Source organism: Apodemus sylvaticus, chromosome 4 (genome assembly GCF_947179515.1).
Source record: "Apodemus sylvaticus chromosome 4, mApoSyl1.1, whole genome shotgun sequence".
NCBI lineage: Eukaryota > Metazoa > Chordata > Mammalia > Rodentia > Muridae > Apodemus > Apodemus sylvaticus.
The window spans coordinates 56922200-57044241 of record NC_067475.1 but is presented as its reverse complement, the minus strand read 5'-3'; the positions used below and the strand labels follow the sequence as shown (position 1 = coordinate 57044241).

Below are 122042 nucleotides of genomic sequence, written 5' to 3'. Positions count from 1 at the left end.
ATCGTGGAGTTGAAGAGATGGTTCAGTAGGCTAAGTTAATTGTCACCAAACCTGACAGACTGAGCTCAATCCCCAACCACTTGGTGAGAGGAACCAAAGAACTCCTGTCAATTGGCCTCTGACCTTCACATATGTACCTATCAGGCATACATCCATAGTCACCCATAAATTACAATGGTAATTTTAAATTGTTAAAGTTTGCCTAGAAGGCTACAAGAGGAGATTAGGGGTGTGGAAGGGTGGAGAAGATGGGTGGGGAGAATCTGCTAAATCACACTTTGAGATTATTAAAGTGAAATCTAAAATTTTGTATGCTAATTAAAAATACAAAATTACATTTTATTTTTTTTTTCATTTTAATATTTTTATTTTCTATATTCTTTGTTTACATTCAAAATGATTTCCCCTTTCCCAGATACCCCCTCCCCATATGTCCCATAAACCTTCTTCTCTCCACCCATTATCCAATCACCTCCTTCCTTTTTTCTCTGTCCTTATATTCCCCTCCAATGCTAGATCAATCCTTTCCAGGATCAGGACCCTCTCCATACTTCTTCATGGGAGTCATTTGTTATGCAATTTGTGCCTTGGGTATTCAGAGCTTCTGGGCTAATTAATATCCACTTATCAGAGATTGCATTCCATGTGTATTCTTTTGTGATTGGGTTACCTCACTTAGGATGATATTTTCCAGATCAAACAATTTGCCTAAAAATTTTGTGAATTCATTGTTTCTAATTGCTGAGTAGTATTCCATTGTGTAAATATACCACATTTTCTGTATCCATTTCTCCTTTGAGGGGCATCTGGGTCCTTTCCAGCTTCTGGCTATTATAAATAAGGCTGCTATGAACATAATGGAGCATGTGTCTTTATTGCATGCTGGGGAATCCTTTGGGTATATGCCCAGGAGAGGTATAGCAGGGTCCTCTGGAAGTGTCATGTCCAGTTTTCTGAGGAACCACCAGACTGATTTCCAAAGTGGTTGCACCATCTTACAGCCCCACCAGCAGTGGAGGAGTGTTCCTCTTTCTCCACATCCTCGCCAACACCTGCTGTCTCCTGAGTTTTTGACGTTAGCCATTCTGACTAATGTAAGGTGAAATCTCAGGCTTGTTTTGATTTGGAATAACAAAAAAACCGGGATAGCTAAAACTATTCTCAACAACAAAAGAAATTCTGGGGGAATCAGTATCCCTGACTTCAAGCAATACTACAGAGCAATAGTGTTAAAAACAAAATTACACTTTAAAAGGCTGAAATAAGTTAATTTTTTAAAATTCTGTTATTATTCTTTTTTAATAAACATCCCCAGGGATAGAGGACTAAGGGAAGAGAAGAAGGGAAGTGAGACTCCAGACCCACAGCCCCTCCCCACCCACCTCTTTCCCCCTTATATATTTATAATATACATACAAGGCCCAGGGATGGGGGTCAAGGGGAACTCCCTCAGCGGGGTGGGGGCAATCCAGGCTCCTTCTCCCCCTGGGACCCAGACTCCTCTGCTCTTCGGTGAGGCCCTTTTCAAGAAGATGGCCCTGCCCGTTCCCAAGACTTCACCACAGGGCATCTGGTGGGGAAGAAGGAGCCTGGATTATAAAATAAAATAAAATAAAATAAAATAAAATAAAATAGAATAGAATAGAATAGAATAGAATAGAATAGAATAGAATAGAATAGAATAGAATAGAATAGAATAAAATAAAATAAAATAAAATAAAATAAAATAAAATAAAAGTAGGCTAAAGAGATAGCTCAGTGGTTAAGAGCACTGACTGCTCTTCCAAAGGTCCTGAGTTCAATTCCCAGCAACCACATGGTAGCTCACAACCATCTGTCTTTACATGTGATATGTATGTGATGCCCTCTTCTGGTGTGTCTGGAAACAACTACAGTGTACTCATATACATAAAATATTTTATTTTATTTTATTTTTATTGATATATTTTTTATTTACATTTCAAATGATTTCCCCTTTTCTGGGTCCCCACTCCCCAAAGGTCCCATAAGCCCTCTTCCCTCCCCCTGTTCCTCCATCTACCCCTTCCCACTTCTGTGTGGGGTTATGCACATAAGAATGCAAGTGTCCATTGAGTTCAGAAGAGGTCATCAGATCCCCTCAATCTGGAGTTAAACAGAAGGTTGAAAGGTGTCCAGTATGGATGCTTGGAACTGAACTCAGACTCTCTTCAAGATCAGCAAACATTCTTCATTACTCCACTGAGCAATTTCTCCAACCACTATTTCTTCTTTGTCAAGATGAAGTCTCATTTCATAGCCCAGGCTATCCTGGAACTCACTATCCAGATCAGGCTAACCTCACACTCATAACAATCCTCCTTTCCCAATCCCGAAAATGCTGGAATCACAAGCGTGAGCCAACACACCCATTACAACCAATTGGCTCAACATATGCTGCAGTGAAGAACTTCAGGACAAGTCAGTATGAAGTCTATTATGCAAAGTAAATTGTATACTCAGAGAAATGGGTTTGAGTCCAGTTGTTAAGAGAGACACATGCTTTTAGGATTTGGATGAACACATTTTAATGTTGGGGAGGATTATTCATATATTTGGAAAGGGCCACACATGAAACTCCAGACATGGGTTGAAAGTTTTCTCAGAATAATGCTTATCCCCCTTTTCTGTCCTTACCTGGTGTTTTCTAGACATATCATACTGTCAGATGCATGATGATAATATGTAGTTTTGCAGGGTTGATGATAATGGAGATGGCATTATAATTAATCAGGAAATAATTAATAATCCTCTTGGTTAAGCATATTGGTCCCAGACACTTTGCTGTTGTGATGGTTATATTAAGGCCTACTGAAACACAGCTCTGCCATGGCACCAGACGTCAGCCAATATGGAGTTTGCCTCTTGTCTTCCCATGCCTATTAAGCCCACCTTATTTGCCTAGGACATGCAGTTAAGAGACATAGGGTCACACACACACACACACACACACACACACACACACACACACACATGCACTATACATGCTCACGTCTATATTTTTACATTACATGACTTTAAAGTCTCAAATTGAAAAGAAACAGTCCTCTAAGTAGCCACCAAAAGGGAAGGAAGAGAGAACAGTTTCTGAAGCCCGAACGGGTGACACAGCTGCAATCCAGTCTTGCCTTAGACCTTCACACCAGTTACCTGCCCTCAGTGACCTTCCCTTCTTCCTGTGGTTACATTTTAGGGTCTTTCATCATTTCCTTGACTTCCTCTATACTCTGTGCTCACTTAGCAACAGCTTTTTTGTATGATCCAGTTGTTCTTTCAGATACTTCTAAGGCTGGTCAAGGGCAAGAAGATGAGATAAAGAAAATCAGGGACATAGGTTTAATCCTTTCTTGAATTTTTCCATAAGAATTAACCTGGAGATGTTAGAGTCATATATGAATTAAGCAACACAAACATAGTAATATCTGTGTTCTAGGACTGTATTGGGCATTCACTATTCAATGCTGTCTAATTTTTCAATATGAAAAAAACAGGGAGACAAAAGAGGGATATCTATCAACTCCTTTTCTTGCATTCAAGACAAGGGCTTATAAAAGAGAGATCTGCTAGGTTTGGGTCCTGGCAAATTCTAGTTGCCTGTCTATGGAGGAGACTTCAGCCCAGCAAGGAGACCAGAGCTGGCAGAAGAATTATATAGAGATTTTTTTCTCACTCTTAAAACTGTCTATTGGAGTTCCTCAGGCAGTGGCAGTATCAGCCTTGGGCATATGTGTGACTTTGAAATTGTCCCTTCTAGCTAGATGTTCTACAATTACAGAATCATCCTGTTAATAAAGGGCAAGAGAATGAATATTAATTGGGTACATAAGGTTCAGAGGAATAAATAGGATGTGGAAAACAAGTATGCAATGAAGAGATTTCATTAAAATTCAAACAGGAAAGAATTTTAATTTATATTTGACCATTAACATTCATATGTAAGAGACTAAAGAGATAAAAGCAGTGGTTAATAGTACATGCTACTCTTGCATATGACTCAAATTCAATTCCCAGTATCAGGAGGTTCACAACTACCTGTAATGCCAGCTGTATGGTAATGTATTTTATGAAAATAACTCTTACATTCAAAAAGATGAGAATTTTTGTGAGGCTCACAACAAAATTAATATGACTTGAGGTTATGTAAGATGTAAAATGGATACCCTACTGCGTATTCAGCTCCTTTGTATAACCTATCTTTTAATTTACATTTTTACTAGATATTTTCTTTATTTACATTTCAAATGCTATCCCTTTTCCTTGTTTCCCCTCTGAAAACTCCCTATCCCATTTTCCCCTTCATGGGTTCAAGGGCCTCTCCTCTCATGGATGTCTGACCAGGCCATCCTCAACTACCCATGTGGCTGGAGCCATGAGTCCCTCCATGTGTACTCTTTGGTTGATGGTTAAGTCCCTGGGAGCTCTTGGGGGTACTGGTTGGTTCATATTGTTGTTTCTCCTATGGGGCTCTAAACCCCTTCGGCTCCTTGGGTCCATTCTCTAGCTCCTCTGTTGGGGACCCTGTGCTCAGTCCAATGGTTGGCTGAGAGCATCCCCCTCTGTATTTGTCAGGCACTGGCAGGTCCTCTTTGGAAACAGCTATATGAGACAGGCTCCTGTCAGCAAGCACTTGTTGGTATCCACAATAGTAACTGGGTTTGGTAACTCTGTATGGGATGTATCTCCATGTGGGCAGTTTCTGGACAGTTTTCACAATGTAACAACCACCTACATTTGCCTTGGGTTTCCCATGTAATTATCTTTTACAATCTAAACTAATGCATAGCATTAATCTTGTTACATTTGTGTGCCGCTGGCCCAAAGAGCAAAGCATGTAGGTAAATGTACATATGATATGGTAGTCAGTTGTTGAATGAAACTAGTAGCTGGAAAAAATCTTATTAAAACAAATATTCACAATAAATACTAGAGGCAGCATTTACATACTGTGTGATAGTAAGTGTTTATTATCTGAGTCAGTTCATGTCAATTGAAATCATTACAGTTGCATCCCTTATAAAACTCTTTGAGGTCTTTGAATTATCTATCTGACTTAGGGTTACTATTGCTGTGATGAATCACCATGACCAAAGTAACTTGTAAAAGAAAGTGTTGATTTGGTTTATGCTTTCATAACATTTATTATAAAAGGAAGTTAGAACAGGAACTCAAACAGGGCAGGATCCTAGAAGCAGGAGCTGATATAGAGGCCATGGAAGGGTGCTGTTTATTGGCTTGCCCTCCACGGCTAGCTCCACTTGCTTTCTTATAGAACCTAGAGACATCAACTCAGGGATGGTACCACCCACAGTGGGCTAGGATCTCCCTCATCAATTGCTAATAAGAAAATGCCTTAAGCTGGATATTATTGTAACATTTTCTCAATTGATTTCCTCCTTTAAGATGGTTCTAGCTTGTGTCTGTTGACATAAAACTGTATCCTTTATTTCTTGACTCATGTGATGCATTCTCTGCTGTTCAATAAATACAAACAAAATCCTTTGTTAGGAACAGACACAAACACAAGGATAAACAGGACAGTATTCAGGCAGGCATAGAGTAATAGTCATCCAACTGACAAATTATAGCAGGAGAGATGATGAAGCCACAAGGAAAAAGAAGTAGGAAATTCAAATCTGAGCTAAATCTTGGTAAAACTACTTCAAGAGAAGGTGCTTTTAATTGCTTTTCCTTAATTCAACACTGATGCATTTTGGGTGCTCTGAAGACATTATTAATATTTTTAAACCTATAAGCCACTCCTGGGTCCTAATGGAATCTTCCTCTACAAGCACTTGCACGTGCACACACACACACACACACACACACACACACACACACACATGCATGCACACACACACTCTAAAACACACAATTAAAAATAATATAAATCTCCTTTATAATCACATGTTACTATATGCTTATGTTTCAGTACATGGGAGGCTTAGGCATGAGGATTCTGAGTTCTAAGCCAGCCTGGGTTGCACATTAGAGTGCTATCAATGAAAAAGAAGAAAAAGAAGGAGGGGGAAGATGACAAGGAGGATGAGAGGAGGACGAGGAGGAGAAGGAGGAGGAGGGAGAAGAGGAGGAGGAAAAGAAGAAAACCTTACTAAGAGTGTTATAAAATACTGTCTTAAATATTTAAAAAATAACTATAAAAAAATCCAAAGAGACCATAAATATATAAGATGCACAACATTGTATGAAAGGGTTTAGGGTTAACAATCCTTATTACTGCATGTGTTCATTTAACTGGTTTATATTTGCTTATTGTAGCATGGGGTGCAGCTCAGTTGGTAGAAAGCATGCCTCACATGACAAAGTCTTAGTCCTTTGATCCTCAGTTGCAAATAACCTAGGAATGTGCTGCACACATTTAGGAGTCTAGAATCCCAGCATTTAGGAGTTAGAGGCAAGAAGATAGAAGGTCAAGTTGTCCTTAGCTATATATAGCAAGGTTGAAGCAGCCTGGGCTATGCAAACCTCTGTCTCAAAAGAAGACAAGTTTATACTATTTTAGAATTATCAAGCCTAATTTCCCTATTGCATTTCTGACCAAATCCTGAATCTTGATATTTCAGTTCCTGTAATAATGAAATTAATTAATGTTTAAATTTCCCTTTCTCAAATGGAGAGAAATTTGCAGTTCTAGGAAATTTTATAACTAAGTAGAAAGATGATAAGAAGTGTGTGTGTGTGTGTGTGTGTGTGTGTGTGTGTGTGTGTGAGAGAGAGAGAGAGAGAGAGAGAGAGAGAGAGAGAGAGAGAGAGACAGACAGAGAGACAGAGAGAGACAGAGTTTGATGTGTTTTGTTGGATATAATAGTCTTGGCACCTAGGTCTAGGTGTTGAGTTCTGAATTTGTCTTGTTGGGTGGGTGTTTTGTTCCTTAAGCTTTGTTTCCTCTCTGTATTTTATGAGAGTGTAATGGTGGTGCTCTACCTGTTTTCCTAGCCTGCTTAGCTGGTGTGTTCATAGGGAATGCATGCAAGGGTTTCAGACTGGGATACTGGGGCAAGTTGTAGGGAGAAAGGTTTGAAAAGAAGGTAACCTCATAGGAAGAACAACAATATCAACCAACCAGACACTCCAAAGCTCCCAGGGAGTAAACAACCAACCAAAAAAAAAAAAAAAAAAAGGTCTTGTGATCCCCTTAGGATCAAGTCAATGAGGAAGGTTAGACACCAGCAGGTTTCCAGCTACAGAAATGCAGATAGCATTGGGTATTTGCTCTCAGGAGGAGTAGGAGGGGTGTGGGTCTGTCTTTAGCCTATTTGTTGCCCTGAGTGACATAGCTTTTAGATTAGCTAGGGGTGCCTACTGGAGTTGGTGTCTGAGATACAGCAATGACTGGCAGGAGGGAGGTTAGGAGGGAATGGTCTGTGTGATGCATGGAAGATGTGAGCAGGAAGGAGGAAAGGATACACAGCTTGTGTTCTGTTGGAATGCTAAGGATGAAAGTGTGGATTGGGTCTGGGGTACCAGACTAACTGGTTTTCTGACAGGCATGGAAACATGTCTTTAATAACAGCACTCAGAAGACAATTCTCTTCTTCTTCCTCCTCCTCCTCCTCCTCCTCCTCCTCCTCCTCCTCCTCCTCCTCCTCCTTCTCTACTACTCCTTTACCTCTTCCTCATTATTTTCTTCTGCTTCTGCCTTTGCATTATTTTGCTTTGAGACAGAATCTCAGTTTGAAGTGCAGGAAGTCACAGCATAACACAGATGAGCCTTGACCTTGTATTAATCCTCCTCCTTCAGCCCTAGTGTTATGATTACAGGTGTGTGCCACTATGTAATCTAGTTGATTTCCCATTCATTCCTACAGAATTAATTTGGTCCTCTGTGTATATATTTTAGTGACTTTAATATTACAAATGTCTTCACCCCAATCACAATGGCTACTCTTGCATGCATTCCCTATGAACACAAAAACCAACCACAACAAATTCTGATAAGGATATAGAGAAAAAGAAATATTTATAGATGAGTGGTGATAATGTAAATTAGTGCATCCACTATGGAAATCTCTATGGTGGTTTCTCAAAAATCTATTATCTGATCCAATTATATCACCCTTGGGTATATATCCACAGGGATCTAAGTCTGTGCATTATAGAGGCATTTTCACATCCATGTTTATTGATACATTATTCAAAATAACTAAGATATGGAGCCAGTCTATGTGTCCATCAATAGATGAACAAACAAGGGAAGTATGGCAATAAGTACTTTTGCAAAGATCCCCTCAACATGGACTGTATTCACACCAAAATTGTGAAGAAAGTGGCCCAGATAATCACTGAGAAGTGATATACATTCTGGACTTTCCCACAAGTACATGTGTGGAAAGATAGTAGCTGTCTTCAGCAGGAAGCTCACCATCAAGATAGAAGATGTGTCACACACTTATAACAAGATTTCAGATGTGTCACACATCCAGTGAAGCATATTCAGAGAAGCTATGAATGATACACCACCTTAAAATAGTAAAGTCCCACTATGTAGTCCTGTTCCATCAAGCTAAAATAGGGGGAGAGAAAAAGAAGAGATAATTATATTCCTAGGGTCATAGTCTAGGATCCAGTCATGGAGGTAGATTCTTTAAGAAAATACTGAAGTTTTTGCATTTCAACAGTCTCTCAAACCAGTCAGACATGCAAACATTCATGTGGGATGAATTTTCAAACATACTGTATAGCCATGTGAATCTATCCTGCCATGTTGTAGAATTTTCTGTAAACCTGGGAGGAAGAGGGGGAGGGAGAAGGGAAGGGAAGAGGAAGGGAGAGGGGAGAAGAGGAAGGGGGGAGAAAGAGGGGGAGGGGGAGAGTGAAGGGGAGAGGGAGGAAGAGCAGATTAGACACAAAGCTCTCACTCATAGTACCTGTACTACAGGCATTTAGCAATAGTCTAGCTTATGCTACATAAAACTTAGTGCCAGATAAACCAAAAGCTAGGTGTGGTGGTATAAACCTGCAATCGTAGCACTTAGGAAGTGGAATCAGAAGGATCCTTATAAATTTGCAGACAATCTGGTCTGTATAATCAGTTCTAGGCTAGCTAGAACATAAAGCAAGATCCGATTTTAACAGACAATCTAGTATATACACATGGAGGCATTTTATTCAGTAATAAAGTAAAAGGAAATCCAGCTGGAGAAAGGGCTCAGCCATTCAAGGTTAGGCTCACAACCAAAAATATAAGAAAAAGAAAACCATGTCACTTGCATGAAAATGGATAGAACTGGATGTCAGAATACTAAGGGAAACAAAACCAGGAAAAAAATAGACATTTTATCTCTTACACAAAATCTAGATTCAAATATATACAATTACATACACACAAATATATATATGGAGAGAGAGAAAGAGAAAGAGGGAGAGAGACATGGAGAGAGAGGTGAAGTTATAAGTGGGTATATGAGAAACTTCAAGATAGAGAGAAAAGGTGAAGCAGAAGAAAGCGAGACAAAATATTGCATTGAGCTATCATTTTGTTTTTATCTATGTGTAGTTATGAGTATATATATTCATATATATTTCATGTGTGTGTGGCTACATGGTAGGGCCAGAATAAGACATCAGATCCCTTGGCAATGGAATTACAGGCAGCTATGAACTGCCTATTGTGAGACCTGGGATTTGAGCACTAGTCCTTTGCAAGAACTGTACTCATTCTTAATCATTAAGCCATCTCTCCAGCCCTCAAAATGGTGCATGCTTTCCTTAATAAATAAAATCAAGATTTAACCATGCATATTATACATAACATATGAAATCCAAATAGGAACTATTTGAGGGGACATTGGCAAGAGCAAGGGTTTGTGGGTAAGAGTCTTTTTTGATGTTGTGATAGTGATGCTCATTCAGAGTGGCAGTGCACTGTGATGTGAAACTTCTATTACTGTATATTACATGGGCATTTGTGTTAGAATGCTGTATAAAGTACAGTTACAACCCAAACACCATAGCTCATACAAGTAATACCAGCACTTGGGAGGCAGAGTAGGAAGATTAACATGATGAGTTTGAGTACAAAAGAAATCTATCTTAGAAATAACAACAGCAAAAATTTAACACCTATGGTCAAGCATTTAGAAAGCTCACCAACAAATCGTAAGGGTTTATCTCAGATAACAAGAGGTGAGGCAGCTCAAAGGGTGCTAGCCATCCCTGATATGTCGCTAGGAGCACACTGGCCCTATTCTGTTAAATATACTGGCTTCATCTCAGCAGTTACCATAAGGCTTACAAAACCCAGTGGAACTTAGAAATTGAAAAGTACCATCTATATGGAGAAACCTATCCTAGAAGTCTCCAGCAGATCTCCCTGTTCCCTTTACTAATGTTGACTTCTCATTCCCTCTCGATGGCCAGAACAGATTCTCATGTCCAGTGAAAGTCACCTGGGAAAGTGAGAGCAGGGTTGCCCTGACCACATTTCACTGACCAGATATAGCCCTGAGCAGGCTGCCAGCAGGACGAGGGAGAATGAACTTTAAGTACTAAACTGTTTGCCCTGAACAGAAGAAGACCAAGCAAAATGGTTCAGTTACTTTTCTGTCTCCCCCGAGACAGAAGCTTAAGCAGAGTACTTACCATTTATTCACTCATTCATTCAGCGTGTGTTTGCTAATTGCCCAACATGTGCCTGGCAGTAGGAACTTAGAAGGGAACAAAAGTGACAAAGCACTCTGGAAATGACCCCATGAAAGTCAAGAGTGATTGAATGAGCAACCTCAGGACTCCGTGTGTAATAATTAAAATAGTCTTGAAATACAATGGAAATGGTGTGATTTGGAGTTGTAACAAGAAACTCTGGTTTAAACTGAGAGAAAAATGGTTGGGTGATCTTTTTGTGCACTCTGTAAAGATTTTTTTATTATTCAAATGCTTATTTCTATATAGGCAGAGATCTTATTACATGCTCATCTTTGGTATTCTTATTCTTGTGGCTGCATTATATTTTTGTAAACAATCCCTCAAACCACTTCTGATTGGTTTAATAAGGATCTGGTGGCCTGGAGAAAAGCAAGAAAGGATAGTCAGGACATCTGGCAGAGGTAGGAACTCGGAGAAAGAGCTGAGGCTGGAACATTCACCAGTCAGATACAGAGGATAGAAACTCACCAGCAAAATGCAGAGGAAGTCAGATATACAAAACTCAAGATCAGTAATAAGCCAAATGACAGAACACAGATTAATAAAAATGGGTTCATTTAAATTATAAAAGCTAGTCAGGAGCAAGAATAAGCTAAGGCCTAAAGCTTTCATAAAAATATATGGATTCAGGAACTGGTACCTTGGAGACTATACCGTTATAGAAAGTCAAAGAAAAGTCATTTAAGTAACATATAATAACCAAATAAAGTCACACATGGCCCTATATGCTATAATTCTAGTACTCTGGAGACAGAAGTAGGTGGATAAAGAGTCCAAGGCTGGTCTTGATTATATATTGTGTTTGAAGTCAACTTTGAGCTACATGATACCCTATTTCAAAAAAAAATTTTTTTTAAGTAAATGAATAGAGCAAAAAGAAAGAAGGCAAGGGGGAATGAGAGAGGGAGAGAGGAAGGGAGAAAGGAAGGAAGGAAGGAAGAAAGGAAGGAAGGAAGGAAGGAAGGAAGGAAGGAAGGAAGGAAGGAAGGAAGGAAGGAAGGAAGGAAGGAAGGAAGGAAAGATTTGCAGTAGAAGGAAATATGAGGAATATATGAAGAATGGTGTCAGGAGAGTCAATATGCCCCAGAAAGAGACCAGGTCAGAGAATAAACAGTAAACCAATTACACGAGATCTTCATTCAAGAAGACACTTCTCCAAAACTAGGAAGGAAACCCCAGCAGGTATGAGGCAGATTCCATCGTCTGGAACAACAAACCCAAACAGGGTGTTCTCTGTTACAGTGGAAAAGATCCCTTTGTTTAATGTGTTTAGGCAGACATGTTCAAAATTTTTGTCACAGATCAGAAGCCAAGAATTTAGAAGGCTCTTCAGTTTGAACTTCTGTTTATCTCATTGGGAAGGGAATAGTTTAAGATGTTAAGACATTAAGATGCTATCATTGAGCCGTGGCAGGTCTATTATTGGGGGAAGGCACATTGCTTTCATGATTCTGTTTGCGTCATTGCCAAAGGACTGGAAGGGAGCCTATGTTTGGAGTTGAAGATAGAATCCTATCTTCAACTGAGTAAGCACTGCTGAGTCTGTGACACACTGGTCAGGGCATTTCCACTAGAACAGGTCAGCTGATCCCTGCCATGTGCAACTAGGTCAAGAGGTAAGAAGGGAAGCATTCGGGAGGGGACATCCGTGCACCCCTGGACAGCTGCAGTGCTTCCTCTTTAGGTTCAGCTTTCTGCCAGCTTCTCTTATCACAAAACAAAGACTTGGGCTCTCAGCAAATTCTACATAAAACATAATTGCTGTTCTCAGCTATCATGGTGTAAAATTGAAGGCAAGGACAATGACCAAGTTAAGCAAAGTGGCACAGAGGAGACAAGCAGCAGTCCCTCTCAGGGCAGATGTGCCAAATTGCAGGAAGAAAAATAGATTCAGTCTCTATGGATTCTTAATAACAATTCTCAGAGCTGGAATTTAAGTGCTTCTTGGGGTTTCTGAGAGATGTCCAGAGACAGGAGTGTATCATACCTTCTGTTTTTAAACTGTATTGAGACTACAATGAACTGAGTGTTGAAAGGTCAGTAAAGAAAAGAACCTGGATTGCATACACATTCAAGTATGTTCTTTTTACTCTTCATAACAGCCTTGCAAGGTGGTTTTATTATCTCAGGAAAATGAGGCTGTGAGCATGGCTAACCCAAGAATGAAGTCTGTGTTTGTGAATCTCAGATGCCTAAGCTCACTCTATCATGTTCCACTGCATCCTTTAGTGAAGTGAAGTGATGTGTGTGTGTGTGTGTGTGTGTGTGTGTGTGTGTGTGTGTGTTTGCTGCCAAGATCCTCAAACTTCACCCATGCAGGAGAAAAAGAGAAGGTTTTTCTTTAGCTTAAAAGCCAGGCTGGAGGTGAGTGGGTAGAGAGTAGAGGGGAGGAGGAAACCTTGGCCTTTACAGAAGCGAAGGTCTCTAGTGCTTTCCCGTTCTTATTTGTAAACTTATCAAATCTATATTTATTTCTTTTGCTCCTTTTCTGTTTAATTTCCTTCCAATTAAAGCAAAACTTTAGACTTTGGGGATAAGATGGCTGATTAGAAGCTTCCTATGTGTGAGCAGTCAAGTTAACAAAGCACAGACCCTATCATGGGAAAAGGGAAGAGCATAGGAGTTAGAGTAAGGATGACAATGCCCCTGTGAAGCACAGAGAAGCAGAAAGGCTACACAGAGAAGGGAGCAAACACATTTGCCCGCAGCTCTGACTCCCTGGGGAGGGGCGACGAGGACTGAATGAGTTTTGCATTGTGAGACTATCTTCAGACTCTGAGTATCTGGGGCGAAATGCTGTGCTTTGAGTCTAAAATTTTCTAAATAGGTTCATATGTTTAAACATCTGGCACTCAACCTTATGTGGAGAATCTGGTTAATAGAAGTGGGTCACCTAGGGCAGGTCTTTAAAGATGTGTAGTTCAGATGTAGCAATGGTCTAGCTTTTGTTGGTGCTTGTTTATTATCTTTTGAGACAGGGTCTCATGTAGCCCAGGCTGGCTTCTAACTCCTTGTGTAGTTATGACTTTGAAACTCTGATTCTCCTGACTCTGCCTCCCAAGTGTTAAACTAATTACCCGTGTTTATTCACCACATCTATCTCAGTTCTCACAAGAAGAAATATAGATTTCCAAGGAATGCAATTTTTTAATGTTCAAACATTCTTAGTCATAAGGAAATTCTAATCAAAATTAGATTACATCTCATTACTGAGATTACATCTCACTTTAGTCATAATCATCATCAAGAAGATAACAGTAAAGAAAGAAAAGAATGTAGGAGAAAGGAAACACTTCTGATAGAAACGGAAACTAGTATAACCACTATGGAAATCACAGTGGAGGGCCCTCAGAAAACTAAGACTGGAATTACCACATAGTCTTAAGCCACTCTTGGGTGTAGACCTGAGGGAGCAGACGCAACGTGTAAAGGGGATGTCAGTGGTGACAGCCCGCATTGCCACCTTCGCCAGCTTCAGTTCTCCTAGACTTGTAAGAACTTCGACTCTCGCCAAATTGGAGCTGAGGGCCTTGACACGGAGGGCGAATTTTGAGACTGGCAGTATAGTGAAACGGAGTTAGAAATCTGTGTAATGATAATTTTAATATAGGCTTAAGCATTATTATGAGAATGAGAAGTACTCAGAAGAAATGATGCATGCCCAGATCACAGAGAAAAAGAGACAGAAACAGAGAGACAGAGACAGAGAACCTTGTTGACTCTTAAGCAACTTCCCAAAAGGTTACTTAGAATCCCTCTCCTTTTTTCTCCTAGAAAATCTGCAAGATTATGGCTGGGAGGGAAATGGCCTTAGGTACTTGGTAATCGGGCTGGAATTCCTGCTTGCCTACTGGCAAAAACTTCCACTGAGTTCCCAGCTGACAGGTTTCTTCTTTCCCACTTCTCATGACATGAAGCCCTGGGGATATCTATGGACCCATGCCCATTGCTTGACTGTATAAAATAGCCAAATTATGGAAACAGCCTATATACCCATTCATAGTATGAATGGATAAAAAATGTGGCATATCCACACTGAAATATTATTCAACCTTGAAGAAGATAAAAATATGGCATATTCAAGAAAACAAATGCAGTGGAGATCACCATATAAATAAAATAACCAGACTTAGAAAGATAAATACTACAAATTTTTTTTTCTCACATGCAAAACCTAACTTTAAAAAAAAATCCATGAAAGTAGAAACAGGAATATATGGGGAGAAGTGGGCTTGTTACAAGGGGGACAGAGACATTCCTATCTGCCCACAAATGCTTTGTTGTCTTTCTCAAATAGCCCACCAAGTTAAACACAAACATCCCTTAAAACCTAGGACAATGAACTTTTCTTCTGCTGTTATTCATACTTCTCAGAAATGTAGGTTTTACTTCCTCACATTTCAATAATTTTTCATTTCATTCTTGGCCCTTTCCACCTCCATTTCTCGGCTGTCATTAACTGACATCCTGATATTACACTAAGCAAAAGTCTCATACAACTATGCAACGTTCCTAAATCTTTAGTGCAAAGAATGGCCACCTAGTGAATATCCTTATAGGCATACAAAACCCCACCAGAGGTCTCATGGTTTTCCCCAGCCATTATTTCCTCCTTCCTCCCTAAAGGATGTACTATCCTGACTGCTCATCCTATGTGTGAGTTTTGTCTGTTTCAAGCTTTATATAATCTGAAGCATATCTCTTTTATATCTGGTATCTCTTGTTCGTACTTGTAAGTATGGGCAAAATACTGCATGCACTGAGGGATTGTTTACTTTTATTGCTACATTAATGCACAATTGTATACATATTCCACAATTCATCTATTTTTGTATTAATGAACCTGTGAGATGAGGTTGTTTCCACATAAAGACTCGTTCAACAGTTTCCATTAATCTTCTTGTCCCTGTCTTCTTGGTATACAAGTACTCTAATCATCTGTTTTTGTTTTTGTTTGTTTTGTTTTGTTTTAAGAAAGAAAGCTCTACTTGGGAACACTGTAACTTAGATTGGCCCAATTAAGACACAAGAGCACAAGAGTATCAACAAGTTGGACAAGGTTTTCCTGAGCAGTTCCTTCTCTTATGAGAGACAGAGAAGCTCCAGATGTCATAAGACAAGGCACTTGGGGACAGCCACGTCCTTTCATGTTATTTCATGCAAGAATCCAGAGGATGGCAATCAAAACTAAATTATATAATTAAAATTAAGTGCAAGTTGCTTACACCTAAAGTAACGGCAACTCATAGGACCTCTGCTCAGGGTGGTCAGTTTAATGCAAGGTCTGGTTGTCCAGACTGTAGAGTCACCTGGGGATGAGTCATGGAGAGACTGAAGAGGACTGTGGATCAGTCGTCTTTGTGGGTTTTTGCTTTAGTTTGCCTCTCATTCCTGAAGTCAAGGTTAAGACCTTGGTGAGCATAAAGGGTTCAAGCTGACTCTTACAGGTAGATACCTGTCCTGCCCTGGGAGGAGGAAAGGGTGTATCCCAGAAACCCCAGCAGGTGCTTATCACAGTGTCATAGTTTATGACTGCAGTTTAAAACCTGGGCCTCTTTAGAAGTCAGTGGAGGTGAGGAGAGAACAGGTGGATGGCTGCATTGTTCTCTGGAGCTAGAAGGGGGATGCTTTACAACACTGGCCTTAGGAATCCTTTACATTTATATCATATAAGTTTACAGAAAGTTTTTTTAATCCCACTCTCTGACATTGAGAAATCTTTATGGCAGCCAGGCAAGTATTATCCTCCTTATGTTCATCTGTGGACTAACAAAATCAAATGGAAGGCGGGGTCACTACCTTAATCCACCTCTCCAGCCCCTTTCCAGGAGTGCCTAGGTAGAGAAGACAAAGATCTGAAAGTAGCCTGCATCTCTGAATAGTTGCAAGGACAGGCGCAGAGGAGTTGGTTGGAAGGGCTTGTGGTTTGAAAGTTCTACACCTTGGCCAAGTTTGGAAACACCCTGGAGAAGGTTCTTCCAGTCCTTACCCTGGGGGTAGGGGGTCACTTTAGGCACCTACCAGAGTGTTTCAGAATGTGAAGTTTCAGAGGGTGACAGTGACATGGTACCGCCCCTCCCGGATGGACACGCGGGCGCCCTCTGGTTCCCCAAGGCGCAGGGGGGTAGGGTGGGGACCCGAGAAAAGCAGCCAGCCCAGGTGCACCAGGGGTTGGACAGAAGCCCGGAAGGTGCGCTGTCCCGCTCCACCCCCTCCCTGCGCCTCCCGCGTGAAAGCGAAAGTTCCAGGGCCCCAAGAAGGTCAAGGATTTGGGGGGGCGGGGCTGGCGCGGACGTGGGAGCTGGCGCCGGGCACTGGAGGGGCCATGGACGGACTCGGCCGCCGCCTCCGAGCCAGCCTGAGACTGAAGCGCGGCCAGCGGGGTTAGTGCGGGCCACAGCGCGCGGGGGAGAGAGGGCGGACTATAGACTCTGTGGGGCACTGGGGTCAGGGATGTGGAGCAATTTAGGCGTGATCTGGGAGGGCTGAGCAGGAGGCAGGTAAGCTCAGGGGAGCAGGTAGAGGTCAACAAGCGGACAGACCTGCTGGGTCAAGGGGGAGCCTGGTGGCCAGAAACCTACAACGGTTGTGGAGCCCCAAGGGCCACGTGTCCTTATATCCAGGAAGCTTGTGGTGCAGCCACTTTAAGGCTAAAGAGCTTAGGCTGACAAGCCCTCTGGGAGGTGCTTCCCTTCCCTACTTAGCTGGCGGTTTTTTTTTTGTTTTGTTTTGTTTTGTTTTGTTTTGTTTTGTTTTGTTTTTTGTTTTTTGTTTTTCCAGTTCCTGGAAGCCAGCTTGTCCCTGCCTTGCAGAGAACCACATCACAAAAACTGGTCACCGCAAGCCCTTAGCACTGATCTCATTAGGGCAGCCAGGTAGATCAGCTCAGCTGTTTCCTGACCTTGAGTGCTGACCTGTAAAATGGGAATCTTTTCCCTGTCTAGGGTGGATAGTAGAGATGAAATTAGATGTGTCATCCATTTCCTTTCTCCATATCTGGAGCACTGGGACTTGGAAGAAGGACAATTAGGATTCATTAATGTGTCCATTCATTCAACAAACATCTGTTGCTGTTTGTGTCTGGCCAGTGCTATGCCTGAGCTGTTACCCCCTGGGTTTGCTCAGACAGAGCCTGTGGGAGAAGAGAGGAGAGGAGAGGGGAGGGGAGGGGAGGGGAGGGGAGGGGAGGGGAGGGGAGAGGAAAAGAAAAGATGTGTAAGGGTCATTCGCAGAGAGCTCACCCCTTCCTGCTTTTGCAGGTGAAGACATCAGTGGCCTCCTCTCTATGAGGCCTCAGAGCTGAGATCAGTGCTTCCTTCTCGGAACTGCAGGGACGTGTGACTGACCTGCTCTTTGTCCCTCCTTGCTTCTGCCACCCTCCTTCTCCAGAGGTGGTTGTTCCTGCACGTGCCTCTTCCGCCTGCATGCCAGGGACGGGGCTGTCATGGCTGGAGCAGTCTGTAGGGAGGAGATAAGTCCTCTTTTTGCTACAGAGTTCTGGCTTGATTTTCTTGGGCTTCCTAGATCTGGGTAATCTGCTGCTGCATGGCTGGGGTCTGCTTCCTGGGGCTCAGAGGACATATTTCAGTTGTTTTCCACCTCACCCCCACGGCAGCATATGGCTAGCAAAGGCACCTGGAAGACTGTCCTTGTGGTTGAGGAACAGGAAGGCCAACAGTTTATATGTACCTGGTCACAAGTTTAGCACCTGTCAGGTCATATGGGTGTGACTCTTTCATCTTTCTTGCTGTCCTCCTGTTTCCTGGGGGATTTCCCCTTCTAGTTCATTGGCTCAGGCAGTTTTGTCTTAAAGGTGTGTGTGTGTGTGTGTGTGTGTGTGTGTGTGTGTGTATGTGTGTGTTTAAAATACTGTTAGGGAAGACTGTTATGGTGATTCTGGGTTGCTAGCAGTTTAGCAAAGAACAAACAACAGCTTTTCTGGTCAAGGTTCCCTAAGGTGCCCTCTTTTTCCTTCAGGTGGTTGTGGGAGGGGCTTCCTGGTGGTGGAACAAGTGTAACCAGACTCCTAACTTCCCTAGAAGTGTGGCTCCTCCCTCAATTAAAATTGAGGACAATAATCCATTCCAGGGCATCGGGATCAAGAGAGGAGCTCTCTATTGCGCAGGATTTTGATGCATATTGGTCCTTCTTGGGCGTTCCTGTGAGAACCTCGTTTGAAAGGGGAAGGAGAAAACACTCTGTTGGATTTCTTGAGCCTCAGCCGAAAGGCCTAGTTACTTGTCTTTGGTCTGGGACTTCTGACATTGCTGTCCCCTTGTTTCTCCTGATAAGGCAGGAGGAAATGGAGTGAAAAGGCAGCACCAAGGACTGAGGAAAAGACATTTCCTGAGGTTCTCAGATGACCAGGAAGATGACTCTGGCCCTGCAAGCCATTTGCTCACCACCCATCCCACCCCACCCCACCCCTCCCTTCCATGAGATGTTGACTGTGTGATACACCAGAAGGCCTGAGCCTGGATTTGGAACCTTTATGACGTTCACTTTGTACAGATCCTGTTCATTTTCAATTGCCTCCGAGTGACTTAATGCCTCGGTTTTCCCTTCTGTACTAGGTATGTGCTCGTTCCTTAAGGCAACCAGTAATAACTCTGCAACATGTCTATACAGGGTATAAGTAAGACACAAGGAATTCCTGGGGTGTCCTGCTTCCCCATTCTCAAGAGTCCAACTCTCATCATCTGTACTATGATTGGTGTTTCCCCCACAAGTCAATGCTGGGTGTTTGAGTCCTGCATTTTACTGGTGCCACAGTTCTAGTGCTTGTAGGAGCAGGGTGACAGCCTTCCTTCTTACCTAGCAGCACACTCCCTCCAGAGGGCTGCTAATTCTTTGCAGGGGTGACAGGCACTGGCACCAGATCCTTTTGCTTCTTCGCCTCCCCTATTAAGTTACTTCCTGGCAAAAGCTCTTCCCTCTTATCCTGTACATCTCTTTATCCAGAACTTTCTATTAGAAACCCAGGTTATCAGTGACTACTTTTCTCCTCTTCCTCAACCTCTCGACACAGTACTGAGTCTGCTGCTTAGCTTGTCCCCGCCCAACCAGAAGAAAGGCTGAGCAAGAGTGGGGGAGGGGTAAAGATGTTCTGTACCATTACAGCTGCTGATACAACCAGGCTCCTACTCTAAATTGGCGATGATTTCCTGAGTCATTGCTTCCTTTTAGTAAAGATTATGAGAGAAAGGATTCTGCTGGAACCCTGGAATAGTGAGAGTGATCTATGCCTTAGATCAGGACAGATTTTACAGAGCCAGGGGATATAGGAATCACCTTCACAGCTATTCTGTTTATCTGGGCATCTCAGAGGTGGGCTTTGTTCTTTACACCATCAGAAGACGATCTGTTGATTCCTAGGACACCCTCTCTCGCTACAAGTTATTAATACATTTAGAGAAAGGGCAAGTCTACTTATCTGAATCAGGGCAAGGCAGTGGCATCTTGGCTGCAAGAAGTGTTCAGTCCTGTGTTCCTGGAGGTCCTGGATGTTTTAGAATTTGCCAGTTGGTCTGGTGGGACTTTGCAGCTTCTGATGATTACTTGAAAAGGTGATGGTGAGCAATGCAGGATGGGGGATGTTAAATACCTGTACTGTGCCCCACGAGGCACCCGAGTGGAGTCCAGGCATGCCTCACTGCCTGGGGTTGTAAATAAACTCACCACACGGTCTGCAAGCACTGGAATTCAAAGCCCTTAGCCCAGAAGCAGCTGTGCCTTGAGATGTTTGCTCATGACCTTTTCTGTTACCACACCCTGGGGCTCTTGGGAGGAGCCAAGATCTGAGCTGTAGTGCCAGGATGCTGCTTCTGTCAGTGCCCACACTAGGCTGCCTCGTGGCTCCTTTCACATCCTTCTTGCTCAACTACGGAGTACACAGGATGGAAACTGCTCTCCGGCTTTGGGAGACAGCTCATGGTTCAGCTCAGTAAAGCTGCGATTGGAGACCAGAGCAGAAGGCACTTCCTCGGGCTTTTTGTGGCCAGCCTGAAGGAGAAAGAACAGTCATGCCCCCAAAGCTCAGAACGATGGAAGGACAAGGGGTAGGCCGAACCCTCAGGCTGCTCCGAAATCACTTGCCACGACTTCGAGCAGGTCAGAACTGGATTGCCTACTTCCTTTTTCGGATGATCCTTTTATGGGCTGATTCCTCCTGTAGTGAACCTCTTTTCCCTTCATATGCTCAAATCCACATGGCCTCCATGTGATCAAGCCAGGAGGACTATCCTGTCAGTTTGCAGAGCTAGTCATGTCTGTGGCGGAGGTCTTGTTATGGTTACAAAAAAAAAAAAAAAAAAAAAAAGCCCTATGTGCCTACTATGATTATTTAGTACAAATTTACTCAGAACTCACAAAATACCCAGAAGTGCTACAACAGGCAGACTGTACAGTGTCAGGCATCAGGCCTCCAAGAACTTCCACACCATGGCTCCTCTGTTTCTACATCAGTATTTTCTTTTCTTCCTGTGTCACTCCACGGTTTCAAGTTTCCCAGGGCAGGTATGGAAACTGCCCACTTGGCTCCTGTTCTGCTTGGTGCCAGGTGGTGCCTGGTCAGGCTTGGCACTATAGCCTTGAAGCATGGTTGTTACCCAGATTCTCTCACACACACCACAGAATGAAGGATAGAAGGAATACTCAAGGGGCCTTTGCATCTCCATTTTAGGACAATCCCAGAACAATTCCGGGGAAGCTGTTACAGAACCAGAAAGGATCCAGGAGCCCTCTCCATCCAGCTATGCTGGAGGCCAGCACTTCTTTGAATATCTTCTTGTTGTTTCTTTAAAGAAAAAGCGTTTAGGAGATGAGTATGAACCCACAATCACCTACCAGTTTCCCAAGGTAAGGATGGAGGGAGAGGAGAGGGCCTGAGGGGGAGGATAGAGTTGTATTTAAAAGGTACGAGAGGAGTTCTGTGTCTTACCACGCTGCCGGGGCTCTAGCCCTGAGCTCACTGCTCTAGTTTCTTTTGTAGCCCAGCCCTAGTTTTCTGTAATCACCCAGAGAATCTAGGTCTGACTGCTTTGTGAGGGACTGACTGAACTTCTGGAGCAGGGAAACAAGCCTTGTGCTCTTGCCCCTTTGGGAACCCTCTAGTTCTTCCAAATTCCGTCTCGGTCACCTTTTCCTCCAGAAAAAAACCAGCTTCTGCTGGAACTCCTAAGAAAATGTGGCCTTCCTGGTTGTGTTGAAGAGAATCAAGCAGGACCCAGACTCAAGCACAGCCCAAGATCAGATTCCCAAAGTATTAGAGGTCTTCTTGTCTGATCATGTACTGGGTGAGGCGCAAGGTCCCCTTCTTACCAGCCTCTCATGTTAGCAGGTGTAGCAACTGGACGGGTTGCTTCTTTTCTGTGATGTGGTTTCTCTCTGTTGCCACCTTCTCAGGATGTTGGTCCAGCTGACCTTTCTAACCTCCCCTTTGAATATGTAAATCCTCATGATACTGAATTCCAGCCCAGTGTTATATTGATGTGGCCCAGAACAAATTGCTTTCTCTTTGAGGTCCTTCCAGCTAGACCTAGAGTTCAGACTGTGTGGTACCAACCAAAGGCACCTTGGTACTCCATGCGGGTGGGAAAGAAGACTGACAGCCTTCTGACCTCTGCTTCTCTGTCTGAATTCCACTGTCTTTCCCTTACAGAGGGAGAACATGCTCCGAGGTCAGCAGGAGGAGGAGGAGCGGCTTCTCAGCGCCATCCCTTTGTTCTGCTTCCCTGATGGGAATGAGTGGGCACCACTCACGGAGTATCCAAGGTAACCACTCCGCCTGCAGGCAAGGGTATCAGGTTTGGATGGAAGGCCACATGTGTGGCTCTTGGTGTCCCCTCACCTGGTATGAATGATGAGTTTTTGCCAGGGAAATATTTTGCCTGGGATCCTTTAGACAAATAATTAAAGCTGTGACTTGACCTTTCTCTGAAGACTTTTAGAATCTCTTACCTGTTCCTAGAAGAGATAGTCTTATAGTCTTTTTTTTTTCCCCACTCTGGACTGGAGAGAAAGACTTTGGCCTGTACAATATAGAAAAGGTTCTTACATCATGAACACTGGAAGTAGACCATGTCTTCAATTTTTAAATAAGAAGTAATCTCAGAGCCTTACTCACCTGGTCTTTAAAGTGGTGATAATAACTGAATCTTCCTCAAAAAAGGTTCATTTGAGTCTCAGATGAGGTGATGCATTAGAACTTGACACCATCAAGTGCTTAGTAAGTGACTGCGGTGATTGTCCCCATGATTAATCACCAACTCCCCTTTGTCTTCCTTCCCTCTCCTCTGATGCTGACTTCACTCTTGGTTTAGAATCTAGTGAGCGAATGCACACCATTGGTCTGCTCTCTCTTAGGGAGACCTTCTCATTCGTCCTGACCAATGTGGATGGGAGCAGGAAGATCGGATACTGCAGGCGCCTCCTGGTTGGTGCTACTCAGAACTGCCCCTTCCTCTCTGCAGACTGTTCAGCTCCATGGCTGGGCTCCCTGAAGCCTCAGCTACAAAAGCTCAGGCTCAGTGGGAGTGGTGCTTATAGGAAGAGTACGCGGCAGCACATAGCGCCATGTTAGTGTCCCTTTTGGAATCCCACAAGAACAAGGACATGCTGCCCCTCCCCTCTGCTGCCAAGAGGCTCTGGCCTGTGCTTGCTCAGCTCAACAGTTCTACACACAGTGAGAGTCCGGTTGGACTTTCTCATAGTCTTCTCTATTCATGCCTGCTTGCCTTGTTCCATGGAGCCTCCCAGACACGCTGAGATTTGAATGATGAGGTTTAATTCTTTGCTTCCAGGACAAGGACTCTCTAGACACCTTTACAACCCTTTCCTCTCTAGACATTTCCTTGTGGCTAAGACAAACTTGTTTTTGTTCTCACTGAACTTAAGCTCACGTTGGCCATGAGTCAGTGTTTACCGTTGGTTTTCTAGCCCCAGAAGACTGCCACTACCACCTCCTTCCTCCCTCTCCTTCTCCCCCCACCTTTCCCTCTTCCTCCTGTTCTCAGCATATACCCATTGTATCCCATTGTATAAACAAATAGGCTTCATAGTTTTTATGTGTAATCCATGTACTTGAATCATAATTACTATGCCCACCACACCAGTTCCTTTTCTCTTCCCAAACACCTATCTAATTTCATGTTTTTAAACATTTTTCTTTATTTTTTTAAAAGTGTGTGAGTGTTTGACTGCATGTATTTAAGTGCACTGTGCCTGTTGCCCTTGGATGACAGAATAGGGAGCTAGATTCTCTGGAACTGGAGTTAGTTACAAGTGGTTGTGAACTGCAGTGTAGGTGCTGGGACATTTGCAAAAGCAGCAAATGTTCTTAACCATTGAGCCATTGCTACAGCCCTCTTGTCTCTAATTTTTAAAGACCTATTTTATTTTTAATTATGTCTACATGTGTGTGTGTGTGTGTGTGTGTGTGTGTGTGTGTGTGTAACTTATGAAGCCAAAGAAGGGACATCCCCTGAGCTGGAGTAAAAGATGGATGTGAGCCATCCAGTGTGGGTGCTGGGAACTGAATTTGGATCCTCTGGGAGAGCTACATGTGCTCATAACCACTGGGGCACATCTCCAGCCCACCATGTTTTTTGTTTATGTCTTATTTTACACTGCAGTGTAGGTGCTGGGACATTTGCAAAAGCAGCAAATGTTCTTAACCATTGATCCAATTTTATGTCTAAAATCCAAATCCTGCCTATGAGATAGAAAACACATTCTGTGCCTAGTTTCTTTTGCCAACTATATCCATTTGTCATAATTTCATTCTTCTTATTTGCCGAATAATACTCCATTTTGTTTATATAACACACTATCTTTTTCTTTTTATTTGTTGAGAGACACTTGGACTGGTTGCACAATGTGGCAGTTGTAAACTAATCGTCATCTTTTGACTTTGATGGCTGTTTTGACCCTTCTCTCTGTTCCATGAACAGAATCACACAGATCTTTCTCCATCCAACTCATTGACTGGTCCCATCTGCAGCACTCCACCTTTTGTCCCATTAGTCTCAAGTGGGAGAAACTCTTGTGGAGGCTGCGGCCCTGAAGGAAATTCTTGTCCCTCCCCAGCCTGCCGGTCCTGGTCCTCGCCTTCCCAAAGTATACTGCATCATCAGCTGCATCGGCTGCTTCGGCTTGTTCTCCAAGGTAGGGTTAGGACAAAATTCCTTGGAGCCTGTTAGGCAGGCCTGTTCAGCTCTCCGGCTCTGCCTGGCAACGTGCCTTGCAACTTGAGCTCTTGGTAGAGTGCCTTCCTGATAGCCCAGCCAGCATCAAGTATATTGGGTAAAACTGAGACAGCAGGGACCTGGGCTCAACCCTATTTCAAGGAAATCTAGAAGGTTATTTCTCCTGAAGAAAGAGCTATTGTCTATTCTTCCTCAGATCTTCCTGGTTGCCATGAGGCTCAGATGAGGTATAACATGGAAATTTTTCACAAAAGAGATTTACCCTACAAGTCTGAAGGCAAATAATATACTGTAAGGATCCCCATAGTTACCCTAACTCTGGTGAGGTTAGAAGAGAAATTGGTGATTAGTGTTGCTAGGGCTATGATCAAGGCAGTCTCCCAAAATGGACTTGACCTGTCTTGGTAGCCAGAAGAATTCTGGGTGTAGGAGAGGAACTCCAGTGGCTTCTGCTTGGGTGGATCTTACTTCTGTGGATTACACTGAGCGCTGATGGCAGCCTCACCCTGATGACAGTCCAGAGGAAATGGAACAGTGATACTCAGAAAGTTAGGCTTCTAGGCTCCGAATCCAGCCAGTGCCAACATGCCATGCTAGGCTTAGTAGTCTCATGTCGGTGTTAGGAGAGGTAGGACTATGAGAGAAAATCAAAAGAAGTCTTTGAAAAGTAGGTTTGGTCCAGGAGATGGAAGCCAGTTAGTAGAGGGGCCTAGAAAACACTAGAGAACAGACAGGACCAGTGTGAGAGTATTGGGTATTCAGTAGAATCCCTCTAAGACTTCCTTTCTGTGGTCCTTTCCATGCAGATATTGGATGAAGTAGAGAAAAGGCATCAGATCTCCATGGCTGTCATCTACCCATTCATGCAAGGTCTCCGAGAGGCAGCCTTTCCTGCACCTGGAAAGACAGTCACCCTTAAGAGCTTCATTCCTGACTCAGGCACGGAGGTGGGTTAACAAATGTGCAGTCCTCTCCCTGGCTGGTTCCTCTCACCTTGAATCTCTCATTCACCAGGTTCAAGTATAGGGAAGCTGAGCCAGTCATTAGAATTACTGGCAGAGCTAAAAAAAAAAACCACCCAAAAGTACTCTCCCTTCTAACCTGAAGCCCACCAGCACCTGCTTACTGTTCAGTCTGCTAAATTTTGTCTGTGCTCATGTATGGGGCTAAGTTTGTTCCTGGTCAGCAAATGTCCAGTTGCTCTTACACTGTGACTAACCTAACTATTATCTGTGTGGGTCCTGTATCTCTATCCTGTAGTTTCCATCTGTTTTACTTATCATTAATCCCCACCCCTAAGTCCACACCCATCTCTTGAAGAACTAAGTCACTAAAGAGCTCAAGGCAGCAAGTAGAATTCCATTCTGAATCTCTGAGACTGGAAATTACACATGCACCTTTAAATCTGGTCATCCCTGCAGAAGAATCAGGGAGTCACTAGGCATTTTCAGCTGCTGGAAAAATACTGAAGGAAAAAATGAGTACTGACATACGCTGTGTCAAGTTATACATTTTCTGGGTTAAGAGTGGTAAGCAAATGGCTTCTAACCTCATGTAGCTAAAGGTCTCGTGGAGAAGGCGCACCAGAAGGTATGGAAATGAGTAAACACACAGGTGAACATACAGTTAAAGATCAGACACTCACAAAGAAAGAAAAAGCAGTGTACAGCATGAGAGAAAGGAGAAGTCTTAAGATGACCAAGGTGGGCCTCTGGAGCTGAAGGATAATAATGAAGAAAGGGAAACAATACATGAGAAGCCCGACTCAGGCCGGGCTTTAGGCAGGAGAAGAGCTCTGCTTAAGACTGTACACAGTGAAGCATGTGGACAGGCATGTTCCCCAGACTGGACCTCATGAGCCACAGTGAAGATTTGACCCCGCTGTCCTCAGAGCAGAAGGAAGCCACTGATGGGTGAGCTAGGATCAGATCTGTCCTGGGGAAACAATGGGATAGGCCTTCCCTGGGTCTGTGATTTCTTTTCTTACTGAACCCTTTCTCTCTGGTTTTCCTATAGTTCATCTCACTGACACGGCCCCTAGACTCCCACCTTGAACATGTGGACTTCAGTGTCTTGCTGCACTGTCTCCGTTTGGAGCAGATTATTCAGATCTTTGCCTCTGCTGTGCTGGAAAGAAAAATCATCTTTTTGGCAGAAGGTCTCAGGTAAGCTCAGCCACTGACTCGCCACACCAAAGCTGCATCCCTGGGGTCAAGGGAATATACTGGAACTTCTTGAAGGCAGTCAGATTCTAGGGCCCATGTGTGCACTTTCTTCTTTCTAGTTCCTGGATTGCATTTTAGACCTAGAGAAACAGCTAGTCCAACTTGTCCAGCCATCTCCAGACTTGAACTTGATGGCTTCCTGACTATAATCTAAGAACATGGAGTGTTTCTGGTATAGCATGGGCTTGGCCAGCCAGGGTGAATGCAGACATGATTCTGCCCTTTCAAGATTAGGCTGAGGGAGGGAAGAGGGTATAGAAGAAGACAGGAAGTTGTATAATGATTTGGAGGATATGCTAATCTATTCATTTGTAAACTCACTCAACAAGTATTTATTGCATGTCAGCTATTTGCCAGATGCCAAGCATTGAGCAGATAGCAAGAAGACTGTTTACCCTTAAGTAGATGAAGGTTTATGTATTGGTTTTCAGAATATGTACTGAAACCAGCAGAATGACTTTCACATCTTGTTCTTCCACCTTTAACTATGGTTTCCCTTAGGTCAGCTTCTTAATTTTTTGAAGTCAAGATCACATTTTTATTTTTCTGTAGAATGTAAATGTTGTGGACAAGCTTTATATGGTTGCGATGAGGGCTATAGGTGATTCTGCACAGCGGTAGACACCCAGTTACACCGTCAGGTGCAGACTGGTGAGGACTAGCTGCTACATTCCACCAGTTCTCAGTTGAGTATATACTCTGTGTAGCAGAAGCAGGTAGTTGTCGTGTGTTGGCTGCTGCTTTTGAGAGGATCTGAGACAGAGAATGGATGTGGAGAGACATGTGGCAGGCAGAGAAGAGAAATTGATACAATCAGTAGGAGATTGACTGTGAAGCCCTGGCTGGTTTGGACCTTACAGAGATCTGCCTGCTTCTATCTACTGAGTGCTGGGAGGTTTGAACCACCAAGAAACAATAATTTTGAGCTGAGTCCTGGTACTCAGAAGAAGAAAAGGAAGTTGACAAACAACAAAAGATCAAGGGAATGACATGCGTTCCGGAAGAAAGGACGTTTGGCCAGGGATCAGGGGTCTGTCTGTTAAAAAATAGTAACATCATCAGCAACCAAGAAGAACACTATCATAGGCTAAATCTTGTGGGAAGGGGTATCATTTTTGTTTTGGAGTTGGTTCTTCTACTCTGGGCCCTGTGTGGAGGAAGTTTCTGTGGTAGCTTGGGCTCAGTTTTCAACTAGGTACTTCTGATCAGTATTTAGGAAGTCTCAGGAACAAACTTTCTCCAGGAAATATTATAAATCCCTACTTTCTTCCCGCACAGAGTTTTCAGATTCTGGAGGCTGGAGGTGGGAGGGGACTTCCAACCAGCCAAGTTTGTTAGATCAGAGACTTGATCTTTCTAACTCAGGAAGTGCTTGCTTGATGCCAAGGTTTCCGCATGTGTGTTTTTATTGACCTTGGGTGTGGGGTAATTTGGCTGGAGAAATGAAAAGCCATAAGAAGTAGTGGAGAATAGGAAAGCCAGAGACTGGGGTTGGGTATAGTGTGGGTAAGGAAGGCAACTGAATTGTGACTGGGATAGTAATGACAGGAGGAATCCATGGAGCAAGGTCTTGAGGCGTCACCTCTGTGGGACTTTCCAGAATCTCTTGAGTTCCTGGAACAGAGGAATTTCCCAAGCTCACTCGGGGGCTAAAGTGGCAGCATTCAAATGGCTTCAGAGAGGCATGGGAGGACATGGCTGTGCATGGAGGCCCTGCCTCATCACTAGAGAGTCTGGTGTTAACTGGCTTGTTTCTTCACTGTCTTCTGAGTTCTTCAAAGAAGGGACAATGTTATTCTTCTAGTTAGCCCAGTTCTTTGCAGAGCAGAGGCTCAATCATATCCCAGTTTAAGTGCAGGCATGTCTTCCTCCCTCCCCTCTTCTGAGCCACCTTTTTTTTTTTTTTAAAGCATGTAATAACTTGAGAGAACTAGCTGGGAATAGAGATTAAAGCCGCCCCCCCCCCCCCCCCCCCCCCGCCTTCCGCCCTGGTTAGTGGAGCCTTGCCTATCCTGATTTCTACCCTTCTCTTAGAAACAAGTAGCTACAAGCTTTGTGATCAGCATGGCTTCCAGACTTGAATTTTTTCTAGTACCGGAACATTGCCAGTAGCTACTATAGATGTGGGGCTCCGAGCCAGTGGATAGGCACAGAAGCCTTGCTGACCGTCTCTGTTCTGTGTTCCAGTACCCTGTCTCAGTGTATCCATGCTGCAGCTGCTCTGCTTTACCCATTTAGTTGGGCACACACATACATCCCTGTGGTCCCTGAGAGCCTTCTGGCCACTGTCTGCTGCCCTACCCCCTTCATGGTTGGGGTACAGATGCGCTTTCAGCAGGAGGTTATGGACAGTCCCATGGAAGAGGTAAGCTTCCTCAAAAAGAGTACATGATTTAGAGATTGATGGGCTTGGATTTTTTTAATCTTTATTTATTTATTATATATAAGTACACTGTAGCTCTCTTCAGACACACCAGAAGAGGGCATCAGATCTCATTACAGATGGCTGCGAACCACCATGTGGTTGCTGGAATTTGAACTCAGGACTTCTGGAAGAGCAGTCAGTGCTCTTAACCGCTGAGACGTCTCTCCAGCCCAGTGGACTTGGATTTGTATTCCAGTTCCACTGTCAGCAACTGTGTGATTTGGGGCTCATTACATCTCCTTAAACCTGAATTTCCTTTATCAGTAAAATGGGAATAAGTGTCTTCAGTTGCTAGAGATTAGGGAAAATGACATAGCTGAGCTGCCAGCTTGGCACATGACACACATCCTCGTTCAGTCAAAGTTGGCCCTCTTCTCTTGAATGATTGCTTTTCGGGTTTAGGAAGCAAGATGTTGCTTATTCTGAGCTTGTGAGACTGTCTTATTAGCTAATTATTTCTATTGAACCATCACGTGGGTGAGCTTTCAGTTACATGAATGATCACAGCTGGCTTATACAATGTACACTCCACTAATATTCAAATTCCTTGGAAACAAGCCCTTTTGTAAACTGTTAAGTCTTGAAAATGAAGATATTTGCAACAAGGACCATCTTTCTGAATAGCTCAGAGCTCAGATGAGTAATGATGGAATATATTTAAATCTCTTTGAATTTGTTGCTTCTTGTTTCTTGGCAATCATCCTGGCATGGAAGAGGGTTCAGTTGTGTAAATGGGAAGTAATCGCATATATCTACTCCCAAAGTTGGACCAACAACTCAAAACATATACTCTGATCTAAGGATAGTATACCACTACAGCTGAATACAGGACAGACTGGAAAGCTCAGCCCTGGCTAACCATTGACTCACAGTGCAGAGACTGGTTACCTATTGAGGTATCTTGATGCAAGCACTAAAGGAGTGAGAGGGGTAATCCTAGAAGGAGGATTTCCCCTTTTACAAAAGAGGTTGGTAAGTTCTAGCAAACCTACTGCTTAGATAAGGCCACAATAGAACTCAGAGAAAGGCCCTTCTTTAGATGGTGCTACTGGCAGGGAAAGAAGGATGTTTCCTTTTGTTTCTCCAGCTCTTGGGCTGAGTACACATGCCCTGTGAACAACCCTTAGCCCCATGACTAACTAGAGCAGGGTATCAACCCCACTTTAGCAATAAAAGGTAAAATGTCTCAACCCCGGAAGTTATGTAACTTCTCTCTTCCAAAGCTGGGGCCCCTCCCCTGATAGCCAGGCAGGAAGACAAACAGGGCCAGTAAGGCTCCGGCTCTTGCTAGTTAAGAGCTTTTGCTTATTTTATTTCTTTGCAGCTGCTCTGAAAAATGGGCAAGACTGATAAAGGAAGAAATCCATATGGTGTGTGTGTGTGTGTTGTGGAGTGGGGGTGGGGGCAGCAAGGCTTTCTGATCCTCCACAGAAGCTCCCTGAAAGGACTTACTCCATAGACATTATGACCAGAATACTGAAAAGACTTCTGGGAACAACCTCATAAAATACTTATGTGTACATTTCTTCCCATCACCCAAAGAACAGCTTTCCTTGCATCAAAGCATTCAAACATATGGATACACGTGGCTTCAGGCCTGGGCTAGTTCAGCTCTTCTCTGATGGTGGATAATTACAGTGCAGGCTATGTTTTGGCAAATTTTCCAGTTTCTCTTTTCTTACATTTGGAAGTAGGAACATGTAGGGATCCTTCATTCTATTATGAAGACTCAGGTTAGAAACTGAAAATAGGGACCCAAAATAGACAGTAAATGCCAATACAGAATACAGAGAACTATGGTTCAGTGGTGAGCAAAGCTGTATCTATTGGTATTATTTCAGTAGTGTCATTGATGCTGTTTTTGAGTGTTAGTTTTAAAATTAATACAGGGTGGCTATGGTATCTTATACTTAAAATCGCAGAACTCAGGAGGTGAAGGTATCAAGATCAGAGTTCAGTACTACCCTGGGTTACATAGGATCCTGTCTCAAAGCAGAACCAAGGAATAATGTCCGAGTTTATGAGTTTTCAGATGTCAAAATCTAATCCTACTTAAAAGATTTTAATTTAAACATTGGAAGTGGTCCAATTAGCTAATAATACTCTGAGGAATCAGCAACATGACTGTCTCATGGTCTACACGGCAGGATTCTCAGGCTCTGTGGTGATGGTCCAGAAGCTTGGTCTTGTGCTGTCTCACTTGCAGCCTATACATGCATAGCCCCCTTGCTTCGTTTCCTGTCCTCTTCCTGTTGACACTGGGCTCATGTTCTTCCCTTGCCGAGTTTCTAGATGGAAGTTTCAAGGCTGTCAGTTTTTAACTATTTGTATCCAGGCAATGGTATGCTAAGCATGTGCACTACTAACCCCCACTCTCAGCCAATTTGAGGGAGCTTCTAATAGACCCCTAGGCAATTGTACGTGTGGTTGTTGCAAGTGTCAAAAGATCAAAACATGATTTCCTCTGTCCTTGAGCTGACCAGAGGACAGGCCGAGGACATGTTGAAGAAGAACAGGAGAGAGAGATGTGATCCCAAAGACCCCAATTTAGGCCTGGAAACCAGTCTGCTATTTCTCAGCAGCATGGCCTCTGGGAATTGTATGCCAGGGCATACTAAAGAAATTGCTAACATGACTGTTTCATGATATCCCAGAGGTATCTAGAAGATACTCAGGCAGAGCTAGAAAGTAGACCGAACAAAGCCAGCAGATTGGACATGGCCAGGGCTAGGGAAGCAGGAGAGAATAGTGGAGTGAGATAGCAAGTGACAGATAATAGAGCATAGCAAGAGAGAATAGTAAGAAGGGTGGCGGGGAGAAGGGTAAGAATAGCAAGAGCAGAGAATGGCTGGCTTATATGAAGATGAGTAGATGGGAGCTTAGGGAAGAGCTGAAAGGGCTAGTATGTGAGTGAGGACTTTGAAATGTATAACAGATACCCATGATACTGAGGGAGCCCAGAGGCTAGCACAGGCTTTGATAGGATGGGTGATAGGTACCACAGGTACCATCATGTCCCTTCTGCTAGAAGTAATGGAAATGACTGTTTTCCAAGGATGGGAATAGGTTCTACTACTTTCTGAGGGATGCTGGCTTTTATCTAACTACCTGAAATCCTCCTATAGTCTAGGATGAGCTTACATCTGGATATTTGGACTGCCTTTTGGAGTTGGGGAATTGGGAGTTTCCTTTGGATCTGAGAGGGCTTCTCTAAGTTTATCTCATATGCAAAATGTAGTGCCTGCCTTACAGAGAAACACTGCTACAATAAAGCATGCAAAGCAAATAGTGTGTACACCTCTTGGGCATGCTCTGAATTAGGAAGTAGTTTCTATAAGTCCTATGACTTGTGTTTTCCTTTTTACTTATTTATTGATGATTATCATGACTGATGATGACAACACAGGGTCACTCTGTGTAGCCCATTCTAGGTTTGGAACTTAAGTCAATCTTCCTGCTTGCCTCAGGATCCCAGAGTACTAGGGTTAAAGGCATGCAGCATGCCTGGCATGCTTACTGCTTTGAGTGAATGACTTTAACTTGTTTAAATTTACTTCTCTTCCACTTTGGTATTTTTTCTCAGCTCCCTTCACACACACACACACACACACACACACACACACACACACACACACACACTTCCTACCTGGGGACTCAGGTTTCTAGAAAAAAAGGAATAAAAATGTCAGGCAGGAAATGCTAATTAAAAATGCTTATGTTGCTACTACCTGGGCTTCAGGTATAGTCATGAGCAGAAAAGGTGTTGATAGTTGAGATTTATGAAGAGATAAAGTCATTCTATATTTATTTCAGGTCCTGTTAGTGAATCTTTGTGAAGGAACCTTCTTATTGTCGGTAAGTATTTGCATTCAGGGCATATGTAGGCTTACCATCAACAGACTTTTAAATCTCATGATGTCTCACTGATCTCAACAGACACTTTGGAAAAGACTTGTGTTGTCTTCCCCTCATGAGGAGGCCTCAGCAAAAACCCAGAGGCCTCTATGATGCAATCAGGGACAGTGACTTTTAAGCAACTAATATGCACTGATGGGGACCCCTTGCTCATGCTTGGGTTGAAACTGGAGGCAAAGAAATGGCTTCTGTTCATCTCTATGGAACAGTGGTTTGGGGTAGAGTAGGGCATGAACTCTCATAGTCCTCACATTCTCCTCCTCTTCCTGACCTCACTAGCTCTGCTCTCTCCTAGGTTGGTGATGAGAAAGACATCCTACCACCAAAACTTCAGGATGACATCTTGGACTCTCTTGGTCAAGGGATAAATGAGTTAAAGAGTAAGTTCTTGCTTCCTCTTTTAAAGATTTTAGGCTTTTCCAGGGAGCTTGAGGAAAAATTTCCAACTTGTTCAGTAAAATGAACTTGTTTAGTAGCTTGTGTGAGGGGACTAGATCCTGAATATGAGATTTTGTTTTTTGAGAGATCAAAGAAAATCCATACCCAGGTTCCTAGATTCCTATTTTTCCCTCTTCGCTTCTCTCTTCCTCCCTCTCTGCACCTCCTCTCTGAGGCATGTGCCTCAGACTTGTAGCAATCCTTCTTTCAGGTTTGTAGGCATGAGCCATCTCAGGCTCACACTCCTATAACATCAGTTATTTATTCTGATTATATGACTCTCCTGGGAACTTCTGGACAGCAATGAAAACCAAAATTAGAGGTGAATCTGGGTAATTTCATCCGTCTATTGACCTAAGATTTATTTTATTTTATTGTCTCCTGTAGCTGCAGAACAAATCAATGAGCATGTTTCAGGCCCTTTTGTACAGTTCTTTGTCAAGACTGTGGGCCATTATGCCTCCTATATAAAACGGGAAGCCAGTGGACAAGGCCATTTCCAAGAACGATCCTTCTGTAAGGCTGTTACCTCCAAGACCAAGCGCCGATTTGTGAAGAAGTTTGTGAAGACACAGCTTTTCTCTCTATTCATTCAGGAAGCGGAGAAGAGCAGGAATCCTCCTGCAGGTATACACTGACCCCACCAAATCATGGGCAAACGTTTCCCTTAAAACAAGTCCCCAAAGTATTTCTCTACAGTGGCAGGCAGACTAGAAGCAGATGGGGATGCGTGGGGGAGCAAAGCATTTAAAAACCCCTATTAAAGTAGGTTTTAAAATATCTAAGCATACATACAATAGTTGTGACTTCCATCAGTGAGGCTAAACAGCAGTAACCTGAGGAAATGCTTTCAGGGGCTGGTATTTTGTAGGGATGTCTATCATTCAGAGCCTGGGCTCTCCTGTTTTATTCTGGAGCTAATTACTATTTGCAGGCCCCCTTTTGAATGCTCTGAGGGCCTAGATATCCTGGAGCTTGTGAGTAGGGCAGATTGTGGGGCCTGCTGGATTTTTGTTTGTTTGTTTTGAGACAAAGTCTCATTATGTAGCCTCAAATTCCCAATAGATTATAGACATATAATTTCACAGATTAGACTTCAGAACTGCATTCACTCTGAGCTTATAAGCATCAGTCTGCCTAACAAATTAGATCCCTCTAAAACCTGTTTGAATCCACAGGCTATTTCCAAAAGAAAATACTTGAATACGAGGAACAGAAGAAACAGAAGAAATCAAGAGAAAGACCTTGAAGTAAAAGGTGTGGTGAGCAGGAATGTCTGGAGCTACAGCTAGTACAGGCTAATTTAATTTGGACTTCGGCCTGTCTAGTGGAACAGAATCAGTGAGGCCCTTGGCCCTGGAATCCATGGCCTTCTTCCAACTGATAACCCAGTCTTACTTCAAAGTGGTGTCTGAATTTGGGAGCTTTGGTGTCAGGGCTTCTCAGAACTTTGAAAGCTCATAGAACTGTACTCAAAGCTGCATTTTTGGCAGAGTGGACACAATGGGAGACAGTACAACGGGTGTACAGCTGTTGTGGGCAGTTGATTAGAAGTTGCTAGCACTGCTGTCTCCTATGAACCTCTGTTATAAAATCCTCAATACAGAACACTGTGGCCCAACGACCCATGTACAAAATAGTGGTCTGACATGAGGATGAGAATAAAGACAAAAACCTTGTTGTTTGTCAATCTAGGAGGCACTGCATGGAGAAAAAACTCAACTCAACATGAAGGTCATGCTAAGCTATGTGGAATCACAAAATCGGGGGTCAGCAGCTCCACTTCCCATAAGAGGAGTAAGAAATCTTGATCAGAATGGCCACAGCAGAGCAGTTAGTACTAATTGGTGTGTTTCCCAGAATCCTGAACACAGACTGCTCCAGAAAAGAGGCAGCTGCGGCCTACGACAGCTTAATAGAATTCCTGGTCAACAGAAGTCCTTGAAGGCTACTCCAAGAATTCCATCAATAGGTTGGACTGCCTATAACCTAGGCAGAGCCAGTCCTTTAGCTTCAGTTTTGAGCATCTCATCAAGTGTTTATTAAGACTTTAGTTTCATACTCTATCTAAAGGTTGAACGGTCCCTGCACTACCAGTAGTTAGTTAGCTAGGCTCTCTTTATTGTATACCTCTGTTTAAACCCTGCAAAAGATGGCCAACATTTTTTAGAAGCATCTTTTCTTCTAGAATTCTATCTTTTAAATGCTTTCCCTATCTTTTATTGTGACCCTCACAAGTTTCAGAATTCCAAACAAAGAATGCAGATGACATGGAATTGGAATAGAGCTACAACAGGGAAGTTTACAAGTATCTTCATTTGGAGAACACAAACTCCTAGGCAGTGGTGTCCTTGTGCTATGCCTAACTACTATCTCTGCAGCTTCCAGGAATCATTACATCATTTTAGGTGGTTTGTAGAGGTGGTTGCTAAACCTACTTAGATCTTGAAGAGTTTCAGACTGAGAACCAGAATCCTGCTAAGACTGAAAATAACAAGGCTCCAATAAAATCTACCAATTCTCTATAGAGACTGAACCTGAATATGTTGTGGTGGCACAGTCTACAATCCTAGCATTCAGGATGCTAAGGCAGGAGAACTGAGAGTTCAAGGCCAGTCTGAGCTACTGTGGGACCCTGTTCAGACCGTACCCCACCTTCCCCCCCCCCCAAAAAAAAAGGGCCTGGGAATGTTTTCCAAAAATTATCAACAATGTTGAATGATTCTGATACATTAAACATGTGAATTCAACAACCAGGGTCAGCCTTGCCTTTCTACAAAGAAACCATTAGCCTAATGCTGATAGTATCTATGGCCAAAGAAAACACACTCAGTGCTTTTCAGATTCCCTCTATGCTGAAAACAAATCTAGAACACATGTATTTATTTGTATCAGCCTTTGGTACCTCAGTTTATAGCTTTGGGGCGATACAGAAAACAGTCAGAATGACAGCATAAATTCCATTCTCAAGTAGAGTAATACTGTGAGACAACTGGTAGCCAATCAAGGTCTCAATTTCTACTAGATAAAAATACCTGTTAAGTCTGCTGAAATAATCAAAGAAAACAACAGATAATAACTGTACTAATGGAAGGATACCTGTTCTTCACTCCCTTGCTTTGTCTTAGATTATCTTTATATCACAAGTCCCAGATCCCTCTTATTTTCTGAGTCTTGTATAGCCCAGATTGGCCTAAAACTCCAGTCATGGATAACCTTGAACTTCTGCTCCTCCTCCTCCTTCTACCTGAGTGCTGGGATTCACTCACTATCCTTTATACTAAAGAAACAGAAAATATGTATACAATGAAAACAAATGTGATTCACAGAAGAAATCTGGCTCCTATCTCAAAGTGCAGTCAAAATACCAAAACAGAGAGTGCAAAGTGACCCCCAACCCCCACCCCCTCTGAACAATTACTAAATAATGCAATAATGACTGCAAAATAAAGACCCACAGGTTGGAAACATGAACATTTTTCTTTTTTAAATAGTTTCTACAGTGCAGAGTGATAAGGCACACCATGACAACACAGCTGACCATATTTCCTTAATGGTTAAGAAGAGAAAATTTGTTTAACTTTAAAAAAAAAACATTGAAAACTTATTTTACATTTCCCCTAAATAAAGTTGAGAAAAAAGCTGTTTCTGAGATCATATATTTATTTAAAAAAATAAAATGGATTGACAAAGTTACCACATTATCTGCATGCTAGCGAGATTTCCCAAGCCCGTGAGAAACACCATTTCTTGATCGATAATAAAATCACTTCCTCAACAATGCACAGACAAAACCTTCCATCCAAATGCAAGGTCCGTATCACTGCTCTCATCTCACAAGCTAGTAAGATGAATGTGCCACAAGCTGAGCTCCTTAAAAAGAACATCTGAGAAGACCACAAACAAGGTGTTACTAAAAGATGATGATTTGTTAAAATCATAAAGCAACCATCTTTTGGCCTGCAAAAATTTTACATTAGATTCACCACCACTGGGGATGTGCTCCTATGATAGTGATATTCTAAATAATCACAAACACACGGTATTTTCCCTGCATGCTTTCTGGAGCCAAACCCTGTTTGACAACATATTCAGTTTACAGGATGAGACTTGAAATTCCCGTTCTAAACAGGACAGTTAGGGAGTGTTACCAGTGACAAAGAATGAAAGTTATATGACATTGATTATTATAAATTATATTTGTTCTTATCCACCCCCATTCTCCTTAATATGTTCAAATTCCTTCTTGCAGGAACCATGAGCTTAGTAGAACCCAGACACATCCTTAGTGATGATTAGAGTGAGCTGTAGAGGCTTTAATTCTGAAGACATGTATATGCAAGTGAGATGCAATCTGATTGCAAACACTGACACAGTAACGAATCAAATCAAAGAAAGAGAAGACCTGCAAAGAGAAGAGATTTTCGTTATTTTCAACATGTGCACAGGTCACCCTAAGCTTCCCAGAAGGACAGAAGGTGGTTTCTGACTTTCTTCTCTCCAAAGTCATCATTTAATTTCATACAGTTGAATAAATCAATTGCCTCCTGGTGTCTCCTTTATTAACTAAGGATTAACAAATCCTTCCTTAGACAGTACTATGTCAAGCTTTTTATTATTTATTTTAGTCTTTGAGACAGAGGCTGCTATAGCCTAGGCTAGCCTCAAAGTCAGTAGTTAAGGAAGATCTTCAACTCCTGACCTCCTCCCTGTCCTCCACTTCCCAAGTGCTGGGCTCTCATGCACTGCCATCATGCCTGACTTTTTAATACGGTGCTGGGGATCAAACACAAGGTTTCATTCATGCTAGGCAAGCACTTGACTATTAAGTTATAAACTCAGCACAGAATTTCAAGCTTTCTGAGGTGCATTCTCAATCACAGTTGCTCAGCTTCACGAGTGTAGCATGAAAGCAGGCACAGACAATTATAAGTGAGTTACTATGGCTGATCATAGTCTGAACTTGTTTTACATACAACCAGAAATTTGGAATTTTTAAGTCTTAATGTAGGTACGATTAGTAAGAATAACGTACATGCTGACGAACATTGACATCATAAAGAACTCTGAACACATTACAAATGTGGTTTCTGGCATTCCTAGTCATCATTATCATTCTATGATTTCTTAGGACTGGCCCACTCAAACAAAAAAACCAGGTAGCTTACAAATGACAAAATAAGACAGTACAATACATACCAGGGCAATCCAAAGTACTATATATTCATCAATGAAGCTGTTAAAATACTGGTCCAGAAACAAAAGTGCTGGACCTATGAATGCTGTGTCATGCAAATGCATTTCACTTTTCGTCATGTGTGCAACCTGAGAGAAGAAGAAAAAACCAGCAACATAGAAAATCAGTATTATGCTATTACGTGTAAATGCCAAGTTTCAAGAATGATTTAGGAATAGCTGTTAAGTTTGTAAAACTAAAACCATAATAATGTTAAAATTGTATGAGAAAGAGAATAACCATGCAACCTATGCTGGTGGAAAACACTTCTGTACAAATGTGTGTCCACAAGGAGAGCAAAGAATGTACATAAACTGAATGACCAAATTAAAGACTTGATGGGAGACTGAAAAACATAGAGCTTGAACAGTATGGAGTGTCAGGAGAGTGAAAATAGCTCCTGCACTGATAGGAAGAGATTTTTATTGCAAACTCTTGGACTACATAGGAAGCCACAGAATTAAATCCAGGTCCACAAAACCAAAATAAGATCAGTATTAAAAAAGTAAAAACTGAGGTGCTTACCACAAGCTTATTAGTGATTTTAGCCGATACAAAACCAAATGTCAGTATATAAAGACATGGATGCTTTTCAAAAAGCTGAACTGCTGACTTCTTGTAGATCATAACAGCTAACGTGATCACTGATCCAATATGCAGAAAAGGAGAAAGGACACTTGTTCCCTGTACAGAGCAGAGTTAAGAGCATTACTGCTGTCAGACACTACATGCATCTACCACAAAACACTTTTACCCCAATTTCCTGAAACCTCCCAGTGGCTGCTAGCCAACTGTAGAGTGGAAGAGCCCTGCAGTGAAGCATTAAGGCACACACAGGGCTGCGCTTGGCAAGTGTCACTCATTTTTACATAGCATGCTGTACTTTTTAAGTTCATATGTGTTGTGCCCAGATACACAAAACATGTACATTTATCAGCATATAAAAGTATGCATTAATATATATATTTTAAAGGCTTAATAGAAATCCTAAGTTGATGAATGATTACCTATATTTTAAATGAAAAACAAAGTAATGGTAAGGCACAGTCTTGGTTTAGAAATCTCTGGAAATCTTAAGGTATACTCACTGCTATGGTTGATCCATTTTTGCCAACACCACCTGTGAAGATTACACGGAAGTAATTTGTACAGGAAAATATGGTCCCTGCCACAGTACAAAGTGCAGGAAAAAGTTTCATTTGAATATTCAGCACTGGAATCTTTAATGGGTAGAGAGAAAAGACAATTAAAATATATACACATTCAACTAAGAAAATAGAACAATCAAGTACTTATTCATATTTTCAAATATTCTCTATTCCTTATAGTTAATACTAATGTAATGAAAATTTCTCTCTCTTCTCATTATGAGCAATATAACAAGTCTTAAAAGACTAGACTCACTTCTAATACAAAAACCCAACGTTATTAGTTTGTTTTCTAAGTTCAGTAAAGCTCTGTGAACGCATCTAAGGTCTGGCAACAGTGAATGAGGCTATCTTATGGAATTGTTCTCTCTCTCTGTTTTCTTCTTTCTTTCCTCTTCATTTTCTTTCTCTTTCTCTCTCTCTCTCTTTTCTTTCTTTTCCTTCCTTCCTTCCTTCCTTCCTTCCTTCCTTCCTTCCTTCCTTCCTTCCTTCCTTCCTTCCTTCCTTCCTTCCTTTCTTCCTCCCTTCCTTCCCACCTTCCTTCCTACCTTCATAGTTAGAGAGTATACAGCATGCATAACAGAGATATTTGTAAATTATATTTGAAATCAGTGCAGTTCAGAATGAAAAAGGAGAAGAGTTCTATGCAGAAAAATTCCAACTCTGAACTTTGGGATATAGCCTGCTAGTGAAAACTGAGGGCAACTGAAGTGGCATTTACAAATAAAAGAAAAATTAAAAAAAAAAAAAAAAAAAACAACCAGTCATGTATACCTAAACTGGTACAGCTTTAGAAGTATACCCCCAACTGTAATATGTAAAGCTTACTTTTCAGTAAATAATACATTGCTATAAGACTGTGATCCACTAAACATGTGATTCACTAAAATAAGGTGAGGGATTCAACTGAGTGAATTTATAATATGCATTTAATCTTGCAAGCATAGTATTCATTATTTAAAATGGAAGGCAAATTAAATGTTTGAGGTCACCAAAGAGTCTCTTCTATTTTATATCCATTCCTTTGCTTTTCTGGTTTCAAAATTTGTTGAAAGGTAAGATGAATTAAGATACACTGAAATAATTATAAGAACAAGGTTACAAAAGCTTGCAAGGCTTTGACAGGTAATGTGGTTTTACAATGAAAACATTTAAAGCAGGTCTATTTACACTATTTAAAGCAGTTATTTGCCTATATTTTAAAACAAAATAGGATATGTTTCTCTTTGTAATATAAAACTCCAATAAAATTGGGAAAACAAATCTAAAATGTCTGGATGGGGCCCATTTCTTTAAAACTCTCAAGATCTCACTTTGTTTACATAACTATATTCCCTCTTGTACAACTGCAGCTCTAAAAAGAAAAGTGGAACTTATTATTTGGATCTCAAGTCACACTAAGCAGCGGTTTAATCATCTAAATGAAACAACTCTACTTAAAGTCCAGAATTTTGTAGGACATCCCAAACTTTCCTTCTCCTTGCCTAATCCCTACATTACTGTCTTATAGTCCTATAAAATTCAAGCTTTTCAAGAGAGGAGATAATAAATAATAACGAGGCTTTGAACTACTATAGATTTTTTGTTCTGCTTCAGAAAACTAGGGACATTCCTATCTAAGTCTCATGCACCCGCCTATGACTCAATATTCTGTTCCTTTCCTACTGCCCAGTCTCCTGCCACCCCACCCTGCCTTCTTTCTCCCTCCACAGAGACAATGGGTGTTTCTGGCAAAGGAAGAAATATGGCACTTGCCTAGTAAGTGTATTACAGGGGGTCTCCATATTAGAACCAGCATATCAGTACCCTGTATATAACAATCACTCATGACACAACTAACCTGATCAAACACTATTACTTATATTTACAACTTGGGGACACTGCTTTAGGATCATAAATTTTTGTGTCCTTTAGAAGAAAGAAAAAACACAAACACTAGAGGAGCCAGGAAAACTAATACAAGGGGTGGATTACAGATTAAGCCAGAAACTTAAGACTCTGGAGCAAGGTATCTGAAACATTCCAGGGCTATCATCAATTCTGTTATATTAGCTACATCTATTAAAATGCAAGTTCAAGTGCAGGGTTTAGTTGGAATTGATTCTTAAAATTATGAATATTTATTGTGGGGGGGCAGGAGTCATGTGGAAATGGGGGTATGACCTGTGGACGCTGCCCCACCATGCGCACCCCAGCGTTTGCACTAGGTTACCAGGCTTTAGGGGCAAGTGTCGCTACTGTCTGAGCTCTCTCACGCTGGCTATGGTAGGTGGTATGTTTCTGAAGGAAGAGTCAGATTTTGCCCCCATCTGTGTGTGTGTGTGTGTGTGTTAAATTCATGTTTTGTGACAATAGAAAGAACTACCTTCCTTCTGCCTTAAACACCTTACAATGGAAAGGTAATGCACAGAAAAATGTGGGGCAAAGAGTAACATCGACTCAGGTGACCCTGTAAACCAGCACCACTGATCGACTTAAAAACAAAACAAAGCCACTTCAAATGCGTTTATCCCACACTCAGGACCAAGGAAGGTGTGCACATTTTGTCTGTTAAACCCTTCTTTCCTCTACCATCTCACTCATCATTGTCAATCCTCAAACTGTACTTTACAGAAATAGCCAAGGAACTGTCTGCAAACTCCCTTACCTCAAGGCTGCCTACAATTTCAGCAGTCTTCCAAACTTGGGAAGATTTAAGCATTCCCTTAAGTTCTAATTTCTTTTCCAATATCAGGGGAAAAAAATCATCTGGCCTTGTGACAGGCAGTGCATGTATGCACTCAAATAATATCATGTATTACAACTGATCTTAAAATGGTTAGAGTAGAAAAAGTTTTAAATTCTCAGCTCTTCTGCCAAACACAATATTTTCATTTTGTTAGATTTTGAAGATACATAGTAATTGAATAGGTTTTGTGGAAATAAAACAATGATTTTAAGAGTGGATATTTTATGTAAAGAATGTAGAAATGCTTGTTTATAAATCATAGTAATGATTTTTAAATTTATTTTAATAATGCATGCATATGTATTTTTACATGTGAATTCAGTGCCTGTGGGGGCCAGAAGAGGGTGCTAGAACCCCTGAGGCTGGAATTACAGGTGGTTATCAGCCTCCTGCTGTGGGTGCCAGAGACTGAATTTGGGTTCCTACAAGAGCAGAGCATGCTCTTAATTACTGAACCATTTCTCTAGCTTCATGTAAATTATTTTAAGTGAATTTGATGAAAATAATTACAAATGTTAACATAATTAAAATATCCATGATTTAAGCAAATTATTTAAGAGTAGAGGAACTTTTTTTAAAAAGTTCCTTTTATGTTGGGGGCTGCAGCTCAGTGGTACACTGCTTGGCTAGCAAACCCGGAGTACTTAATCCCCAGCACAGAAAAAATGCCTTTTAGTTCAAAAAGATAAATACTACAGAAAATATTCACTCCTTCAAACAATCTCCAACAATTTAGCTATAGTAGCATTTACCCAATAGTTTCAGATAAGTTCTTCAAGGATGAAGAAATATTTAATCAATGACTGCACTTAATAGAGTCAAAAGTAGGCATGCTTTTAGTCCCAGCACTGGGGAGGCAGAAGCAGGCAGATCTGAATTCAAGGCCAGCCTGGTGCAGAAAGTGAATCCAGGACAACCAGGGTTATAGAGAGAGACCCTGTTTTGAAAAACCTAGCAACCAACCAACCACCCAATCAACCAATCAAACAAACCCAAATGTAAATAACCATGAGTGAATTGCATAATTCATTTATTTACATATTTATATCCAGACCCCTACTCCTTTTCTAAGATAGCTCCAAAGGAAAGATATTTTAAGAAGAAGCAATAACAAAATTTATTTCTTGAAATGTGTTAACTTTTGTGAATTTAAGCATTCCTTTCCCAACAAAACACCTCGCCCCCCCCCCGCCCCCCAGGAAATAGCAATAATATCAACTATAACCTTTAGTAAAAACTCCATCTCTTTGGGGAAAAAAATGTGGCAAAGAATGGGTCATTCAAATATAGTAGCTGTCAATCAGTCACCTTTGCAAAGCAATGATCTTCTGGAATTAAACTTAGGAAAACATTTGCAATGTTTTTGTTTGTTTACTTTTACCATAAATATGATTGCTAAATTTATGGTAAAATTCTTATAATTTAACAAAGATTTGGAAAATAAAGCCTATTTTATGGGCAGAGGTTTTAAAAAAAGGATGTAAATTTCCTATGTGTACCCTACATAAACGTAGTAACAGGTTCTGAACCAAATATAATAATAATATATATATTCATTCCTTCCTTCATTCATTCAATAATGACCTTTTGAGCGAAGTTAAAAAAATGAGTTTGGACACTGCTAATCCTAAAATTAAAAAAAAATGCTTCAAAATTCAAAACTTGATTCTTAAATTCAGATTTTGAAACATTTTTATTTCAGATTTTCAGACTAGGAATAAGTAAATGATGATATATATTCACTCACAATTTGAAACACTTCTGGCCCCAAGCTTTTAGGATAAGGAATAATAATCTGCATACTGCTTGAGATTTTTGAGAAAAAATAATTTCACTAAGTCTCCAATTATTACAAGAAGTCGGGTTTTTCCTTTTAGTTTAATGATGCAAGCATCACGATATACAGATAATAGGTCAGGAGATCTCTTTTCCTGACATGTTCTAATCATAGTAACCATATTAATTTTGAATTTTGACTGCATGCTCTAGAAATCAAATTTTAAAATATACTAAGTCAGTTTCATAACTTTAGAAAATGTCTTTGATCTAAATCCCAAACCTGGGAGCTGAGGCCCAGGGCGCATGAGCCTGGGGAGATAAACAGTAGAACAGTCTTCAATAAGTAATCAAACAGGTGATGAGAAAAAAAGCCACCCGCCAGCGATATTAAAACATTGTATTTCTTAATTATAAGAAAAGATAGAATAAACATTTGACATTTTGTTGTGATTGTGAGTCTGGGCTAAAGAGCCCAGGCTGACAGTTCACTGTGTAACCGAGGACTTTAAACTTCTGACCTACTGCCTCTACCCCCCAAGTGCTAGGATTCTTTGACCTTTGGAAAAAGCTTGTTACATAGCTTACATATACAAATTCTACTGAAAAGGGCAAAATTATATCTGAACCAATCTATTGCTAGATACCCACTAAGAAATAAGAGTATAACATATTTTATTTAGATATATAGAATATATTTAAAATACATGTATATGTAATGTAGTTCCATGTTTAAGTTTTATTCTATAAGCCAGGTGTTAAAATTGTTTTCAAAACTTCAAGCAGAATTCTTACTTTATTAAAATTATTAAAATATTATTAAAAAATTATTAAAATACTTTTAAAATGTAGCATTTTATGTATTTTTAAGATATTCTAGAGAAAAAAATTTTAGGGTCACAAGTGAAGGTTATGTAGACTTTAGACTTTATGATATGGTTTTAGGAAAACAAATTTACTTTTTTTTCCTAAAAGGCTAACTATTTTTTTAAAGCATGAACAAAAGCAGCTCATCTATCAAAAGACAAAGGTGATAAAATTTCTCTATATTTTAGTCACAAAAACCAAGAGATGCCTACAGTGGCATCTATGGCACACAAATGCTATTGTGTACTACAGAATGATTTCAAAACTTTCCGGGCTGACTGCAAATTGTTTTTATCCTTTTATCTCTTTTGTTGAAAGCCCATTCCCTGATCAAAAGGCAATTAATGTTTGGCAATAAATACATAGGGAAGAACCTAATTTACCATTAGGAAGTGAATTGGGTGAAGGGAAAGTATTAGTAAATTTCTTTTATATTTTGAAATTAATCTGCCTTTTAAGAATTATATTAATCTTGGGTTATTAGCCATTTTTAGTACAACCATATCAAGTAACTACTAAATGGGTGGTAGTAAGCAGCAGCTAATTGGTAACTAGGGAGTACTAACTACCCTGCGCAATCTTGAACAATACTTTAGCAAACTTGTAAAGTGGAGGTGCTCTCCTTAATCCCAGAAGTTGGGAAACTAAGGAAGAAGGACAAGTTGTGTAAGGCCAGCCAGATCTATCTCCTCAGACAAAACAAAGCAAAGCAAAACAAAGCTCACACCAGAGAAGGGAGGGATCACACCAGGAACATCCGCTTTCAGTGGGGGCTTCTCACCTCACTGGCACTGCCCTAAGTGCTGGCAATAGGGGCACACAGGAACTCATTCCTGCAGTGGGTCCTATCATTACCCTACACTACAGAAGAGGACTGGACAGCTATCTATAGGCAGGAGCTAGAGTGAGGGGCAGTGGAGCCTGGATCAAACAGGCAGTCGGGTTTCAGAGCTTGTGTCTCTGGGCCACATATATTCTCTCAGAGGCTCACAGCAGGTTAAAAGGGGTCGGGTAATACATTTCAGGGCAGGAAGAAAAGGTCCTAACATTTAAAATAATCCCATAACACTGAAATAATTTTGCAGTATTTATACCTTTTTTTCCTTAGTCAGAGAAATTTACAATCTTAAATCCTAAATTTATTATTCAGCATTAAGCACATGACAGAGACCTAATAAAGTCTCCTAATAAAGGAGAAAAAGGAAAAAAAAGTGATTTGTGTCACTACTTAGCTTACTTGTCACATTACCTGTTGTTTCTTTGAACCTAAAATAGGATGTTATTAAGGACTCAGATTCTCAATGGCCTTCAAAGCACTTAGTGTACATAGGACTCCAAAGAGTATAACACTCATGTTCTAAAAAGAAACTTCCTACTCTTTGTACTAACTTTCATTCTCAGAAAACAGTAAAAATAACTTTGAACATTACCCTTTAACTGGATTGTCCTATATTAGAAACACAAGCAGAAGGTCACATGCAGTACGTAGGATACATGATGTGAACAAAATTACCATAGATTGCCAAAAAGGTGGTCCTCCAATCACTGCCAGCAAATGCATGATTATTATGAAGATTTGCACTTCAGTCACATCAATTCTGATTAGGTACAAAAAGCCAAAAGAGCAGAATTACTCAAAACACAATTTCCAGTTAATTACTTGCAAGCAAAGCAGCATTCCTCTATCATGCACAACAGAAGATAAGTTTCACATATGGAGCAAAGGGGGAAGAGGAGGTATCAAAATTTTGATATCAACAAAATCACATAAAATCCAAAGCCTTTTAAATTCAATTTGATAAATTTCAGAGCAATAAAAACCCCCCTCTCCAAAGCAAATTTCCTATAACTTAACCTTTTCCACCAAAAAGAAAAGGTATATGTGTGTATTAAATTTTGAGTAGCAAGCAGAGAATTATATTGCATAGCTACACAGTATGAAATCCTAAAGTAAGCTCTCTGCAGCAGCAACTAAAATGGTGAACTTTGACTGAAAGAAAATAAACGTATTGCCACCTAGATAAATTCATTTATTGTTCAGTGTGCTGCTGGTGTGAAAAAAAAATTCAACCAATTCTGAATTAGATTCTTACTCTCACTAGGTTAACTATCCTCACATTCAGGAAAGATGATTGAAAGCAGCTGAGTACGAGCTTTGAGACTATTGGAGATGACCAGATGGTCAGGAAGAGACAGTGCAAAGGAAGGGAGGTGTGGGGAGCGGGCAAGAGAAATTAGGAGCCTGAAAGCCTGAAGAAGAAGAAAAAAAGGTGTGTGGAGGGGGAGAACCTGGGCAAAAAGATGGAGGAACAGTGCCTCCATGGGCACCGCTGTCCTCCCGCACACGAGCGCTTCCCATAAGCTTGGGCAGGCATTCTTTTCTTAGATTATGGGATCCAAACACTCTAAGGGAAAGAAATTATTCTACAGGCTCACTCTTTACAAGATTATTCGTTATAGAAGTAGCTATGACAGAAAAAACTTAAATTCCCTAATGAACGTGTGGGGACCTAAGCCCTACAGTGCTTAGCTTTTCTGGTGGCACAGCAGCACCCTAAGTATTGAAATGGCGAAGTATCAGATATTAAGCGAAGAACGAGTTCCAGAATGTCCATGGCCTACGTTGTGTGTGGGGGGCGGGAAACTAATAAAGACTAATATTAGTTTCCTTTTGCTTTTACCAGTAATTGCACAATGCATTTCTGGAAGTACATCTGAAACTAAGGAAAGTGTTGCCTATTTGGAAAGGACGTGCAGACTGCGAGGCAGCTGGGGAGTAAGGGTATTTCCCACTCTACACTTTTTTTATGGTGTTAGTTTTCTAACAAGGTGGATACTTTATTAACTATAAAAAACTAAGAAAAGTCAAGTATCAACAGCAAGGAGGTTCAGTTTGTGCAGAACAAAGCCCCATTTATACAATTGATACTTAAAGCAGGTAATCCACATGAACTTAGGATATGTAAGTTCTCACACACAGAAGTGATTGGCTTGAAATCAGTCCTTTCAAAATCAAAACTATTGACCTTTATTTGCTGGTAAATGATTTTTAAATAAATGCATAGTTGGCAGCAAATAGTAATGGAATCATTTTGATATACACATTTATTGAAAAAAAGCTGTACTGAAGTAAGCTAAAAAGAGTCTGTAGAGCTGACCTGTGAGTGGTGACGCCAATAGGGGAATTACACTCAGTAGCAGACTCAGAGGACTAAGCAGGTAGGTGTGTCAAAGATGACCGGTTCTGTCGTGGGTGAAGGGTAGACATCTTACATTTTGCTGGACATATGAAGTTGCCTTTTGGAAGGGGAAGGGCCAGAAGTATAGAATTACAAAATTAAAATGAAAAAAGCTCACACACTTAATCTTTGTACTGTGGATGAGTTTGAGAGGGAAAGGAAACAGGAAAGCTCTTTAACATATCAAAGTAGGGAGTCTAAGACAAATTCTAGAAGATTTTCTAAACTATTCAGCTACTGTTCCTGTACATGGTAGAGAGGGCCAAGGAAAACTTAGCAGTTGGTAGAGAGGTGTTTTTTTCTTTTTAATTACTTACTAAATTAAGAACAAATGTGTGAACTCCCTTCATAAAAACTGCCTACCATTGCTCCTGGAAGGATTAGACACAATGTAGTACAAAAGTGTCCAAAGGATTGTGAGCTAAAGGAAGCAGGCAGCAGATGACAGCAATAAATAACAGCTACTGATGGTGTTAAAGAGATAGCCAGTTACACAGCAGTCTACTATGCCACCATCCAAGGAAATCTCTCAGTGTGGGCTTTTTACACTGACTATGCTTGAAAGACCTCTATCTAGAAGGGGTATTTGTCTAAGTAGCAATCTGAGATTTCTGTGATCAGTGTTTGTTTGTTTTTAAGGTTTGTCCTATTTGTGTATAATCTTTGTGTATAATTGGATAATGTGTGCACACCTGTAGACAGGTGTGTGTGTGTGTGTGTGTGTGTGTGCAAAGGCCAGAAGATGGCTTTAGACTCTGTTACTTATTGAATCACAGGCCTTTTTTCATGCCTGGGTTGTCACATGGGTGCTGAGAGTAAGTGCTCTTAACTAACTACTTAGCCACTGCTCTAGGTCACTCAAACATTTTTTCATTATTATTTTCAAAATGGAGACAAAAGGTAATAATGTTCCCGAATTAATGGCTAGTCTTCAAAAACAAGGACAATAACCATCACTTAAGAAAAAGCATCCTTGAAGATAGTAATCTATAGCATAACTGCACCTAAAACAAAGATTTATTAATATAAAATTAAAAACAAGTTTCTGTTGCATTAGTTTGCTATAGTCTAAAGCTTCAGAGGGGGAAATATTTTTTCTTTATCTTTGAAGATGGTTTGAGATCTTTACTTTATTACAATTAATACCTTATCTGTATTTATTTAAAACAATTTGCTATTTCTAAGGGTATAGCCAGGAGAGCAAACCAGGCATGGTGACACTGGCCTGTATTCTGTAGGCTTAAGCATTAGGACGGCAAGTTCAAGGCCAGCCATCACAGGCTATATAGCCAGACACTGATGTAAAGAGAACACAATGCCCTTAAAGGAATCTGAGCCATTTTAACCTCTAAATAAGGGAGCAGTGAGTTCTTTAGCTGACATGAAAATCTCTGGGGCCACCAAACACTACAGGTTGGCAGCTTATAAAACTCCCTATCAGGACAGTTATTACACCAGAGAAAGAAAATGACCTTTACAAGGGATAAAGTGTAATAACCCAAACTATTTAAGTTTGCTAAACTAAAGGAAATTTCCTCTTACTACAGTGCTGGGCATAAATCCAGGGCCTAACACAGTAGGACGAACACTCCATCATTAAGGTACAACCCAGTCCCTATTTTCCACATTTCCCTTTCAGTCTCATCTTCCACAGAGACAGCAAATGCACAAATGCATTTGGTTTGAGTTTTAATTCAATTTGTAATGAGGGATACCAAGCGATCCACAAGAGATGGTAATAATTCTCATCGTCTTTTCTTAACACATATCCCCCTCTAAGATAAAATAATCTAATCTGCCTTTCTTTTACAGGTGTCATAAATACTTTTAATGCTTGTAGCTAATTTGTAGGTATAACTATTTCTATTACAGATAAATACTAAATATAAGTGTTTTGTAACTTGGGCTTGCTATTAGCATGCTTAACATATGCAGTAGGTATAAATTCACAGTAGACTCATGAGTTTACATTAACAAAAACAAGCTTTTCCCTTAAAAATCAACTTGACAGACTCATATTCATATGAACCATATTCAATGATTAGAGTATTATTAACTACAGATTTGTTTGTAAATGAATGTGACAGTCAAATGCTATGGGTGAGATGCAGTGTTAAGGGACTGGAAAGATCAGTTGAGGTATTTTACTTTCTACCCTCGATAAGGGGCAAATGGTATATGACAAGCTTTGATTAATACTAGATAATGTTAACCATACAGCTCAATGATAACTAAAGTATTTTTAATTCAAATACTATATACAGAGAAAAAGATCTGCTCAGTTTTTAAATAAGCAGACATACTAACAACAGGACTACGTGAGTGTGGTTCCTCAGATTTTCTGAGAAAATAAAAAGAGAAAGCCCACGGAAAACTGTAAACAGAGACAAATTTAGCCAAAGTCCTCTGAAGCAGAGGAACTGGGGTAGGCCCAGACTTAAGGGGCAGCCTTAGGAACAAAAGAACCAAGGGTCTTCTCAGTTCATTTAGCATCATCAGTAGGCAGTTAAAGAATTGCTGTCCTATTGAAGAACTTTGTACAGTATAGGAAGTTGCTAAAGCTTTAAAATAAAGATTCTCTATATGTCATATATAGTGCATTATATGTTTTTAATACTTTCCATCTTTACAGCTACCCTAGGAGGTGAGAACATTATGATTTTATATATGTGGAAACTCTACAGTGACTTTTCCAAAGTGACAGAGAATGTAGTGTGAACTTGATAAGTGAGGAGAGTGTTGTGCTTATGCCTTTCTGAAACTCTTTAAATTTTCAATCCATCAATCACTTGGGATGTTTGTCCGATGTTTATATTTTTTACTATCACCTCAGGGTGATGTTTCTGTAGCACAATTTTAGCAAACACTGCTAGTATACAGTACACAATAGAGGACAGTCTAAAGGCTAGTAAGTTCATTTAGAAAAAAAAATAGTACCAATTTTTCTAAAGTGTTTTTCCTCCACTTTGAAAAAACTAAATGAACATACTTAGTGATTTAATTTCTGTTATTAAAATCACTGACTACTAAATAAAGATCAAGTATGACAAACTAATAACCACAAGGAGGAAAATAAATCTTTAAAAGTACCTATAAAATTGAAAACATCATATCTGGAAAAATTAAAGCATAATTAAACAATGTTAATCATATTTAAATGTATTAGTTTTCAAAAGCATTTTAGCACAGCACACAGGACTCTGGTGCTGGGACCCAAGTCATGGCTTTGGGTATGCTAGGCAAATACTCAACCGCTGAGTTAAATTCTGAATCAAATGTCATTTCATTTTCCTAAAAATAAAAACAATATGGAAGTAAATAATGTTGCCTCTTTTCTGATTGTTAGTCTCATCGATAATATAGGTTATTGGTTAGCCATAAGCAATGATAACTGAACCATCAAAACCAATTTGTCTAGACAATTACAATGAGCATAAAGCTAAGGTCTTCGGTGAGAAAAGGGTGAAGGAGGCAGAGTGAAGTCTAAATAATTATGCAAACACATTGTAAACTCAAGTTAAAAACGGCTTTTGTTTTGCTCCTGGAACCTACTAATATATGTTTCAGAACTCTCCATGTCCCAAGGATGTTTTGTTTCCATGAGTATCCTTGCTCCCTAATTAACTGGGTTTAGATTGCTGTAATGTGCTTTAAACAAAGTACTCTGCTGACAAAGTGGAAGAGAGGTAATGTACCCTTGATAGTCAGAATGACTTATCAGCTTTTCATATGAACAAATGTTCTCCAATATTCTTGAATGAAAAAATAGGATGAATGTAAGTTCTAGTCCTGTTTGTAAATAAACTTTCCTGTTATAGTTTAAGGGATTCTGAATTACCTGACCAGGGAAATATTTCCTAAAAGTCACAATGTCAAAACTACAATTCTAACATGAGAGGGAAAAAAAAACAAACCCAAATATCAGCAGATAGTGGTTCACTAGGGAAATATACAACTGTTGGGGGAAAAGGAGAAAGGGAAGGCATTCAAAGAATGGCTATAGTAACAAAGGAGCTGAGGGTAATTTCAAAATCAAAAGAGAGGAAAACGTTAGAAGAAACAGACTTGAGACTAGAAGAGTCTAGCCTCTAGCTTAAGTTTGTGGAGTTATTTTGTTTTACTTTGTTTACACTAAGATTATTGTTAATCCAAGCAGAACTACAATAGTGAAAGGACATGCTAAGAAGTTAAGAAAGTAAGCATAATGTTTCCTAAATGAATATGGAGCTCAATTATGCAAAAAACAAAAAACTCTGCTTGCTGTTTCCAAATAGCAATATATGTATATGTAAACAATCAATCAGCACATATAATTTCTTTCATATATATGTATATATATATATGAAAGAAAAGATAAATATGATAAAGGATAAAAATGGTGGAAAGGTGTTTGTTTAAAAAAAAAATCACATATATTGCCAAAAATGTTAAATACTACAGGTAAGTGGAGACAAAATTGCTATCCACATCAGAGTCGGAAATTTGTGAAAAGTTTTGTTTTATATATATATATAGGGTGGATTTTTATTGCCCTATTATTTTAAAATCAATTATTTTCTAATAACATTTCTCTGTAAAATACCACCAGAAACATTTGAATTTCCATTTCTTCAATTATTCTGTGCATGACAAAGGTGCTGTCTTAATTGAATTCACGCCATTGTTCATTAGGCTGCATTAATATTCTAGCAGTTACCGTGAAGTTCCAGAACCAAGGCCCCACGGTTCCTGAGAGAAGCTGGAATAATATAATTAGGATCTGGGACTCTGTAACATCGAATCTATGTATAAGGAAACAAACATTTCAAAATAACTTTACTCAGATATTTTTCTAATGAGCCCTATTAAAACAGGTAGCAAAAACTAGACTTCAAAGGAAGCATTCTGTTTAAAAAGACATTCATACTAAATGACACAATTTATGAGCTCTTATCCTTGTGCATACACAAATATTTCTTATTCAAATAACATTAGTAGTTTAAAAGATTGAACTGTAATACACTAAAATGACTTGTAAGTAGGCGCTTAGAAATATTAGTACTAAGAATATAGTCAATTACTGACAAGTGGCAAATGTTACTTGCTATGCAGTTTCATTACATCAAAGGTCCCTCTAGTAATATAAAGCATCCAGACCATCTTGTAGATAGATAGCTACATTCCTAGCTCTTCTGAAAGTTTCATTTTTACCTCTGAGTTGAAATAGAGATACCTAAAAAATACATTTGATTTGAATCTACTACATTATTTAATGAGATATAAAGAGCTTTAAATAATGGTTTGTTATACGGAAGCTATTCATTTTTTCCCAGTATCACACTCAGTTTTGGGGATCAAACCAAGATCTTTCCTTGTGCACATTAGAAAGCACTTTACCAGTGAGCTAGCAGCCCATCTTCAGTCCCTTTGCCTCAGAATTATTTATGTTAGAGCTAGAGTCTATACAGCTTATAGCAGCCTAGAAATTTCTATGTAATACAGGTGACCTTGATCTTACCTACCTCTACTTACCCAGTGCTGTAATTCTATGCCTGTAGCACCATGGAAAACACTTAAAAAGAAGAAAATTTCAAGGTCCCTATCTCAGCTGGTCTCAAATCTGTATTTATCCAAGGAAGACTTTAACTTTCTGTTCTTCCAACCCTTACCCTCTAGAGTGCTAAGATTATAACCACATCCCATTAATCCTGTTTATTAGGTTGGAACTGTAACCCAGGTTAGAGATGGAAGCCAGGTTGTTGACCATGCTTAGGCAAGTACTTCACCAACTGAATTACATTCCACCCACTGGCACCTAATTTTTAAAACATGTCTTTTAACTAGAACATTGAAAGGTAAAATTTCTTTCTTTCTTTCTTTCTTTCTTTCTTTCTTTCTTTCTTTCTTTCTTTCTTTCTTTCTTTCTTTCTTTCTTTCTTTCTTTCTTTCTTTCTTTCTTTCTTTCTTTCTTTCTAGTGGCTGCAATCAACATTATGAAAAGTCACAATCTTGTGCTAATTTTCCTACCTCATCTATCTCAAAATATTAGGTAGGTCCATGTGGAAATAAGTGAGAGGCAATAATATAATGAAGATCATTTTCTCATCTATTCTGGATGGAGAAAAAAAAAATCAAATAGGCAAGCTGGATATAGAAAGTGCCTGGCAGGTATAGGCAGGACAATGAGGAGTTCAAGGCCACCTTTAGCTACTAAGTTTCAGATTACTCTGTCTCTAAAACCAAATCAAATTGGCCATCTTGTTCTACTGCCTGATAATTCTCCTCTAGAATATTCCTCTTCCACCCCTTTTCCCCCAATTCTACAACCATATCCTAATTCGCAAGAAACAAGCAGAAGTTGTCATTCTAATATCCAATAAAATAGACTTTCAACCAAAAGTATCAAGCAAGATGAGGAAGGACACTTCATATTCAAAGGAAAAAATCCACCAACAGAAAATCTCAATTCTGCACATCTGTGCTCTAAAAGAAAGGGTACCCACACTCATAAGAGAAACTTTACTAAAGCTCAAAACACATTGAACCCCACATAATAGTAGTGGGAGACTTCAACACCTCACTCTCACCAATGGACAGGTCATTGAAACAGAAACTAAACAGAGACACAGTGAAACTAATAGAGGTTATGAACCAAATGGATTTAACAGATATCTACACAACATTTCACCCCAAAACAAGAGACTACTCCTTCTCAGCACCTCATGGAACTTTCTCCAAAACTGCCCATATAATCAGTCACAAAACAGGCTTCAACAGATACAAGAAGATTGAATGAAATCATCCCATACATTCTATCAGATCACCACAGACTAAGGGTAGACTTCAATAATAACAAAAACAACAGAAAACTCACATACAAAGAAACTGAACAACTCTACTCAATGTTAACTTGGTCGGGGAAAAAATAAACAAAGATATTAAAGACTTCCTGGAATTCAATGATGACGCAGCACACCCCAACTTATGGGATACAATAAAAACAGTGCTAAGAGGATAATTCATAGCACCAAGTGCCCTGGTAAAGAAATTGGAGAGATCCTACACTAGCAACCTAACAATATACCTGAAAGCACTAGAACAAAAAGAAGCAAACACACTCAAAGAGGAGTATGGCAGGAAATAGTCAAACTCAGGGCTGAAATCAATTGAAAAGAAACAAAAAGAAGGATACAAAGAATCACCAAAATATATAAACCCTTAGCCAAGCTAACTAAAAGGCACAGAGACAGTATCTAGATTAACATAATCAGAAAAGGGAGATATAAGAACAGAAAATGAGGAAATTAAAAGTCATCAGAGCCTACTACAAATGCCTACACTCAACAAAATTGGAAAATCTTAGATGAAATGGATGATTTTCTAGACAGATACCATATACCAAAGTTAAATCAAGAGCAGATAAACTATCTAAATAAGCCCAGATCCCCTAAGGAAACAGAAGATGTCATTAAAAACCTCCCAACCAAAAAAAAAAAAAAAAAAAAAAGCCCAGGGCCAGATGGCTTTAGTGCAGAGTTCTACTAGACCTCTGTGGGAGAAAAGGATTGAAGCCCTGAGGGTCAGCAGAAAGAATTGAAACAGGCGAACTCGGGAGGTAGGAGGTTGGGGGGACCCTCCAGAATGCACCAGAGACCTGGGAGGTGAGAGACTCTCAGGACTCAAAGGGAGGGACCCTAATTGAAATGCCCTACACTGGGGAAAGTAAACCTGTAGAGCCCATCTCCAGCAGAAAGACAGGGCATCCAGTGAGGGATGGGGTTGCCATCCCACAGTCAAAACTCTGACCCACAATTCTACCTGTCTGAAAGAACGACAGAGATGGAAATGGAGAGGAGCCTGAGGAAAAGAAGGTCCTGTGACAGGCCCAAAGTGGGACTAATGCTAAGGCTATGGTGTGCTCACAAAAAGGGACCTATCATGACTGCACTCCGGAAGACCCAACAGCAGCTGAAAGAGTCAGATGCAGATATTTGCACCCAACCAATGGACAGAAGCAGCTGACCCCTGTGGTTGAATTAGGAAAAAGCTGGAAGAAGCTGAGGAGGAGGGCAACCCTGTAGGAGGACCAGCAGCTTCAATTAACCTGGACCCTTGAGATCTCTCAGACACTGGATCACCAATCAGGCAGCATACACCAGCTGATATGAGGTCCCCAATACATATACAGCAGAGGACTGCCAGGTCTGGGTTCAATCAGAGAAGATGCACCTGAGCCTCAAGAGACTGGAGGCCCCATGGAGTTTAGAGGTCTGTTTGGGTAGGGTTGGGGTAGGGATATCCTCTTGGAGATAGGGGCAGAGAGGAGGTATGGGATGTGGAACAGTCAGAGGGTGGACCGGGAGGGGCATAAAATCTGGAGCGTAAAAAAGAGAAAGAAAAAATAAATTATACTCAATTTCTAGCAAAGTGCATCCAAGAACACAGCAAAACCATTTTTTTTTTTTGTCAACTTGATACAAGTTAGTGTCATCTGAGAAGAGGGATACTCCATTGACAAAATGCCTCCATCAGATTGGCTAGTATAGACAAGACCGTGCAGCATTTTCTTGGTTAGTGATTGATGAAGTATAGTCCACAGTACTGGTCCTGAACTGTATAAGAAAGCAGGTTGAACAAGCCATAGAGAGCATGTCAGTAAGAACACTCCCTGATGGCTTCTGCTTCAGTCTCTGCCTCCAGGTTCCTGATTGGCCTTGCTTTCATAATGGACTGAGCTACAAAATGAAATAAACCCCTTTCTCCACAAGTTGTTTTAGTTATGGCCTTATCACAGCGATAGAAAAAAAAATGGCCTGAGTTCAATTTATTACCCCACCTTATAATTTGACGTTTTTGCTTCTTTCTTTGTCCCCTCAGAATAACTAAGCAAATGTTCCACCAAGTATGGTGTACGCTTCTAGAATCCCAGCACTTGGGATACTGAAGCAGAAGGATGGCCATGACTTTAAAGTCTGCCTACTCACAGTGAGTTCTAGGACAGCCTGGGCTAGAAAGACATCCTATCTCCAAATTAGAAACAAACAAAAATAAACAGTTCTACCTGTATAGTGTGAGAGATTTTTTAAGGTCAATGTTTTGTATAAATATAGTTTTAATAAAAAGATAAAGACAAATTATTTATAAGCTTATTTCATTAAAAAAATGATTTTGCTGGGCATGATAGCATATACCTTTAATCCCAGCAATCAGGAAGAAGAAGTGAATCTCAGATTTTGAGTCCAGCCTGGTCTACAAAGTGAGTTCCAGGCCAGTCAGTGTAGTCAGTGCCACATGGAAAGAGCTTATCCCAATAACTAACTATATAAAATTAATTCTATATGTACACCTGTCTGATATCAATCTAAAAGTACCTAGATATAGAGGCTTTAAGACTTAAGAGCAGAAAAAAGAACTTTCATGTAATCTAAACCACAGTCACTTAAAGATGATTGATTACAAATGAGCTTCCAATCACAACAATTCTCTTTTAAAAACCAATGCTGTGATAAATGGGAAAGGAACACACTGTATCTCCCAGCATACAGTGCTCCTTTGTTTCAGGGTACTGAGTGAATTCTATTCACTGTCAGCATGCTGTTGCACCTGGCACTACCCAACCCCAGGCCATTTGAAGGGACTTTGTATTTCTGTACTTCTATGTCAACTCATAACATGAATGTTTCACAAGCCCAGGTTTTCTATTGAGTTCTCTGACTTTAGTCTTTCCCCAATCCTTCCTATCAAGGCCAGTAAAATGTAAAGGGCTAGAGCAGCACCGACTCAGTCTACGAGGACTGTGAGACAAGGGTCTGCAGAGATGTCATAGTCACTATCATTTTCTGTGAAAGGTTTTTAGCTCCACAGCAAAGTACTGAAAGATGTAGCTCATAAAGTTCAGAAATAGTATCCAATGCATCTTTGTTTTCTTAAAATGCTAGATTTTAAATGGAAAGTATTTAGCCACAGATGAATTAAAATCCATTTTAAAAAACAATGATTTATTATATTTAGAGTCCAGAAGGGGTCAGATCCTGTGGAATGATACAAGAGGTGGCTGTGAGCTGCCAGGCAGGAATACTGGGAACCAAAACTTTGTCCTCTGAAAGAACAGCATACACTTACTTAACCACTGAGCCATCTCTTTAGCCTTTATGAACTATGTTTTCTCTATTTGTTCAAGATACTATAAACTTAAAATAGAAACAAAACGCAATGAGACTAAGAAGAAAAAAATGTCTTTTTCTTTGTTTTTTGTTTAGATTTTAGAGAATGACTCCCCCATCTATGTAGCCCAGGCTAACTCTGAGCTTCCAAGATTCTTCCTTCAGCTACCAAAGTTCTGGCATGCACCTCATGTCCATCTCCCCAAGCTTCTTATTTGGCAAACATTCCATTTTATAAGAGTGCTGAGAGCATAAGCATCTGAATTTCTTACATGGAAAAGAGTAAGGTTCAGGATATCCCTTTCACCCATGTATAAATGACACTAAAACAATTCAAATAAGTGTTCAAAAGTAGTATTTCTCAAGTTAAGGTGGCTTTTATGTTCCCTAAGAAAAACTAGAAAGAAGTCATATCTAAAAAATGTCTTTACTTAAACCATAGCTGAGAACTGACCTTGTTCCCTGTTAGTCAAAAAAGAATATTTTCTCTTTCATGTATACAAAATTGACTGAATTTAATCTATCCTATACATAACTATATATGGTCATGAGAAAAACATGTGAACTCTTGTGAACTCTAGTAGTACTGGGGAGGGGGGAATTTATGTGTTCTCTATCTTCCAGTATACTAGTTTTGGTTTGTTCTGATGAGTAGCTAGTTGTGTATAAAGTACTAATGGCATTTTCCCATGCATACTGTAATAGCTCATTTTTACTTTAAAAAGGCATTTCAGTATTACTCCAAAATGTACAATTTTCCTTACGATATCTGATTTAAATTTAGGTGTTTGTTTTGGTCTTGATATTACCAGGGATTTTACTAAATTAAATTAATTATTGGTATATTAGGGATATACCTGGGACTTCAGGTATACTAGACAAGCTTTCTAACACTCAGTATATGCCTATCCTAGAATCACCTGGCTTTTGATTCCAACAAGAATCCTCCCATTTTGGTCATTCAAATATGTTATGTTCACAGCCTTCTTTCCGAGCCCCTTCCCTAAGATTTTGCCATTCTTATTCTACCTATAATAAAACCATCACTTACAGACATTTTTTTGGGATAGAATTTTCCACTTAAATAGGTTTCTTCTCCTAAAGTGCCTTTCTCCACTTTCCATATAAACTCTCAATAAAGGGAAGTTGTGGTGACATCAGAGTAGTATCTACACTTTTATTCACTCCCTACACCTAGAAAAAGACTATATTCTAGAATGTCTACCTCCGAAGTCTTTCTCCCATCAGCCCCATTCCCCCTGTGTTAGTACAGGCCTTGCAGCACCTCAGGTCAATTATGCTGATGTTTACTAGGGGGTCTTTTTGCTTTTGTTACAGTTAACCCTAGTTTACTCTCTGCCATACTGAGAGATCTTACTAAAGATATTTCTTGTCATTTCCTAGCTTTAGGTCTTACAAAAGTTCCTTGCAGATCAGGATAAAAGCCAAATTTCTTGGCAAAGCAGAAAAAGTACAAGATTTTCTGAGTCCTTGTCAGTCTTTCTCTGCTCCTCCCTCACATCATCTTACGATCTAACCACATGGGACTGAAAACTTTTCCAACTAAGAACTTTATTACAGGCAATTCTACGACTGTAAGATATAAAGCTGTGATATTAAATTGTTCCTACAACTATCATCTATTACTGTTTTTGTTAGTTTACTACTTTCATGCTTAATTCTCTTTCCCTTTGGTTTCCATACAATATAGCTGGCATAGCACTTCTTGAAAGGGAAAGAAAATTGGATTCTCTTAACAAAATTGGATTGTAAATGAAGTTACATCCAACAAAGATTTAGTACTCATAATACCCCTTCCCATAAGGGGAAACAACACAAAAAACCCTGAGACTATAAGAAATGATCCATGAAGGACGTGAAATCTAGATAGAAACCATCATGGCATTTCTGAAAACCCAATAGCACTTAAACATACAACTGAATTATGAAAATCAAATGATCTTAGAATTTTTAACAACATTTTGTGGTTTTTACCTAAAGCAGATGACTTATGAAAATATTTTAAGACAAAGGCTATGAAAACATTCCTGAAAACAAAGCAACTATAAACATTCAATCACTGTTTTTCTTTAAATTAGAAGGCTAACATTTTCTGAGTATGAATTACTCCATATATGACCAATGAAGGCATAGACAATTAATACGGACATCATGCCACTGTCTTCTGATAGACCTTAAACGACATTAAACATATTCTCTTACTTGTTTCACTTTGAAATTACTCAGAGATTTCTTCTAAAAATTTCACACCAAAAATATTAGTAACCCTGTATTTTATTATTTAAAAGTTGTGTAAGAATTTACTCTTAATGTATGTTTGTGTCTTTACTCGTTTACCTATCTCAGTGGTTCCTAAGTTCTATTTTAAAACATTTAGCAAAAAACATGAACGGAGTTTGTGGTAAGCAAGTGAATTTCTAAGTAGTCTAGCCTTTTTGAAGTTTATTAAAACAATTCTTGCTGGTACTCTAAATAAGTAAGGCGATAAATAAATAAATAAATAAATAAGACCCTTAGGGACTCAAGGACTACGTTAAAATGTGTTATAGTCAGGCATTTTTATTTTGAATACAGCCTTTTCTTAAAAAAAAAAAAAATATCGTCTGCAAATAATGATAGTTTGACTTCTTCCTTTCCAATTTGTATCCCTTTGACCTCCTTATGTTGTCGAATTGCCCGAGCTAGTACCTCAAGTACAATATTGAAAAGATAAGGAGAAAGGGGGCAGCCTTGTCTGGTCCCTGATTTCAGTGGGATTGCTTCAAGTTTCTCTCCATTTAGTTTGATGCTGGCTACCGGTTTGCTGTATATTGCTTTTACTATGTTTAGGTATGGGCCTTGAATTCCTGTTCTCTCCAAGACTTTAAGCATGAAGGGATGCTGAATTTTGTCAAATGCTTTTTCAGCATCCAATGAAATGACCATGTGGTTTTGTTCTTTGAGTTTGTTTATGTAGTGGATTGTATTGATGGATTTCCGTATATTGAACCAACCCTGCATTCCTGGGATAAAGCCTACTTGATCATGGTGGATGATCGTTTTGATGTATTCTTGGATTCGGTTGGCAAGAATTTTATTGAGTATTTTTGCATCGATGTTCATAAGGGAAATTGGTCTGAAGTTCTCTTTCTTTGTTGGATCTTTGTGTGGCTTTGGTATCAGCGTAATTGTGGCTTCGTAGAAGGAATTGGGTAGTGTTCCTTCTGTTTCTATTTTGTGGAATAGTTTGAAGAGTATTGGTGTTAACTCTTCTTTGAAGGTCTGGTAGAATTCTGCACTGAAGCCATCTGGTCCTGTGCTTTTTTTGGTTGGAAGACTTTCTATGACTCCTTCTATTTCTTTAGGCATTATGGGACTGTTTAGATGGTCTAGTTGGTCCTGATTTAATTTTGGTATTTGGTATCTGTCAAGGAAATTGTCCATTTCCTCCAGATTCTCCAGTTGTGTTGAGTATAGGCTCTTGTAGTAGGATCTGATGATTTTTTGGATTTCCTCAGTTTCCGTTGTTATATCTCCCTTTTCATTTCTAAGTTTGTTAATTTGGATACTTTCTCTGTGCCCTTTGGTCATTCTGGCTAAGGGCTTATCTATCTTGTTGATTTTCTCAAAGAACCAGCTCCTGGTATTGTTGATTTTTTGTATGGTTCTCTTTGTTTCTACTTGATTGATTTCGGCCCTGAGTTTGATGATTTCCTGCCTTCTACTCCTCCTGGGCGAAATAGCTTCTTTTTGTTCCAGGGCTTTCAGGTGTGTCATTAAGCTGGTAATGTATGCTCTCTCCATTTTCTTTTTGGAGGCACTCAGGGCTATGAGTTTTCCTCTTAGCACTGCTTTCATTGTGTCCCATAGATTTGGGTATGTTGTGTTTTCATTTTCATTGTGTTCTAAAAAGTCTTTAATTTCTTTCTTTATTTCTTCCTTGACCAAGGTATCATTGAGTAGAGTATTGTTCAGTTTCCACGTGTATGTGGGCTTTCTGTTGTTTCTGTTGCTATTGAAGACCACTTTTACTCCATAGTGATCAGATAGGAGGCATGGGATTAGTTCGATCTTCTTATATTTGTTGAGGTCTGTCTTGTGACCAATTATATGGTCGATTTTGGAGAAGGTACCATGAGGTGCTGAGAAAAAGGTATATTCTTTTGTTTTAGGATAGAATGTTCTATATATATCTGTTAAATCTAATTGGTCCAAAGCTTCAATTAGTTTCATTGTGTCCCTGTTTAGTTTCTGTTTTCCTGATCGGTCCATTGAGGAAAGTGCAGTGTTGAAGTCACCCACAATTATTGTGTTAGGTGCAATGTGTGCTTTTAGTTTTAATAAAGTTTCTTTTACAAAAGAGGGTGCCCTTACATTTGGGGCATAGATGTTCAGGATTGTCAGTTCTTCTTTTTGTATTTTTCCTTTGACCAGCAAGAAGTGTCCCTCAGGGTCTCTTTTGATGACTTTGGGTTGAAAGTCAATTTTATCTGATATTAAAATGGCTACTCCAGCTTGTTTCCTGAGACCATTTGCTTGTAAAATTGTCTTCCAGCCTTTTACTCTAAGGTAGTGTTTGTCTTTGACCCTGAGGTGTGTTTCCTGTAAGCAGCAAAATGTAGGGTCCTGTTTACGTATCCATTCAGTTAGTCTGTGTCTTTTTATTGGGGCATTAAGTCCATTGATGTTAAGAGATATTAAGGAATAGTGATTGTTACTTCCTATCATTTTTGACGTTATTTTTTAAATTTGAATGCTTAACTTCTTTTGGGTTTGATGAAAGGTTACTATCTTGCTTTTTCCAGGGTGAAGTTTCCCTCCTTGTATTGGTGTTGTCCTCCTATTATCCTTTTTAGGGCCGGGTTTGTGGATAGATATTGGGTAAACTTGGTTTTGTCATGAAATATCTTAGTTTCTCCATCTATGGTGATTGAGAGTTTTGCTGGATATAGTAGTTTTGGTTGGCATTTGTGTTCTCTTAGAGTCTGCATGAGATCTGCCCAGGACCTTCTAGCCTTCATAGTCTCAGGTGAAAAGTCTGCTGTGATTCTGATAGGTCTTCCTTTATATGTTACTTGGCCTTTTTCTCTTACTGCCTTTAGTATTCTTTCTTTGTTTAGAACATTTGGTGTTTTGATTATTATGTGACAGGAAGTATTTCTGTTCTGGTCCAGTCTGTTTGGAGTTCTGTAGGCTTCTTGTATATTCATGGGCATCTCTCTCTATAGGTTAGGGAAGTTTTCTTCCATAATTTTATTGAAGATATTTGCTGGCCCTTTAAGTTGTAAATCTTCATTCTCCTCTATGCCTATAATCCTTAGGTTTGGTCTTCTCATTGTGTCCTGGATTTCCTGGATATTTTGGGTTACAAGCTTTTTGCATTTTGCATTTTCTTTAACTGTTGAGTCCATGGTTTCTATGGAATCTTCAGCATCTGAGATTCTTTCTTCTATCTCTTGTACTAAGCTCAAATCCAAATGGATCAAGGACCTCCACATAAAGCCAGACACTCTGAAGCTAATAGAAAAAAAACTGGGGAAGACCCTTGAGGACATAGGTACAGGGAGAAAGTTTCTGAACAAAACACCAATAGCGTATGCTCTAAGAGCAAGAATTGACAAATGGGACCTCATAAAATTACAAAGTTTCTGTAAGGCAAAGGACACCATCAAGAGGACAAATCGGCAACCAACAAATTGGGAAAAGATCTTCACCAATCCTACATCAGATAGAGGGCTAATATCCAATATATATAAAGAACTCAAGAAGTTAGACTCCAGAAAACCAAACAACCCTATTAAAAAATGGGGTACAGAGTTAAACAAAGAATTCTCACCTGAAGAACTTCGGATGGCGGAGAAGCATCTTAAAAAATGCTCAACTTCATTAGTCATTAGGGAAATGCAAATCAAAACAACCCTAAGATTTCATCTTACACCAGTCAGAATGGCTAAGATTAAAAATTCAGGAGACAGCAGGTGTTGGAGAGGGTGTGGAGAAAGAGGAACACTCCTCCACTGCTGGTGGGGTTGCAAATTGGTACAACCACTCTGGAAATCAGTCTGGCGGTTCCTCCGAAAACTGGGCACCTTACTTCCAGAAGATCCTGCTATACCACTCCTGGGCATATACCCAGAAGACTCCCCACCATGTAATAAGGATACATGTTCTACTATGTTCATAGCAGCCCTATTTGTAATTGCCAGATGCTGGAAAGAACCCAGGTATCCCTCAACAGAAGAGTGGATGCAAAAAATGTGGTATATCTACACAATGGAGTACTATTCAGCCATTAGAAACAATGAATTCATGAAATTCTTAGGCAAATGGATGGAGCTAGAGAATATCATACTAAGTGAGGTAACCCAGACTCAAAAGGTGAATCATGGTATGCACTCACTAATAAGTGGATATTAACCTAGAAAACTGGAATACCCAAAACATAATCCACACATCAAATGAGGTACAAGAAGAAAGGAGGAGTGGCCCCTGGTTCTGGAAAGACTCAGTGAAACAGTATTCAGCAAAACCAGAACGGGGAAGTGGGAAGGGGTGGGTGGGAGGACAGGGGAAGAGAAGGGGGCTTGCGGGACTTTCGGGGAGTGGGGGGGCTAGAAAAGGGGAAATCATTTGAAATGTAAATAAATTATATCGAATAATAAAAAAAAATATTTGAAATTTAAAAAAAAAAATATATATATATATATATATACACACACACACACACACACACACACACACATACATATACATATATGTATATTCCAAACCAAAAGGAAAGAATAAACAGGATCTATAATAATTAATTAAAAAGCAGATGGTGGGGCCTGGAGAAACAGCTCACCTAGCACCCACAGGTATCTCATGACTATCTCTAACTACAGTTCCAAGGGACCTGACTCCCCCTTCTAATTCTGAAAATATTGAATGTATGTGATTCACAGATATATATGCAGGCAAAACATCCATGCAAATCAAGTAAACATAAATCTAACAAAACAAAACAAACAACAAAACCTAGATGGTAAAAGGCATCCTTAATCACATTCTAAGACTAGTTTACATTAATCATTATGAAAAGTACTGATCAACAGGTACGAACTCTCCATTCAGGTCAAAAAGGTTTGTACATATTTGATTTGTAAATTCTCAGATATTTTGCTGGCAGAAAAAAATACAACAAACAACATCAAACAAATTATTAAATTTTTCTTTTGTAGAATTGTGAATAAAACAGTATAAAATACTAAAATATAATTAAACCACAATATTCAAAGAAAAGGCTTGCTTTCAAAAACTTTCCCATTTCTAAAAACAAAAACAAAAACTATTTTTAATCATGTGATGATTTAGAAAAGGGGTTCAGATCTTATGGAGCTGCACTTACAGGGGAGTGCTAGGAACTGAACTCAGGTACTCTGTAAGAGCAGGCATGCTCTTAACCACTGAGCCCATCGCTCCAGTTCAGAAACTCTTTCTTTACAATAAGTTTTATATGTCAAAATAAGATATGGAATTAAGGTAAAAAGACAGTCAGATAAAAAAGTAAATTTGGAAAGAACTGTGAAGATGAGTGAGGACCTACAGATTTTCGTTATCCTTTCAAAATGTTTACTGTATGATTCTGTCACTTTGTTCCCAAAGGAATACAGAGACACATGACAGAGAAAATAGTTTTATATAGTTTACTTTAAAAACTTAAGTTAATTTAGTGATTTGATCAATTCTTAATACTTAAATCTATAAGCAATATTCTCCATATATGAAAGCAACAAAATCATCATTAAGTATTACTTACATTCCAAATCGCAATGTTCCAGAAACATATGTTTGCCAGTGTGCACAATAGAACATGAATGTCCCAGCAAAACAACAAAAAAACATCCAGTCAGGATTTGTTCCAAGTTGCACTGCAATACAAGTTCCAAGAACCACAAAAACTGCAGAAGAAAAATGAAAGTGAAAACTAAATGGTACCAAGAGCTGAAAAATCACCTTAGATGAGACACAGACAATCTCCTTTCAGTTATGTAGTATTTACATATTTTTACATAATTTCAATGTCTTATTTCATTTTTTTATGATTTTTAGATCATTTAGCTGAAGCAAAATTCTTCAAAGCAATTAAAATACTTTACCACATTTTTTAGAATTCTCCTTACCCAGTGTGCTGCAGTGCTAACAAGTGCATACCTATCTCAGTACTCAGTGTGCTGCAGGGTTTTCAGTGTGCTGCAGTGCTAACAAGTGCATACCTATCTCAGTACTCAGGATGCTGAGGCAGGAAGAGCTCAAAGCCAGCCTTAGTTACATTGGGAGACCAGGTCTCAAAAATAAATAAAATAAAATAAAATAAAATAAAACAAGAGGCAGAGGCAAATGGATCTCTGAGTTCGAGGCCAGCCTGGTCTATAGAGTGAGTTCCAGGAGAGCCAGGACTCCACAGAGAAACCCTGTCTCAAAAAAACAAAATAAATAAATAAATAAATAATAAGTAAATAAATAAATAAATACAGGGACTTGAGAGATGGTTCAGTGGTTACAACCTAGCAACAGGGGTCTGATTTCCTCTTTGGCATCTGAAAGCAGCTGTACTGGGGTTCTCACAAGCATACATACACTCAATTTAGAAATCAGAACAGGCAAACACCACCTCCCCAGGAAAGCACAAGCCATTCAAGAAGAGAGTCAGAAACAAAACAAAACTGAAAAAAGACTAGAAAGCCTCAACAAGCATCACGGGGCCTACCTGCTTCAGAGGAGGAAACTATCTGTTCTCACTTAGCAGGTATCACTATGTCTCATACAAACTACAATGTAAAATGATTATCATTTCAACTTTCAAAGATAAGATGCTTGGCATCCTACAGTTTCCTCATTAAACTCTAATGGTCTTTCAATTTACCCAACTAGTTTTCACTCAGTGAAAAGTTGGAGTTTTCCTTAATCTGATTTATTTAGTTACTTTTCTTCCTTTAACAGGCAGGCTACCATTAGAACACAACAAAGTAATGATTTTGATATGCAAATCTGGACCCAAGACATAAGACATTCAAGACTTAAAAATATTTTAAACGCCAAGCCAACTGGTAGAACAACTGAATAATAAAATTAAAATAAGGAGGGAAACACTTCTGTTAGGAATACTAGTTAGAAATTCATTTTTGTTTGTGATTTTGAAAGAGGATATTAATAACTAGCCCAGGCTGGCCTAACGCTTGCCTCCTAGCTCAGGCTGACCCAGTACTTATGCAGTCTCTACTGTGGTTTCTCAGGCAGTACACCACAATGCTCACCTCAACTTCATTTATAATTTGATTTCTAAAAATGGACTCAAGTATTATTTGAAAAACTCGCAACATACTACAAATACAGACATATCACTTACACTTCAGCTATGCTAACCAAAACCACTGCCAGCATGTTTTCTTCTAGCTTTTCTAAAAAAACAATGTACAACAGGGTGTTTTGGTATGTGTACACACTGCATTGTGAATAAAAAAGTAGTCTGCACATCACCATTGTGGAGGAACACCTAAAATCTATCCTTAGTATTTATTATTAACTGTAACCCTCATGTTATATATCACTCCTCCAGGCTGGATCCCGTCAGTCTTTATCCAGGCCCTTACTGCATATTTATAATTCAAGTGTATAATGTACCCCTAACTATCTATACTTAGGATTCATTTAAATATAAGGATGTGGACTACCAGTCATCCACTATTGTACCTAGAACTATGAGATTTACCTAGAACTATGAGATTTGTGATAATGACAGTTATACTCTATTTTTTTTTTAAAGTTCCTGGAATGGAGATGGTAGTAAAAGTAGCAGGCTTGCCTAGTCGAGCGTATGTGAGGCCCTGGGTATGAACCCCAAACACTAAAAACATAAAAATAAAAATATAATAAAATAAATAAATAAAATAAACCAAGTAATTAAGTTTCCCAATAATGCCAACAATGAACAAGCACTAACCAGAACCACAAGTCTCAAAATAACCCACTAAAATTTAATATAAATATCATTTGCTTGAGAACTAACTAAATTTATTTACTGCAACATTAATTATCATATTGTTTCCATCAGTTAATAATTCTCAGCATTAAAAAGCAACAATACCTGTTGATAGTGAGTCACAGCCATGATCAAAAAGTTCTCCCAAAGGAGAGCTACTGTTAGTTCTTCTGGCCTGCTTCCCATCTATAGCATCCAGAGACTGGTAAATGAAAAGGCCACAAGCACAGGCAATGTAAGCCCACAGAGGTGCCTGCGAAACAAGACAACAGCAACGACAGTTAGACGGTTTCCTTCATTATTAGGTTTGGCTAAATGTTTCTGTTAACATCAGATATTTAGTCTTCCTTTTCAGCTCCATTTACATGGTGTGTATGAGTGTGTGCATGCTCCTCTGGGCATGCGCAGAGGACACGTGCAGGTCAGAGTTCTCTGCTTCCATATGTGAGTCCCGGAATTAACTCTGCAGGCTAAGAAGCAACTGCTTTTACCCAATGAGCCCATCTTGTCAGCCCGATTTTCTCCTCATTCTCTACAAGTATTCTTGGTTGAAAGCTGTGGAAGACATAACTGAAACACTAACAAAGAACTTACTGAGGCCTGAAGTAACTGGGATTGTTAGCAGAGTTAAATCCCCTGGGGTTTTTTTGATTAGGTTTTTTTTTGTTTTTTTTTTTTTATTCGATATATTCTTTATTTACATTTCAAATGATTTTCCCTTTTCTGGCTCCCCACTCCCTGAAGGTCCCACAAGCCCTCTTCCCTCCCCCTGTTCCCCCATCCACCCCTTCCTACTTCCCTGTTCTGGTATTGTCCTATACTGCTGCACTGAGCCTTTCCAGTTTTTAAGGGTGCTCCAGAAGGTCTCCATTATGTACAATACATCCCCTGTGCACTGAGCTCCCTTGTGTCTCTGGGTTCCCTAACCAGGGATACAAATTGCTAAAGTGTCAAAAGTGTCTGATATACTCCAGACTGCTGGAATCAAAACTATTGATTTGTAGCTGAGGCTAGCCTAGAATTCCTGATTCTCCTGCTTCTACCTCCCTGCAAAGACTTAGGATTACAGGAGTGTATCACCATACCTGGAAATGCTACCTAAACAATCAAAACCAAAAAAACAACTAGTTTCATTTTATTAGGGAAGTACTAGGTTCAGCTTTAAACACATTTCTTACTTCACTGCAAGACTTCTGGTGTCCAATATGGTGAATGCACCCTGAGAATGTTTGAGAATAGCCAACAATAAAAATACTTTTCCCATTTTCTTTATCTAGACACTTATTTTAACATGCTGTTACAGGGCAAATGATGAGGAACCGGGATGATGATGTTCTGTTTCACAGAGACCTTGAACATTGGTTTTCAAATATTTATAGATATATCATTAAAGAATACTTTGTCTTTTTTAAAAAAAACAAACCACTTATATTGATTTAAATATTGTATATTTTCCTATCTAGATTATGAATAAAATGTTATTATCACAGACTTCCTTAGATAGTATTTATAAAGTTACATGATATTAATAGTCAAGAGTTATAAAATATTCAATATATGCTACACTGGAAAGAGATTTTTCTCTGCTAGAAATCTATTAATAACTTAGTTTTTAAACAAGAATGATCTTCCCTTAACCATTTTATTGGTGTTCCAGACTTAACACTGAGGTTATAAAAAGGACTGACAACACAGTATATACCTCTCTGAAGTCAGTTACAAAATCTAAAGTCAATACACTGTATGTAACATGATGTGCATGTAAGCAGATTGAAATGGCCAAGGAATCCTTTCTGACTAAGGAACCCCTCTTTTGGACTCAGATCTATTTATTTCTTCTTCCTGAAGGACTCAGTATCTTCTAGATCCTATTGTCCCAACACAGTAGCCATTAGCCATGTGCAAATATTTTGGTTTAAATTACATAAAATCAGATTAGAAAAATCAGTACTTTAATTATATTTTTAAACACTCAAATCAAGTAGCTAAATGCTACCTTACCCATACAAAGAGCATTCCCACCACCACAAAGATGCTACTGAATTGCTCTACTCTGAAGAGCTAAATAAAATATGGGACCTTCTTGGGGCCTACTTAGGATTTTAATGAGCTCGAGTATTACTATGAAAACAGATGACTTCAAGTATTAGTGTATACACACTGTCAGGAAAAAGCAAAATAACAGTTATAAGCACAAAAAAAGAGACTAAGGTTTTCTTGGTTCTATGTTTTCCTTCCTTTCTGTAAATCTGTAAAAACACCTAATATTTAATTAATTTTTTCCTCGTTCCCATTATTTTACAACTCTCGGGTTTTTTGTTTGTTTGTTTGTTTTGTTTTCAAAATAAACCTCTTATTCCAAGTGTGGTCTCAGCTTAGGTAAATGCCTGGCAAAGGAAGGAGCACATACATGTATCAGTCAGGTACTATTAACTATTAAGAAAGCCAATTTGCCAAATCTTGTAGAAATGCAAGGACAGTAAGGAAAGGTGGGTGTGATGGTTCATTTTCATTGTCAAAGTGACTAGATTTAGAATCACCCTACAAACACATCCCTGAGTATATCTATGAAGCTATTTCCAAAAAGACTAACTGAAGAGAGTAGACCAGGTCTACGCTGGATACAGGTGGTGTATCCCAAGCACTGGGATCCTAGCCTGAGAAGAGAAGATGGAGGAAGGTGGCTGAGCAACAGCGTCCACCGCTCTCTGCTTCCTGCTTGCAGATCCAATGTGACCAGCTGCCTCCTGTACCTGCCACCACTGCCTTTCCTGATACTTTACAATTTTCCCTCAAACTGGGAACTCAATAAAACTCACTAGTAACTGGACAACTCAGGTTTAACATGCATGTATATAAAATAAACAATACAGCTGGAGACATGGCTCAGAGGTTAAGAACACTGGCTGCTCTTCCAGAGGACCCAATTTCAACTCCCAGCTCACAACTGTCATAAGGACCTGGCACCCCTGCACAGACATGCAGGCAGAATATCAGCAAACATTCATAAAAGAAATGTTACTAAAGCTCAAAGCACACAATGAACCTCACACAACAATAGTGGGAGATTTCAACACTTCACTCTCACCAATGGACAGATCATGGAAACAGAAACTAAACAGAGACATAGTAAAACTAGTTCATTATTTTAATTATGTTTATGTAAATGTGTTTATGTGTGGATATATAGTGCCCATAGAAGCCAGAAGACAACGTTGGATCCCCTAAGCTTCCAGATTTGAGTTCTAAAAGCTTAACTCTTCAAGAGTTATATCTCTTAACCACTGAGTTACCTCTCTGAACCATAAAATGTAAAACTAAATAAAAGCAATAAAAAAAAAAAAAGCCTAGTAGGCGTGGTAGCACATGCTTGTAATCATAGTTACAGAAGATTCTGTCTCCACAAACAAACAACAGCAAAACCCAAAACCAACAACAAAAGAAACAAACAAAATCTAAGCTACTAAGCTGATAAAATTTAAATATTTCACTAACAAACATATCAAAGAGATATTTTGGTACTCCATTTTTAAACAAGGTTGACATTTCTATATGGAGAATTTGATTAATTTTTTTAACCCATCTACCACTTTTCTTTTCCGAACAAGCCAGCTAAAGCCATTCAAATAATGAATGATTGGTCTCTAGATGCAGAGAGTTTAGAGGGAGGAAAAAAGAAAAATGATGTGATTATATAACAATCTAAAAAATATTAAAATCTCAAAAAGCTTAAAAAAGTCTTTAGCATAAAAATTTATAGAACGTTCATAAGATATGTAGACAGATCTTTGTCACCACTTCTGGTAAAATACCTAAAAGAATCAGATACAATGAACTGAATCTCTTTTGGGTGCTAAATTTATAGAATTTTGATTTAAAATATGGATGAAGAAAATACAAAAACTCAACGGGGACTTAGCTGTTTGTTCTATGTAGTATGTATCATAGAAGAAATCGGGAATGGGATGGGGTTGTAGGGAGGAAGTTATATACTTAATCTCTTTGCCCAAATGGAAAAAATAATCAGCTTTGATCTACTGAGCACTGTATGCTAGACATCCTGAATACATTAATTCTCACACAAAATAAGACTTAAATAAAGGCTTAGACTTGGGTATCTTCCTGCCATCACAAAGATGATAGACTTATCACAAAAGATAGCTGTGACTTAGTTTAATGTATCTTCAGCTAAGTCTAACAAGTATTTCTACCATGCAGCTCTGAAGGACATTATCCCTTCCATGCAGAGCACTGAAAGAGTGCTGAAGTCATTTTTCACCTTGATGCTTCCTCACAGCAATTTTTAAAACTTCCAGTGATCAGAGCATTTTCTACTTTGTACTCAAGTAAATCCAAATCACTTAAGAAAACTGCAAGAAAAGCATCACAGGGAACCAGGGTTACCAAGTGCATTCTGTAGTATTCAATAAATTAATGTTAAGTCACCCTTAATGCAATAATTCAAAAAATTATTAGTGTTAAGTCACCTTTAACCCCTCTTCTACTCCTTGATCCTCTCTCTAGAAGTGGCTTAGGATTATTAGAATTTTTCCCTTGCAATCAACCACCTCCTTGCTGTTCCCTTTTAAGGATACATAAACCTAGACCAATCCTTTGGGATCAGGAGTCAGGCTTCAGACAACCCATGTGAAATAGCTGAAAGGATACGTGATGCCATATACAACTGTATTGGTTTTTCCTCTCTGAGTATCCTGACTGAAATATAGCAAGCTATTTGAGAAAATAACCCAGGCATGGTGGTGTGCATGTTTGGAATCTCATCACAAGATTGGAAGTTATGAAATCTGAAGCCAGCCTGATCTTTAGAGCAAAATTCTGTCTCCAAAAAAGAAGAAACTAGAAATGTATTCACACTCTATATTAACCATTTGCATAATAAAAGAGGAATTAAAATAGATAAAACTATGTAAGATGCATGTGGAACAAATGGTCCAGTCTTATTTGTCTTAAACTTGCTATGAAGCACCACTTGCTTCCAACTCACAATCTTTCTGTCTCAGCCTCCTTGGTGCCGTGACACAGGCATCTGATAACACAGCTGGCTGAGAAAACACTTTTGAGTAGCCTTGCTTTTAGTCATGTCATTTTAAACATCCCTTTCTTGTGTTTCTGTTAAGCAACAGTAGTATATAAAGTAGGAAGAACGTAAATGCAATTTATTGAAGTCTTTATAGGATATTTAAAATAGTTAGCAAATAGCCATGAGAATATTTTGTCTTTAAATAAAATGACCTAAAAATCCCAATTACAATGTTTCTGGACTATAATAAACATTCCTATTGCTACTCTTACCTGCTCTGTAGCTGTAGGGCAGTAGAAGACTAACAAAATAGTTGTACAGATATTTATTGATAGTCCAATGATGGTGATGAGATTTGGGGCAATCCATGAGGGTACTCTTCCAACTAGCCATTCCCAGTATCCTTGCATTAAGGGCTCGAGCAGGGACCGTCCAGCACTCTGATATCTGTGTTCTTCTAGACGTTTCAACTGGTGTCTTGACAGTGGTGGTGTCGGCAACTGAAACAATTTATTTAATACACACCCTGTAGTACTCATATGCCCAAAGCCCACAGGCGACTCTGGGTGAGAATCTCCACATCGTTTCCTTGTTGACCGATGCCCACTCATGGATCTTGGTTTTCTTCTACTTGGAGACAATTATTTATCTTGTTTAATAGCCTTCTGTGGCTAATTACCTGGGGGTTGGGGAAGATACATTACCAGAAAATTAAAATTAACGCATAAGCATAACAGAACTAACACCAAACAGGAAGCTAGTGTAGGGACCTAATTTTATTCTAGCTCTTGCTAAGAAATATATAAACTTCCTTTAAGTGAAGTTTTGGGACTTTAATAATAGTCATACACGTCCATAATACAGCTTCTCTGATTCTGGAACTCACATTCTATCTTACACTGCTTCTAGTTAACAATGAGATCAAATGTTGGAGCCAGGCTAGTCACTTTATACACAGGTACAGACACATATACACACATGTATAGAAAATGAGGTGATAACTTAGCAAATATTAAATGAATAACTTGGCTAAAATAATTTTATGTGCATCTGCATGTGTGTGTACTTGCATGTGTGTGTGTGTGTGTGTGTGTGTTGTGTTCCTGAGGATTAGACTCAGGGTCTTGTAAGCAAGTGCTCTACCACTAAGTTACAACACCGTCCTCTTAAACTACATTTTTTAAAAATGATCATAGATAATATTTATTAAGCACCTATACCCCACAAACTAAAAACCCTTTATAAATTAGTTAATTTTATCCTCACAATAACTCTAGAATTGTGGGAGTACGTATGCTAATTATCCTAATTTTTACAGGAAAAGAGACAGTAAGGCACAGAGACTAGTTAACATTTTCAAATCATATAGTTGTTAGTGATTGTCAAACAAACATAAGAATTTCCATTAAAGCTAAATCCAAAGATAAAACTTTTATTGGTGGAAGGGGATATGGATGGAGGTACAGGTGATACTGTACACAGGAAGAAAAAGTTACAAGAAGAGGACAATATACACATGTATCAGCAGGTGTCCTGATGAAGTCAAGTAGTAAGAAAACAAAGGAAAGGGACTGAGTGAAAGACATAAGGACCTTGGGGTACTTATTCCCTGAAGTACTGCACTTGAATCAGAAAAGACTAGAGACAACATAATTATTATAATTAAGCATATAAGTAAATAATTATGAGTCTTTTCAATATTAATTGGACAGTTATATATTTATTAACAATAATGGACAAAATAGAACAATTACAAATTGGTTCATGATCTCAATGGTTTTAAATGATGATGGCTTATATTAGGGCCAAAAAGTGGTAGTACAAATGATAGTCAAGTCCACTAGTAATTTCTATTTAGAAGGCAGAATCAACAGAAAGTTCTTAGAGATTGAATGTAAGAGATGCAAGAGTCAGCAGCTAGACCACTTATGTCTGAAGAAGTAGCTGGAAAGTTTCTAATCTGTCATTTTTTGGGGTGAGGGATGAAAGGAGAACTGGGGACAATGTCAGCAAACATGAAAAACCGTATTAAAGGGTTGCAGCATCAGGAAAGTTGAGAATTACTGTGCTACAGGAACATATCCATAAAATGACTCCTAATGACATTCTTGACAAACTCCTCTGAACAGTATCATTAAACTTTGTTTGGACATGTCTTGTCAAATTGGCTTTTTACTTGCATATTTTGGTTTCCCATTTAGTGGTTTTATGGATTTCTTTTTTTGTTTGTGTGTGTTTCTTGAGTTTTTTGTGTTTTTTAAACAGAGTAAGAAAGGCCCTGGAGTTGGGTGAGGGGAAAGATCTGGAAGGAGTTGGAGAGAGGAAAGTGTATAAAAAGTATATTGTATGAATTTTTTTCAATTAAGAAAAAGATTGTATCTTGTTAAGTTTATCTAGGTCAGTTGGACTTGAATACTTGCACACAGACTTTTTTGCCTCAACCTCTAAATTAGCTGGGACCACAGGTGTATGCCATTATGCCCGTTGATACACACAGTGTTTAGGTTGAGATGTTTTCAGTGAAATCAAAAGACAGGTGAGAGATGTAATTTCACTTAAAGCAAAGTCTGAAACTAGAAAATAGAAAGTATTTAAAAGGATTAAATATAAAGAGAAAAAGAAAAAAGAATCTCCTGAGGAACCAATCATTACTAAAAAAGAGGATTATAACACAAGAAGATTAACAACAAAACAAACCAAGGATAATCTCTCGCTTGATGGAACTACAATGGCAGTGGCAACAAACCAACCATCCCAAGAGGTATACTGTGGTCTTCAGGATTAAAACTTTCCAGAAAGCAATGTGAAGTTCCCAGAAACAGTGTACTATGGGAATTTATAATGTGATCTGGGATCTCAGGTATCTTAACAATGGAACTAGTCAGTTACCCTCCCCATTCCCTTTTTGTTGACAAGATCCAGTTTATTCTGCCTTGGTAGGGTACTACTATTGAGAGCAGTGGGTTCTGCCTTATAATGGGGAAATATGGCATAAAACCTTATAATAAAGGAAGGGACTAAGGCAAAAGGTGGAAAATGTTGAAAGTAGCATGGACAGAAAGAATACCCTTGCACTGAGTACAATGTTAATATCACATATAGAGCAGGGTCGCCTCTTCTCTTCTCCTCTCTCTCTCTTCTCTCTCTCATCTCCCCCCCCTCTCTCTCTATATATATATATGTATATATAATTTATATATAAATAATAGATTTATATATAATGAATATTAACAAGAGTTATCTCAACTGCTTGCAATCTTTTGTGTGGAGTCAGGCATATGTCTAACAAGGTATGCAGAAAATCTTTCCTTACTACAGAAGAAACACACACACACACACACACATATATACACACACATATATATATATATATATATATATATATATATATATATATATATACATTACTCAATTCCAAAAACTTTAGCATCACTTATATGTCTAAAATCTCTGCCAATCATGTATCTCCATCTTTGGTTTAAAAAGAAAAAGTTAAGCAAATTTCCAAAAAAAATCTCCAAAGAATAATCAGAGACACAATTTAAGCAACTTGGGTATTGTGCTACAGCAATGTTTAAACAATATTTAAAAGCAAAAAACTATGTTATCACTTTAGATTGAAGACAGACTAACAATTACCAAATCACCGACCTGTATAGTAGTTAATTTCTTTGTTCTCTCCTTCTCCCCTCATATTCTAAGATAGGATTTCACTATGCATGCCCAGGCTGGCCTAGAATTTGCTAGTAGTCCAAGCTGACCTAGAACTTTCAATGCTTCAGTCTCAGCCTCCTGAGTGCTAGTATTATAAGCATGTGTCATCATGTATGGCTATAGTAGCCAATTTTCCTATAATTAAACTGGAAGATACTTTTTTGTATTTGGCAATCTATAGTCAGCTCTTATGGAATTCCTCTTGAAAGAGAAATAAAAGTTTAGAAGATTCTATTTTTATCTTGTTGGCTCAATATGTTTCATTCTCATATTGTTTGTCATTTTGTTAAAAGCATGACACAGAGGGTACTAACCTATTTTAGCCCTGAATAGCTACAAGCAACTGATCCTAATGGTTTTAAGTTTAAGCATTTGGCAGGACTAGCTGACAAACTGATACTTTCCTTTTCAGTTTTTCCCCTCATGACCTAATTTCTTTTAACCTTTTAAGGGTTCATTAAAACAAATAAATTGTTGAAAAATTGTTTCTGATCTAGCCACTATGTAAACCATACATTTAAAAAAGGTAATGAGTTTTTGAACATTTCAATCTGGCAACATTGTCTCTCTATACAGCTACTAGTAACAGCACTGTAAATGTGAATTCAGGCACAAGCATCCCTGACACACTGATGACTGCTTTACTTTCAACCTATGCCAACAGCCAGAGAAGTTGCTGACACTGCTCCAGGTCATCTCCACCTTTCCTTCCGCAATCCCATGGGAGAGGAGCCAGTGCCAATGGGAAAACAACAACAGACCATGGGTATCTGAATTTTTACCAAATGAAAAGCTAATGAACGCCAAAGGAGCAAACAGAAGCTTAGGAGAAGAATGGAAATATGGGAGACATTACAAATATTAACAAAAGCTATCTCAACTGCTTACAATTTTTTTTGTGTGTGTGGAGTCAGGCCTATGTCTAACAAGTATGCAGTAAATTTTTCCTTACTATATAAGAAATTAAAATCATTAAATCATCAAAATCATTAAAAATAACCCAGCAAAGTTATTGCTGATAGCCTAGAAACACACCAGTCAAGATAGTTTTTATGAAAGGGAAGTTCTAAGTTTCCAGTGTGCCTACTATACAAGACAGGCATGGTCAAGCTTCCACACAGAGCAGGTACTAAAACCAGTAAGCAGTACCACCACACAGCAAGACCGACACTATACAGAAAATAAAGTGCTGATACAGAAAAGAGTTGAAAGAGCACATTTTAAATAGAGGTGGAAGTCACCAAAGAAGGAACTTTTCTACCCATCTCAGAAGAAAAGAGGGAACTAGGTATTTTAAGAGTAGGCTAAAGACTAATCCAACAAGTGGAGAATGGGACAGTAAAGTGTGCCTTATTCGGATACCTAAGGAATCACAAAGGCAGAACAAAAGTAAATCAGATAGGAAAATAAGTGTGAGGCACCGCTGAATGCAGAGGGTCACATGATGTGCCAAAGCATTGAGATTTTACTTGAGTGGAAAATCACCAGTGAACTTGTAACAGCCTACAATTTTAGAGTACAGCCTGTTAACAGGCTTTCATAATTATGAAAGTAATTTTAAACTGAAAAAAAAAATTGGCTGCCTGTGGAAATTCAGTTTACAATATTGAACGCTGTGGTAACCTTTCCACTTGTACTCAGTAAACACCCTCCCTTTTGCTACAACCTGACTCTAGTGCTCTACTTTCCTGTATCCCTTATCTTACTTTGAAGGTTTGTTGTTTGCAGAGCTTTCTTTTGTCTTTACCCCCAACAGTGCTCTTTAAGTTCCAAGACAGTGGGCCCATTCCTGCCTTGTTAACAGTCTTTCCTCCATAATCTCGTACCATCATTGACATGAAAAAGACAGTGTTTACTGAGTATGGTTCTTCTAGTACTTAATGAGAACTTGGTTGTTTGAAACCTAGAAAGATATCCCCGCCTATACTCTCAAGAAATGTAAAAGGGTGTGTGAGTGGGTCTAAGTCTTGTCCTCAACTAAGTTATAGTATGTACCACCCAATAAACTTTTTGGAGGCATAAAGGGGCCATTATCTGACAAAAGCCTTTTCCCATTAGCCATGGATATATATATGCTTGACAAAGAAACAATAGTTAATGAATACATTTACTAAAATTCCATCAATTTTTAAGTTTTCAAGTCTTCACATGAAGAACTCAGGTTAACAGTGTCTGATCCACCTTATTCCTGCCATGGGGGTAGTGGGGATGGTGGGAGGAAGCATCTGATAAATATCACATTTAAAACAAAAACAGAAACAGAAAACTCAACTGCTGAGCAGACCATAAAGTAAACTTACACAATATCCAACTTGTGTGAAATTCTAGAACTTCCCTTTTGCCTCACCCCTATGGCCCCCACCCTGTACAAGGGTGCCAGGTTTTTATCAGCACTGATTCAGCAGTATGTTTACAAGCTTTTCAGCGGGATCCAGTAGTACACAGCTTTCTGACCTCTGCCACTACTAAAGAAAATACTAATGGCTGAGACTATTAGGGAAGGGACCATAGAAGAAAAGAGAAAAACAGGAGCAAGAAAAAAAAGAAAATTAGTAGGATCACAGGTGTAACTTCAGTACTATTTAACAAATGATACATAATACATGTTTGTCACGGGGAGCTTTTTCTGTACTTAGCAGACAGTACTGAGTAACACAGTACTGATCTGGTGTTTTGCTGAAGTGAAACTGTGTGTTCCTTAAAGGGGGTATTAACTTTTGGGGGTATTAATTAATTAATTTATTAAATTGTGTGTTCCTTAAAGGAGGAGAGACCAAAAGCCTGGAGCCATATTCGTTCTTATGTTCTTTTAAAAACAGTGCTGCAGGGTGTTCAAAATGAGCACCACTAGCATTCCTAGCCAGTTTAAAGAGCAAAATATGACCTAGTGGTGGTGCACACCTTTGATCCCAGCACACAGAAGATAGAGTGAGGCAGGTGGATCCCTGTGTTGGCAGGGAACTGGACTACACAGTAAATACCAGAACAGCCAAGGATACATAGAGAAACTTGGTCAAGAAAAACCCAATCAACCAATATATATATATACATATATATATATATATATATATGTATATATATTGCAAAACATGTAATTCTATGCAATAAAATGCAATTGGTAATGTGAGAGTCAGATTAACTTGTTTCTTACAAGGAAGGTTTGCGTTATAATGGCCAGCTGTACAGGGACTTCAGTTATTCTCAGCATAGAATAAATATATGGCAAAATATTTTTAAAGCTTCAAATTTCATCAAATGCCAATAGTTTTAAGCTGGTAATGCTCCAGATGTCTTATACAGTTTCTTTGTGTTAAAGCCAGTCAATTCAACACACACATATCTGAGCACATCCCTGACAGTTCTAAAGTAGAAAGGAAATACTCTAACAACTTACAAATAAAGTCCCTTTATTTGTTGAAAACTGACTACGGATTTGCCTACTGCTGCCGTAGAGGTTGCCTGGTGAGTTAGAGTTTTAGCAAAGCCAATTCAACAGCAATGATACAATATGGCAAAAACTGGTATCAAAATGCCAAGCATCGAACTGGAAAACTCAAACTAAATGTAAAATGTAAAGCTTGAGGTTCAGCCAAGCATTCCTGGGAACACAGGCAAACCCCAGCAATCTCCTTCTAAGAACGCGACTGAAATAAAACTCTAGCTGGCAATCTCTGAGTCTGTCAATATGGGTTGAAATTTCTAGAAAAGTTGCCCAACAAGAAGCGTGGCCCAAGCAAGGAAACATAACTACCGCCTCCCAAAAGGACAGCAAAGACCGCACAGGATGCTGCACGGTTCACGGACTTGGCAACACCGGGCCAGGAGGGTGTGGACCCGCCAGGCAAGGTCGGTTCCGCGAAGCCAGCGCCCCAGCCCTCGGCTCACCGGGGGTTAGCTAGGGTGCTCCCTCCCACGGCCACGGCTCGCATACCGCGCAGGCGCCCCTCCACCTCCAACTCCAGAGCCTTCGGGACAGCCAGCGTCGCCCCTCGCCGTCCCCACAACCCCGCGCGCGAGGCCACCCAGCGCCAGCAAGGACGGCGTTCCCCTTCAGCTAGTCCGTCCGCAGCTACCCAATTACGTCTAGCCCAGCGCCTCCAGCCCTCGCTCCGCTCTTCCCGGGACAAAAACGCCCCGCCACGTCCGCGACATCCCCGCCCCTTCCCTAGGCCGGGCCCCCGCAGCCTTACCCCGAACCCAACAAGCACAAGCCTAGAAATAGCAACTCCGACTCCAGGCGACTGAGTGACTGATAGGCGGCAGCACGTTCACGACACTTTCACGATTGCCGTAAAGAGGGGGACTCAGAAAAGGTTGCGGCGCGCCTCCGAGCTACTCGGGAGCGCGCCCCGGGGCTCCGCCCAGTCTCCTACAGTGGGGCCAGTTCTGCACTTTGAGGCTGGAGGTGGCCGGTCTGGGACTGCAAAGAAGGTGAGTGGGAGGGGGAAAATGTCTGGCCTGGTGCCCAGCATGTTTTCTAGTTGGGTGCGGTGTCGAAAGGTGGTTCGCAAGCCGAGAGCGAGAGTGCAACGCGAGTCCCCTTAGTCCCACGGGCACGCAAGCCACGCGAAAGGTGGCAACTTCACCTGGTTCCGTGAGCTTCGTGACACTCATGACCGGAGTCTCAGGCCAGCTCCCGGAACCCACGGATCACGGGAGATGACAACTAGGCAGAGGTCTCCGCGTCCTACTTTTTCCTCTCTTTGGTACCCGAGGCTTCGTGCCAAGCTTGGTGTTCCTTATATTGTCCCTGGAGCCAGGGACAGTGAAACTCTTGTACTACAGGACTTGGGGTGCGCGTGCAGGGGTTTGCTTTTGTTGAATCAGCAAAGGAAACCTTTGTCCTAATACCCTTTGTCATCCCTGTGCCCTTATTTCTACTTGGTGGGGGCTGGGGAAGTTCAAAACTGAGATCAGTGGTGACCTTGTGTTTACACAGAGCTGAGTCTACACCCTACGATTGTGTTTCAGGGAGTGGTCGTTATTGAAAGGAAATTACAAGCCCTGTGAATCCTAACAGCAGCATTCCTTTGAAAAGCTCTGAGACAGGAAAGAATTCTCCAGCTTTCCCAATTTTAATTTATAAAGAAGTACCCAAATGCAACCAATGCGTTATCAAATTTTAATTTATCATCGTGTAACTAGATGCTTTGAGATTGGCCATTGGAAAATGTTACATTTGTCAAGAGGCCTTATTAGAATTTAGGAAAATAGTCATTGTCATGCTTTGTTTCTGTGCACCTCTGAAAAGAGCCTGGGGCCACCTGTTCCTTCGCTGGGAACATCCAGAGTTTGCAGTTTTATTATTCTTTAGTTGTTACCACGCAGAAGAGACAACATAAAAAAAAGTTCATTTTATTACCAGTGGCTTTTAAATGCGTAGGAAAAAAGAATGTGACTGGATTTCTGATTCATGGAGCTTCAAAGTAAGCAGAGAAGATGGGTGAGAGATGCAAAACGATTTGTTAAACATTCTGTTGTGTGAAGTTTTCTTATTTATTTTTAAGTAACTTTAAAGCTTTCTTTTTTTTGGTTCTGGAAATTGAACTTAAAGCCTCTTGTTTGCTATGCAAACACTCTTTAAAAGGGTTCTTGAATGTTTTGACACATAAAATAGTTAACCATTACACTTCTAAGCCACTTGGTCTGAAATTGCTCTCATACTTTAGTTTTTGGAAGGGAAGGTGCTGGACTTTAGTTTCTCCGTTGTCTCTGGAAGACTCTTAACAGTATTTTAAGCCCTGCCTTGCTTCAAAGTAGTCAGTTTAAACAGCTAGAATCTTCAAATCCTAAGCACATACAAGTACACCATAACCTGTCTCCTGAGAGACCCTGCCAGAGCCTTACAAATATAGAGGCAGATGCTTGAAATCAACCATTGGATTGAGTACAAGGTCCCCAATGGAGGACTGAAGGGGTTTGTAACCCGAGGAAGAACAACAATATCAACCAGAGTTCCCAGGGTCTAAGCCATCAACCAAGGGGTACACATGACTCCAGCTACACATGTAGCAGAGGACGGCCTTGTCAGGCATCAATGGGAGGAGAGGTCCTTGGTCCTATGAAGGCTCAGTAAATGCCCCAGAGTAGGGAAATTGAGGGTGGGGAGGTGGGGCGTGTGGAGGAACACCCTCATAGAAGCAGGGGGAGGGAGGATGGGATAGGGTATTTCCAGGAGAGGGGGGGAAACTGGGAAAGGGGATAACATTTGAAATGTAGATAAAGAAGATATCCAATTAAAAAATTCATACACAGCTATGTGTGGGTAATTCTGACTGCTATATTTCAAAGAGAATACTATATCTCAGAAATTTGAAATTTGCCTGAAACCAATAATTACAAAGTTATAATTATGGAATTTTAAAAAAAGATAATGTTCAGGGTAGAGAAATGTGTCTGCTGTGCGAAACAATAAGAAGATTGACTTCCTATAATTAAAACTTTTTAAAAATTACAGGTGGTAGGTCACTATTATAAAGAATCTCAAATATCAACTCCTTAAAGGAAACATTTTGCTCACAATGCAACATTTTACTGTTCAGGCCACAGATACTATGGGTTCATTGGCTAATATTTGTGTGCTACTTAAAATCACGTGGTTGAATTGATAACATATCTTCTTTGTATATAGATTTCAGGATTTGAAAAGGGAACCGGTTTGGGCAGTTTTTGACATTTTGAGAACTCATAGCACAAGTAGTTTATCTTTCACATTGTGAAAAGGAGCACATATTTACTGACCACTTATGAAGGACCTAACATCTATTATCTCAGTATTTGAATAAACTGTACTGAAACAGCTATTCTTTTAGATCGTGTAACAAACGTGAGATGGCTCAGCATGTGAGGTATTTGCTAGCAACAAACGCTCATGACCTGAGTTCATTCCCTGGGACACATGTAGTGGAAAGAGAAAACTGATTCCTGGGCATGTATACATCCACCCCTACCCCCACCACCATCTCACCCCTATCCCTACCTCCCATACATATATAAATAAATGTAATCTAAAAATAATAGACAATATTAAAAGCTACTGTTGATTGTACATTACCAGTATGTTAGGGTCTGTTCTCGCTGTCACTGTAACTTCTATAACTCTCTAGCAGAGTCTGCTGGAACTTTTCTGTGATAAGAAAATGTCCCTTACTTTGTCTAGTTGCTAGCCACTAGACTGGATCTGAGCATTTGAATAGTGGTGACTACAACACAGGAACCAAGACTTGAAATTTTATTATATATTAATTTAAATAACTGTACCTTTCTAGTAAGTACTGTATGATACAATCTGTGGTGATAATATTTGCATTTTTCAAGGGAAGAACTGGCTCAGATAAATTTTGAAGCTTGCCCAAGATCACACAATTATACTTTTAAGAAGGTTTTTGTGAAGGAGAATACTTGTTAGTTTAGAAATGTACATTGAATGGATGGAGGGGAAGAAAAGCAGTTCAACCAGGAATGGAGAATCTAAACGAGTGGTTACACTATACAGTGGGAAGGGAGGAAAGAATGTCTTACAGAAGGAGGAGTGACATCATTTCCTGGTAGCATGTAAGCATTTTGGGGGGAGAAGCCTGCTCTGCAAGAGCTACTCTGTGATGTCCAGTAACTCTTACTGAAACAGAAAATCCAACCCGGAACTGGAGTCCAGGTGATTTGGTGTAAGGTTTTTGTTTATTCAACAAGCACTGAGTTGGAATGGGTGAGTGCCTGTGCTTGCAGTTGGTGAAGTAGCATCTCATTTGGTTCATCCTATAGAAGTAAAGAGCTGTGGATGTGCAAGTCCAGTTTTCTCCAGAACTGCTTCCTTCTTCATGCAAAGAGCTTAGGAATGGTTGTATGTAGAAGATAGCCTTTCTGCTGTGTGTGTGTGTGTGTGTGTGTGTGTGTGTCTGTCTGTCTGTCTGTTTGCCTGTCTGTAAATTCGGGTGTATATGTATGCCTGTGGTTGTTGAGAACAGAGGGCAGCCTCAGTTGTCATACACCTTTCCAAAAGATTCTGTAGCCTGGAATTTGCAATATGGAGAAGGCTGACTAGTGAGCCTCAGGAATATTCCTGTCTCTTCCTACTCAGTGTTAGGGTTACAAGCGCTCTGTCATATCTGGCTTTTATTTACATAGGCTCAGGGTTACATTGAACTCTCCTTTCAGCCCTCTGCTGTGTTTTATTAAGGATTTAGAAGTAAAAAGCAGTAAGATAAGGAGGGAGGAGGCTCTCCTACTAGTATGGAATGAGCAGAATGTTCATACCTTTTACCCAAACACCTAAATACTGAAAAGATTATATTAGCTTTTTAAATGCAAAACCATTTTCTCTGAAAGAAAGGGGAGTTCCTCAGCCAGGCATGGTGTCTCATGCCTGTAATCCAAGAACTTGTAGGAAAAACAGGAGGATTTTAAGTTTGAGATACCTTAGACAGTAGCATATTCCAGGCCAGCCATAACTGAATGGGAAAACCATATCTCAGCCTTCCTTATCCTCCCAAAACAAGGAGAGGGAAGTCGTCAGACAAGGAACTGAAGCAAGAGAGATAACCTAGCCATTACCTTCTTTGGAAGCATTTTGGCTTATAGCAAAAAAGACCAGTGAAGGACTAGGAATAGAATTCTGCCTCCTACTAGAACAGGAAGGGAGGAGTCATACCTTTATCTCCTGGGTACATGTTCTTTAGATAGTGTTTTTACGGTTTATGCAAAAAGTATCATAATTTCAGTGAGTAATATTTTCATAAGCTAAAAAGCAGACATTTTCTCTTAATTATGTAGCTCATTTCCTCTGAACTACGTTTTCTCAAAATATCAGGATCTCAAGACTCTATACATACCCTATGAATGGAGGGCCAGAAAATTTCTCTCTCTTAGCCAAGAGAGATCACTTAAATATGTCTGTTTTCTCCACATATCTAGGCGGTGGAATAAAGATACAATCAGGAACTGGAATCTGTATGAAGTCTTCCATCACTGATTCAAGGTTCACGTTCACGCAAGGTTCACATGCTCAAGGTTCAAGTCTACATGCTCTGAGAAACTAGAAACCCAAAATAACCCAAAGTTAGTAAGTAACCCAGGTAAGTGAGTCAGTCATATTCTCTCTCTCACCCCCTTTCTGTTTATGGATACACATGCAGGTTTCTGTTCAGATGGATCATGGTACACATGTGGAGGTCAGAGAACAACTTGTGGAAGTCAGTTCTTTCTTTCACCATATAGATAAAACAATTCTTTGGCATATATGTAGTTTTGTCTTTTATGAAAGATCGTAGTAAATTTGAATGCTAATAAGGTAAACGGACTTTTCTAGTTATACATTAAAGTTTAAATCGCTGAATATTTGACTTTCTAGGGAAGGGGTTCTTAATGTGAGTCTCAACCCCTTTCACAGGAGTCACCTAAGATCATTGGAAAACACAGATATTTATATTATGATTCATAGCAGTAGCAATAAAAATAATTTTATAGTTGGGGGGTCAGTACAACATAAGGAACTGTATTAAAGGATCGCAGCATTAGGAAGGTTAAGGGTCACTGCTCTAGGACACAGAGCATCCCCCGTGTTTCTCAGAGTTGATAGGTTATATTTGATTCTATTTATGCTGCTTTGCATAAATATGTAGTACAAAGTGGTAGAAAGGACATTTAAGATCATTTCATTTCCTAAAATTTTTTCCTAGTCCCAAACTGAAATCATTTCATGAGGTGTGTGTGTGTGTGTGTGTGTGTGTGTGTGTGTGTGTGTGAAATCAAATATTCTAACAATTCAATTAAGATACATTACTCTAACAAATCATTATGCTTCTTAAAGAACAGAAAACATTGTCTTAGCACTAAAAACTGATTCCTAGCACACAATAAATAGCTTTGACTCTAAGCTGAGATATTTCGGGCTGTGTTCATTGATGAGTGCATGGTGCACAGTGTGTCTTGTATGATCAGAACCAAGATTGTATAGCAGTTGTGCAATATAAGCCCTGGCAAACACCCTTACTTATTTCTGGATTTGTTACACTGTTGAGTTTGGATTAATTTCTGATTGTATGTCCAGAAATCATTTCCTCTTACTTTTATTCCTATTAATTTTCAGAAACCCACATTCAGTTACGTGATCCAAAGTTTAAGAAGCTAGATTTTAAAATACTTTCAGATTTATTGATCACACAAATACAAGTTCATATTTGGAAGCAGGCCATAAAACACATTTAAGGAGTCTGGGGGGGTAGTTGAGTTTGTAGAGTGTCTAGCATGCAGGAAAGCCTGCAGGTGCTGAGCCCACGCGGGTATGTAGTCATATTATTCTGACACTTTCAGTTCACTGAGCATCTTGGGTCCTAGACGGCTCTGTTTTGTATCTTCCATATACATGTTACTCACAGGCAGGTCCAACAAGTAGTTCTTCTCTCTATGTGGGGAAGGAAGTAAAGAAAGGTTTCTTGAAATAGCAGAGCAACTACGCCTCAGTCATGAGAACTCTGGTGTCATGCAAATATTCCTCTACTTCCCCTTTGCCATCAACATTGCCTTTTATAAGCTATCTATCTATCTATCTATCTATCTATCTATCTATCTATCTATCTACTTACCTACCTACCTATCTATCTATCTATCTACCTATCTACCCATCTACCCATCTATCTATCTGTCAATGTTCCATTGCTCTTCAGGCTAGTATAGATCACACGGTGGAAGGCAGTGTAGTTGGCCTGAGTTACTGTCATGCTGTTCCTGACTGCAGTGTTCCCAGTTATTGGCCTGGATAAAGGAACTTAAACTGTAATCAGAGTTAACCCTGTGGTACTCTCATTTTCATGGTTTTCCTGCATTTTAAAGCCCTACATCTTTTGTTGTCTTTCCCCTACCATCTATAGTCACAACTCAAACTCTAGATTCTATCTTCTTGAGAAGCTGATATGACTTAGTTGGTAGATGGCATAAATAATAGAACAGAAGCCCTGGGTTTAAACCACATTAACCAGGTATGGTGTGCTACACACTTGGAACCCCAACAGTTAAGGTGGCCAGCCTGGAATGCTTAAGACTTTGTTTCAAAGACAAACAGGAGGAAAACAGAGTGATAGAGATCCAGGGGAGTGCAGGGAGGGGCAGAGGCAGGCCAGCTGAGACTGATTTGGAAGAGTCACTGACCTCAGGATTTCAAGGTTTTAGGATCATCTTGGCAGACAGAGTTATAAAAAAGAATCTGGTTCTAAACACCACATTTCTTGTTTCCCACGAGGGCCTGGGTAAGAGGGTGTGGTCCAGAGAGTCTGACCACTAAAACTATGGCTTTTATGGTGCATATACCACAAAGTAGCATCCCCACTGGCTAGCTGTAGCTCAAAGGCCTCACTCTCCTCATCTAGATAGCTCTTGTGTTGGCATTGATGACAAAGACTACGGGTACCTCAGCTTTGGTCATCTGAATTGTGTCTTTTGAATTTTGAAAGAAACTGCATTACAGAGACATGAAAATGTCAATCCTCTCATTATGTCTCAGTCTCCTTCTAAGGATGGCTAGATGTTACTCTGCCCAACCAGCTCATTGGCATATAAGATGCTTGCCAGTCCAGAGAGTTCAAAGATTGTGGTAGCTCCCCTTCCCCACCAGGAAACAGAAGACCACATTCACTGATATGACAAATTGTAGATTGGAAATAATATGGGCAAAAATCAGCTGTGTTGGAAATATAAGGATATTTTTATTATCTGAATGATATACCGTAACAGCTGTCTCATTGATTTACATTATGTAATATAGACATGACTTAACTGGTATTAGTGTGTGTGTGTGTGTGTGTGTGTGTGTGTGTGTGTGTGTGTGTGTAATGATAAGATAGAAAGCAAGTTTCTGGCCATGGCCAATGAGTCTTAGTTCTAAAAAGTGAAGAGGTGGTGCAGGGATGGTGTGGGGAGCTCAGATGGTAAGATTACAAGTTTGCGGAGTGGGTGGCTAACATGAAGTGGAAAAACTTATCCATTACTGTTTCTCATTTACTTTTTCTACTTCAGAAGACCTGTCTGAAATGTGGTGGTTTCAGCAAGGCCTCAGTTTCCTTCCATCGGCCCTTGTAATTTGGACATTTGCTACCTTCATATTCTCATATATCACTGCAATAACACTCCACCATGTTGACCCTGCATTGCCTTATATCAGGTCAGTGAAGTATATTGGTCATATAGAAGTAACCCCCACCTTCAGTACTGGGGACTGAAGACAGGCCAAGGTAAGTGTTACTTTCCCCAGATAGTTTTTATGACTAATTCATAGTTTACATTGAATCTGTCATTTCCATTTTCATTAGAAAATTCAAGATTTTTTTACTGCTGTTATAGCAAAGGAACCATAAAATAAAACTTGCAGTTGATTCCTTCTATGAAATAGAACAGTCTGGGACTGTAAGGTAAGAGTCAGTTAGTTAATGGACCTCTTAGTGTCTTTATTTTTAAATAAGTGCTTGAGCTTGCCTCAGAATTACTTTCCTTGTAAATTTTAAAAAAGTGCTGCAAAATAGTAATGTTAGGAAAACATAGTATTGGCAATTGTTTATTAATTTATTATGTAATGAGGTAATGTTCTAAATTTTTTTCATACCTCAGGTAATGGAATCCTTGCATTATCCATGTATAGAGAAATTTATCCTCATTTAAGAAGACAGGATCTGTAGTAATCTTTCTGTTACTGTGATATATATCTAAAATAATCAACGTACATCCTTCTACGTTGGCTTTTCTGGCTTGCACCTGTGGTGGTTTCAGATCACGGCTAATTGGCCCCATTGCTTTGAGCCTGGGATGAAGTATACATGAAGTCAATAGTTCCTAGAGAACAAAGCACTCACCTCCTGACCTGAAAGCAAGAGCGAGCAAGGCAGAGGCCAGAGCGTTGTAATTCCCTTTAAGTGTATGTACCCAGGAACTTAGAGACCTCCTCTAGGCCTCACATCTTAAAGAGCTCACAACTCCCTCTAATGCTTCCCTAAAGGCCAGACCTCCAATACATTCAGTATCTAAATCACAGAAGGAGTAAAGTCCTGGAACAGTAAGTTATTTGCTCAGTGGTACAACTCTGTAAGTAGTGAACCAAGATTTGTACCTGCAGTTTTACTCTAGGGACTTTGTTCTTACTCTTTATGACCTACTGGCTAGATATTTCTGACAAAATAAGTATCAACAGTTACATTTTTGAAATTTCAAAACAACCAAGAATTTAATTATGGGTAATCAGTCGCATGTATTGTGTTCATAACCACTTTTAAACTTTATTCTTCTGAATGCTTACCCTGTACTGTATATGTACCACATGTGTGCTTGGTCCCCTTGGAGACCAGATAAGAGCATCCAAGTCCCTGGAACTGGAGTTATAGAGGGTTGTAAGTAGCTGGCAAGTCCTTTGTAACAGCAGTAAGTGCTGTAACTGCTGAACCATCTTTCCAACTTCTTCAACCCCATCTCTTTCACTACAGAGTAATTATTCCAACAAACTTAACAAAACGATACTGCTTACAACAGGAAGTCATTAGGGCTGACTCAGCCATTAAGAATTTCCACCCAACCAATGGGCAGAAGCAGCTGACTCCTGTGGTTGAATTAGGGGAAAACTGGAAGAAGCTGAAGAGGAAGGAGACCGTGTAGGAGGACCAGCAGCTTCAATTAATCAGGACTCCTGAGATCTCTCAGACACTGGACCACCAATCAGGCAGCATACAGCAGCTGATATGAGGCCCCCAGCACATATGCGCAGAGGACTGCTGTGTCTGGGTTTAGTCAGAGAAGATGCACCTAACCCTCAAGAGACTGGAGGCCCCAGGGAGTTTAGAGGTCTGGTGGGGTAGCGGGTAGGGACATCCTCTTGGAGACAGGGTGGGCAGGGAGGAGGTATGGGATGTGAAATAGTCGGAGGGTGGACCAGGAGGGGAATAAAATCTGGAGTTTAAAATAACTAACTAACTAACTAACTAACTAACTAAATAACTAACTAACTAACTAAATAAATAAATAAATAAATAAAAATAAAATAAGCAAACAAGCTTCCTGTCATAGAGGACCCATGTTTCATTCCCAGTTCCCACAGAGTGGCTCTCAACTACCTGGAACTCCAGATCCAGGGGACTGGATGCCTTCTGACCTACACAGACACATACACAATCATACATTAAAATTGAGCAAATCTTTAAAAATAAAGTAAAAGTCCCTTCTTCACTCCTAAAGTTCATTCCTGCCTCTAAAGGCAATAGGTGATTTAATGGCTTTCCTTCCAGAATTTGTTTTGTCATCTATGGTTTTAAAGGATTCTATTCTTTCTCCCTTTATTTTTGTCACAGTTAATATATTTTACTTAGTAATTTTTAGTTTTAGGCATAATGGGTAATGCCCCCCTCCCCTCTGGCTATTAGAAATGATGTGATAATAAAGACCACATTTTATAACTTCATATACTATATTGAAATATCGGTATATTTCTCTATGTTATATTGCTGAAAAGACTAGGTAAGACTTATTTTGACACTGCCAGGTATGTTTATGCATTCACAAAGAGAATGTAAAAGAACTAATAATTATGAATGTATTCTAAGATACTAAAGTGTAAAACCATTTTTATAATGAAAGGGGAACTAAATAGGAAGAGGAAGAGTTAGAGGAGCTAAATAGGGTCAAAGGTAGTGAAGACACAGGGAGCACATCCCATCCAGCAGTCCCTGTGTTCTCATCTAAATGATACTACCTAGAATATAACTGAAGCCTTAGAAACACCATCCTAGAGACACTGAATTGCTTTTTTACTTCTGTCCTTGTCTGAATGGTATCTTTTGTTTTTGTTTGTTGCAATTGTTCCATTTCCTCATTTACTAACCTTTTGATAGATAACCTCCGTAACACAGAAGATGGCAAACTTTTAAAAAGTGATAGACCAGAATGTTTAGTTGAGCCATTAAAACTGTCCGATGAAGCTCTGACGAGTGAGCTTCAGAAGGGGCACCTACCATGTGGCTGTGTTTGCTATAATGGAGATACCACACGAAAGTCATACACAAATTGGGTGCACTAAGAGATGTTTATAAACCCCCCAATTTTTATGGTTCTAAGTGTTCTCTTCTGATAATAATTTGACAAATGATCAGCCTTGTATTAGAGAAATGCATAGCTCAAAAGAGCCAGACCGTTCCTTGTATCTCTGTAATATTTAAGTTTGATGTGAGCCTGTCAGCATTTTTATTTCCCTTTCTGACGTGTCTTCTTGCATTGCAGAGCTTTCTGTAACTTAGGAGTTATGTCTCTAGGGTGTTTCAGTTCTTTGCTGGCCTAATCTGTGGTCTTTCCAGGCACTTTGGACACTTCCCCCAACCCCATCTCCTTCTGCTTTTATTTCTCTAATTATAACTGAGCTCTTTCTCTGATACTAGGATATTAAAATTATAGTATTATATTTTTCTTAGGCTCGCTTTTTTGATATTCAAGATATATAATCAGCTTAAACTAAATATTCTGCTAAAGGATTTTTCTTTCAGTTTGTAGGTACTATCTAAAAAGTTAGAGTCCCAAAGGATATAAAGAAATGCAAAATTCACGCCAAAACTGAATTTATAAGTAGTGGTGCTTCAGATGGGGCAGCAGCCACTGAGCTCTAAGAAGATGCTCTGAACAGAGAAGGAGACAGTAATGAGGAGCCCACACAATGGGAGAGAGTCTCTGCCAGCTGTGTATCTGATAGAAGATTAATATCAAAAATATATTAAAAACTCACAAAATAAACAGCCAAGAATGAACCAATTAAAAATAGGCTGTGGATCTGAACAGAATTCAAAAGAAGAAGTAAAAGTGGCTAAGAAATCTCTCAAAAGGTACTTAACATCCTTAGCAATTAGAGAAATTCAAATTAAAACTGCTTCAAGATTTCATCATATACCAGTCAGATGACTAGCAAATGCTAACAGGGATCTGGGGAAAGGAGAACCTGCATTTACTGTTGATAGGATTGCAGGAGAATGCAGCTTCTCTGGAAATCATTGTTTAGAATTCCTACAAAGCTAAAATGCATCTATATGATCCCACTATACCATTCCATGGACTATTTCCCAAAGGACTTGACATCCTCCTCCATATATATTTGCTCAACCATGTTCACTGATTAGACTATTCACAATAACTAGGAAATTGAACATGCCTAATCTCCTTCCATTGAGGAATGGATAACAAATAATATAAATATACTACAGAATATTATTAAGCTGTAATGAGATTATGAAATGTTCAGGTAAATGGATGAATCTGGAAAAGCTTATATTGAGTTTGGTAACCCAGACCCCCAAAAAATGCTGCACATTCTCTCTCATTTGCAGTCCCTACCTCCAAACACTAAGGATATTTGAAAAAAAAATGTGGAATTATACTATTTCATGTTTACCTGAACTTACATATAATATATAAAGTGTGTGTGTATATATACATACATATATATACACATATATATATATATATATATATATATATATATATATATATATATATATATATATATATATATATAAAATGAAAATTTGACACTCAGTGTGGTAGAGTTCTCCCTGCAATCGCCATAGAGAAACTAGCAAAAGCCCAAGTACTAGGCTTGAGAAACTTCTTTTGTCTTGTTGGTCCAAACAACTCTGCAAAGAGTGTAAAATATTACTGTTGCTCTTGTTTGTCTCATATTGATTCAGCAAAGCTGTGAACACATGAATAGTTCCAATTAGCAAATAAAAAATAATTTAAGGCGATTAAGAAGAGTGTATCCAAAGACTACAACTTTTAAATGATTTGTTTTCTATGTGGATCTGTGTAGTAGACCACAGTGCCCTAGAGGATAGGAATGTAAACAGACCCATTGCATTTGAGTGTGATAAGTTGTTTTGAGAAACCTGGACAGAGTTTTGTCAGTCACTGTCTACTAGAGGAATGATCCAAGATTAAAAGTAAGAGGACATTCAAAATGGCTCCTAATTGTAACTTCCATTAATGTGGGAGTTTTGTCAGATTTGTTTTCCTTTCTAGTTCTGTTTAAGAAATAATAACTGTGATCTGAAAGAAAGGGACCTCTATGGGTCCACAGGGAGTGGCACTGTTAGGAGATGTGGCCTTTTTGGAGTAGGTGTGGCATTGTTGAAGGAAGTGTGTCTGGGGTTGGGGTGGGGGGAGAGTGGGTTTTGAGGTTTCAGACGCGCAAGGCAGGCCCTGTATTACTCTCTCTGTTGCCCGCTGATCCAGACATAGAACTCTCAGCCCCTTCTCCAGCATCACATCTGCCTAAACCCCTCCATAGTTCCCCCCATGATGTTGTTAACTAAACCTCTGACCCTTTACACAAGCTCCAAAACTGTTTTTGTTTATAAGAGTTGCCATAGTCATGTTGTCTCTTCAAAAGAATGAAACCCTAACTAAGACAGAAGTTGATACTGGGATCTAGGGTATTGCTGGGATAGGCTGGACCATGCTTTTGTTTGGAAGAATATGGAATGCTTTGGGACTTTGGAAAAGCAATTGAACACTGTAAGCAGGGCTTAATGGGCCATACTCATAAGGGAATGGAACACAGTAGTGCTGAGGGTGACTTCAGCTGTGAGGTCCTGGCTCAAGAGTGTTCAGAGGTAAAGAATATTAACATGTGACCTACAGATTGTTCTGATATTTTGGTGGAGAATATGGCTGCTTACTGCCCTTGTCCAAAAAAATCTGCCTGAGGACTTTTGGATTAATAGCATTGGCAGATGAGATTTTCAGACAACCTAATATGGACTATGTTGCTTGGTAATTAGTGGCTACACATAGTATAGATCTATAATGAAAAGAAGCAATCTGAGCAAGGAAAAATACAAACTACAATTTGAGGACAAAAGGGCACCAGGTAGTGTAAAGGTCCCTCATTCAAGGATATAAACAAAGAAAAGGAAAGCCTGAGGCTAAGTGTACTAAAGGGAGTGGGAACCACTTGACTAGAGCCCACCCAGCTAAATTTCCAATTTATGAAAAGGAATTAAAAGTTTAAGGCAGAATGTAGTGATACATGCCTTTGATACCAGCACTCAGAATGCAGAGGCTGGCAGATCTGAGTTTGAGGTCAACCTGATCTACCGAGGGACTTCCAGGACAGCCAAGCTTAGGCAGTGCAGGAAATCATCAAAACCAGGAAGCTGGTGAAAATGTGTTTGAAAAAGTAGAGCAATATTCCAGCCCCAGAAAGCAGCAGATTTGGGCAGCTTTGGCCACGTCGTTCAAACTTTAGAGTCAAGGATACAAGAAGGGAGTTATGAAATCTTTCTCCATGATTAAGGAAAGCCACTGAGGCCAGGTTTATGTTAGGGCAGTCCCTGCATGGAGGCCCACAGGCCATTGTATGAAGGTGAGACCCCAAGATGTTGGAGATACCAGAGCTACTAACAGGGAGTGAAACCAGCCCAAGAGAAAGAACTTTTGCAGTCAACAAAGCTGAAAGGAGTCAGAGATCTGGAGTGCTTTCACATCAGGCATAGAGTTGCAGTGTGTCAGGCTTGCCCAGCTGGGTTTCAGTCTCCTTCCGGGCGATTATGTCCTCATTATGCTCCTTGCCTCCCTTTGGAAAGCTACATCCTGTGACACTGTATGTTGGAAATGTGCGATCTACTTTGTGACCTTAAAAGGGATCATAGTTAGATTGCACAAATCTCAGAAGAGACTTTTGACTTTGCACTTTTAAACAATTTTGATACTTTAATAGACTATAGGGACATTTATAGTTAGACCAAATGCATTTTTCAATATGATATTTGCTTATGGGGGCCAGGGAGTTGAATATGGTGGTTTGAATAAAAATGGCCACCTTAGACTCAGGGAGAGGCACTGGTGGTCTTGTTAGAGGAAGTACGTCACTGGGAGTGGGCAGAAAGGCCTCAGAAGCTCAAGCCAGGACAGTGTTATTCTTTCTTCCTGCTGCCTGCCTGTCTAGATATAGAACTCTTAGCTTCTACCATTGCTGATAGTGGACTAAGACTGAGCTGGAAGCCAACCCCAATGAAATATTTTCCTTTGTAAGAATTGTCTTGGTAATGATGTCTCTTCACAGCAATAGAAACCCTAAAACAATAACTGATAAATGGTGTTTGATAAGTATTTTTAATGATCAATTGATGGGCAGTTGTTAATTGAAGTACAGATAGTCAACAGTGGATACAAAGAGACAAGAGCCATGAAAGGGCCAGTGTTGCTTACAGAATATTCTGGTGAGGTTCATACACCGATATTTTTATGGAATTTATTTTGGGTAAATCCACAACATACTGTTAACATATCAAGGATGATCTCTTTTATGTTGTGTTTTGTTGATTTCTGTGGGGATGAAAAGATCTGATATGACAAGAAAGTAGACAAATATTTATAAACTCAAATTATGTTTTCTCTCTCTCTCATACATATATATATATATATATATATATATATATATATATATATATATATATATGTTGAGTTGAGGGACTTTTAAGGGATAAAGGGTCTCAAAATAGTTGCTGTTATAATAGGGTCTCTGGTGTAAGAACATGCTTTCTTTTTGTCTTTCAGTGATACTGGGACAATACCTCCTGAAAGATGCCTCTTTGGAGTAATGCTAAATATTGCTGCAGTTTTAGGTAAGTAGTGGAAGTAGGAGTGGTTTTAGCACAGAAAATGAAGAGTCAAATTGCTGATTTCTTCTTTAGATACTGTATCACTACTTATTTTCTAGGTATACTTGAAAATATGTTGTTATTAAATTATAGATTATAATTATGTTCCTAAATGAAGAAAAGAAAAAAAGAAAGAAAGAAAATTCTTGGTTATATTGCTACCTTCCGGGGGGGGGGGAGAGTTGGGGGGGAGCTCAAGTAGAAATGCTAATTTATAGAAATACCCTTTGAAGAAATATTTATATGGCTATAGTGAACTTTTTATCTAAATATAAGTTGCAAGGGCAACCAAATATTTCTTGAAGCCTCAGGTAAATTTCTTTTTTCTTCTTTTCTTTTTTTGCATTTCTTTTTCTTTCTTTTTTTATTAGATATATTCTTTATTTACATTTCAGTTGATTTCCCCTTTCCTGGTTCCCCCTCCCCAAAAGTCCCATAAGTCCTCCTCCCCTCCTCCTGTTCCCCAATCAAGCTCCTCCCAATTCTCTGTCCTGGTATTCCCCTACAATGCTGCATCAAGCCTTTCCAGGACCAGGGGGCCTCTCCTTTCTTCTTCTTGGGCACCATTTGATATGTTAATTGTGTCTTGGGTATTCAGAGCTTCTGAGCTAATATCCACTTATCAGTGATTGCATACCATGTGTGTTCTTTTGTGATTGGGTTACCTCACTTAGGATGATATTTTCCAGTTCCACCCATTTACCTCAGAAGTTCATTAATTCATTGTTTCTAATGGCTGAATAGTACTCCATTGTATAAATATACCACATTTTCTCTATCCATTCCTCCGTTGAGGGACATCTGGGTTCTTTTCAGCTTCTGGCTATCATAAATAGGGCTACTATGAACATTAGTGAGCATGTATCCTTACTGCATGCTGGGGAATCCTCTGGGTATATGCCCAGGAGTGGTATAACAGGGTCCTCTGGTAGTATCATGCCCAGTTTTCTGAAGAACCGCCAGACTGATTTCCAGAGTGGTTGTACCAGCATGCAATCCCACCAGTAATGGAGGAGTGCTCCTCTTTCTCCACATCTTCACCAGCACCTGCTGTCTCCTGAGTTTTTGATCTTAGCCATTAGTGTGATATCAAGAATTAAAGGTAAAACTGACTACATCTAATTCTTTCATTATAAACAATTTAAAAGTTTAAGCGTAGAAATGAAATTGTGTTTTCATTTTTGGTTAATAATCTCATGCCACAGACCTTACTATACTGTATTATGTTCAAGCTCCTTTTTTGTGTGTGAGCTTGACTTTTGTTAGTTTAATAAAATATTTAATAAAAAATTAAATACGATCCCTTAAAATAATTTCATCCATCAATTCAATACATGCTATTTGCTTGCATGAAAAAGAGAAATTAGGACTAGCAAGATGGCTCCGGAAGTAATAATACTTGCTTACTCTTGCTTACTCAGCCAGAAGACCTTGAGTTTAATCCCTGGAATCTATATCGGGGAAAGAACCAGCTCCCAAAGGCTGTCTAGTGACGTATATATGCTTGACTTACACACACTCGTCTCTTTCTCTCTCTCTCTCTCTCTCTCTCTCTCTCTCTCTCTCTCTCTCTCTCTCTGACACATACACACACATACACACACAGGCATACACACAAATAGTTCATAAATGAATGTAAAAGAATATTGAAAAACTAGAAATTAGAAAAAATAATTTATAAACATGTTTTCTATTTACACTCTTCAAAAGATGTCTACGAAACACATATCTGTCATTTTTATTATACTTCTAAGTTGTCTGGTTATAACTCTTCAGTAGAAACTTTATTTTGGCACTTGCTTGAAACGTGAGTATGTAAAGAAGGATCTTGTTTCTTTTGTAATTGACTGATGTGTGTGCTGGAGCCTACTGTGGTAACATGAAATAAAACAGTATAAGAATGAGAGGAGATTTTGTTGCTCTTTCCTATGCACGTCCCATCCAGGTTCTACTGTTGACTTTGATGCTGGTCCTAAAAATATTGTGGGTTTATTCTAATAAGAGTATCATGACAGCTTTCTTCAGAAGACATCAAGATTATTTTGTACATTTTATACTAAGTAGTTGTAGACATGAGGATCATGGAAAGTAAATGGCTTACTCTGCCAAACAGGGATTCAAGTAGTTCTATGGTGTGACTATAAAAATATTCTTTAAAATCTAAAGGGTTTTTTTTTTCTTTTTTTCTTTGTTTTCTTTTGCATTCAAGGTTAATGTTAAAAAGTCAGTTTGAATTTCTGGGTAGTGACTGACCTTTGTGAATACTTCTCGAACAGGTTATTCTCTTGGTTACTCATTACTTTTTTGTTTTTCAAATTCTTTCTTCCCAGGCATTGCAACCATGTATGTTCGTTACAAGCAAGTTCATGCACTGAACCCTGAAGAGAACCTTATCATCAAATTAAACAAGGCTGGCCTTGTACTTGGGATACTGAGTTGTTTAGGACTTTCTCTTGTGGCAAATTTCCAGGTTTGTTTTTTAACCCAGTGAGGGTGTCTGTCTGAAATGTTTGGGTATCTGTAGTAAAATAGCTAAGGTCCTCAGTCACATGCTGCTCCTGTCTCTGCAGCATACAGAACTCAAGTGTATCATTTGAGCCTTGTAGAAACAACTGCTTTCACTGTTAGAAAAATTCATATTTGGTGATCCAAATAAACATAAATTATAAGAGCTGTTTCTCAGGTACTCAGAACAGTTACGTATAGAGTTCATTATATACTTAATTGGAGGTTACTTCAAGATCAGACAGAACTGATAAAGAGAATAAGTAATAGATTGTAGCTCTAAACTTTATTTTGTTTGTGATATCCCTGATGAATCATCATCATTTACCTTGTGTTCTTGTTTGTAATCAAGGACTCCTGTACCTGTGGTAGGATGGGAGAATCTGTTCCTTTTCCAGTGTTTTCTTTAAAAATCATATAGGCTGGCCACCATCCATCTCTGTCATGCTTTAAAGGGCATAACTGTCTTCCTGATCCTGCTGCTAACACAGCAAAATGGTACAAAAGTCACACCTCTTTAAGAAAAGTTAAATTTCTTAAAAATTTAACCTATTTGAAAATTATTATTAAGTAGCATTTATTAAAGAATGGCTTAGAAAGACTTTCTTGAAGATCATCTTTATAGCTAAAAGGATGCTTCCTCAGGATTATTTGAGTAGGGAAGAGAAATTGTTCTCAACTATGAAAAAGTAGGGAAAAAAAGATTATGTATAGCCAAAAACCAGAGTGAGGCTCAGTGGTTAGAAAACTCCAAATAGAAAACATGAGATATAAGAAGATATATTGGTTGTTATTTAAGATATTTAGGTTGATTTAGGCGGGATACTTTCTGAAGTTAGACAATGTGGAGATGAACCTTGAAACCCTGAAATCAGGCCCAGTTGGTGAAAGCTCAGAGCAGCCTAAGGAGAGTTTAGTCAAGGAGGAAGCCTTGCTCACCCAGCAGTGAATCATCATTTAACTAATTTTCATTTGTTAGAAGTGTACAATGGGAGTTGTCAGGATGAACTTCAAAAGAAAAAAGGTAGTTTTGCCAGGCACTCGTGTCAAGAAGCACAATGTTCTTGTGCCATGGAGAGAGAACTAAAATTGTGCAGTTTGCTATGAATGTTATAAATTGAACTCTCCTTTCCCTAGTCAGTTTCTATTGTTCAATATTAAAAATGTTACAGATAATTATAGGGGATAGATGCAGATTCTTCTCTATATTGCATACTGCTTAGTACATGCAAGCTCTCATTTATTTAGGGACTTTGTGAGAGACATTGAAGGTGCTCTAAAGGCTGGGGAAAAGATCTCTTATATGGCCCTTGTTTTCAAGGGAAAGCCCAGTAGTTATAATCATATGGCATTTGAAACTTCAATGTACACTGAATACCTTTGTACAGTGGGTATATATTTAACAAATGAATGCTGGGAAGTATGGGTCCTCAGTGCTGCTTAGAAAAATGTTTCCCTTGTGAGAGAATTATCCTTCAGGAGATATGGAAGGGATTAGTAAGTACAGAGATATGGGTTACCTTTCTAGGGTTGTCATTTTTTTTTTAAATGTGTAGTGAAATTTCCACCCTTTTTTTTTTTAACCTTTCTTTATTTTATATAAGCACATTGTTGCTGTCTTCAGACACACCAGAAGAAGGCATCAGGTCTCATTACATATGGTTGTGAGCCACCATGTGGTTTTTGGGAATTGAACTCAGGACCTTCGGAAGAGCAGTCGATGCTCTTAACCACTGTGCTATCTCTCCAGCCCCTCTAGGGTTGTCATTTGAAGATATCATGAATTGGATAGCTTCAAGAAGAAACAGTCTGTCAAAGGCAAAAGTATCAGTAGGGCTGGTTCTCTTCCATGCTCACCTATACTGCTGGCTGGTCCAGAGCTTTTGGAAATCATCCTAAGGGTTTTCAATAACCTTAAGCTCTTTTCCTAATATCTAAACTTATGAAACTAGATATACTAATTTGCTGCATATTTTATTATCTAGTTTATTTATAAAAATGAACACTGATAACTACACATGTATGTTGGTTTTTTTTTAATTCGATATATTTTTTATTTATATTTCAAATGATTTCCCCTTTGCTAGACCCCCCACTCCCCGAAAGTCCCATCAGTCCCCTTCCCTCCCCCTGTTTTCCCACCTAACCCTTCCCACTTCCCTGTTCTGGTTTTGCCCTATACTGCTTCACTGAGTCTTTCCAGAACAAGGGGCCATTCCTCCATTCTTCTTGTACCTCATTTGATGTGTGGATTATGTTTTGGGTATTCCAGATTTCTAGGTTAATATCCACTTATTAGTGAGTGCATACCATGATTCATCTTTTGAGTCTGGGTTAACTCACTTAGTATGATGTTCTCCAGCTCCATCCATTTGCCTAAGAATTTCATGAATTCATTGTTTCTAATGGCTGAATAGTACTCTATTGTATATATATATATATATATACCACATTTTTTGCATCCACTCTTCTGTTGAGAGATACCTGGGTTCCTTCCAGCTTCTGGCGGTTATAAATAGGGCTGCTATGAACATAGTAGAGCATGTATTCCTATTACATGGTGGGGAATCTTTTGGGTATATGCCCAGGAGTGGTATAGCAGGGTCTTCTGGAAGTGAGGTGCCCAGTTTTCTGAGGAACCGCCAGACTGTTTTCCACAGTGGTTGTACCAATTTGCAACCCCACCAGCAGTGGAGGAGTGTTCCTCTTTCTGCACATCCTCACCAACACCTGCTATCTGCTGAATTTTTAATCTTAGCCATTCTGGCTGGTGTAAGGTGAAATCTCAGGGTTGTTTTGATTTGCATTTCCCTAATGACTAATGAAGTTGAGCATTTTTTAAGATGCTTCTCCGCCATCTGAAGTTCTTCAGGTGAAAATTCTTTGTTTAACTCTGTACCCCATTTTTTAATAGGGTTATTTGGTTTTCTGGAGTCTAACATCTTGAGTTCTTTGTATATATTAGATATTAGCCCTCTATCTGATGTAGGGTTAGTAAAGATCTTTTCCCAATTTGTTGGTTGCCAATTTGTCCTTTTGATGGTGTCCTTTGCCTTACAGAAACTTTGTAATTTTATGAGGTCCCATTTGTCAATTCTTGATCTTAGAGCATACGCTACTGGTGGTCTGTTCAGAAACTTTCCCCCTGTACCGATGTCCTCAAGGGTCTTCCCCAGTTTCTTTTCTATTAGTTTCAGAGTGTCTGGCTTTATGTGGAGGTCCTTGATCCATTTGGAGTTGAGCTTAGTACAAGGAGACAAGGATGGATCAATTCCCATTCTTCTGCATGCTGACCTCCAGTTGAACCAGCACCATTTGTTGAAAAGGCTATCTTTTTTTTCCATTGGATGTTTTCGGCCCCTTTTTTGAGGATCAAGTGGCCATAGGTGTGTGGGTTCATTTCTGGATCTTCAATCCTGTTCCATTGATCCGCCTGCCTGTCACTGTACCAATACCATGCAGTTTTTAACACTATTGCTCTGTAGTATTGCTTGAGTTCAGGGATACTGCTACCCCCAGAATTTCTTTTATTGTTGAAAATAGTTTTAGCTATCCTGGGTTTTTTGTTATTCCAGATTAATTTGAGGATTGCTCTTTCTAACTCTGTGAAGAATTGAGTTGGGATTTTGATGGGTATTGCGTTGAATCTGTATATTGCTTTTGGCAAAATGGCCATTTTAACTATATTAATCCTGCTGATCCATGAGCATTGGAGGTTTTTTCATTTTTTGAGGTCTTCTTCCATTTCCTTCTTCATAGTCTTGAAGTTCTTGTCATACAGATCTTTCACATGATTGGTAAAAGTCACCCCAAGGTACTTTATACTGTTTGTGGCTATTGTGAAGGGGGTCATTTCCCTAATTTCTTTCTCAGCCTGCTTATCCTTTGAGTATAGGAAGGATACTGATTTGCTTGAGTTGATTTTATAGCCTTTCACTTTGATGAAGTTGTTTTTCAGCTGTAGGAGTTCTCTAGTGGAGTTTTTTGGGTCACTTAGGTAGACTATCATATCATCTGCAAATAATGATAGTTTGACTTCTTCCTTTCCAATTTGTATCCCTTTGACCTCCTTATGTTGTCTAATTGCCCGAGCTAGTACCTCAAGTACAATATTGAAAAGATATTTAAACATTGATTGGAGCAATTTGAGATTGATAGCTGTCTCTTTTAATCAGATATAACATATATTGTTGGAAATTAAATGTAAGTAAATAAGGGCAACATAATTTATAATAATCTCTGGGGAATGATCAGTACAAACTATTAATGATCTCTGTGGCATAATCAATCCCTAAACAGTGCCATAAAGACCTTAAATTACATTTAAATTGTTTTCCTCTGATATCCCAGATCTCTGGTCATTAACCTTCTTGCGCTCATTTATTATTACCACTATCTACTTTACTATGGAATGTCCCTATTTCTGAGGTTCATTATTTATTTTTGTGTACCTTCACTAGAATAGAAACTGGGAGAACTGAGTGTCTATTTCATTAATTTATGTATTCATGATTTTAAAACTGCCTGACACCTAATAGAACCAAATAAAAATGTCAAATAAATGAAACAAAATACATGCACACTTGTTATCATTTTTAATGTTGGCAAATGAAGTCATCTGGTTTCACTGTAATCTTCCTGTGCTGTGGGGAAGTAATTTGTGCGATCTCCACTTAGCCCTATTGCATTATCTGGCGTGTGCTTTTAAATGATATACTGTCAATGTGTTCTTTGTTTTTCTCATTGACTGACTTTTTTCTGCTTCTCAGAAATCAACACTATTTATTGTACATGTTTGTGGAGCTGTCCTTGCCTTTAGTATGGGCTCATTTTACATGTTTGTTCAGACCATCCTTTCCTACCAAATGCAGCCCAAAATTCACAGCAAACAAGTCTTCTGGGTCCGACTACTGTTGGTTATCTGGTGTGGAGTAAGTGCACTTAGCAGTATCCTTTGTTGTTATGTGTTGTTTCCTATTGAAAAAGAATAGAGTAACAAAACAAGTGAGTGCAGTTTGGTACAATGTAAGAATTATTTATTTTATTTTTATATTGTTATACACATGTACACACACACACATGTATTTTATCTACACTTATGTAAGTGTACCATGTGCATACCTGGTGGCCACTGCTATCAGGCGAGGGTATCAGATGCCATGGAATTGAATGTGGGTACTGGGAACCAAATCTAGGTCATCTGCATACCTGGTGGCCAGGGCTATCAGGCCAGGGTATCAGATACCATGGAATTGAATGTGGGTACTGGGAACAGAATCTAGGTCGTCTGCAAGAGCAACATGTGCTCCTACCTGCTGAGGCATTGATCCAGCTCCCCATGTCTCTTTAAATTCACCCTTTATAAATGGACATTGTTCATTGGTACATGAAATTCAAACCAAAATTAAGAAACTCAGCTAGGAACAAACATGTTTGCAATAGTTATACTTCAAAGAAAGCAAGGAAGAATTATTATGTTCACTACAGAAAATTATTCAGTGAAAATGTATGGGTAGGGCTGCTAATTTTTGAGTAAAGAGGAAAGGACATGGTATAAACCATTTCCTGGATACTCTGGATAGATCTTAAGTTTTAGGACTGACATTAATTCTTTAAAAAAAAAAAATCTCTAAAAAGAAAAAAGATTGGACCATAGTAATGAAAGCTAGCCTTTAAAGTTAGCATTTAAAATGATTTGTTGTTGTTGTTGTTGTTGTTGTTGTCGTCATAATGTACAAGTTTACACCTTCAGATCTCTAAGAGTTTTCCTTGACTTACTTTTTTATAGTGATGACTTGCTCATCAATTTTGTACAGTAGTGATTTTGGTGCTGATATAGTACAGAAACTACACTGGAAACCGGACGACAAAGTAAGAGTTTGAGGTCTATAAAATATATAAGGGAGTGTGTGTGTGTGTGTGTGTGTGTAATTATTTTAAAGATTTATTTTCATTTTAAGTTTATTATCACTGCATGTTTCTCTGTCATGTGTACATGGATGTCTGCAAAGACCAGAAGAGTTCATTGAATACCTTGGAGCTATATTAACAGGTTGAAACAAACTTCCCAATGTGGAAACTAGAAACTAAACCTGGTTCCTCTGGAAAAGCAGCAAATGTTCTTAACTATTGAATCATCTCTCCATACCCTACATAATGTTATAAGTTAGTATACAAATTCAAAAAATAGCTGTAGAGAGAATATCTTGTGTACTATATGGAAGTATCATCTGTCAATTAAAAAGTCCATGGCATGTGGCTTAGGTAAAAAATAGAGGTGGGATATCAGGGGAGGGAAAGGATTATGGGATAGAGCCAGGCACAGAAGATAGGCCTGGGATGATACGAGGAGATGTATACATAGAGACTGAGCACAGCAAATCAGCTACGTGGCAGGATATAACAATATAAGCAGGTTATCTTTAGTTATGATCAAGTCAGAGTGACCCTAGCTGTATGGCCAAGGCACTTGTAAATATATTGTGAATCCAAGTCTTATTCTTTTGAGCATGGAGCTGGTAGAAAGAACCAGAGCTTAACTTCAATGAAGAATAGCCTTTATGAAAGTTTACTAAGAGTATTCTTGACCTTCCTAGTGTCATTTTATGAATTGCTCTGTGTGTGTGTGTGTGTGTGTGTGTGTGTGTGTGTGTGTGTGTAGGTGTGAGTATTTTTTCATTTCACTCAGTGGTCCGACTGACCTTAAATTTGTGATCTTCCTTCAGCCTCTTAAGTAAGGATGACAGATGTTGATTTATTAATCTTGTGGCTGGAGGGAGTGGCGGGGTGGGGGGGTAACTCCTTGACTGTAGAATGTAGTTTCTATTTTGTCTTGGTTATTTAGTGGAAATTGTATTTGTTGTATGTGAAACAAAGACATCTACTATGGGTCAGGAGGAGTTTCTAGTAGCAATTCTCTAGTAAAATTCTACTGCAATTCTCAAGACATGTTCAAAAGTCAAGGAATGATTTCAGAAGGAAGATTGGTTTATAAAAATTTGATGTTGCTTTACTTAATACCTAACAGATTATATGAATAGGATGTAACAAAATGACCTTCGTTTTTCTCTTTAACTTCAGGGTTATGTGCTTCACATGGTTACTACTGCAGCCGAATGGTCTATGTCATTTTCCTTTTTTGGATTTTTCCTGACTTATATTCGTGATTTTCAGGTAATAAAATAGTTTCAATTTTGTTCAGTAGAACTTCCTCATGTAGGATAACAGAATATTTCATTGACAGATTCCCTGTCCATTTAGAAAATTAGCATTTTAAAATCTGGCACCAAAAAAAGTGATATAAGAGTAACTTCTGGTGAAATTGTGCCTGGATTTGTGGAAGTTGTGTGTTGCAAGTAAGCTTCAGCCTTGATAATGGAATTGCAAAGCATATCTGAAGAAATTCTGTAATCTGTTTATTCACCTAGACCTAGACCTAACACATGGCTTTACTGTGGAAAAAAAAAGAAATTACAAAAGAAAAATAGGAAACTTAGTGAGGCAAGAACATGGTTTTTCAACTTCAGCAAAGTGGCAGGTTATAAAATCAACTCAAGCAAGTCAATGGCCTTCCTATACTCAAAGGATAAGCAGGCTGAGAAAGAAATTAGGGAAATGACCGCCTTCACAATAGCCACAAACAGTATAAAGTATCTTGGGGTGACTCTTACCAAACATGTGAAAGATCTGTATGACAAGAACTTCAAGACCCTGAAGAAGAAAATGGAAGAAGACCTCAAAAACTGGGAAAACCTCCCATGCTCATGGATCGGCAGGATCAATATAATTAAAATGGCCATTTTGCCAAAAAGCAATATACAGATTCAATGCAATACCCATCAAAATCCAACTCAATTCTTCACAGAGTTAGAAAGCAATTACCAAATTCATCTGGAATAACAAAAAACCCAGTATAGCTAAAACTATTCTCAGCAACAAAGGAAATTCTGGGGAAATCAGTATCCCTGACCTCAAGCAATACTACAAAGCAATAGTGTTAAAAACTGCATGGTATTGGTACAGTGACAGGCAGGCAGATCAATGGAACAGGATTGAAGATCCAGAAATGAACCCACACACCTATGGCCACTTGATCCTCGACAAAGGGGCTGAAAACATCCAATGGAAAAAAGATAGCCTTTTCAACAAATGGTGCTGGTTCAACTGGAGGTCAGCATGCAGAAGAATAGGAATTGATCCATCCTTGTCTCCTTGTACTAAGCTCAAATCCAAATGGATCAAGGAACTCCACATAAAGCCAGATACTCTGAAGCTAATAGAAAAGAAACTGGGGAGGACCCTTGAGGACATCGGTACAGGGAGAAAGTTTCTGAACAGAACACCAATAGCATATGCTCTAAGATCAAGAATTGACAAATGGGACCTCATAAAATTACAAAGTTTCTGTAAGGCAAAGGACACCATCAAAAGGACAGATTGGCAACCAACAAATTGGGAAAAGATCTTCACCAATCCTACATCAGATAGAGGGCTAATATCCAATATATATAAAGAACTCAAGAAGTTAGACTCCAGAAAACCAAACAACCCTATTAAAAAATGGGGTACAGAGTTAAACAAAGAATTCTCACCTGAAGAACTTCAGATGGCGGAGAAGCATCTTAAAAAATGCTCAACTTCATTAGTCATTAGGGAAATGCAAATCAAAACAACCCTGAGATTTCACCTTACACCAGTCAGAATGGCTAAGATTAAAAATTCAGGAGACAGCAGGTGTTGGTGAGGATGTGGAGAAAGAGGAACACTCCTCCACTGCTGGTGGGGTTGCAAATTGGTACAACCACTGTGGAAAACAGTCTGGCGGTTCCTCAGAAAACTGGGCACCTCACTTCCAGAAGATCCTGCTATACCACTCCTGGGCATATACCCAAAAGATTCCCCAACATGTAATAAGGATACATGTTCCACTATGTTCATAGCAGCCCTATTTATAATTGCCAGAAGTTGGAAAGAACCCAGGTATCCCTCAACAGAAGAGTGGGTGCAAAAAATGTGGTATATATACACAATGGAGTACTATTCAGCAATTAGAAACAATGAATTCATGAAATCCTTAGGCAAATGGATGGAGCTGGAGAACATCATACTAAGTGAGGTAACCCAGACTCAAAAGGTGAATCATGGTATGCACTCACTAATAAGTGGATATTAACCTAGAAAACTGGAATACCCAAAACATAATCCACACATCAAATGAGGTACAAGAACGGAGGAGTGGCCCCTTGTTCTGAAAAGACTCAGTGAAGCAGTATAGAGGAAAATCAGAACATGGAAGTGGGAAGGGTTGGGTGGGAAAACAGGGGGAGGGAGGGGGACTGATGGGACTTTCGGGGAGTGGGGGTCCAGAAAAGGGGAAATCATTTGAAATGTAAATAAATATGTCAATAAATTTAAAAAAAAGAAAAAAATCATTTGACATAGGAATAAAAATAACCTATAAATAAGAAAAAAGGAAAAAAAAAAAAAGAACATGGTTTTTCCATTTCACTGGGTGCTCAGGATGGTGCCTGTGGCAGGGACTTCCTGTTCCCTCCCCATTAGATAAATTTGTTTCTCTGACTGCATAAGGGATCCTGTGAAGCACAATGAAAAGATAGTCTCATAAGGACAAAACTCTATATAATTTTCTTTTCTGTTTCAGAAAATTACTTTACGGGTAGAAGCCAATTTACATGGATTAACCCTCTATGACACTGTTCCTTGCCCTGTTACCAGTGAAAGAACGCCACTGCTATCGAGAGATTTTCAATGAATGGATACAGATCTTCTGTGATGATTGTGATCCTCAGGGACTGGGAAACAATTCACAAAAGTTGCTTATTATACTGTGAAAATTTGAATCAGTTAATCAAGGCTGACAATGACATTAATGAAAGATGATATCAGGAGAAATGTAATAAGCCATCTGATAAATTTTCTTAAAGGATGTTATTAAGAAGACCATCTAAAAACATTATGTCTAGACTCTTCTCTATCCAGAAAATAAAACCAAAGGATAATGCCATTGTAGTGTTTGCTACTTTATCAAAGAAAGCCTGAAGTACACCGAGTAGTCTCTATTCTTGGCCTTAAACATGGTATGTTCTTTTAAAAACATCTTTTGATATGAGTACTTTTATGAGAGATATTTTCCATGGCTCACAGTAATCAGCACTGGTCAACAAATCACTTTCAATCAGGGCTTAAAACAAGTTTTATTATATTAATACATTTCTTATAGTGCTTCAAATTTGTTGGTTGTTGTTGTTGTTGTTGTTGTTGTTGTTGAAGAATATTCTCTGTAAATAGGAGCCTGCCTGAAATCATCTGAGTTCTTTGATGGCTTAAATTTTGACTCCCTGTATCCTGACAAACACACACAAAATCAATGGGTATGTATTTGATTCTGGCCAGATGAATATTAACAGATCTATCATATATGCTTATAATAATTTCATCAAGTCTGGTCTCTGAGATTAGAATTTTTAATTGCCAGTGAAAGAGAGAGATTATTTGCAAATATGCTACCATTTTGTTCTTTATAAAATAAAGGTTAAGGCTGATGCCATTGCTCAGGAGTGTAAATTACTTGCTGCCAGCCCTGACAGTTATCTGAGTTCAATATGTTGGATCCACATAGTAGAAAGAAAAGATTCCTACCAGTTATCCTTTGACCTTGATCTCCATATGCCTATATACGTACATAATAAGTAAATGTGATAATAGAGATAAACATTAATGCTCCTAAATAAGATTGCAAAGTCTGTAAACCAAAAGGAGATATAATTAATAACATAAAAATTACTGTACATTATAATTAGGATCTTTGGTTTTTCATTTAGAGAAATTTATAATTAGTAGTAAAATTAGCATTGGGCAGATATTTAGCCTTTTTATTGGAATGTGATCTTTTTAAAACCTATATCTGAAGAAGAGACTGAAATCCAAAATATAAATCTGTATCTTTTTCGATTGTCATGCAAATGATTATAAAGTTTCAATTTAGATTTCTGTGTAGATAAAGGATGGTTATAAGGGATGGTTTCAAGATGCCTACTAGGATTTAAAGGAAGGAAATATTGACCTGAATAATACCCAGGGTCAAATTAGTTTGTAAAATAATACTTGATGAATACTAAAATAACTTATTTTTTTAGAAGAAATGGGGCGGAACCAGAAGAAAAGATGGTAATTAAAAGTTTAAAATATATCAAGAAGGAATTTAAGGAAAACTGTTTCAATGGTGGAGCTGTAGACTTCAACTATAAGTTGTTGGATATCAAACTCAGTAACAGTAATTAAAGAAATAACTCAGATTAATAGAGAAATAGAGTATTTACTTATGGGAATCTATAATCAACAAGGAAGACATTTTAGTAAATATTGAATGATTGATGTTGCTGCTACTAGAAAAAAGTTACATACAGATCATGATTAAATCCTTTAAAAAAGTATGATATAGCCCCATATGGAAAATATCTTTTTCTGTAGTTTCTCTCTACCAATAAGTTATGAAGTATCCATGGTATTATGAGAAGCAAATAATACCAAATAATAATTCATAGAGTGGAGGTTCATGAATGCACATGTATAGAAGACAGTTAAGAGAAAAGCTTAGACTTGCTGAAATTACCTTCTCAGACTATTAACCTTAGAGAAATGGTTTCAATAAAGAAAGTTATCTAAGGTAAAAATTAATATTTTGAAGGTATTTAAATTCCACTAGTTAACATTTACCCTTTGAAATAACGAAGACTGAAAACATGAGTAGGATTAAAGAAGGGATTGTAAACCAAGAAAGCATGGCGTATTGTTTCCTTACCTAAAGCTTGAAATGATGACAAATAATGTGCATCCTCAGTATATCATCCCTTGCCAGTTCTGTCAAAGACAGGTATGGTGTAACAGATGAGAAAGTTTTGTTGTTGTTTTAATTTTTACAGTGCATTGGAGAATTCTCCCAAGTATTTAGGTTATAAGTAATACTAAGCAGTAAATAAATACTTTTAAAAAGAAAACACACAGTCAGCTGTGGTGGTCTAAAAACATTAAATGAAAAATACCAGAGCCCCACAATTGGTAAGTTTTAATTGAGTCTTTTAATGAAATCTTGTATCATTGTTAAGAAACTCTTTTTCTTTACTGGATGTGGCTTAAAATCACAAATGCAATAATGCTGGCAATTTAGATATGCTAAAGAAATGCCATAAATTAGGTCTTTCATATAAAACCTCATGTAAAAGTTCATGACTTGATGAAGGAAAAAATATCATTTGCTGAAGTTGGGAGGAACAAGTCTCTTCATGGTATTATGAAGAAGAAAAAAAGTCATGTTGGTTTTGATTTTAATTCAAACTAACAGTTACAGCTACATTATATGGCTTTAAGAGAAGCTGTAAATTTGTGTACATATGTGTAAACATACATGTATACACACACATATGGTTCAGTTATATATTATGTTCAGTTATATAATGGAGATCTTGGAATTTATCCCTAAAGAATGAGGGAAGTTACTAATTAAAAGATGAAAGGGGCTTTTATTTTGTTCTTTGCATTTTTCTTTATTTTGAACTTTTTGCTTTGAAATAATTATGTACACTGTAGGAAGTTGCCAAAGTAGTATGAAATCCCATTCACTTTTCACCTGTTTTTTCCAAGCTGCAATACTTTATGTAGCTATATTAAAATATTAGAATTAGGAAATTGCCAGTGATAATATAATCTTATCTAGGTTATACAATTCCATGTTTACCACGTATGTATGTTTGTAATTCTGTGATATTTTATTTCATTTGTATGTATAATGTATTTAAGATACAGAACTTTGTATTTTCACGAAGAAAATGCTTCACACTATGTCCTTTTATTTATTCATACAGTCTCATATTTAACAACTTGAAAATGCTAATCTCTTCTCATCCATAGTTTTTCCATTCCAGGAATATAGTATAGAATTATATGTCATATAATCCTCTAAACTGACTCTACATTACACATAGTGCCTTTTGCTTCATCAACCAGCTAATATAGAATTGCTTCCTCTTTTTTTATTTACAAATGAAATTTTATTCTATATTATTGCCAGACTATTTAATGGTCATCCATTGGAGCATATTTGGGCTACTCTCAATTCTCAGTTCTTATTGGTACAAGGTTTTGTGTAAACTTTAATTTCTTTAATAAGAAATACCCAGGATTATATTAGAATACATAACAAGTGTACTTTAGTTATTTTTTTTAAATTGCTGGAGTGTTTTCTTGAGTACTAATATGATACTGTTTTACATTTCACAGCTACCAAGTATCTCTGTTTCCTCCTTTGATGACACTGACACTTTATAATTTTTAGTGTTTTAATAATTCTAAAGTATCATCTTGAATTTAAATGGCATTTGCTCATAGATAAAGATGTAATTATTTTCCATTCTAGGGTTCATTTTTTTATTGTTGCTGCTTATTATCTATTTGAATTATATTAGTTCTACTGAGATTTGCACATGTTAAAAATGTTCTGTATTCCTGATTATTAACAATGGCTGGATCTATTTATGTTTTTTTTCTTTTCTTAATTACCAGTCACATTGTCTTCCTTTGTGTATCATATAAATATTTATATTGGAGATGGCAGACAGATTTCTGTGTTCTAATCCAGCCTGGTCTACATAGCAAAACTCTGTTTGGAAAAAAAAATTATGACTACCAACCAAAATAAAAAAGTATAAACAACAACAAGAGCTGAAATTATAGGCATGTGCCCACCGTGTCTATCTCTTTTGGGTTTCTCTTTTGTTTTTATATTTAGTAGTTTTAAGACAAGGTCCTATTCTTTATATATTGCCTAGAACTCACAATGTAACCTATGTTTCCCACTTGTCTTTCAGTGCTAAAATTACAGATATACATGGCCATGCCCAGCTTTTACAAAGGTGCCAGAGATCCTCATGCTTGTACATCGGGCACTTTATCAAATTAACCATCTCTCCAGCCCATGAAATGTGAACTTAATATTTTTCAATTGTGTGTCTTTTAATAGGCACTTTGGGGATTTAGTAATTCATAAAACGAGGCATTTCATCCAACCTCTTCACCTAGCCTGAGAACCTAATTACTATTTTGGGGTCTAGCCATGCCTTCTCCCCAGTCCAGCAGATCTAGTCTTGGTCTTACATCCAGTGCCAGCCCTAGTCTTACCACCACTTGCTTGCATCACACTTCTAGGTAGGTGTCTTAATTAGGGCTGGCTTACAGTTCTAGAGGTTTAGTGCATTATCGTCATGGTAGGAAACATCACATCACCGTGTAGGGGGAGACCTGATGCTGTCGATGGATCTACAGACAGCAGAAAGAAAATGCCACCTTTCCACTCAGCCAGATTCACCCCCACACTACAGGCTTTGACCAGGAGGTACATCCTTTACACCAGCCCAGTCTCCTCAGTCTACCTAACTTTATTGTACATAAACCATTTCTAGCCTCTAGACTGAACTTACCCATGCAATCAAAAGAAGTCCACATTCCCAGATTTTATTACAAAAATAAAAATACCAACAATATGAAAAATTAATACTATTAAAGTTTATTAGTCCTATAGAACTATTTTCTAATGAGAATTGCCTGGATGAACACTAGAACACAGACTTTGAGGTAATAATCATATACTTTACCAAAGGATCCAAGTAGTTTGAAGAAAATACAAAGAAACAGTTCAGTGAAGTTAAGGAGAATATATGCCTGAGTGATCACCATCCCCCAAATAAGCCTGATAAAAACGGGGAAGACAGTCTAGGACTAAGATGTAGGGATGACTCTGTATCCGTACATGTGACTAAATAATTGGATTCTACCTACCACTCTTCTCTACTCTTCCAGTCCCCCAGTACTAGGCAGGAGAGGAAGAAGGTCAGAGAGGAAAGGGAATGCCAAGTCATTAGACTACTTCCTGCTGATTAAGGGCATCCAGTTCCTTGAGGCAAGTCCAAACTTCATTATCAGGATATCTCAAAAGAACAGCAATACTGACTGGCAGCAACTGCTTCAGCCTTTCACGATCTGGCATTTTTATTCCCTGTCAAGAGTTCCAGGAATTGCAAAGGTAAGCTTTCTTCAGGTGGCAAAATCATGCCCTTGCCAGAGCTCAAGACAAATCAAAGTTAAGTGCTGTGAAATGTTGAAAGCAATCCCATATCCTACACCTGAGAAGAAAACAGCTCAAGGCATAAAAGTGGAGAAGAAAACAGCTCAAGGCATAAAAGTGGAAATTGATTCAATTGAGAAAAATAAAAAAGCAAACTGAGGGAAATCTGGAAATGAAAAATTCAGGAATGTCACTGGCAAGCCTCACTAAGAAAATACAAGAGATGGAAGAGAGAGTATCAGGTATTGAAGACAAGATAGAAGAAATGGAAACTTTGGTCAAAGAAAATGTTAAATATAAAAACTCCAGGCACAAAACATTCAGAAAATATGAGACAGTGAAAAGAACAAATCTATGAAAAATAGGAATAAAAGAAGAAGAAACCCATGTCGAACGCACAAAATATTTTCAAAATCATAGAAAAATTCCTAATCTAAAGAAGTTGTCTGTCAGGGTACAAGAAGCAGGAAGGGCTACAAGTAAACTGGATTGGGAAAAGAAATTCTCCACAGCATATAAAGGTATAGTGGACAAAAATATTAAAAGTTGCAAGGGAAGAAAACCAAGCAACATATAAAGGCAGACCTGCTGGAATAAAACTTCACTTCTCAGTGTAGATGTAAAAAGCTGGATGGGCCTGGATAGATGTATAAACTCTAAAAGTATGGACAGTTGGCCATTCCAGACTACTATAGCCAGCAAAACATTAAGTCAAAATGGAGAAAAAAATTCATAATAAAACCAAATTCTAGCATTATCTGCTTACAAATTAAGCCATATGAGAGACACTGGATGGTAAACTTCAGCCAGAAGTTAACCACACCCAAGAATATACAACAATAAAAATGCCAGACCAGTAAATCAAAAGAGCATTTGTGCTGATGCCTATCTGGTTCCTTCTAGTGGACTAGTGTTCCTGGTACTAGATAATAATCTAGATATTATCAAAGGAGAAAGAAAAGACAGAAATGATGTAATTGTAATATAATCTCAAAAATAAAGAGAAAATGAAATTTAATGGCAATATCTATTTCTCAAAGGAAAATAATAAAATGTAATAATAGGTACAGTTTTAATTTATTTTTTGTTTTACTTACTCACTTTTTGTCCTATTCACTGCCCCATTCCTGGTTACCTCCTCCCACAATCCTTCCTTGATTTCCCCCCTTCTCTGAGTGGGTAGGCGTCCCCCAGGCTATACTCCACACCCTGGCCCTTAAAGTCTCTAAGAGGTTAGGCACTTTCTTTCCCATTGAGGGCAGACAAAGCAGCCCAGATAGTAGAATATATCCCATGTACAGACTGTAGCTTTTGGGATAGCCCCTGTTCTAGTTGTTCAGGACCCACATGAAAGTCAAACTGCATATCTGCTACATATGTGCTTAGAGGCCTAGGTCCAGCCCATTTATGTTCTTTGGTTAGTGGTTCATATTCTGAGAGCCCCAATGGTCCAGATTAGTAGACTCTGACGGTTTTCCTGTGGAGATCCTATACACTTGAGGGCCCTCAATCCTTCCTATTCTTCCAGAGTCCCCAAGCTCCACCCACTGTTCGGCTCTGGGTGTCTATTTGTCAGAGTCAGCAGCTGAGTAGAGCCTCTCAGAGGACAATATTCTCCTGTCTGCAAGCATAACAGAGTACTATCAATAGTGTTAGGGATTGGTGCTTGTCCATGGGATGAATCTCAAGCTGTGCTGGGTATTGATTGGTCATTCCCTCAGTCTCTGCTCCATCCCTCCTGGCTGCATTTCTTGTAGACAAAGACAGGTTGAAAATTTTGTGGATGAGTTGATGTCTATTACTCCACTGCGGTTCCTGCTCAGCTACAGGAATGGCCTCTTCAGGTTCATGTAGTGAGTCACAGGTAAGGTCATCAACATTGATTCTTGGAGTCTTCCTTATGTCAGGTCTCTGTATCTTCCAGAAGATGCCCCCTACACCCTCATCCCTGTCAGTTGCAGATTTCCATTTATTTCCATGGGCATCTAGTCATCTCTTCTGTCCTTCCCCACACCTGATCCTGAAACACCTATTTCCTTCCCCATGCCCACTTCCTCCCAGTTCCCTCACTCCATCTGCCTATTATGACTATTTTATTCCCCTTCTAAGTGATATTCAAGCTTCCTCTCTTGGGCCTTTTTTCTTGTTTAGCATCTTTGGGTCTGTGAAATATAACATGGTGCCTGTATTTTATGGCTACTATCTACTTATAATTGAGTATATACCATGCATGTACTTTTGCATCTGGGTTACCTCACTAAGCATGATCTTTTCTAGTTCCATCCATTTGCCTGCAAAATTCATGATGTCCTCATTTTTTATAGCTGGATAGTATCCCATTTTGTAAATGAACCACATTTTCTGTATCCATTCTTCAGTTGAAGGACTTATATGTTGTTTGAAGTTTCTGGCTATTATGAATAAAGCTGCTATGAGCACAATTGAGCAGGTGTCTTTGTGAGATTTTGTAGCATCTTTTGAGTATATTCCCAGGAGTGCTATAGCTGTTTCTTGAGGTACAACTATTTCCAGTTTTCTGAAAGGCTGCCAAATTGATTTCCAGAGTGGTTGTATGAGTTTGCACTCCCATCAGCAATGGAGTATTCCCCCTTGCTTCTCATCCTTGCCAACATGTGCTCTCTTGAGATTTTTACCTTAGCCACTCTAATGAACCCATTAGAATGGAATCTAAGAGTGGAATTTTGGATATTAGCTCTGTTAGATGTAGGGATGATAAAGGCTCTTTCCCAACCTGTGGGCTGCCAATTTATTCTATTGACAGTGCCCCTTGCCTTACAAAAGATTTGTACTCGCATGAGGTCTCATTTATCAGTTGTTAGTTTAGAGCCTGAGCCATTGATGTTCTGCTCAGGAAATTGCCTCCTGTACCAATGCATTCAAGTGTATTTCCCACTTTCCCTACTATGAGATTTAATTTATTCAGTTTTGCATTGAGGTCCTTCATCCACTTGGACTTGATTTTTTTGCAGGATGGTAAGTATGGGTCTATTTCCATTCTCCTACATGTAGACATTCAGTTAGCCCAGCACCATTTCTTGAAGATGCTTTCATTTTCCATTGTATAGTTTTGGCTTCTTTATCAAAAATCAAGTCCATAGGAGTGTGGGTTTATCTTTGGGTCTTCACTTTGGTTCCATTGATCAATACCATTGAGTTTTTATCATTATTGCTCTGCTTGAGGTGAGGAATAGTGATTCTCCCATAGTTCTATTTTTTGTGTTCAGGATTGTTTTGGCTATCCTAGGATCTTTATTTTTCCATATGAAGTTAAAGATTGCTCTTTCAAGGTCTATAAAAATTGTGTTGGAATTTTGATGGAGATTGCATTGAATCTGTAGATTGCTTTTGGTAAGATGGCCATTTTCCCTTGTTAATCCTATATATCTATGAGCATGGGAGATCTTTGATCTTCTAATACCCTCTTCAATTTCTTCAAGGAGTTGGAGTTCTTGTCATACAAATCTTTCACTTGTTTCCCTGATTTCTTTATTGACCAATTTATCATTTGTATAAATGATGGATATTGATTTAAGTAAAATTTGTATCCAGTCACTTTGCTAAGTGTGTTTATCAGCTGTAGGAGTTCTCTAGTAGAAGTTTCAGGGTCACTTATATATACTATCATATCATCCACAAATAGTGATACTTTGATTTCTTCCTTTCTAATTTGCATCCCCTTGGTCTCCTTTTGTTGTCCAGCTAGAACTTTGAGTACTGGAGGCTCCAAGGCCTGACACTATTACTGATGCTGTGGTGTCCTTACAGGTAGGAGCTTAGAATGACTAGGTCACAGGGTGGACCAGGAGGGGGGATCAGTACTTGACTGTAAAAATAGATTAAATAAAAAAGGAAAGAAAAGAAAAGAGTCATAAACACAACTCCCTATGTAAATGTATGTTGGTATGATAAAGCTGGGCATAAAATATTCATAAGAAAATCATGATATTTATAAAAAAAAAGTTTCCCAACTAAAAAAAAAAGTTCAGGGCCAGATGGGTTTAGTGCAGAATTCTATGAGACTTTCAAAGAAGTCCTAATTCCAATGCTCCTCAAACTATTTCATAAAATAGAAACAGAAGGAGCACTGTCAAACTCATTCTAGGAGGCCAAAATCACCCTGATTCACAATGGAGTAACCTCAAATGTCTGTGAAGCACTTAAAGAAATGTTCAAAGTCTTTAGTGATCAGGGAAATGCAAATCAAAATGACCCTGAGATTCTACCTAGCCAATCAGAATGGCTAAGATCAAAAACTCAAGTGACAGTACATGTTGGAAAGGATGTGGAAACAGAGGAACACTCCTCCATTGCTAGTGGGTTTACAAAATGGTACAACCATTCTGAAAGTCAGTCTGGCAATTCCTCAGAAAACTGGAAATAGATAACACCTGAAGACCCAGCTATTCCATTCTTGGAGATATACCCAAAAGATGGAAAAAGGCAACCTTGGGAAGTGGGACTACTCTCTAGAATGTACCAGAGAACTGGGAGGTGAGAGGAAACTCTCAGGATTCAAAGGGAGGGACCTTAGGTGACATACTTTACAGTGGGGAGAGAGAACTTGTAAAGTTCACTTCTAGTAGAAAGACAGGGAATCAAGTAGAGGGATGGGGTTGCCATCCCACAGTCAGAAATTCTAACCAAGAATTGTTCCTGTCTTAAATAACTGCAGGGACAAAAATTGAAAAGATCCTGAAGGAAAGGAGGCCTAGTGACAGGCCCAAATTGGAATACAGGTCAAGAGGAGGCTATAAGGCCTGTTTGGGAGACTTTTAATGACTGCTACTTTTTTTTTTTTTTTTTTTTTTTTTTTTTGCGTGCTATTAGACTGTTGGGTTTTTTTTTAAGTTTTATTCTTAATATTGTTTTTATTGTTCTTTCATCTTTTTTATTCGATATATTTTTTATTTACATTTCAAATGATTTCCCCTTTTCTGGCTCCCCACTCCCCAAAAGTCCCATAAGCCCTCTTCCCTCCCCCTATTTCCCCATCCACCCCTGCCCACTTCCCTGTTCTGGTATTCCCCTATACTGCTGCACTGAGTCTTTCCAGAACCAGGGGCCACTCCTCCGTTCCTCTTAGACATCATTTAATATGTGGATTATGTCTTGGGTATTCCAAGTTTCTAGGCTAATATCCACTTATCAGTGAGTGCATACCATGATTGATCTTTTGAGACTTGGTTGCCTCACTTAGTATGATGTTCTCCAGCTCCATCCATTTGTCTAAGAATTTCATGAATTCATTGTTTCTAATGACTGAATAGTTCTCCATTGTGTAAATATACCACATTTTTTTTTTATCCGTTCCTCTGTTGAGGGACACCTGGGTTCTTTCCAGCTTCTGGCTACTGACTGTTTAAATAGTTTACTTGATCTTGGTTTAATTTTTGGTAAGTGGTATCTGTTTAGAAAATCATCCAGTTCATTAAGGCCTTCCAATTTTGTGGCGTTCAGGCTTTCAAGTAAGACCTAATGATTCTTTGAATTACTTCAGTGTCACTTGTTATATCTCCATTTTCAATACTTATTTTGTTTATTTGAATACTGTCTCTTTGTCTTTACGTTAGATTGGCTAAGGGTTTGTCTGTCTTGCTGATTTTCTCAATGAACCAGCTCTTGGTTTTGTTGATTCTTGGTATTTCGTTGGTTCTTGGTATTTCGTTGATTCTTTGTATTGGATCCTGAGTGAGGTAACTCAGACCCAAAGGAACTACATGGCATATATTCACTGATAAGTGGATATTAGCCAAACAAGCTCAGGATACCTGTGATACAACTCTCACAGACCATATAAAGTTTAACAAGAAGGAAGGCAAACTTTTGGAGGCTTCAATCCCACTTTGAAGGAGGAACAAAATAATAATGGAAGGCAGAAGGAGGGAGGAACCTGGGTGGGAAAGGGGAGGAGGAAAGAAAAAGGGAGGCAGGATCAGGTAAGTCAGAAGAGAAACCCAGAAAGCCTGAAAGATGAATAAATATAAGAGCCCCAGTATTAAGTGTCAATTCAGAATCTGTATCAAACAGACTCCAGAGAGTTTGAGTGTTTCCATTTCACCGCTCTATCAGCTATGTAAAAGGTTAAGGGTCTCTTAAGGGAAGGGTGTGAGAAAGGCTAATAGTAAAAAATTAGGTACTTTAGTAAATTCCTCCCTCAGGTGAACTTAGTCATCTTTACAGAGGGGTTAGTCCATAAACATCAATGTGGGAATTATGTTAGTAGGCAGTCATGGTGCTGAAGTTGTAGCCAAAGCTTATATCTGATTTTAACATGAAGTCAGAGAGAGCGAAACTTGGCCTGCCACACTTTCCCCAACAATACCGCACCTTCTCCATGTTCTAATGTTTCCTAAATAGTCTACCAACTGGGAAACAAACATTCAAATATGTGAACCTATGTTCAAACCATTCTCATTCAAATCGTCAGGACACACATTGATAAGCTTAGCCTGATCCAGTTTTATATTCTTTCCATCATTTTCTCACGTCTTAAAATATTTTTTCACACCTAGTTACTAGACTTCTGCTTCAATGAATGAGCACACATTTACCTCTTTAGGTGAGTCACCTTCTTATGTACTACACATTCTATCTCTCTTGGACACCGTTTAGGCTTGACTATGGTTGCACGTGTAGAAGCAACCATTATTGGGTACCGAAGGATATCAATATTGTATTGCCTTGCATATCCTAACTGCACACTCTCTCCTCTAACTCCCCAGCCTTCTCTATACAGCCTGTTGTGCCCTCAGGAAGGGGAAAGTAGCTCCCCATCTAGCCAAGCTCAGGAGAATAGCGGAAGTTTCAATCCTTACTGTTTCCATGGTTTATGTCTGCATTTTAGCCAATGAACTGTACAATTGAAAAACCCACCATTGGGTACAAAATCTGTGGTATATTTACACAATGGAGTA

At 39.0% G+C, this 122042-nt stretch overlaps 3 protein-coding genes across 17 annotated transcripts; 2 read left to right on the top strand and 1 right to left on the bottom strand.

Moving 5' to 3' along the window:
* The first annotated feature begins 16910 nt into the window (after positions 1 to 16910).
* Positions 16911 to 35577, top strand: Dennd2d (DENN domain containing 2D). Of its 6 annotated transcripts, none has more exons than XM_052179513.1 (12): positions 16911 to 17063; positions 21362 to 21537; positions 22340 to 22452; positions 23044 to 23113; positions 24766 to 24843; positions 25691 to 25831; positions 26901 to 27049; positions 29297 to 29474; positions 33348 to 33389; positions 33745 to 33829; positions 34275 to 34514; positions 35066 to 35577. In XM_052179513.1, the coding sequence occupies exons 1-12, from the start codon at positions 17006 to 17008 to the stop codon at positions 35134 to 35136; spliced, it is 1401 nt and encodes a 466-aa protein (XP_052035473.1). In that variant the 5' UTR covers positions 16911 to 17005; the 3' UTR covers positions 35137 to 35577. The 6 variants fall into 6 exon arrangements, with proteins under 6 accessions (XP_052035473.1, XP_052035474.1, XP_052035472.1 ...); XM_052179514.1 differs by lacking the exon at positions 16911 to 17063 and adding an exon at positions 19134 to 19253; XM_052179512.1 differs by lacking the exon at positions 16911 to 17063 and adding an exon at positions 19313 to 20790.
* Positions 35578 to 37530: 1953 nt separating this feature from the next.
* Cept1 (choline/ethanolamine phosphotransferase 1) lies at positions 37531 to 82483 on the bottom strand. 4 transcript variants are annotated; one of them, XM_052179521.1, is made up of 9 exons: positions 82386 to 82483; positions 74358 to 74764; positions 69150 to 69297; positions 66822 to 66963; positions 47156 to 47240; positions 40212 to 40343; positions 39649 to 39807; positions 39087 to 39212; positions 37531 to 38292 (listed from the first exon to the last, which is right to left on the bottom strand). In XM_052179521.1, the coding sequence occupies exons 2-9, from the start codon at positions 74694 to 74696 to the stop codon at positions 38173 to 38175; spliced, it is 1251 nt and encodes a 416-aa protein (XP_052035481.1). In that variant the 5' UTR covers positions 74697 to 74764; positions 82386 to 82483; the 3' UTR covers positions 37531 to 38172. The 4 variants fall into 4 exon arrangements, with proteins under 4 accessions (XP_052035481.1, XP_052035478.1, XP_052035479.1 ...); XM_052179518.1 differs by lacking the exon at positions 82386 to 82483 and adding an exon at positions 81990 to 82088; XM_052179519.1 differs by lacking the exon at positions 82386 to 82483 and adding an exon at positions 81685 to 81927.
* On the top strand, positions 82126 to 109995 carry Dram2 (DNA damage regulated autophagy modulator 2). 7 transcript variants are annotated; one of them, XM_052179522.1, is made up of 9 exons: positions 82126 to 82230; positions 86710 to 86870; positions 89806 to 89950; positions 97363 to 97430; positions 99797 to 99936; positions 104741 to 104918; positions 105760 to 105842; positions 107052 to 107144; positions 109633 to 109995. In XM_052179522.1, the coding sequence occupies exons 3-9, from the start codon at positions 89820 to 89822 to the stop codon at positions 109741 to 109743; spliced, it is 804 nt and encodes a 267-aa protein (XP_052035482.1). In that variant the 5' UTR covers positions 82126 to 82230; positions 86710 to 86870; positions 89806 to 89819; the 3' UTR covers positions 109744 to 109995. The 7 variants fall into 7 exon arrangements, with proteins under 7 accessions (XP_052035482.1, XP_052035488.1, XP_052035483.1 ...); XM_052179523.1 differs by lacking the exons at positions 82126 to 82230; positions 86710 to 86870 and adding exons at positions 91260 to 91614; positions 93303 to 93635 and having other exon boundaries at positions 89854 to 89950; XM_052179525.1 differs by lacking the exons at positions 82126 to 82230; positions 86710 to 86870 and adding exons at positions 91388 to 91614; positions 93303 to 93635 and having other exon boundaries at positions 89855 to 89950.
* Positions 109996 to 122042: the final 12047 nt, after the last annotated feature.

What these genes read in the sequence shown, in the direction of transcription:
- Cept1 (XM_052179521.1), bottom strand. Translation starts at nt 74,696, where the DNA reads ATGAGTGGGCATCGGTCAACAAGGAAACGATGTGGAGATTCTCACCCA. An exon ending in CTGTGACTCACTATCAACAG is followed by an intron (nt 66,964 to 69,149) that starts GTATTGTTGCTT and finishes TTTCTTCTGCAG; the next exon opens with TTTTTGTGGTTCTTGGAACT. An exon ending in TAGTACTTTGGATTGCCCTG is followed by an intron (nt 38,293 to 39,086) that starts GTATGTATTGTA and finishes TTCTCTTTGCAG; the next exon opens with GTCTTCTCTTTCTTTGATTT.
- Dennd2d (XM_052179512.1), top strand. Translation starts at nt 20,703, where the DNA reads ATGCCCCCAAAGCTCAGAACGATGGAAGGACAAGGGGTAGGCCGAACC. An exon ending in CTTGCCACGACTTCGAGCAG is followed by an intron (nt 20,791 to 21,361) that starts GTCAGAACTGGA and finishes TCTCCATTTTAG; the next exon opens with GACAATCCCAGAACAATTCC. An exon ending in CCACTCACGGAGTATCCAAG is followed by an intron (nt 22,453 to 23,043) that starts GTAACCACTCCG and finishes GCTCTCTCTTAG; the next exon opens with GGAGACCTTCTCATTCGTCC.
- Dram2 (XM_052179522.1), top strand. Translation starts at nt 89,820, where the DNA reads ATGTGGTGGTTTCAGCAAGGCCTCAGTTTCCTTCCATCGGCCCTTGTA. An exon ending in AAATATTGCTGCAGTTTTAG is followed by an intron (nt 97,431 to 99,796) that starts GTAAGTAGTGGA and finishes CTTTCTTCCCAG; the next exon opens with GCATTGCAACCATGTATGTT. An exon ending in CTCTTGTGGCAAATTTCCAG is followed by an intron (nt 99,937 to 104,740) that starts GTTTGTTTTTTA and finishes TCTGCTTCTCAG; the next exon opens with AAATCAACACTATTTATTGT.